The sequence below is a fragment of the Ictalurus furcatus genome, chromosome 7 (assembly GCF_023375685.1).
Source record: "Ictalurus furcatus strain D&B chromosome 7, Billie_1.0, whole genome shotgun sequence".
Taxonomy (NCBI): Eukaryota; Metazoa; Chordata; class Actinopteri; order Siluriformes; family Ictaluridae; genus Ictalurus; species Ictalurus furcatus.
The window spans coordinates 16085934-16226575 of NC_071261.1; the positions used below are offsets into that span (position 1 = coordinate 16085934).

The window sequence follows — 140642 nt, forward strand, 5'->3', positions numbered from 1 at the left end:
TTTAAACAGCTGTATTGCAACTGTATAGTAACTTCATGGTGTTGTCATGGAAATGGCTGCACTTTCTGTTGACACTAATGGGCTAATGGGCTTCACTGCTGAGTTCTACTTATTGTCTGTTACATATAACAGCTCTTATATACAAGAACACATAAGCATGGACTGTGTAATGTGTTAAACTGCATAAGTGTTGAATCCTGTAATTAATGTGGAATTCAGATGGCAAGACTGTTTTTCAGTAGAGGTTAGTGAACCACTGCTTCAGTACCTTTATTATTAGTGCAGGCACAGAATTGTATAAAAGTGTTTCGCAGTGTTTAAATAATGGTCAACACTCCTAAATCCTGTTCAATTCACATTCTACAACAGTGACAATTTACTTCAGCTGCCCAAAGCAGCTACAAATGGCTACAGGTCCTTCAAAAAAATTACAGTTATTTAAAGGACCTGTGCTTACATACCCTGCTGAAAAATCCATCTTAATCTGATCAGCTACCAACTGCCAAAACACAGGCCGAGGTGGTCAAACTGGTAAAGCATGTCCAACGGAGCAAAATTAGCCTTGCTTTCTGGGTGGAAGGGATAGCATACTCTCTCTCTCTTTGTCTCTCTCTCTCTCTCTCTCTCTCTCTCTCTATCAATCACATTGACACTAGCCAATCATGTGTGCCTGTGAGGGGGCATAATGGTTTAGTGGTTAGCACATTTGCCTTGCACCTCCCGCGTTGGGGGTTTGAATTCCGCCCATGTTCTCCCCGTGCATCAGGGGTTTCCTCTGGGTATTCTGGTTTCCTCCCACAATCCAAAGACATGCGTTATAGGCTGATTGGCATCTCTAAATTATCCATAGTGTGTGAATGGGTGTGAGATTGTGCCCTGTGATAGGTTGGCACCCCGTCCAATCCCCTGCCTTGTGCCCCAAGTTAGACAGGCTCCCCTCGACTCTGTGAAGGATAAGCGGTACAGAAAATGAATGGATAGATGGGTGTGAGCTCATGTATGCAGAAGAGGGTAGACAGCACTTTCCTCTGCGGGTGTTACGCCACTCAGTGACACAGCATAAGCAGCAGTCCGAAAAGATGCAGATGGCTGGCTTTACATGTCTTGGAGGAAGCATGTGATAGCCTTCACCCTCCATGGTTGGCTGCTGTTGTATGATGGAGAGACCTAACTGGAGAGTGGGGGAGAAAATTAAGGAGATTGACTAAATTAGGGAAAAAATTTTGGAAAATTAAAAAATAAAAGGTAGACATATACATTTTTGCCGGTGCTTGTAGAGAGGAATTACCACTACTAATGTTAATAATGTATTTTTAAATAAAAAACAAGAGTAAGGCAGTTCTCAAACATCAATGAATTAATTTAGGCAAAAATAAGGAAACTGGAAAATATGGTCTGACCAGTGTTGCCTGTGTTTTGGCAACTGGTAGCTGGTCAGATTAAGTTGGACTTTCAGCAGGATAGTTGACAGATAATACAGATAATGAAACCCATTTTTAGAGGTTTCTAGACCTCATCCAGGCTATAATGAGAAAGACTGTTGTGTGCAATAGGATACACAGATGGAAAGGCTGCAATTAAGAAGATAGATTAGCTAATTCATTTTAAGTGACTCATTCCATAATCCATTGTATATAAATGTAGGTCTTCCAGATCACTGACAAGATACAAAACAAATCTCTCTGACCTGACCAAAGACTTCTGAAAAATGTACAGTAAACAGACAAGTTAAATGTTACAAAATAGGTTAAAAGTTAAAAACTGTCTTTGAAAAGAAGCACCGCATTTTCTCGGTTTTGCGCCACCTTGTTTTCTTGTCATAAAGAACTGATGAGTAGACTAATCATAAAAAGAAGAGCAGCTGAGGGACCTTATCAAAGTGTTTCATGACACTTGCAGAAGAGTTAGGATAAAAATAAAGCACACAGTTTCTATTGTCACATTCTGGCTTAATGCCATTCTCTTGTGGTCACTGAAAGTGTTGTTCTATCTCCTTGGCTGACATGCCGTTGTGGTGCTCTAGTGCTTCATAGCACCTAATATAGAAAAGCCTGTTGCAGCTGTGTGAGCAATGTGTGTGTGTGTGTGTGTGTGTGTGTGTGTGTGTGTGTGTGTGCGTGTGTGTGTGCGTGTGTGTGTTTTGTCATCGGTACCTCTAAAGGTATCACAGTGCCTTGTTTGGAATTCAAAATTATCTCTGCTTCAGAACATCTGTAGAACTTATGACACGATTATAAAATGACATTTGAATACCATGGAGGGTTCAAACATGGGAGGATACTGTTACTCTAAGCTCTGCATTAAACAGTGTTGGAGCAGTTCAACCACAGCACTGGATTATATTGTCTGTTTACAACCCCAATTCCAAAAAAAGTTGGGATGCTGTGTAAAATGTAAATAAATGTAAATATAAACAGAATGCAATGATGCAAATCTCATAAACCCATATGTTATTCACAATAGAACATAGAAAACATATCAAATGTTTAAACTGAGTAAATGTACCATTTTAAGAAAAAAATAAGGTCATTTTAAATTTGATGGCCGCAATACGTCTCAAAAAAATTGGGACAGGGGAAGCAAAAGGCTGGAAAAGTAAGTGTTACTAAAAAGAAACAGCTGTGATTATTATAAGATAAACCTCTGGTAGTTAAAATACTGTCAGAGCTGCTGTTATAGAAAATTAATCAGCACCTACCAACCAATCAGAATCAAGAATTCATCAGCTCTGTGGTATCAATAGGAATAAAAGGCTTCTTTAGTGCAGATGGAAGAATGTAGCAACAATATGGGTTTTGATACCTCATAAAACCAGAATTTTAAAAGGGCTTTGGCTAGCATCATTCCTTTCCATTTAAATTCCCTTGGACATTAAAACCCAGTTTCATAACTGCCTTAAAGTATAATGCCCAGCACACGCAAGCTGATCTTTATTTCATTTTATTTTTTTGCTTCTTCAGCATGCCAGCAATTTGCATTTTCATCAGCTGCTAGAGCAGTCTTTTTCAACTGCACACTGCAATTTCCCCCACTTTGCTGGCTTTAAGCTTGCCAAGTAGTACTCTGTAGGGAGGAGGACAGTGCTGGTTTAAACCTCTGCACACAAGATGTCCACCATGCACTGCAAATCTGCTGAGTAATAAGACACATAGTTCTCAAAATATCTAATCTCTCATTGGTATTCCTTGTATCCAAGCTGATGTGAATTTTTTAGCTGTTTAAGCAGAACATGGCAGCTGTTGCCCTGCGATGGATTGGCACCCTGTCCAGGGTGTACCCCGCCTTGTGCCCGATGCTCCCTGAGATAGGCTCCAGGTTTCCCCATGACCCTGAAAAGGATAAGCGGTATAGAAGATGGATGGATGGATGGATGGATGGCAGCTGTTTGTACTGTTGGGATGTAGAATGGATTCCATCATGTCAGAGAAAAAGGAATGTAAGCTACCATGATGAGATGATTTTGTATATATCTGAATAGCTTCACTGTCATTTGGTGCTCAAATGAAAAAGGGCATCCACATTGTTCTACAGTCTGTGGGATAATGCCTGTGTGTTGAGATGGTATTTCTTTCAGTAATGGCACATTACCACACAGAGCCCAGCTCACAATAGCATGTAACATCACTGTTTACATTTTATACAACTGATTTGTAGAAAAACTAGGTGAATACATTCAGTCAGCAGCACATTCATTACATTTGATATTTTTGCTATTCAATATTTGCCCAAAGTCTGTTTTTGTTGGATAGCAAAATTGTAATAGCTTACAATTGAAGTACAGATACTTACATGCAATTTTGTTTGCTGTTCTCTTGCTTCTTCAGCCTTGAAATACAATTTACCACCTTGTAACTGTGAAACTTGTATATATGATGCATTTATTTCTGGTAATTCTATGCCTCAGTTCTTCCCTTTATCACCATCAACTTCTGAGTAGAATATTTTCTTTTTCTTTTCTTTTTTAGCTTATTCTCCTCCTTTTAGGCTCCACGCTCCCTGTGACGCTGTGTAGGATAAGCAGTATAGAAAATGGATGGATGGATCTCCTTCTTTTTCTATTGAGTGAACCACATCAGGTTCAACCACTGCGATTTCCATTTCTTGACTCATTTGCCCCTAACACTCTGTCTCTTTATATCTGCTTTTTGATTGCCTCGGTAAATGAATAAATGGTCAATAAAATAAAAAATGATATCTATGAAATTGGTCTTACAGATCATTTATCGTGTTCCTACTTCTTAGTTTAGCTGTCTCTTAAGAGAAGCATCACATTCTGGTTATAAGATACTTTTCTTTTTTTCTACTGTTATTGTTAATACTGCTATTACAACCCGAATTCTGAAAAAGTTGGGACAGTATGAAAAATGCAAAAAACAAAACAATAAGAGTCATTTGAAAATAACTAACCCTGTAGTATATTGAAAACACATTATTAACACATTATTTGATGTTTTACTTTGTGAAATTAATGTATTTTTTAAAATAAAAAAGTTGGGACAGTTGACTGTTTACTACTGTGTAACATGACCTTTTCTTTTAATAACACTTACTGAAAACACCAGTTGGTTAACTTTAGCAAGCAGAATTTTCCCCCATTCATCCATTATGCATTTCTTTATGCCTTCGTTGCCTTTGGGCTTCATAATGCACCACACATTGTCAATCAGAGACAGGTCATGACTGCAGGCCGGCCATGCTAGCACCCGCACTCTCTGCTTACGCAACCATGCGCTTGTAATCCGGGCAGAATGTGATTTGGTGTTGTCCTGCTCTGGATGGCAGAATATGTTGCTCCAAAATGTGTACATATCTTTCTGCATTAATGGTGCCCTTATAGATGTGTAAGTTACCCATGCCATGGGCACTGACACACCCCCAGATCATGACAGACGCTGGCTTTTGGACCTGGCACTGATAACAGCTTGGATGGTCCATTTCCTCTTTGGCCCAGAGAACATGGCGGCTGTTTTGTCCAAAAACTATTTGAAATGTTGACTCGTCTGACCACAAAACACGATTCCACTGTGCTACTGTCCATCTCAGATGAGACTGAGCCCAGAGAAGTCGGCGGCGCTTCTGGACAGTGTTGATGTATGGCTTCTGCGTTGCATAGTAAAGCGAATGGTGTTGACTGACAAAGGTTTACCAAAGTATTCCCGAGCCCATGTCAGGATATCCACGACAGACTCATGACGGTTTTTAAGACAGTGACGTCTGAGGAATCGGAGATCACACACATTCAGAAGTGGTTTTCGGCCTTGCCCTTTACGCACCGAGATTTGACCGGATTCCTTGAATCTTTTAATTATATTGTGCACTGTAGAAGATGAAATGTCCAGAAATCCTACCGATTTGTCTTTGGGGAATATTGTTCTCAAAGTGCTGGATTATTCTCCGACTCATCAGTTAGCAGATTGGAGAGCCTCGACCTATCCTTGCTCTTAACGGACTAGGCCTTTTTTGGAGGCTCCTTATATACTATGATTAGACGATTGCCTCACCTGTTTCACATCACCTCTTTATTTCAACTTGTCACATCGCTATTAGTCCTAAATTGCCCCTGTCCAAACTTTTTTGGAACATGTTGCATGCATCAATTTCAAAATAAATGTTTACCTTAAAAAAAACTATGTAGTTGATTAGGTAAAACCTCAAATACCTTAAATTCCAGCAATTCCAGTGTTATGGATGTGACATTTGCACTCACGTTAGCTAATAAAATGTTTCACAGCAGATGCAGGCTTGGAATCAGTGATTAATTTGCATATGCTGTCATTTAACCTCTTGAGGACAACACAGGCGAATCTTAAAGACTCACATATTGATTTTCATGTTTCAAATACATAGCAATTTATCAGCATTATGGATGTGACATCAAATGGACAAAGATTTGCAGGAGACTACACATTTTCGACAAACTCTGTGAATTTTAAAGACTATCTCAGAAAGCATTGCATGTATCAGATGAAAGAGACACAATGAACACAAAAAGTATAGATTTGAAAAAAAAATTTGTTTTAGGAATGCATCATTAAGAACAAAAAAACTGGCATTATGGATGTGACATTTTTGTGTTAAGGATTTGACATGTCTGAACCATCGATTTTCCATGCCACTATACAATAGGGAGGGAGGCTGGAGGATATCCCAGGGAACTTGGGGCACAAGGAAGGGGAGACCCTTGATGTGGTGCCAACCCATCACAGGGCACAATCACACACATTCACATACTACGGACAGTTTGGAAATGCCAGTCAGCCTGCAGTGCAGGTATTTGGACTGGGGGAGGAAACTAGAGTGCCTGGAGGAGGCCCCCGATGCCAGGGAAACCTCTGGGGAACATGCAAGCTCTGCATATACAGGCTGGGGACAGGATTTAAGCCCCCAACCCCAGAGGTGCAAGGCAAACGTTTTAACCACTAAGCCACCATGGAACCCATCCACCTACCCCGCCCCCTCCCATGCCCAACACCACCACCATGTCTGAACCAGTACACCATATAACTGTTGTATAAATGATGACATTTTCTGTGCAACCAACCAGAGAAGTTAAATATAGTGAAATATGGAAATGAACGTTTTGAACAAAAGGTAGCTTTACTGTGCTCACAATTTTATTTTTCCACGCTAATGTTGACATTAGTATGGAATTGCCCATAAATTAATGAAACAAGAACGTCTGACAAACAAAGCAAAAAGGTATGTGCCAGGCACCAAGCCTCTGCCATCCTCTGCATATGCCTGCTTTCAATTCTTGTGAGCCTGAACGTCATATCAATTCTCCTTTACTGGCTCTCTGAATCTCAGCAGGCTCTGCATTACCAGGTGTAGCCTCGCACCTCATAGCTCAATACGTTCAGCTGAAATATTTATGGTTGCTGTGGAGCGGGAGTGCTGACTCAACAGGAGATCAATCTCACAGCAATTTTATCACAGTCCAGACATTTATGCTTCTGTGATTGGATGGATAAGAGACATCCGGTAAGAAATAGACAACAGAATGGTGAAAAAGGGGTTGAATGTAATTCAGGATTGGAAATGGAATGGACTGACATTTATGTCATACAGTAACTTTTTGTTTTTGCAGTAATTTAAGTGCTGATGTTACAGTGTATTATGTGAATTTGCGCTCTGTACTCTTGATATGTATACAGTATAGTTGTGATGTAATGGTAATGGTAAATGTTATCCTTATTATGACTCAGGTTACAGATGTAACATGCATCATGCTTTGCCCTGTGGTTATTAGTTGTTCCATAGAGTCCATGGAAGCCCAACAGCACAATATGGGAAACTAATATGCTATCACTGCTGCATTGATCAGTCATGAAGAGAAAGACCTCAAAGTATTACAAGCTGGAGTCTATTGTTTTCATTACATGCTATTCTGCAGTTCAGTCAGTAATTTATAATTCTACTACAAAGTGACAGTGGGCCCTAATAGAAAATATCTCCAAGGGATGCTTGTGTCTCCTGAGAGTGACAGAAAGCCTTGGTTTCCATGGAAATTTCCATGGAAATTCTGAAGATTGCATAAAGTTAAGTTACAAAAAACGCATATACATACAATGCCCTCCACTAATATTGGCACACCTTCTAAATATGAGCAAAGAAGGTTGTGAAAACTACTCTCTATTGTTTATGAGCAAAGAAGGTTTGAAAACTACACTCTGTTGTTTAACATTTTGACTAAGGAAATTTGGCCTATGTGTTACCTCATATTTATACCCCTGTGAAAGAGGAAGTCATGGTTGAATAATTTCCTGTTTCTAGTCACCTAGGTGTACTAAAAAAAAGTAAAATATCAATGGGAATATACTTCAAATATATTTTCCCCTTATGAATTCATGGAGGTGCCAATAATTGTTGCACACCTATATTTAACAAAGATATTTTTGGATAAACCTGTGTTGTGTTTGAAATTGTTTGATATCCATGAGAGTATTTTTGTGAATTTTTTTTAACAAAAGATCAAAAGGCTAAACAATAAAGACAATTTTTTTTGATTGTGATTTTGCTTTGGCTTTTTTTTCTTTCAAAATTTACGATGCAATTTGCTTAGTTTTTTGTGCTGTTTTACAGAAAACTACTTGAATTTGGCAAAATTGCAATTGCACAAAATTGTTTTGCTCATGTTCGACATATGTGAATTGACAAGGGCTTTGACTGAATGCGTGTGACATCACATGATGTGTCTTGGCCCAAATCTGCAGTAAATCTGCGGTAATTTTGAAAAATCACAAGCTCCTCCGAATATTGTGGAGTTTGCTTGATTTTGCGTTCATTTCTACGATTGCAGAATAGCGAAATCCTGGAGGGACTACATATTTATAGCCTGTATATGGACTGGGCAACATTAAGGGAAACATATAGATTTATGATACACTAAGGTGAATATAAAACAAATATGTGTAAATCAGAGGTCACATTGTTGTGTATGAACAGAGAGCATCATCTCCGGTGCTGATTTAAATGTAACTCATAGCATGGCATAATGGTAATAACGATGATGGTGTAATGATTTTGCAGTGGTTTATAGAGAAATGCTTTCATATTCTCCTTCAGTTAAAGCTACACTATATAGCTAAAAGAATGTGGACAGTATGTGGATGTCTTTGTAAAAGGCCCAAACCTGTTCCAGTTCTGAACAACTGTGCACAAAGCAAGGTCCATAAAGACTTGGTTTGCCAATGTTGGTGTGGTAGAACGCGAGTGCCCTGCCCAGAGCCCTGACCTCAACCTCAATGAAAACAATTGGGATGAACTGAAACGCTGACTGACCAACATCACACTGCCTGACCTCACTAATGCTCATGTAACTGTATGAGCACAAATCTTCTGTCACATCCAAAATGTAGCGGAAAGCCTTCCCAGAAGAGTGGAGATTATTATCACAGCAAAGAGTGGACTAAATCTGGAATGGAATGTTCAACAAGAACATGTGGGTGTGATTGGTCAGTTGTCCACATATATATGTTTGACCATGTTTTAAGATATGTCAATTCTAAAGCCTAGTTTCGAGGCTTTACTGTATTATGTGCCACATGCTTTGATATTTTAAATATTCAATACCCAAAACAATTGGTCTACTCAATAATTTAAATCTTTAGGATAGAAGCAGATTTTGAAAACTTTTAATCAGAATCCATAATAAAAATAGTAATAATGACATAGAAATTGAACTGTTCCCACACTGCTGGCACCCATAAAAACTGTAGGGCTTCCTCGATTCCTAAATCCCAATTTAACCTCTAGTCTACATGAAATCATTGTGTAAACTACCAGAACATTGTCTCACACACTCATTCCAAGTGTACACCAAGTCTGGATGTTGTTGCTTGACAACTTTACGACAACCAAATCTGTGTTTAACAAGGCCACTCTGGATTACATTAGGACCCATAAGGATAACAAGTTTCAGCATAGTGATAGAGATGTCTTTTATGTTTTCTGCATCTGCGTCTGCAGGGAGGCTGTACTTCAACAAGCCTGACAGGCTAATGTCCAGGCCTCCAGCCGCTGTGTGCGAAGCATCTGTCTGCACATCTGACAGAGAGTAGGACTCGCGCTGTGCCAAAAGCAGCATGTGATAATGCAGCCCTGCTGCTCACTTGCAAATATTTATCCCTGCTAAAATGTCAGGTGAGTAATTCGGTCTGCGGTGACTTCGGAGGACTTTTTGAGCAGGTCTCAACTGAAAGGCCTCAATAAGACAGGATCCATCTTTTTTGTCCTCCCTGGGTTTGCGGATTTTCCCAGGCCTAATAAAATGTCGCAAGGATTTCTTATCTCTGTCTTATGCATGAGAAGGCAAGACAGAACATGGTCAGATGAAATGTGCCATATTAACAATACTTTTACCTGTAAAAGGTTAAATGCACTTATGACATAACAAAATGAAATTCTTTTGGAATTATCCAAAATGCAGAGATGAGTAAAAGTACATGTTACTAATGACAGGTATAATACATCAATCCATTTTCTGTACCGCTTATTCTACAGGGTTGCCTATCCCAGGGGACACGGGGCACAAGGCAGAGTACACCCTGGATGGGGTGCCAATCCATTGCAAGTAAAATTTTCATTAAACAGGCAAATATCTATTTCAAAGGTATATGCAATCTATTTTTGTTTCACTCCTCTTAACTGCCAGGGGCAATTAGCTCAGTAAAACAAGCTATGAGCTTCCATTGGTATTCATTATAATGATAAAATCAGGTAGCATATGCATCACAAAAAGGAAGAACAGTAAATTCCATCTACAACTATTTCATTGGCTAGGGCTAGTATGTAATACATATTCTTCCTATGTTTGAAAAAATAGCATTTACGACGCCGACATTTTAAACTGAATTATTATACAACCCTAAAATTCCAACTGTAGAGCGAACTCTACAGGACTTTGTTATGAACCATGTAATTTCAAACTTTTATATCTTTATGACAGCTTCACAGCCTCAGTAAAGTCGAGGGTTATCAGACTTCATACTATAAAACTTTTAAGAACACTGGATGATAAAATGCAACCCAGTTCTGTGTACAGTACCCAGGGGTGTAAGCATAATGTCTGCTCTCTGTGCAAATGCTCTTCCCTCTTCATATATCATAAAACAACAACAACAAAAAATTTTGTGTGTGCCTATTGAGGGTCAGTTTCACTTAGGTCACCTAAGTGACATAGTAGGTGCATAGTCACCTTTTTACACTTCAGAGTGGCAACATGAGATGTTTCAGCAAGATACTGACTAATTATACAATTGACCAGGGGTGATGTAAAGGGGGACTCATACAGGGTTCATGTTGTGTTTCCTTTAAATATGACTGACATGCCTGTCACTGATAGGCTGTATTAATCTACTCTCTAGACTATAGAAAGTGTGGAATACTTTTCTGTTGTCATGTGTATTTATTGTATTGTTTGCACTCATCTCACACTGTCATGTATGTGCACTTTCTGTACTCCTTTGTACCATGCCAATGTATTACAGGTTGCACCATCATCTTGGGAAAACAATTTTTTTTTTTTTTTTTTTTACAATAAGTTCAAAACAATCCACTTTAAGACATTTCTTCACAGCAAATAATCTGATGTGGATGCCAAAATGAATACTCATATTGATCATTTTATCTTTGAAAGAGGGGTTGAGCCCTGTTAGCATGTTTATACCAACTGCCCTGGGAAAAGGAATGAAAATTGTGCAGGATTGGAGGCCCAGAATTACGGAAGCCCAAAGAGGCCATGCTTTATTATTTCTTTCTTTCTTGTTTTCCTCATGATTTAGACTTAATTTTCTCTAATTAAAGTTGCTTTCCCGTGATCTTGAGATAACAAAAAAATTAAGTCGTGATCACGAGAAAACAAGAAAAAAAAAGGGAAACAAATGGCCTTTTAGGGCTTCCTTACAAAAGACGGTTCCGTTTTAATTCACAGGGAGAAATACGAGTTTCACCCAGTCTTAGTACCGCAAGGCAAGAAATCACTGTCATCTTCAGTATTAACATGATAGATCGTCGGCCTAATGGTGAAATATCCACTGCAGGTATTGTTGTTGTTGTTGTTGTTGTTTTTTTTGTAATTCATTTGCATGAAATTAAGGAAAAAGTCCCATCACGTAGTACATAGCGTTCCACCTTTAGGCGTCTGTACTCATATGACAGATCTTGAAATCGGGCAGTTTACCCTAAATTGTACACTAATAAGAGATTGACACATCGCAGAGCCAACCAACAGCCAGCACTGTATAGCGGGAGGCTGTTTTTGACCAATAATCAGCGGTAGCCTAGAAGTGGGCGTGTCGAGTGCAGGCAGGTTCGGTTGCACTGCTCGTGAGGGAGGGAGGGGTTGGTTGGTGGTGGTGCTGTTTGAGAGACTCGCTACAGTAGAGCTGTAAATCAGACTAGCTACAGTAACGGCGCTGAAATTTGTTACCCTGTTGCAAGTATTTCTGGCGAGCGATATCACTGCAGTCTCCCGTTTTGGGGAAAGAGTTGTTGAGCGAGGACTACAGCAACGGACCCTTTTTTATATACATATAAATAAGAGAGAGAGAAAGGCGAGCACACACACATTTGACTGGAAATGTCTGAAAACAAACCGAATGATGAGCCGAAGTTGTCTACGACGGATAGAGTTATTAAATGTGAGTATGAAGCGCGCCAGGCTAAAATGGCACGGGGTGTTGTGTTGTCTTTTTGTGTGTATGTGTGTATGTGTGTATGTATGTATGTATGTGTGTGTGTGTGTGTGTGTGTGTGTGTGTGTGTGTGTGTGTGTGTGCACAAAATAAACATTTTAATGTATGCAAAACACATCTTCACGCTGCAGCGTTCAGGGGAAAGTTCGGTTAATGGTCTGGTAAATGGACCAGTTGCCTACTTAGGAGGGGAAAAACAGGGTGTTAGCCGGCTGGAGCGGTGAAAGTAGGAAGTGAAGGTAGTTATTAGCGAGTTAGCAGCACGTCTCATTCGCTCACAATGACAGCGTGTACGCGACTGTATTTGTGTCCTAGTTGTCAATAGCGTCATATTGTCTGTCACATGTTGGTGGGGTTTAATATCCCCTTGGTCATATGTGTGTTTACTTTGCGCCATAGGGCGTTATAAACGTTGTTTTAGCAGAGCGCGCGGTGAAGCGTGAAGGCAGTACACCCAGGTGTTGCTCAACAGCTCTGTTATCTTCTGCTATGATAACGCATATTTCTATTCACAGCTTGGTTGCATGGTGGACCAGAGCACTGGTACAAACTCACTCATTTGGTCTGGTTGTTTGTTTATTTATCTACTTATTTGTTTGTTTGTTTGTTTTTTTATGTATGATTTTTTTCTAGTTCGGTTTGTTCGTGCTGCAGTTGGACAAGTCGTGGCCCGAGTTGTTTGGAAACCCCTTGCTTTCTATCTTTCTTTCTCCCAGAAAGATTACAGTCTTCATATTTTGCTCATTCTTTACTATGTGATCTTGTATGGTATGGTGTTCGTGCTCTCAGTCAGCTGTGATGGGAATTCTTTTCAGTGAGTCATATCATTTGGCTCAGCTCACCCATAAAGAACCGAGTCTTTCGGCTCCCAAACGGCTCATTGGCATTTTTTCTGTCCCCTTTAAACCAGACAAAGTTTACAATATAATATTTTGACCAGTGGTGGTTGTTCTTTTTCTAAACTCTTTTTTTTTGTTTTGTTTTGGTCTAAAAATCTCTTATTTTGTCTCCCCCCCCATTGTAAAATCAGCAAGGCACTTCTAATGTGTCTGCATGTTTGCATTGATGTTATTGTGCCTCCTGTGTGTCTGAGTCATTACGAAGATTTATTTCCATTTATCCTGCTAACTGATCACTTCCCCTGATGCACTTGACCACATGTGATTATTAACAAGCCGGAGTGCGGGTGGATCCTCCCTGTCCTGCTGGCTCATACGCACAGCTGAGAGACGAGCGCACATGTTAGAAAGAGGTTTCCATGGAAACATTTTGATTAAGGGGGCTTTCACACTGGCAGTTTTAGTCTGAATCAGAGCATGTGAGAAATTGGTTGTGTGAAAGCTGTCATGCAGACCGGGAAGCGCATCACGGTACCGAACTCGAGACTACCTGTAAGTATGAGGTGGTCTGAGTTCGGTTGCACTGGAACTGAGCCACTGGAACTGAACCGATTCATGTGCATGTGAACGCAACACGCACTCGGGTCCAAATTTGTTCAGGAAGTAATGTAGACCGGCACATGTTTTCATTTCACTGCAAGTTATATACTGTATATAATTGTGTATGTGACAAATAAAATCTTGAATCTTGTTTCAGCTGATGACGACGTCATTAGTTTCCACAACACACGTGTACCATCAGTGGCAGGGGAGCATTGTGGAACACAGAAGAGGTCCAATGCTGCAAATAATATCTGCTGCTAATAATAGCACCAAAATAATAACAAAAAAAAAGACCAAAAATATGGTGAGTCGCGTTGTGTTCTCCATGCGCGTCTGTGGCGAATGCACTTGGTTCGATAGTCTGAAACCTGATCGATGCCGTGGGAGGCACCAGGAACAGTCGCGTTTGGATTCAGACCACAGCAAACGTGGCTAGTGTGAAAAGCACTGAAGAGTAACAGCACTGGTGTGGGAAACAAAGAAAAAACAAAACAATCTCGCTTATATACTGTATGCGAGCCATCTCTCAGCGTTCAACTACAAGAGCCGACTCAAAGAGCTGACTCGTTCATGAGTTATCTATAACTAGTGTTAAATCATATATACTTTTTTTTTCTCCCCTAATTCTAATTAAAGTTTAAGAGCCTTTAACCTAAAGCTATAATTCTGCAATCTTCTGGAAACTCCTTGAACTTAACAGTTGTGCGATTTGTTTATTTCTGGCATCTGTTTTTATTCACTGACCAGTTCAGGAATGAGTCCTTGCACGGTACAATGACCAATTCTTCTGAGATATCCCCTTCTGCACTCTCCTTTCACCAAGTTAAATGCCTATATGCTAACTTCAATCAAGCCAACTCTGGAATACGGTGGGGCGATATGATAAAAAAATATCACGAAACTTGTGGACATTTCTACAATACACGATGTGCATCACCATATATCATTTAACTAACAATCTGTCTGCAAAACGGTAGTAAAATAAACAAAAAAAATGTTAAACTGAGTTTGACAATACTTTTTTTTTTTAATGCCTACAAAGAAGATTAAAAAAATTGTCATATAAAAAATATCCACTCAGTACCATTTCATTTGTAATTATTAAAAACATAAGAAATATAGCACCATACCAACGATATCTCAGAAAAGTGTATCGCGTAATCATTTATCACGATATCAATATTATATTGATTATATTGTCCAGCCCTATATTTGGAGGAGCTTGCAATTTTTCAAGATTTCCACAGATTCGGTCCAAGACGTGTTATTTGACATCATCACAACGCGCATTCAGCGATTCACGTGCGTCGACATGAGTATCGGCTAAAAGGTCTGATTTATCCACAAACATCACTGTGAAAGACCATGCGAAACAATTTCGTGCGATTACAGTTTTGCCAATTCATGTAGTTTTCCACAAAAAAAGCACAAAATACTCCACAAATTGCAACATCGCAAATTTTGAAAAAAAAAAAAAAATCAGCAGCAAAATCAAGCATTTTTTGGCCACAAAACTCCGCAAAATCCTGTATGGACTGATACAATGACCAATTCCCCTGAGATCTCTTTGCACTCTCCTTCCACCAAGTTAAATGCCAATGTACTGCCGTCATTGCAGGCAAGCACTTTGAATCCTGCTGCGATCCATTCTTTGGGTATGCACTGTTGTGGAAGTGCACCCTTCTGATACGAATTGATTGCTTTCATAAGAAAGCCCTCGGCGAGCTGATAAGACTTTTGCTCTCGTTCGTTCGACTGCGTCTCGTTAAGACGCCGCTGCGAAGAGCAGTTTCCTCTCATTGGCCATAGACTGCGAGCGAAAGGGCTCAGAGTGCCTTTGGAAGGACCCTGCGTTATAAATATTTCACGAGATCGTGGCAAAAGGTATCAGAGTAATGGGTACAGTGGCATAAAGTGCTTTGCTCAGGGTGAATGGAGTTTTACGGGGTGGGGATGGAGGAGAGGAAGGAAAGAAACGCTGCTTCCGTTCTCACCTCATTAGCTGCTGGTTTGATGTAATGATGTAAGGACAAAATGGATGCCATTTGTTTGTTTTTTTAAATAGAAGTAATTCTAATAGAAATATTACTGCTAGGGCAATGGTGACTTGTATAATTTACTGCTGCACATCTTCCATTGATCACCTCTGTAAAGAAAGATAAACCAAAGCATGCACATAGTACAGCAGTTCAGCCTGTACCGAAGATGCTTTCATGCCTGGCGTTATTTCTTCAATTCAAGCTCAACGAGAGTTAATGAGCAAAGTGCAGATTCATTTTCCAAAACGCTGCGTCACTGTCGGTCGCATATTAGAATATTTATTCAGCTGCCCAAGAAGCCTCTCGTTTGTTTACCTGTCCTGCTCTCCCTATATTTACAACATGGCCGGTCTGTCTCTAGTGCCGTCTGCTAGCTGGCTTAACCATAGCCTCACTGTTTATAAATCCGTTTCCGCTATGCGCAGGCGAAATATACCAGGTTGTTCGCCTGCATCTTATTTTGCATACAGTTTTCTCCTTTATGCCAGGGTTCCAGGAACGGTTTCGGTTTTAGAGACGCTCAGAATTCAGAAGTGATAGTGAGAGAGATTTTTGTCTCTCCTGTCAGTCGAGCTGCGCAGGGCTGGAATGTTCAGCAGCGTGTCTTTAGTCTTAAGTGATCCTGTCTGTTATGTAATTCCGTGTTCCTTGAGGTTTTTTTTTTCTCGCTCAGCTTCTGTGCCGAACAAAAGACTCGCTCCTTATGCTAATGGTGCCTTTATGCTTTCAGAAAGAAAATCTGAGAGATAGAAGGCAAAAGTAAAGCCGATGGATAGGCTTAGTCCACAGGTGTGGCTGAGTAAGAGCTGAAATGCATTCATTACACCTGCTATTCATGCAGCTACAATGTGTTTGCTCTCTGTGGAAGAGTGGATATTACTGCAGGCCAGCCTGCTCTCAGAGGGCACCGTGGATTTGATGTATTATTGAGCGAACGGATTAAGATTTTGTTTCACTACGGAGTAGGCTGTGGGTAGGCGTGATGCAGAGCAGAAGAACCTTTTGTGTTTTTCTTTCTTGAGGTTTCTTTAATTCATCTTTTAAATGCACTATTGTTCTGAAAAATTGATAATGACTGCGTAATCGAGGTAATTTTAAGTTTCCTGTACAATTAGGTTCATTACCGAATCAAGACAATAGTTAAATAATTTCTAATTGTGAGGTTTTTTTTGTGTAGTTCGCATAATTCCGTCTAGCAATTCTTGCTCATTTGAAGCAAAGAGGTGTTAAAAACCATTTGCGTCTCGTTCCTGTTTCTGCGTGTGCATGCTTCATGGGAACTTTAATTTGATCAAGGCACTTGAGGTGAAAATGTGACCAGACCGGACACATTGGAAACGCAGAGAATTGATGTGTTAACACAGTTAACTAGCTGATGGCATAAGGTGGGTGGGATTTGGCTGGTCATTGCTGCATAGCTATGAAGCCAGGCCAGTATTATTTTGACGCTTTGAGTGGCCCTTAAGAGCAAACCTTTTTTTTGGAAAGGAGTTACTGTAATAAAATGGACACATATTTTTAAAAAGAATATGAGTTGCTAGTTTTGAACTTAAGCAGGTCTTCTAGTAAAATCTGTCCATTCAGTGGCCATCTCGACGACCCTCCGGGGCATCATCTAAATAAACGGAGGAGAAATTTTTAACAGCAAATCATCATCATTTTAGCATCATCAAACAGTTTGTTGTCCTTTAGTTTTTTTGTTTGTTGTTTTTTTTTTTTTTGAGGTTGCTCTAACTGCTGTGCTTGAGGTACAAACCTTGATTTACAGCTGTTTCTATAGTAACGGCAGACCCGAGAGTAGTCTTACCGAACGACTTACTGCTCCCTACATATGTGCACTACACAAGACATAATAGTTTCTACACCCTATGTATGCACTATATGGCCAATTTATAATTCTCAGCTTGGTAGCCATCTCCTCTGAAGTTGAACTAATCTGCATTTGACAGGTTGTTTCTGTTACAGTTGACATGAATATGTCTTTGGTATGTAAGCTGAAGTGTAATATGTTATTAGTATTAGTATGGTATTAGGGTGAGTACTGCCCTTAGGTATGTGTAAGGATACACACATTTATGCAAGCATATTGTTAACACATTTCTCTGTATCAATAAAGTAATATTAAATTTTTTGAACAAAATGTAAGATATCTATCAGAAATGACAGAATCCCATGAGATTAGATATACTGATATGGTTTTTTTTAATGATAAATTCTAACATACAAACAAATAATGAATAATAATAGACAGGATCCGTTATTTAAGCATGTTGCACAATAAAATATATACAGAATAGTCAACATCATCTCTGTTAGGATATCGCTAGCTTTCTGAATAATGCAACTGAAAAAGGTCTGAATTCAGTGATGTTTATGTTCGTTTATGCTGAGTGGGATTATTTCCCCTGATTTTACTTTCACTTTTTCTCTTAAATGACCTTTCTTTGATGCTTAAGTTCAGGCCCGTTCTCAAACAACAACAACAAAAAATCTAAGTCATTTTGGATAAGGATCCAGTAATTATTCAGCTTACATGAATAGCACTGTGGAAGTTGAACATTTAAACATTCCCCTACTGTGCTGTATAATGCTTTGTTAACATACAGATGTTGAGGAATGCACTTTGTCAAGAAATTAATCTTTCAACCCCTAAACAAAAGTTTGCTTGTCGTGCAAGTGGCCATAATTAGTGCATGCGTGTAGTGACCCGTAAGAACTAAATCAAGTCTGAGAAGTGAAAACATTTGGGGAAAATATATATATATATATATATATATATATATATATATATATATATATATATATATATATATATATATAAAATATAAATAGTTTTTAAAAATTTTCTCTCCATCCTGAGAAATTCTGTTGTTGCCTTTCTCCATGTCCTGTTTCTCTGGGGTATAAATGAGGTTGCGCAGATGGGAATCACGTTTTGTTGTACAATACCAAGGGAACAAAACCAAAGAACTTTCAACATAAATGAGACTGACCTGCAAAAATCAGGTAATGGAAATGAAAATACATATGGCGTTAAGAACATAACAAAGTGTCTGATAATAGTGAATTGGACCGGCAAGAACACTTTCCCGCATACAGTGAGGAGGATGGTGAAGGTGATTAAAAAAAAAAAAGGCCCAAAGATCAGAAACGTTTTAAAAATTTGCTGTTGATCCATGTGGTTTTCAAGTTTCAAAACCAACAGCTAAAAGCTACTTTCATAACAACAAGCTGTTTGGAAGTTTAGCAAAATGAAACCCTTCCATTGTAATACATTAGAACCACAGCTGGCATTGTGTGTTGTGGTCAGATGAGACCAGAATCAAATTCTTTATTCATGTACACCATCGGCATGTGTTCCTACAAGGAAAAGCAGCCAATGCAAAATATAAGGGTGGCTGCGTTGGGGCTGTTTTGTAGCTGGTGTTTCAGGGGCTTGTAAACATTGATAGCATCATGAATCCTGCTAAGAACCTGGATATTTTAGCTCAATACCTGATTGCCTCTACCATGACGTTCAGACTTGGCCATCTGTAGAGCTTTCAACAAGATGACTGGCCAAATACAGTTAGAAATCAACACAGAAACAGTTCAAAACCCACAAAATCTCCAGATTTGGACCCTAGTACAAACACGTGCTGGAATTGTACTCCCCACGCACTAACCTAAGACGCTAAAGGAGTTTAAAATGTTCTGCATGAAGGAGTGCACCCAGATCCAAGAGTCTCCAGTCTGGTTAGACTTTACATCAGGATGTATGTCAGAAATGCTGCTAATTTTCACTACCCCATGCTGGCTTAATGGAATGTAATAGGGTTATGACTCTTGGGAATTGTTTATGATCAAATTAGAAGAACAGTTGGACAAATTCATTAATTTAATAAGTCATTAAAAGACACCTTAATTACTTGTCTCGTCAGCCAAGCTGTGAGTATGACTGGGTTCATTTCTCATCCTATTATCCCGTCCCAAATAGCACGTATGATTATACTGCCAGTTCCTTTGTAGCTCAACTTGAGTGACTCAGCAAGTGGAGCGTTTTCTCAATGTGAGGTCTGCTGAGAGATTTCATAGCGCAACCGTGTCTGACATTCGACTTATGAAGATGGACACCGGGCTAAGCGAGAGAACCTGGCGGCCCTGACACTGCCTTTTGAGTCATTTTAGAAACTTTTAAGTAACTCAACATACTCCAACCACAAGCTTCAAGCCACCCACTGTTTATTGTGGATTCAGGTTGTTTGTTTCTCACACCTGTGCCCACTCACTCACCCCCCCATTTCCATCAGAATAACTCAAAGAAGGGCTTTTCTTCCTCACAAACAGACCTGAAGAGTTTATTCAGTTGGCTTTTATATCCAAAACCTGGCTTATTGGAAGCCTGACAGCCAAATCCGCTTTATTCTTAAGGGTCTAAAGTCAAATTAGGGGTTTCTTTAGTATTATGGACATTAATATGATACTAAACCTGGAAATTTAAAGGATCTGGAGAGATTCTGTATGGAGGAATGGTCTCTGATTCCTTGCCTTGTATTATCCAACCTCATCAGGTATTATAAGAGAAGACGCAAAGCTATTTGTTATCTTTGCAAAGAGAGGTAGCATGAAGTATTGACTGAAGGGGTGCCAATAATTGTTGCATACCAATATTTAACACAGATTTTTTTGTTTGTTGTTAAACCTGTTGTGTTTGATATCCATGAGTGCAGAGTATTTTGAACAAAAGATCAAAAGGTTAAACAATGACAATTTTTCACAGCCTTCTTTGCTCATATTTATCAAGGGTGCCAATATTAGTGGAGGAGATTTTACGTTCTCATATATTTACACCAATTTATTCTTAGTATTTTCATTGTATTCAGATTTTATAGTTCCTGGAAAATGATCAAAACAATTTGATGTTCAAGATACAAGATTTTTATTTGTCACATACACAATTATATACAGTGTATAACTTGCAGTGAAATGAAAACCTGGCCTACTCCTCTTTAGACTGGGCATTAAATACTAAATTAAACTGAAAAAGAACAGAACTTATAGAAATAATAATAAGAGAAGAAGAAGAAGAAGAAATTAGAAATATGAAATATATGTACAGGAATGTGCAAAAAGGGGTGTACAAAATATATAATGTGTTACATGTCTTAACGATGCAATGCAGTGTATGGAATGTCGATGGAGTGCAGAGTGACTGTAGAGCCTTTATGGAGTCCTAAGGGATCTTTATGGAGGACATGTCTGTGTTGAGGACTCTGATGGCCTGAGGGAAAAAGCTCCTCCTAAACCTCCCAGTTTTAGCCATCAGACTACAGAAGCGCTTGCCTGATTGCAGCAGGCTGAACAGACCGTTACCAGGGTGGGTGGAGTCCCTGATGATTTTAGCTGCTCTTGTATGGCATCGCCTGGTGTAGATGTTGCGCAGAAAGGGGAGAGCAGACCCGGAGATGGGTCACCACTCTCTGCAGGGCTTTGCGGTCCTGGATAAAGCAGTTTCCATACCACGCTGAGATGAGTCAGTAAACTTTCTATAGCCCTGTTATAGAAAGTTTTCAGGGTTGCTGGGATTGGCTGAATTTCCTCAGCAGTCTCAGATGGTACAACTGTTGTCTGGCTTTGATCCCCTGAGCATTAGCTTGATGCGTCCAGGTCAGGTCTTCAGAGATGTGTACTCCAAGGTACATGAAACTGCCCACTTTCTCCATAGTGGTCCTGCTGATCTCGAGTGGGGTGTAGTTCCTCTGCTGCCTCTTCCTGAAGTCCATAACCAGCTCCTTGGTTTTACTGACATTCAGGGAGACACTGTTAACCTGGCACCAAGCTATGAGTTACTCCACTTCGTCAATGTAGGCAGCCTCGTTGTTGTTTGAGACGAGGTCCATAACCACTGTGTCGTCAGCAGACTTAATTATGTGTCCGCTCACAACTTCACCTCAGTCATGTGTGTAGAGGGAGTTTAGCAGGGGGCTCAGGACACAACCTTGTGGGGCTCCGGTGCTCAGGATGATGGTGATGGAGGTAAACTGGCCCACTCATTACCTGAGGTGTGCCAGTGAGTAAATCCAGGACCCAGTCACAGAGGGGAGCAATAAGGCTGAGGTCCCTGACCTTGGAGGCCAGTCTGTGTTGGACTATGGTATTGAAGGTTGAGCTATAGTCTATAAGCAGCAGTCTCGCATAGTTCACTTTGTTGTTGTACGTATGTGTGAGGGTGGTGTGAAGGACTTGAGAGATGGCATTCTCAGTAGACCTGTTGGGGCGTGACCTGTAGCGCAGCTTCCAATAAGGTAAACCAGTGCTGCACCACCCTCCTCTCCAGAGCTTCCTGTACAAGCCTTTGTTTATATTCTGGCATGAGGAAAATGGTGGCATGGTCCAATTTACCGAAAACCAGTAGTGAGTCAGCCGTATATCTAGGCCAAACTTTGTGAGCATCCACTTAAAGCAGTGGTCACCAACCCTGTTCCTGGAGATCTACCACCCTGAAGTCTTTTGATCCAACCATAATCGTGCCCACCTGACCATCTAATAATTGCCTTAAGAAGTTCTTCATCAACAAAAACAGGTGTTAGATTTTGCTTGGAAATGAAACCTGCAAGGAGGTAGATCTCAAGGAAGAGGGTTGGTGACCATTAACTTAAATGCTCTCTAGAGTTATATATGCCCCACCCCTGGAGGTGGGTCTTGCCTAACCATACAGTAGCAGTGTGTTAGCAGCACCAGTAGTAACTCTTTAGCAGTAAACATGGTTTAATGGTGTGTTTTTGGCAGTACGTCTTCCAGCACACTACCATTTAGTTGAGGGGGAAAAATGTTTGCTGTTTATTCATTTTATATCATTTATTCATATTCATTATTCAATTTCCTTAGACTAAGTAAGAACATGATTCCATCGTTGTACACCGTTGGGGATTCTCCATCAACAAGAGTAATTATAAAAGGCTCTTCGCTGTTCTCATAATTAGCTAGATCTCTAAACTACTGTCAGGTGTTTGGGGGGGCGGTGTATGTCAAACGCTGTTGTGTAAGTCAGTCAAACACTTTAACTCGTTGTCACTCTGACTTCCTGTTTCAGCCATTTCATGGGGGCTTTACAGGTAGAGTCAATGTTCGCTATATGTAACATTTTCTAACCCTCTAGACATTGTGTGAATCAGGGAGTAGGAATATTTATTTCTATAAATCAGTGGTCACCATCCCTGTTCCTGGAGATCCACCTTCCTGAAGACTTTAGCTCCAACCGTAATTGTGCCCACCTGACCATCTAATCACTGCCTTAAGAAGTTCTTGAGCAACTAAAACAGTCGTGTTGGATTTTGGTTGGAGCCGAAACCTCCAGGGCGGTACATCTCAAGAAAGACAGTTGGTGACTACTGCTATAGAGTATTTCTACTCTAAACACAAATGCTCTTCAAAAACATATATTTTTCTTTGCAGAATGTCATTTTGTAAACATATTATGGTGATCATTTCAGAGGTCTCTGAATAAGCTGCCTTCTTTCTCTACTGTGAGACAGTATGTGTGTTTCACAATCCTCCTGACAATTTACAAGAATGCAGAGCTCCATCATTGTGTAGCGATCTCGTGCAGTACTGCAGTGCGTTCAGGTGGCCTGGCATTTGGGGAAGTGTGCCAGTTACTGTGCAGTGTGTGACAGGACGGTCTCTCAGCATGTTTGGGTGTGGAGGGTGGCAAGAGCTGAGCTGCTGAGACCACAGACACTTATGTTGACGAGAAGAGCGACAGTCTCCCTGTCAGAAGAGCAGAGTAGAGTAGTGTCTGGGAGGCTGAGAGGAAGGAGAGCAGACTGAAAGGAGAAAACAGTTACCTCAGCATCAACACTACAGCTCTGCTTTAAAGCCAGTAGTATAGAACAACACTCACTCAGCCTGACACGCTGACTACACTCACTCTCCCATGTGTGACTAAAACAGAAAACCCCAGCAATCTCTCAGCATAACCACAAGCAGTAGTGATGGGAAACCATGCCGAACGCACTGGTGTTGTGAAACAATGCTGAACAGACACAGAGCGCATTTATTTTTTGTGTTCTCCTACTCAGACCAGCTCACTCCCAAACACCCCAGTGCAGTAGCAGAAAACACTCCTGACCTCAGATGGAATTAGTGTGGAGTTTCCTGGAGGCACTGCATGACCAGCGTAGGAGGGTTTCAGGCAGAGGAGCTAGAGAGTCCATCTGTTCAGCCTGGCGCTGGGAGAGGTGCAGTGTGACACAAGTATGTACTGTATGTACACGGGCAAGCTGAGCACATGCTGCTAAAAACACAAAGAACATCAGATACACTTTTAGTGTCGATGGTTTCTCGCCAGTTTTTTTTTTTTTTTTGTCCTTTTTTTTTTCTTCTTCTCTACACAAAGTTGCCACCGAGATACGTGTTTGTGTGTACAATCTTGCATTTTATGTGCTCTTGAGTAAAAGTGAAAAAGGAGTTGTTTACTTGTTCAGGCTGACATGCAATAGTGTATTTCGAATATAAAAGGAAAGGCTCCGTTTGTTCCACCCTTACTGGAGCAAGGTAATCGTGTCACTTCAGAGCTCGAGAGAAAAATGGAAAATAGATTTGCTTAATAAAAGTGTATGTTTAGTTGATTAATGCCAAAAAGAACTTGACTACTGTAGTGTAGTTATTTCCCTTTCAGTGTTAAAGCAATTAGCTTGATTAGTGCATGAGGAAGGCACTGTTTATACTAGTGTTTTTAAAATGAAAACGATCCTCTTCTACACTGGCATTTCCGCTGTGTTTCAGAATTGATCTCCGTCCACACTACACGACCGAATACGCATGTCACATGACCGTTCCTGCACACTGGGCATGTGCATACAAGTGTAAGCATGAAGTTGGTTGGTAGTCCAAACCGGCGTTCCATGTAGGACTTGTGCCTCTTGAAATGAGATTTGTTGCCTATTTCTCTAATCATAGCTTGCCTCTTGTGCATGTAGGCAGCTGCAGTTTTATAAAATACAGAATGTAACTGCACAATGGCTGTTCAGAATGACAACAAAGCCAGCAAAGCTTGTGGTTCAGTCTCTGTGTTGTTGTGTATACGATCAAGGTAGCATAATGGGCGTATGGTCAGGGGCTTGATGAATCGGGGAAGGATATGCAATGATCCAGAAGAGCCAATCAGGGAGCGAATGTGGGCGGAGACACGCCTTTGGCTTTCAAAAGTCTTCGTTTTGGTCTGTTTACACTGAACCGCGAGCCTGAAGTTATGAAACTAAAACGGGGTATCCGACATTCCCAAAAGTGTCCCTTTTTGAGAGTCGATATCGCCAGAGTATTGATTTGCTGTTTATTTTTTGAGGGTTGGGGGTAGTTAAGCAGGGCTTAAACAAAGACAAGGCAAAACCGTGGAATTATGCAGTTTCTGACAATTTCTCCTTAAGACCAATCCAGAAACAGCTTCTAAATGTTATATATATTTTATACACATCTCTGGGGTTGGAGGTTCGAGTCATGCCTCTGCCCTGTGTGCGTGGAGTTTTCATGTTCTCCCTGTGCTTCGAGGGTTTCCTCCGGGTACTACGGTTTCCTTCCCCAGTCTAAAGACATGCGTTGTAGGCTGATTGGCATTTCCAAATTATCTGTAGTGTGTGAACGTGTGGTATTGTGCCCTGCGATTGGTTGTCACCCCGTCCAGGGTGTCCCGCATCTCGCGCCCTGAGTTCCCTGGGATAGGTACAGGTTAAGCTACATGGAAAATGGATGGTTTTATACGTTAAGCAATGTTTGTTTGTTTTTTTTCTCACATGCATCCAGTGTCATGTCAGTATATTTCTAACTAATTTTCATCAACAAGCCAGATAACTTATCATTTTAAGGTGCCACAGGAACTAGGAACTGCGCTCACAAAACGAATGGACAAGCCATGTTGAATTTATATCTGCTATAAGATAGTTGTGGAGGTTACTTTCATGCTTTTATTGTATTGTTTGACTCTCTAATGTCTTCGTGTCATGACCCACATGTTTGACAATACATCAGTGTTGTTATAAGGCGTGAAAAATATTTATTCCCCTTCATTCACCTGATGCCTTGAGCCAAATGTGACATTAGCTTTGTGTTGGAAACATTGCACGAAGCTATTGTCTGAAAACACAAACTACAGTATTGGAGCGTAAAGTCACGGCCTTGACGAGCTCCGATTAGATTACTCGCGCATTAGCTTATTGCATGTTTGAGATTTGCACCAGAGAAAAGCGGCTCACCCGCTCAGCATATGGCTCGCATAAATGGATCAGAGAAGCTTAACTTCAGGGAATGTAATGGAATCCGCTTCTCCAGTTAGCGTGCTAGATGCTAATTCTGGGGGAACAGGATTCCATGCAAATGACTCCTGAGGAAGCTTGCTTTAGTGTTGGACAGTAGCTTTAGTTTGTTCTGGTTTGCATTTGAGCTTGATGTCATGCAAATGAAGGTGGAGTCAGTGTATGCTGTGTCTTGTTGAAACAGGGATTGGGATTATTTGGCTTAGAATTTAGATCAATTCTTAGGAGTGAGATTTTATTTTATTTATTTATTTATTTATTTATTTAGCCATTACATTACTTGCATCACTGTAGCAGAGCATGGTAGATCCATTTTCCTAGAGCATGACGGATAATTTGGATTACTGCACATTTGCCCCGCAGTTGAGAAAACAGTTTAATTACAGTTTTAATCACCATCAATATGAACAGCTGGTTAATAATTTGTTGTTCTGTTCTCCTGCTCCTAACATTTCATAAGCCATTTGTGAAAAGCAGTCCTGATAAACGTGCTATACACGTGATGTATCGCTAGCTATGTTTTCATCCAAGTTGTGAATTTAACTTGCGCAAAAAAATGGAATATCGCATAAAACCTTTGCAAGTTAAGCACTGTTTCTATCCCATGTGTTCAAGAGAACAAAACCACCAATTCTGAGGGAAATTGGCGCATTTTGCTCTTCGCCATTTCTTCTTTTCTGAGCGAATTATCCAATCACATGATTTGTTGCGACAAAGTCACATGACTTTTTTTTTTTTAAATCAAATTAAAAATGTATCCACCTTAATCGAGTGCATACATTTTTTTTTTATTGTGCATTTTGGAGATTTTATTCACTTCAGTTGTCTCCATCCAGCTTTTTTGTTTTTGTTTGTTTGCTTGTTTGTTTTTTCTGTGCGATCTCCCAAAATTTGCATAAAAATACGTGAATGGAAACATAGTCTAGCTACTGGCATATTTGAAGCGAGGGTGCGTGTGCAGCCTTGACACACACACATGCCCCATTCATACGTTTCGTTTGTTTTAGTAATTGGGAGTTTAATGTTCGGTCCAGCTTTCACACCTCATCATTGCTGCCTCACAGTTTCAGGGTCCCCGGTTCAATCGTGAGCTCAGGGGGAGGGTTGTGTGTTCTTCCTGTGTGGGTTTTTGTTTAGGCCAAATCTGTTCCTGCTCACTAGAGCAGGGGATTGGGACATTTCAATATTCACTTATGTTGTTTCCCCACTTTTTCCTTTCTAGACTCGGATATGTGAGGAGGTTCTGTAGTAAACCGTCTATGGTCATTAGTCACAGAGAATAAGGAGGAATATTTTTGCACTCAACCACTGCATTAAATAGAGCACAATGAGGCCGAATCAACTGGGTTCTTGAATCGAATTACATTGAAAACCAAATCATGCCCATGATTTTGCCCGCTGTTAAAAGGTATTCTGTTAATGTGCAGTTCAGTGGTTTATCACTGGCGCTTTTCCTCCCTCCCTCATATTAGAAGCTCTTGCATATTGTTGCCATGTCATCAGCAGACTGCATTACCGCTGTTTGTACAGGTGACTTTTTAAATTTGCCAAGCCATTACTGCTGCTGCAAGCTGCAGTTGCACCTTGCACTTTTGCTTTTGCAAGATCTGCAGTAAGAGGAAAACGTAAAAGTCGACTGTCCTGTTTCACGATGTTTACCATTTACCGTTATTAGATTACATGTATTGCTGGTCTGTATTCAGACCAAACCTGACTTGTTTGAAATGCAAACTTGGCTTGTGGTTATTAGCAAATCATGCTTCTTGGAACTGATTTCAAATGTATTTCCCTGTATTGTGTTTGTGGCAAGCAAGGAATCTTTGGAGGTCTCTTTGGAGGCTTTATTTCTGGTTAGTCTGTGCTATGGGTAGATGATATAACCAAATAATGTCACATTTGTAGAAATTGAAGATGACAATGATATGTGTAATGGCTTGTGCATTTTTATGGAAATGCAGAAGTATCTTGTGTGTTTTTGTCAGTAGTGAGCATCTCACAATCCATACATACCATAACTCAGTTTCTAATGCTAATTAGATTTACGTGCTTTGTCTCTGCCTGAGAACTTGAACCCGGGTAAGCTTTGTGCTTTGTTGAAACTGACTCTTCCCCGAGGTGGACTTCTGAACGCCTGGAGCGTTCATGACATCTCAGAACAGTATAAGGTTCTGAGCTATTTACTGGCTGTATTTACAGTATTTACAGTTATTTGTAGTAACCAGAAAGAAGTTTTGTGAGTTTAAATATAATGGCAGCACACTTGGGCGGGGATGATATGTGCGTGTGTATATGTATGTGTATATATATATATATATATATGTATATGTGTATATATATATATATATATATATATATATATATATATATATATATATATATAATAAAATTTATAATAAATTTTTAGAAGAAAAAAAAAAAGCATGGCACTGTTGAACAAGATACTTTAGACAAGACATTTTAGGATACCATGGACAAGATAATTTAATATATTTTGGATTAGACTCTTTGGACAAGATACTGTAAGATATCTTGTATAAGACACTTTAAAGTATCTTGTCCAAAGTATGCTAAAGTGCCCTTATTATGCTTTTTTCATGTAGTGTTATATAGGTGTTTGTAAATTGTAAAAAGTTTGCAAAGTTTCAGTAATCAAAGAGCATTTGTTATTGAAGAGTTATTGTTTTTGTTATTAAAGAGTTATTGTTTCCCAAAACAAGGAACTGATTCTGAAACGAGTCGTTAGTAAGTCCAGACCTACTTCCTGTACAAACCTATAAACCTTTATAAGAAAAAACCTGCCCCTGGTCTTCATCGGCTGCTCGCGAGCAACGTGCACTTTGACCCGCCTTTGTTGCTGTAGTGTCGACGCTTTCTTCTGGAAAGGGGGCGGGGCGCAGCAGCTCGTTTAAAGAGACACCCAAAAATAGTGGATTACAGCATGGTATAATAAATGATCCGTGGGGTATTTTGAGCTGAAACTTCACAGACTCGTTCTGGGGACACCTGAGACTTATTCCATCTTGTAAAAAGGGGCATAATAGATCCTCTTTAAGATGCTTTGGAGAACCTACTTTATTTAAACATGATACCTTAAGATACTTTTTATATGCTATTTAAAAAAAATTTTGACCAGATATTTGGGAAGAGATACGTTTTGTTTTTGTTTAGGCTAAGTTCACACTACGCGACTTTCAGCATCGGTGGCTCCCTGTGCCGTTCACACTACACGACTTGCTGTTTTGTAATTGGGAGTCATGAAGTCATTGTGGTGTTCGCACTACATGGTTGCTTGGCGACAGGGGGTCACACGCTACACGATCTGACAACGACTCCGTCACCCGACGACTCGATCTGGTGTCCCAACTACATTTTGTTACGAAAACACACGCGGGAAGTGATACAGATATATGATGCGAAAACCTCGCACGAAACAGGAGTTGTTTATTTGAAGATGGATGTAGGACCGAAACAAGCGGTGCGAGCTGTTTTCGCGATGGTTTGTGCTGAAGAAACCCAGTATAGGAAAACACAAAGAAAGTGGGTGAAAGAATGGGTTAGCACATGCGGGCGGCAGGGATTACGTGTGCTACAGAGAGAGATAGAGGTGACCTAAAAAATGTTTGTACAGCTTCTTCCATAGGTTTCGTGGGTTTCCCTTCCTCACGGTGACCTCACTCCATGCCTTGCTCTCTCATTGGCTGTAGCTCGTTGCCGCAATGTAAACGAGACTAGAATTGTAATTCCCCTCGTATATTGCCCTGTGAGGATGAGGTGTAAGCCTTATTTGTCATGTTACTGGATGTTTCACAGCTTTAATGTGAGGTATAATAAAGCATCTTTGTTACTCAATAGAAACTGGATGGGTTTTGCCAGACCATTGCTGTCAGGGCATGGCAATCACCTGATGTGCCTGTATGTATGAGTTTTGTGTATCAGTTCTGCTGGGATGCTCATGTAAGTGGTGGCGCTCAAGCTTTGTTACCAAAGATGATAGAAAATAACATTGCAGAATGTCTGATGTATCTCTCTCTCTCTTTCGCTCTCTCTCTCAGTGCATCTTTTTTAGTAAAGAAAATGAAAGCACAATGTGTTTATACTTTTTCAGTGTTTATTAGGCCTGTGCCCTTTCTGACTGTTGCTATTAATCAGGTGGAGCACGGGGAGTCCCTGTGCACTCACGGCCTGCATCGATTTTTCCCGTACTCACTTCAGCTCCGGTTGCAACACGCCATCAGCTACCAACAACGAGAGTCCAAACTTTCTGTCTGCAGTTTTTGTATACAAGTAAAGAAGCCATGTCTACTGTTCATTCAGCTAATAGCTGAATCTGTGAAAACAGATTAGCATGCTGACTTTACGTTCATTTCAGTATTTTTTGTTTAAGGCTACCAAGATGGGCCATAAATCCTACAAGTGAATTTTTTTCTTACTATAATAATCTCAGTATCAAGTCTAAGTGCACCTATAGTTTTGCATTGATATTCAAGATTACGAGCGGTATGAATCACATTGACAGCAGTAAAGTTATTAGTGGTCGTATTTGTGTAAAAGTATTTGAATTTCTTCAGAGGTGAGTGAGGATCTACACTGCCCTCAGAAGAGTGGTATCTTAGCACTGCTCAGTTAGCCCAGGCGTCGTGCAGCGCTGGTGAGAAAGTACCAGAGAGAGCATGTCATTAGAGCCTCCTCTCGAAATCTGCGGCAGCAGCGCCAGAGATCATTCGATAGCCGCTTTACTACAAATATCGCTGCCTGTAGTCAAGGAGCGAGTCAGCGACAGAAGCGCCTGCACGGTGAATCAGGATGATCATCTCGAACAGTTCGTTAATGCCTGAGCAGGTTTAGCACTTGGAAACTAAAGCCAGTTTTCCACTGCGATTTCAACAGGCTTTTAAGATTATTACTTGTCACTTTGCATAAGATGAGCCCAGTAAAATATTGGGAGAATTCTGTAAAAGATTGGGTTATCCGTGTAAGATTATATGATGTGTTCTGCATATCAGGTTATATGATGGAGATCCTTTAACAATAGACCTGTATCTAAAGAAAACGACTGTTATGCTTAAATCAGGAAAATTGGGGAAAGAGACCATCCCTCCAGGATTTTGCGATGGCAGAAAAGAACCCAAAATCAAGAAACTGTGCAATATTCAGAGGAGCTTGCGATTTTTCTAAATTACCACAGATTTGAGTCATGACGTGTCATGTGACGTCACCACAACGCACATTCAGACAAAGCCCGCTTTGATTCATGTGTGTCGAACTTGAGTACAGATTAAAGGTCTCGTTTACCAACAAACGTCACCGTGAAAGACCGTGCAGAACAATTTTGTTCAATTTCACCAATTCAAGTAGTTCTTCAAAAAACTACAAAAAATTTATTTAGAAAAAAGCAGCAGCAAAATCAAGCATTTTTGGCTATTACAGTCACAACTCCTCCGAATCCTGTACGGACTGAATAGAAGCCTAGCTGAAGTTGGACCTGGACAGAACAAGGCAAAGGAGGAATTTCCAGCTGTTCATGGCTGGGTAAAAGAGAACATGTTCAATGCCCATTCCTCAAAGTGAGCTTGTGGTAACAAGAATATTAAAGTTAAATGAATGATTCGTTAATATAATATTGATATTGTGATAAATTATGCCACAATACACATTTTTGTGGTCCTTATTTTTTTTATAAATTCTTTTTTTTTTTTTTTGGGTAATAATTACAAACTGATTAGAAACCGATGATTTGATATTTTGTAGAAAATTTTTCAAATTGCATAAAGGTCATGGCGTTCATTAAATATCATGAAGCGCAAGTTTTGACATGCTTTCCATGCAGCACTAAAGCTTTGCTGGAATTTTCTTAGTAAACTTCTATACTGTGCGTCATGGAGACGTTTTATCCTATCGCCACCTATATGAGCAAGTTGGCGTGTTAACATAAAAATATCGCTTGCTCAAACATAAACATTTGTAGTTATCTCTCGGTGCATACGGGGTTTCACTGAGTTTTTTGTGTGATTGTTGCGGCCAAAAATGCTTATTATTTGTGAATGTGAATGGCTGAACGTACATTGTGGTGATGACGTCACTTGAAACGTCTTGGCCCAAATCTGCGGTAATTTGGAAAACATTGTAAGCTCCTCCTAATATTGCGGGTTTGCTTGATTTTGCATTAATTTCTCCAATTGCTAAATTCTGGAGGGACTGTTCTTTTGAGTTTCACATAGTCCTTTGCTGTACTCCTATTGGTGGCTTTCAGACAAGCATCATAGCAGCACTCGCAAAAACATTTGTGACCCTCGGCTGTGTTTGGTTGCAATGGCACCACATCGGCGGCCGACTCATTACAGTCTCTAAGACCACCAGTCGCAGCTCGCCTAGTGTGACGTCTCGGGAGGAAAATTGTACAGTGTAAACACGGCTTAAGTTCTAGATGGAAATTGCTAAAACCATGCATGAAAAAAGAGAGAGAAAAGAATACTGCTACTTGTTTTGCTTCTCACATTCTCACTCACGTGGGGTGTAAAATGCAAGCCAATCTCATTCTGTCAGTCACTAGAAAGCTCACACCCATTATGCAGTTGGAGTTGCTCCACGGTGGAGGTTGTGCTGGAAGTGGTGTATGAACATGAAGGTGTGTCTGCTCTATATGCCTCGTGCTGAACCCCATGAGAAGTGCAGACCTGTGGAACTGATTTCTCTCAACTTTTTCTTTACGATCCCTAAAGTTAGCTGTCGAGACAATGTGGATGATTATCAGGGTTACTCATTGTCGCCCTTTTTTACCCTTTGCTGTGTATATAGGATTGTGCCAGTGGCTTTTTTTGGGGGCGGGGGGCATTGTTCTGTGACTGACTGGGAAACGTTAGGCGAGTATGGACAAGTCCTTCTGGTTCTCAGCACTCCATGACAGACCAGCCCATATTCAGAGCGAGACTTGAAAAGTCAGCTGCGCAAGTAAATGGTGGATTAGTGGGCAGAGGGAAAGCCCTGAAGGGAGGGGCGGAGACATATATGTGAAATGGGGGATGTTGTGGTGCACAGCCGTGACAGCATGTCTATGGAATGCGGCGAGGGAGAGGGAGGAATGAATGTGGTAGATTGACTGTGTGCTAACTATATCATTGGGGTACAGCCTGGCTAATGCTCAGAGCGGGTGGATTGTGCAATACTGCTCACGGCATTTTGTCTCCTCTCTTGGGACGGGTTGATTACCGAGAGCTTGTATCAGTGCTGAGTGCAGGTTCGCTGACCGCCTACTGATTCAGACTTCTGACTCTCAGGATCATTAAAATAAACTGACATTGTTAATATGTTCTGTAAATGGTTGTGGCTCATGATGCAGCATTTCCTTTTAATTCTGTGTGTGTGTGAGAGAGAGAGAGAGAGAGAGAGATTGCATGTACATATGGGGGAAATAATTATTGAATGCATCAACATTTTTTTCAGTAAATATATTTCCAATGAGGCTATTCACATGAAATTTTCATCAGACATCAGTATTAACTCAAGAAATCTACACACATAAAGAGTTCACAACATTAAAGTCCATAAATAAAGTTGTGTGTAATAAAGTGGAAGACACAGGGGGAAAAAGGTAATGAACACATTAAGAAAAAGCAGTTCTCCAAGGCAAGGGAAAGCAAGGAACCAGCTGAAATCCGTAAGTAATTATACCTCCTATCTGTGCAAATTAATATCAGCTGGGTTAGTACATTGATGGTCTATAAAAAGGCTTTTCGTTACCAAGGTGTCACACAAGAAACATCTCATGATGGGTAAGAGCAAAGAGCTCTCCCAAGACCTTCATTCCACTTTATTACACATAACTTTATTTATGGACTTTAATGTTGTGAATTCTTTATATTTCCATAATATTTTATATTAATACTGATGTCTTGTGAAAATTTCATGTAAATAACCTTATTGGTAATATATTTACTGAAAAATGTTGACGTGTCCAATACTTTATTTTCCCTACTATATGGTACCTTTTTTTGTTTTGTTTTGTTTTTTTTAAAGGTAGGTATTGTCACATTACTAAAATTTGAACCTACTGTCACCCATTAAATACTAGGATATTGATACAGAAACAACTACTACTGTAACACATCCTCTTCAAGATTTGACATAAGAATGTGGTTGTAAAGAGTGCTTATTTCAGTTATTATATCCTTCCTGTCAGCTCGAACAAGACCTGGTCATTCTCCTCTGACCTCTCTTATCAACAAGGTGTTTCCACCCACAGAACTGCTGCTCACTCAATGGGTTTATTTATTTATTTTTTATTTTTTGCACCATTCTGTGTAAACTCTAAAGACTGTTTTGTGTGTGTGTGTGTGTGTGTGTGTGTGTGAGTGAGAGAGAGATCCCAGGTGATCAGCAGTTTCTGAAAAACACAATCTAGCCCATCTTGCACCAACAACCACGCCATGGTCAGAGTGACAGACGTCACACTTTTCCCCATTCTGATGTTTCATATGAACGTTAACTGAAGCTCTTGAATGTTCTAGCTATGCTTTTGTATATTGTGCTGCTGCCACATGATTGGCTGATTGGATAATTGTGTAAATGAACAGGGTTACAGCTGTACCTAATAAAGCATTACTTTGAATAATGTGTCTGAAAGATTATCGCCAGAAAAAAACGTTTGTCTACCCAGTGCATGTTTACTGGCTTCATGGAGAAACTATCTGATTTGTTAGTCATTGACTACGTTTACATGCACATCAATATTCCGATGTTAATCGGAATTCTACAATAGTCTTAATTAGTACTGAGTCATGTAAAACACTGCAGTCCGATTGGCAGATTCCGATCAAGATGATATTTTGATTCCCCAAATTCTGTTTTGGTCCTTTTATGACTTTCTGAGCCAAAATCTAAATTGCCATATTTGCACACATGAGCCAGTTACACCAACTTGTGTACAATTTGCATAACAATCATTATTAATGTTGGGCTACAAAAGATAAATAGTATAGGGATGTCCCAATCCAATCCACTACTGTGCATCATTGTCTGGAACGTTGCTGTCCTGAAGCTCTGGATTGATGCCAGATCAGACTCAACATACTTTCTAATCGATCCGCTAATGTATTTTATGGAATGAATGTGTGCGATGATGACTGACACAGTACAGGTTCTGCTAGTGTACACAGGGCATGCTTTGTCTTCAAGCAGGTTGGCATCATTCCTTTGATGTCTCGCGTCTGAATCTCGCTGCAGAGAATTGGCACAGTTACTAAGAGGATGTCCGTATCAGATCGGTCATATCGAAATGCTTCTTTATCAGCGCATCCCTAATAAATAACTCAGAAGTAGCTCACAGATCAAAGACCAAGACTGGGGATTAAAATCCAGTGGCAGGGTGATATGACCTTCAGTACGTTTACACGGACAACAATAATTTGATATTAAGACGATACTCTGATTAAGAAACTACCATGTAAACAGCAGTTTTTTATTACCTTAATCCGATTAAAGTCATACTCGAAGTAAACACAAATCGAATTAAGACGTGTGGAGTACTCCTGTTTTAGTCGCATTATCGATTTGCGTTACAGACATGTACGCACCTTAATCACACTATTAACGTCGTGTGGGAGTTTTCACCGCATTTTGCGACAGGACACACACACACACACACGGCAAACAAGAGAGCACGGCTGCATCCGAAACCGTGTGCTTACCTACTATGTAGTGGGTGAAATACATGTATCTCGGTTACTATATAGTGGGTAATTAACTGCACTTGCAGTGTTCGTAAAATTAAAAATGAAACACCCAAAACTGTATACGGTACCATAACGAAGACCAACTGTATGTTGATAGGTGAAATTCTGGAGGGGACGGCGTGGCGTGGGGACGTAATGACGTGTGCCATTAATCCAGCCATGTTCTATAACATGTAAAACGGGAACATGAAAGGAGTATTCTAAAAGCAACTCATGTAAACACCTTAATCACAATATTGTCTTATTCAGAATAAGGTCAGTAATTAGATTACTGCTGTCCATGTAAACGTAGTCAGTGTGTCTTCTTCCGATGATGCATTACACTCCCTTGGCATTTATATAGAAAGGCGATAATGAAATCTTACGCCGTCATCAGCAGGTCAGTTAGTACCAGTATTAAAGATGTATAGTGTTTTTGTAATATGGTACGCTTGACCTTTTGCTTCCCCAAAATTGATTAATTCATTTGAACTATATTGTTAGTAAACCATGGTAAGAACCCACACAATGCATTGTACAAGGTTGTTCTAGTGTAGAGTTTACACACACAGAGAACTAGGTGGTACCGTCTTCACTTGGCTAGATCCTGTTTGCTTATGTAAGCTTTGTTTGTGCAGCATGGCAGGCCCTGTAAAGACAATGTGAAATTTGAACGGACGTCGCTTCCCCCGTTAATACGTCCCTGGGCGTTCCGTGCATGATTCATTAGGACCGGTTTTTAAAAACAAAACTTTTTTTTTTCTCTCTTATTTTCCTAAAATGCAATGACTTTTGGAAAATTAGAAATGACTTTAATTCAGATATTTCGATATTGCATCAACAATCTAGAAAATGCTGTAATATGCCACTTGCATGACTATTACAACCATTTAAAACCACAGTGTGTAATTCACACACATTGCTTGAATCATTTGCTTAAAATGGCTCCTCTGGTTCCATGCAGTGCCTAATTCTGCTTCTTCCTTCTTTCTGTTTTTAAATTTGAGCTTCTGTTACTTTACTGTTATTCCCCCCAGTCTGACTCGTGTTTCACTATCTTCTATTCCCAGCTCTGCTCCACTTACCGCACAGTTCACCAACTACTAAAACATAAACCGCAAGTACCCCAAACAGCAAAAAAGGCACAAAACAGAGCTGATCACAGTTACATGATTGAAATGCATGATGATTTCTGTCGCTTTTGCTTGCATGATCTTTGGTTATTCATACCTCCGTGCTGAATCCTTGTCTGTAAAACCATTCTACAATGCCTTTATACAATAGTTTATTTTGTTTGTTTGTTTTTTTGCAGTGGAAGTGACGAAGAACCTCTGCCAGCTTGAATGGGCACAGGTCTATAAATGAATTTGCCTTCTGTTAATCTTTAAACAGCCTATTTACAAACCTTTCCAACTGGCTAGTTTTGAGCTGGAGAACAAACTCCGACTTGTACTCGAGTACTCTGTGACTCACCACATGGTTCTGCCATTGTAGTATGTTATCATGTTGTTGCCAGCTCAGAGTGATTTAGCATTGCAGCTACAGATCCCACAGATTTAAGACCTACTTTCATGCAATTGAATTGAATGCAGTTTTACTGTCTTTGTATAAATGCAGAGGTGGCATAGCGGGTAGCTTTGCCACCTCACAGCCTCAGGCTCTCCGGTTTGATCCTGAGGCTCGCATGTGCCTCATGTTTCCTCTGGGTTCTCCGGTTTCCTCTTATCTCCCAAAAACATGCCAGTAGATGGATAGACTGCTAACTTGCCCCTTGGTGTGAATGAGTGTGTGTGAACGGGTGCCCTGAGATGACTTGGCATCCCATTTGCACCCCACACCTAGTGTTTCTGAGATACAGCTGCGGATACAATGCAACCCTGACAGGATGAAGTGCTTACTGAAGAAGAATGAGTAACGAACGAAGGTACAAGTGCAACAAAAATACAGTTTCCCAAGTATATTGCTTAGTGATGGTCAGAAATGCAGAAGTTTAGTATTAGTTAAGCTAAATAACCGCTCTGAGTTCTCTAATAACCCTAGAAGGCTCTAGTAGATTGAAAGCCAAGAACCAGGAGTGATCTCTGATCTTAAGAGGCTCTCAGTAATTGTTTAATAAGGTATTTTGTCTGTTGTGGCAGCATTTGTCTAACTAAACTGATGCAAAATAGCGTCGTTACAAGGGATGCAGTGCAACCGGCTACAGGCTACCATTTTGTAGGGAACTGTAATGTGTAGCCTAATAAAAATGTAGAAATGTTCACCAGTTCACGGCGTAGCTATGCTGCTGCCTCAGCTTATAACGTGTATTGATGAGTAAATAATTGCATTTACCTTGGTTATACTGAAATGCAAGAGCTACACAAAACAGTCAGAACACAAAACCGGGAAAGATGAGTGGAAGTTAATTTATAATATAGAGAACAAGATTTTATTGTCACTTATTAAATAGCAAGCTAGTTAATTTAGCTAGGTGCTCATTTTGTAAATGTGTAAGCGCTGTTAGTGTGAGGTTTACAGTGCTTCCCTGATTTTCTCCCTAATTTAGTCATGGCCAGTACCCACCCATCAGGCAGCACTCCCCTATCACACAGCAGCTACCAACCAGTAGGCCAAAGGCTTCCTCCGAGGCACATGTAGCCAGCCGACCGAGTCTTTTCAAACTGCTGCTCAGGGTGTGGCGTAACACAGTCGGAGGAACGCGCTCTCTTCCACATACATGAGCTCACAGACGCCCACGATTGGCTAGCGTCGCTGTGATTGATAGAGGAGAGAGAGTATGCCACCCCTCCCTCCCAGAGAGGCCAATTTTGTTTTCTCGGACTCCTAGCTACGGATGGCTGTGGCAACATTAGGATTCAAACTGTCTTTCTGTTGCGCCACTCAGGAGCCCTGCGGTGCAGTTTTTCAAGCAGAAATGTTGTGCGGTTATATCTGCTTTCAGACACAAGCAGGTACATGGTCAAAAAGAGGCCAGTGGTATCATTTCAGCTGAGTGCAAACTACTGCTTCAGGTTTTTCAGGGAATATGATTGGCTGTTATTTACCTAAAGAGATTGTAGTGGGAGTGGATTTTTTTTTTTTTTTTTTTTTTACTAGAATACTCCAACAAATGAATGATCTAGATTATGAGAGATAATAATGTAAACGCATTATTCAAGTCAGGGACATGCAATCTGTTCCTGGGCTCAGTGGGGAGAAGGAGATGAATGGTTACTTTTTAGCGTTTCTTATATTTATTTTTTAAAATTTTTTTTCAGAGCTGTCTTTCATAAGGTGAGGAGCTGGTAGAAATCTAATACAAGTCCACAGTTGGACACCGACTAACCAGGATTCATGATTCAAGCTGACCTAAGAGAGAGGGAGAGAGATGTGTTAAGGGCTGTCAGTCAAAGAAAAAAAAAGCAATACAGCACATATTTATTTGAAGTTTTTCATGTTGTTTTCAATCCTTATCCTTACCATATTTGTGAAAGAAAGCTGGCAACACTTACTGTACGTGTAGTCAAAAGTCTATTCATTTCACCAAATAACATGTTTGAGATTTAATGAAAATAAATGCTTTTTTACGTTCGTTTGGTTCAAGGTGCTCTGCAAAAACACTTGGGTGCTGCACCTAAACCTTTCCTTGGTAAAAATCTGACATTCTATCAGTGCCGATACATCTATCGAACCACAGTATTAGCTAATTATAGGGCAAAGACAGATTTGAAGGCACTCTTGTGGCAGAGGCTGATGCTAGAGATCTGTAATGTGAATTAGACATGGAGGCAGAACATGACAGAAATTTCAATTCAAAGGAATGCTTTAGACAGGACATCAAGAGTTTGCTTGTAATATCGAACTTGGTCTTACTCTCGAGAATGCACTCATGCCATTTCTCTCATTCTCACTCTAAATTTGCTTCCTTCCTGTGGCCATGCATGAGCAGTCAACCATGGTTCAACATATGCCACTGCCTCATACTAACATCTGTCTCTCTGATCCCCCACTTCCCTCTCAGGAACACTCGTCTCACTCTCACTGCTGTTGCTTACTGTTATCTCAGCAGGGTGACTAGCTGTGTTCAGTGTAATTAATATGGCTGTCGCGTGCTGTAGGGCAATAAGCGTTAGTCAGGGGAACTGGCAGGATTCTAACAGCAGCCTTTTGGGCCGTGTAGAACGGGTGGACACTGCGGCTGCCGAAAATCTCAGACATAGTAACCACTGGCTGGTTTCATCTCTGACCAGTGTTTCTGCTTTTTTATTTTTTATTTCATCATACACTGAGGGGAAGAATGATTTCAACATGGAAAAATTGCCATCTTGGTTTTCATCAACAAAATTAACGAGGTCATGTCAAATTGGCTACATCACTCTCGTCTCCACCATAGGTGGTGTGTGGTGGGCGTTCTGGCGCACTATGGCTGCTGTCGCATCATCCAGGTGGATGCTACACACTGGTGGTGGTTGAGGAAAATCCCTCCATACAATGTAAAGCGCTTTGAGTGTCTAGAAAGGTGCTTTATAAATGTAAGGTAATAATAATAATAATAATAATAATAATATGTTGATGTATAAAAGGCAACCTTGGCACAGTTTTTAAAAAAGCCAGAACCTTTTTAAAGCTGTGTGTTGCTGGTAACCCTGCTGCCAGGTATAGCTGGTACTTCTATTAGAGCCCACTATAGCCCGTAACTCGAGCTACAGTCGGAATGTGTCGGACTGCCGGGACAGCCAAAAGAAGCTTCACGCTGGCCTCCGTGTCGAAGGATCGGATGTCCCCCTTGCATATGAGCTCGTGTACGTGTAAGACTGCATTTGGACAGCACACACACAGTGTCGATCAGAGGACACCCCCCTCAGGCTAGGTATTTATAGCGCACCATCCCAGAGAAGCCGGGGAAAGTCCGAGCAGAGTGCTGCGTCAGCTGCGTTTTGCTTGGATCCTTCTGTCGGCCACCTCTAGAGGATCCGCAGCCAAAGCGACACGGTAGAAAGAGGTAAAAGGCAGAAGTATATAATTACACATGTAGGAAGTTTGTCTGACTCACTGCTTCATCTTTACAAGTCGTTCCTTCTGCCCCAGACAGCCTTTTTGTTACATTTTGAGTCGAAGCTGGCTGGTCTTTCTGTATTGTGTAGTCACATCACATCACACTGAATTTGCTTTTCATCACCAGTCTGCGTTTCTTATTAGTATTCACAGCCAATCACAGTCTTCCTGTCAGTTATTGCAAACCACCTACATTTTTAATAGTCCTGAAATCTCTCATAGAGCAATCAACTGCAGGAAGCACAACAGACTGTGTGGGTCCTATATTGTTCATCTCGTGTTTTGTGTTTGAATGAGTTGGGCAATAAACGAAACACCAGGCTGAATACCAAATCAAAGTGCATTACTGTATAAATTCTGAAATTTACATTAGGTTTATGTTGCTCAATGAATTATAACACTACAGGTTAATGGGGGGAAACTGAAGATTAAATCTATAAACAAGACCCATAAGCTTGTCGCCATGACAACAAGTCTGTATGCTTGAACCTGCTCACGAGTAGTTCACTATAACCAAGACTGGATTGCACATTTAGAAGCACTGTATATATGGGGGACTGTACAGACCATATATTCCATGAATTCCTTTACAGTACATGAAAAAATAACTTTCATACAATGGGTAATTAATAATAATAAACTGATTAAATGTTAATGCACGTGCTACATATGTCTGTCCACGCCCCCTTTTCCCCATCCTTAGCATTGCTGCAGCCTACACCATCTCAAATCACCAAATCACCAAATCACCATGGGGGGGGGGGGGTACGATGGCATAATATAGATTATCATACAAGCCTGTTTTCCAATGCAGACCTCTCACCCTACAGTAAATGGTTTCTTTCTGCCAGCATGATCATCTTTTTTAAAAAATTGCTTGTATTTCCACAAACCAAAGGTGACAAAATCTGTCATGACTGTGTGTTTGATCCATCACCAGTTACTGCTGCTCTTCAGTGCAAACCAGAACGTAGGTGTGCTGAATTTAAAAATAGCCTTTCATTAAAAGAACAAATTCTTCACCCTGCAAACTCGAACCCATAATTGTCAAATCTTTTGCAGTGATGGTCTAAATGACTGACTATTCTTAATTCGTAATAACTGACACTGTGTTATCCCTGTCGTCGCGCTCGTCACAGATTACAGCCTTAAGAGAGCAGACCGATGTATAAGCTGTACTCTATACATTCAGGCGCTCGATCTGTTGTACCTTGGCCTGATTACTGCAGTGTTGTGCTCTCATATACTGCAGATTCTTTTCTGCCTCTATGCTGTGGCTGACATCAATAACCAGAGAAGAAGAAAAATGAAAGCATCAAGATGTATTCGGTTTAGATACAGCAGCATTTCTCATTCGGGCTAGCAATTTTTTTTTTTCTTTCCCGGACAAATCCCTCCAGCAGCCGAACATTTAGTGCAACACTGCTACGAACGCTAGTCAAGGCTGCGAGTGATGAATAGAACGATTTGTACTTTCTAGGTGTGTAACAAAATAGTGTAACGTAATGTATTGTTTGTGACGAAGCTCTCGATTCAATATGTCTAGGTATCAAACAATACATTTAACACACTGTATAATGAAGTAGGCCATTCATCATGAAATACCAGTATATTAAACGTTTAAGCGTAATAAATCGTACACTCCCTCCTTTGAACAAGGAACTTCCTCTATCTGGAAGCAGGATATGCTCCAGGGGATTTTAAAAAAAAAACAAAAAAAAAACAACCACTCGTTGATTGGTTACACATGCTGCATAACAATACGGAATATGGTTTGTTGAAATTCTCAAAAACTGTTATTCAAGCTTTTTTCAAAAGCTCAAAGAACCAAATGAGCAAAAAATAACTTGTTTTCTGATTCATTTTTTATGGCGTATTTTAAAATGACTTTCATTTGATTGCAGTGGGTTTTCTTTCTCGTGTTATTATGGTACACTGAGTATAGTCGTTTTATCACTGTTTAGTATACTACAGGGTGGCCCAAAAGTATTTCCCCATTCATTTCTCCTCTTGTTACATTTACATTTATTCATTTAGCAGACGCTTTTATCCAGAGCGACTTACAAATGAGGAAATACAAGCAAAGTGATTATCAAGCGGAGAACAATACAATTAGTGCTACTATACAAGATCTTTTAATTGAATTCTAGAAAGTGCGCAGAGTAGGGTTTTTAATTTTTTTTTTTTATTGAACATGGATCATGTTGGGTTGGCGTTTTAGGGGTTACTTAGTGAAGGTTCTGGAAAGGGATCTTGAGCCATGCTGAGTAAGCACTATTAAGTGTCGGTCATTAATCGATCGCAGATTGCGTGAGGGAACGTAAGCCTTCAGGAGAGAGTTGAGGTAGGAGGGTGCCGTTCCAGACAAGGTCTTGTACGTGAGCATCAAGGCCTTGAATTTGATATGGACGGCTACAGGAAGAAAGCGGAGGGAGATGACGAGGGGTGTGACATGGGTCCTTTTGGGGTCGTCTTCTCGCATTACTTCCCTTGTTGCCTTTCGAATGGAAACTACAAAAGCAGCACAGCGTGGCATTCTGTTCCTGCTGTAGGGGCTAGTAGCTAGTTCCTTTTGTTTAATGGCTACTACACTGGAGTGTGGTTCAGAGTGCTCACACACAACCATTTTATGTCATCGACTCCGAGTGCGTTGCACATGTAACGTCATGGCAGCCTCCATAGGTTCAAATATGTATTCAACATTAAGGATTTTTAAAAGAATGGAAACATTTTATGTGTTTCTAACAAGGTATTTTAGTAGGAGAGGGCAGTGTTCAGGCCTACAGGTCTTCACAGTCGGGGTTCCCTTTAACAAATTCAAAAAGACTGGACATGTTGCGGACCGACCGAGAAGCGGAGGTCCACGAACATCCACTGACAAAGGCACAGCCGACGTGGTGCTGGTATACGTAGTCCCCTAGGTATGGAGACTCTTGGGACAGCCTGGATAACAGTGTAATATAATCTGGTTAACCAAATGGATGATCAAAAAGTGTCGAGTCAAACACTTTTCCTGTGTTGAACTTAGTGCAAATCGATGCGATATCTTTTACTCTCGTGATTGTGATCGTCTCCAGTCGTTTCACTTTTGAACGAGCTAGGGGGGAAAAACTGTTCCGTCTCTCTTCTATTACGTTGTCTCACAGTATTATTTCCCTCCACGGTGTGCAGTCATTCAGGTAAAAATGTCCCATCGCACACATGGGAGCAGTCTCACCCACACTGTTCCACAGGCTTCACACCCAGATGACGCAGTCACAAATGCTTTCATAGTGCTGAACAACTCTGCACTGTGTTCACGCTCCTCTGGGAGGCTGCTGGGGAAGAACGAGGTGTAATTACTTTAGCCGGCACAGCCACATGGCGCTTCAGATTCTGTTTGATGTGGGTTGGGCTCTCGGTGGGCCCTGCGACGGGTGTTAAGCGCACCGAGCTAAAATAGTGTGTGCTCATCCCTGCGCTGTGTGCCGTGTCATTACATTTAACACATAACAGGAGGCAGAGGAGATGACGAGGAGAGAGAGAGAGAAGCCTTCGCTGCGTACCATCTTTTCTTTCTCTCTCTCTCTCCATCTCTCTCTCTCTTTCTTCCCCTCTCTAGCTCTTTTCTTGCTCTCTTTCTCTCTCTTTTTTTGTTTCTCTCTTTCTTTCTCTCTCTCTCTTTCTTTCTTTCTTTCTTCCCATCTCTCTCCATCTCTTTCTTTTTCTTTTTCTCTTTCTTTCTCTCTTTCTTTCTCTCTCTCTCTCTCCCTGTGGACTCACCTCAGGAGGATCTGCTCAGCCTCTAGATGTGATCAAAAAGTCTGGCTCTGTTGTACCACCATTTTCATTCACTCTTATTTAGTGTATATGTTGTGAGCGTGTAGTACCTGGGGTACCTGACGATGATAATAAAATAAGATAAATTAAAAAAAAAAAAAAAAAAAACCCTCAATATTAAACATCAATTTAATGAGTTGCTAGTGCTACTACACGGAAATCATTTTGAAATCTTTTGAAATTATTAAGTGATGGGTGAACACAAAATACAAACCCTGTGCTCAATGTCGAGTATAACAGAATCTCGCGTCATTCGAAAAACAGCCGCGACCAGTATACAATGCTTTGTGTGTTCTTGGCATGAGTGAGCAGAGCCCTAACCCTGGGAGCATAATACAGAGGGACAAATAAAATGTGTACAGTAACATTTCCTAGTTTCTCATCTTAGTGATAGAAGGGCTATGCTCTCCAGAGTGACAGATATTTGTACTCGCAAGCACGATGTTTGACCAATGATTGATGTGAGAATTCCCCGATGGTTTGTATGATGCATTTCCGTAACGTGTAGTGAGCAAACACTGACAGCTGTAAATCATACCCATTTGTAAATTCTGCCAAAATGCTACGGTTGAGATGTACAACAGACTACTACATGTCACGACACATATAGGTGATACTTGGGCAGGACGCACAGGTATATTTTGTTCTATTTAAAAAGGATCGTTTTATTTATTACTTGATTCTGAGAAAACGCTGCACCTTATTTCCGACTTGGAACAGTGAACGCAGCTCATAAGAAATCCTGGCTCTGATGCAAGAGTAAAAACCATTGATCGAAACAGAACGGACTTTTTTTTTCTTCTTCTTCTTTTTCCCCGCTTATATCGGACGTCTTAACAAAAGCTGTTCTTATGTAGTTTTGTTCAACTCTAAACACAGGAGCAATATAGTTAGCAGGGTTTATTTTGATTTATTTATTTTTGGTTGGAATATAAATTTCTCACATTAAAATTGCACAAAATGAAGCTAAAGGAAATTGTTCAGATGTTTATTGTTGAACCATAATAGATGTTCAGACTCTGCAAATGTGATTTGTAGGCATTTTCACAGACCTTCATTGTTCAGAAATGAACAGCTGTGGTAAGTATTGTTAGAATGTAAGATTTCAGAGAGCGCATTGTCGTCGTGCAGCAAATTGTCAACGCATAAACCAGAGTGCTGCTTCAAACACACCGAGACCAATTCCAGTTCCCCCGTGACTTTTGTTTACCACACTGACTACGTTTACATGGACAGCAGTAATCTAATTATTGACCTTATTCTGAATAAGACAATATTGTGATTAAGGTGTTTACATGAGACGCTTTTAGAATATTAATTTCATGTTCCTGTTTTACATGTTATAGAACATAGATCAGTTAACAGCACGCGTCATTACGTCCCCACGCCACGCCGTCCGCCGTCACTCCAGAAATTCACGTATCGACATACAGTTCGTCTTCGTTATGGTACTGTGTACAGATTTGGGTGTTTCATTTTTAATTTTACGAAAAATTCAAGTGCAGTTAATAATTTGTCGTGCTGTAAGTGCAAATAGACGACTGCTTGAAGCCGTGGGCTGCGTCTGAAACCGCATACTTACCTACACGTACTTCACCTACTATATAGTAGAATGCAATTTCGGACGCAGCCTGCTCTCTTGTTTGCCGTAAAATGGTTGAGCACTGCCGTGTGTGTACGTGTCCTGTCGCAAAATGCGGTGGAAACTCACACGACGTTAATAGTGTGATTAAGGTGCGTACATGTCTGTAACGCACGTCGATAATGCGACTAAAACAGGAATACGCCACATGTCTTCGATTTGTGTTTACTTCGAGTATGACTTTAATCAGATTAAGGTAATCAATAATCGCTGTTTACATGATAGTTTCTCAATCAGAGTATCGTCTTAATCGGGTTAATATCGGATTATTGGTGTCCGTGTAAACGTACTGAATTATTACAAATTTATTTAACCATGTGCCAAAAGTGATGTCTGAAATGAACTGTAATACTGCATCAGGTGTATAAAAGGATCACGTCACATACTTACAAATGCAGTGAGCTATATTCCTTTACAAAAAACAAATAAATCTTTGCCTCAAAATAATGATGCCTTTCTTATAATAGTTTATTGGCTGGCCAATTGCCTGTTTTTAGATTTCCATTCTGAGTGAGTTTTGAGTAAACAGTCTTTCCGTTCTTTTATTAGTACATAGAAACCTGTCCTTCTTGTTTATGGTAAACTCTCATACACTACAGATGTGGTCGATGGAGATTAGGGTGAAAAAAAAGCCCAAACAGGTTTTGTGGCCTCTGTTCTTCACTTCACCGAATGTCATGCATTAATGCGTTTTGAGGAGGTTTGATGTTTTAGCACCGTGGGGATTTGACTTTTGCAAGATGGACACTTAACTGTAGTGCAGTCATAGTTATATGGACACACACACACACACACACACACGTGAATATGCATTTTCTGACTAAATGTACGCTTTTTTTCTCTCTCTTTTTGTGTAGTTTTCTCACCTATTCAAATTCTTCTCGAATTACTTTTACCTTTTTCCTCTCCTGCAGTTTTCCTTTCTTTTCTCTCTCTCTCTCTCTTTTTTTACTCTCTCTCTCTCTCTCTCTCTGTGCGCTGACTTGTTGTTTAGGCCCATTCTGCTGTAATGCAGATTTGCAATGCTGTCTCTTAATGTGGCCTAATCCTGTGTCATGGCACTGTGTGAATGCAAGCTTGGAATGTCTTTGGCCTCGTCATTGCTTGCTGTACAAGTACAGACAAGCAACACGCGCATCACTCACACACTCTTGTACATGCTGTTTGGGTGTCTTATTCACACACAGTTTCTGGCACACGAGCTCCCGTCGTCTCTCTGCATAACTTTTCTGTTACATTGTTTGTCGGGCAAACTCGTTTCACTTCCAGACTCTATACACACACGCACGCATACAGACATGCACACAGTAGGAGACATGGCAGTGCTTGTTAGTGTCTACTAGAACCTGCAGCCTGTGCTGTGTGAGAGGTGCTGTGGAGTGTGTTGTCAGGATTTTCTGAATGATCCAGGTGTGTGTGTGTGTGTGTGTGTGTGTGTGTGTGTGTGAGAGGGAGTGTGAGTGAGCAGTCTGTCTCATACTCTCATTATTCATAATGTAGGACTTGTATGTCTTACCCATCACGCAGCCCGAGTCAAATATTAACCCCTGGCTGAAATGAGGTTCACTACAGGATGAGACTCATACAATCTCGTTAAAGCACTAGAATCAGAAACGCATCTGCACAACACTGTTATTTATGTACACATTTATTTACACAGCTGAAATAATTAGCACTAGTGTCCCATACACACAGCATGGGAGACTAGTCTACTACCATACACACCCTCGTACAGACCTAGAGCCAATTTTAGCATTCTGGCCTGTTTTAGGGAGGTGGGAGGAAACTGGAGAACCCAGAACAAGCCCACACAGACACAGGGGAGACCATGCAAAACTGCGCAGACCTAACCTGAACTCGGGTTCGAACTGGCGAACCTGGAGCTGTGATGCAGCAATACTGTGAGAGAAGAACCCAGTTCTTACAATATTTCATTTGATATGCACGGTTAAAGCTACCTCCAATCGGTTCCTATATTTATTGATGACTTGACCCTGGCAGCCTATGGTGCTATACACATTGATTAAGAACTGTGTGTACTGAAAGTATTATTTAGCTTCTCAGGAGGATTGACAGTCTGAAAGATGCTGGGACATGGAAACGCTGACTACGTTTACATGGACAGCAGTAATCTAATTATGGACCTTATTCTGAATAAGACAATATTGTGATTAAGGTGTTTACATGAGTTGCTTTTAGATTATTCCTTTCATGTTCCCGTTTTACATGTTCTAGAACATGGATCGATGTCCCTGTGCCAGTATTCTTATACGGGGGTGGGGGTAGCTGGCGGCTGGGGAGAGATAATAATGTATGGCACAGAAAAATTCAAATGTGAGAGTATTAATGTGCATAAAGAATTGACTTGCTGTCACATTGTGGAAACTTGAATCAAAATCAAAGTGAATTGTGAAGTTCCTCTAGATTCCAGTCCCCAGTAATATCTTTAGAGCTATGCCCTTGATACACACACACACACACACACTTGCACACTCAGACGATACTCTGATCCACTGTGTTATCATTCTAAAACCGTTGTAATATTGTTGCATTATTTATATAACCATTGTTTTTAGTTTATATTTTATTACCGTGTTTCAGTTTCCCTGGTAACCATGTAACTGGTTCATCCTCTCTCTGCACACTGTAACAGCACCAGTATTTCATAGATTTAGATGTTTACACCCCCCCCCCCCCCCCCACACACACACACACACACGGTGTAACAGGGCATTTCGTTGCAAATGTCTTCCACCGTGCCGGTGCTGTGTGTAACTGACATCTGGAATCAATTCATATTAGATAATTTTATGCTGTAACCAAGTAAAGATATCAATTAATCTGTTATCTGATTTCTTCAATGATCAGGTTGGGGGCAGTAGAAATTGACAGGAGAGCAATATTTCCATTCAGTCAGCAGATTGTGTGGCATGCCACACACACATACAGCCTTTCAGAGTGTGTAGGAAAGCGTTTCTGTGCTCTGCATAGGAAAGTGGGTTTGGTAACAGAACGGTAATTATTTTCCTCCACACAGATCCCTGCAAAGATTTCTGCAGCAGGTTTTGCATGTCTTGCCCTGGTTAATTATATGTTTGTTGGTGTTTTGCTCCATTTTCAGAGCTGGCTCCATATTACCATAGCACACAGACAGAGTGTTCCTGCGAGGTGCTGTTCTTTAGAGAAGAAGGATAAATCTGGGTGTAAATGGTGCTCCGGGTGAATTGGCAGGAAACAGACTGCAAGGTTACCAATTACATTAATGACCGATTTCACTTCAGGTGAACCAGCACACTTGTTTATGGACATGCGATAACGGAGATCTTGTTACCAAGGCCATGTGTGAAGGGATTTAAAAGCAGAAACCGCTGTTAAATTAATAACGTCCACATGTATTTTCTGATTACGTGGTACATCTGATAGCAAGTAATTGTATCTGATCACTTAAAAAAAAAAAAAAACATTCTGAGAAGTGGCGGTAGTATGAGGTCACCAGCTTTTCATCAACTCTCCTGTTTTTGATGGCTAATATGGCTGTAATAAATAGTATTATATTGCTACGTCCGTACTTGCAGATTTTATCACGGTGAGTGTTCCCAGGTTTTTGAACAGTGGTGTCCAGCTGGACTCTTTCCATCCTCTTGCTTTCTGCTTCTTCCGTTTGAATCGTCCACTTCCTCCAAATCCGAGTGTGCCAGGGGCACTAACTGCGATGCATGTGGGTGTCACCTGGCTCCGGCTCAGCTTCCATCTCATTGGCTTTCAAACCTGCCTGCTAATATGGAGAGCTTTCTCTCTCTCTCTATTTGCACTACGATCAGAGCTTGTATGCTTTTGAAAACACTAAGCCTCAAAGCCTTGCTTCCACTGTTTACATCTTTTCCTCTGTTCCCGCTATCACATGTAAAACAGACCCAGTCGTGCGTCTAATGACCTCCCCATTGCGTGCCTTACAGCTAGATGGCCATTCTGTCCTTTCACATCCATTGTACTGTATTGAGCAATGAGCAAAATTGAGCCTCCTGTATCAGTGGGGTAGCACAAAGTGGCTCTGTTTGGCTTTAATGTTGTCCGTGCATTATGTTACACAGCCACAATGGCACTGAACACTGGAGATAGTGCTCGCTCTTTGATTTCTGTTTTTATCTGTCCTTATGTGGATTAAAGTTAAGCACTTCCAGTCCAGAACAGAGGTCATACAGCGGCTGATGCCTTTTAGGCTTATCTTTTATTACCAACACAATCTACTGATTTCAGCATTCCTTATGGGGAACTGCTATTTTTATTTCTTTTTTTTAAAAACATGTGATTTTGTTTGCATATGTTGAAGTACATTTTATATTTAGGGCATTTGGCAGATCCCCTTATCCAGAGCGACTTACGTTTATACAATTGAGGGTTAAGGGCCTTGCCCAAGGGCCCAACAGTGGTAGCTTGGCAGTGCTGGGACTTGAACTCCTGACCTTCTGATCAGTAACCCAGAGCCTTTAACCACTGAGCCACCACTGCCACTTACACACCAAGTACACTTGTAAGTTTGTGGACACCTGACCAATCACACCCGTATGTGCTTGTTGAACATCCTATTCCAGATGTAGTCCCCTTTTGCTGTTATAATAAGCGCCACTCTTCTGGGAAGGCTTTCCACTAGATTCTGGAGCATGGCTGTGGGGATTTGTGCTCATTCATCCACAAGAGCATTAGTGAGGTCTGGGGTGCACTCGGTGTTCCTGTTCATCCCAAAGGTTTTTGAGGTCAGGGCTCTATGCAGGACACTCGAATTCTTCCACTCCAACCATGGCAAACCATGTCTTCACGGAGCTCGCTTTGTGCACAGGGGCATCGTCATGCTCGGACATGTTTGCAAAGACATTCTATACAATTATGTGCTTTAGTTAAACGTTATGGCAGCAGTTTAGGGACGAGCCAGGTATGTGTGTGAAGGTCGGGTGTCCACATAGCTTTGGTCATATAGTGTACTTCCTTTTAAAACAGGAAGTGAGGGTGTCAAAGACCTTGACTGATTTCCACAGCAGCCAGTAATGTTTAAGATATGGTACACCTCTGGGGAGGAGCCTAGGCTATAGCTCACTGAAACAGCTAAATACATTTAATGAGAGTTCATATGAATGCAGACACACACACGTATAAAATCCAGCCATGTTTTCAATTCAGTGGATTGTTTGGAATTGGATTTAACGTGTGGGAAGCTGCACAATGGGGGTCGGACAAATACATGCTAGAGCACATGTTGGACAAGTACACACTGAGTCATCAACATCATCTACAAAACAAAGTTCTGTCATTTATATATATATATATATATATATATATATATATATATATATATATATATATATATATATATATATATATATTCTGGCTTTTTTCGGTCCTCAATGTCAAGAGACTTGTATAAGAAGCTCTAAAACACCGATTTGTGTTTTAGAAGTGTAAAACTGAAATACGCACAGTGTAATCTCAAGAAAACAAGTAGACAAAAACGTTTTGTTTCCATGACCCACTCTATGCCCCAAGCATTTCAGAAGTTTTCAGATTTCAAACGTATGAAGCTGGACGTGTTTTAATATTGATTTCCAATTTGATCTTTTTACTGAGTCAGATGATGTCTTCTGAGGTAGTATATATGCTGTATAAAACTAAAACATTTAAAATAATGCAAGCCAAAACTAGATTTGGGCAGCAACAAGCTATTGTTCTACTGTATATCGATATGTATGTATGTATTTATTTGTTTGGATAATCGATTAATCTAATGGTTATTCTTTGTTCCAGTTACAGTAACTAATTGGAATCAATATGGAAATAATGACATCAGAAAGATGTTGATTAAGTAAGCATATCATTGACTATTGAAATCTCGGTCGATGAATTTTCATACCCGGTTATTGTTGACTAATTGCTGCAGCCCTGTTCAACATATGAAACTAGGGGAGAAAGTAAATAGTAAGTTAAGAGGAGTAAATTGTATTCAGATGGCATTTATGGGTAGACTGGAGTTTAAAGGAGGATTACTGCTTATTTGTGCACTGGCTTTTCTTTCATTTGAACGGCTGCTAAATGAAAACTGTTCACTGCAATCTCAGTCTCACATGCTTGCCTAATCTCCTTGTATATTATTAATATTGCATGCACTTTGACAGAATTCCCAGGAGGAAGGAAGGAAGGTTCTAAATAAGTGAGGGTTATCCTGCGAATTTATGAAAGTCTGAGTGGGTTGGTCAAATTTGAATGCATTTCGTAACATTTTCTGCAACAAAACTAGTTTTATGAACTAAGTGTCGTGCAGTTTAAACGGAAAATGAATTTAGATCTATGGGTCTTCAGTCAGGAAGAAACCTATTGTTATTGGTAGTTTTCTTATTAGGGGCCAAGCAACAAAGGTGCGTAGTCACCAATTGTATCCGTTAGATTTCCTATTCTTCTTCTTCTTCTTCTTCTTCTTCTTCTTCTTCTTCTCCTTCTCCTTCTCTTGAGTCTATAGCAGCCCATAGAACCGCTTGTGGGAAAGTTATGAAATTTGACACACAGATAGAGGACAGTCTGGCCTCAACCTCTAGCGTCACCAACTGTCCAACATTGCACTCATGTATATGATAATAACTTTGGAGCCATAAGGGCTAGAAACTTTTTTTTTTCCCTTTTGATTCCTTGGCTCAAGACGATTCGAGTGGTTTCCTGACCAGATTTTCTGCCATTATGAATTTTCTGAAAAACCTACTTTTTCGAACTCCTCCTAGGCCGTTGCTCTGATTTTCACTAAAATCGAATCAGATCATCTTCAGCCTATGCTGGCAAAAGTTATCAAAAGCTTTTTGACAGACCAAACCGTTCTCAAGCAACGCGTAAACGAATCTGACAGCGAGCACGCCAAAATGGACGCGAGGCTTTATTTTGAAACGCTTCAGCGTATTCGCACCAAAATTATAATGTATGTCCTAGCCATCATGACTTGTGGGTACGTGTACAGTTTCAGAACAGCGCCACCTACCGGTCATGAGAGATGAATAAAGCACATTTTTGCTTATGACTTATGAATGGTTTGTCCTAAAATCATGAAACTGGTCTCTACAGATTCAGTAGGAATAACTATTTTTTATATTACATTTTTGAATGTCAGTTATTTTGGTGGTCATCCATTTTGAATTTAGCTCTAAATGCTGTATTTTATGAACGACTTAGTTCATTGTTACAAAAATTGGTAGGTGTCATCAGGACCATGGCTCAACAATTTTAATGCCATTTTTTAATAATAATGCTAATAGCTTTTGAATACTTTTGTGCATTGTCATGAGATTGGTCTTGACAGATTCCCTGGGTCATACAGAGAACAATGATACCAATTATGCCATAGAAGGCTAAAATTCGTGTCCACAATTTTGACTTTTCTGAAAAACCTACTTTTTCAAACTCCTCCTAGACTGTCGGCCCGATTTTCACAAAATTCGATTCAGATCATCTTCAGACCATGCCAGCCAAAAGTTATAAAAAGCTTTTTAATAGACCAAACCATTCTCATTTAACACCTCAACAAATGTGTCATGATGCCAAACTGAATCTGAGGCTCTGCAACACTTTGGCATATTCACACCAAACTTTGTGTGTGGTATTGACACCCCACTCTGACCACACCACACAATTTTTTTTGACCGTGCCACCTATTGGTCAGTTTGACACTACAACCTATTGGCACATTGACACTACAGGGAACATGTAACTCCCACACCAAAAATGGCCCACATGAGGCCATACAGGTCACGCCCCAAACCCTACGTGATTTTCCCTTCACCCCCATAAGTCCAAAATGTCTGAAAATTGGTATACATGCCTTATTTCTCATGGGTAACAAAGAAGCCATTGGGACCCATAACGTCTACCATGATAGATTTTCCAGTACATTGAAAATTTGTCCAAAACTGCAAAAATCTTCTCCTCATGAACCGTAGGTTTGTTTGCTTTGGACTGTTATACATATGTGTGGGTACATGTCTTTCTATATGGTGATAAGCAGTAAGGAATTAAATAAAAATTGGCCGAACTATTTACACATTGGTGACCTTACACACATTTTCTGTGTCCATAAATCAATGGAACATTACCTTATGGACTTCACCTGTGCCACACACAAAGAGGACGCTACAGTATGTTACCATGTGCGATGGCGACTTCATGTCTCCAAAAACAATGACATTAAAAGGAACAATAATTTATCGCTAGCACCAAAATAATTCCTTGCACATCTGCTAGTCATAAAACGGATACTCTGATTCAGTCACCAGTTCATATGAAGACTCTTGACAATGTTGAGTAACAAATATGAGAAATGGGTGAATGTAAGCTGAAAAATAGATTTATTGTGAATATCTGAAATATGCGTGCTTGGCTAAATGCTAGTGCACTTCGCCAGTGGATATCTCCTTTCCTCCACGGTCTGCAAATGCTCCAAAAATACTCACTGACTGCTCAGGCCCTTTGGGGCCACGCACACGCACCCGCACCCATGGCTTTCTGGCAAGGGTGTCTATTAGGCAGACATTCTGTGGCTGAAACAGAATCTGTATGTCTTCTTCACCAGAACCATGACGCTTGGTCAGTTTCGTCAGTTTTGTTCTACTGCGGCACACTAAATCTAGAGACTAGACTTACACTTCTCTAAATAGTGTATAGGGGGCGCTACAGGCCATGCCTCAAAGTTGACACATTCAAAATGATGGCATTTCTACTCCGTCAGTCCAAAATGTCTGAAAGTTAGTATGCATGCCTTGTTGCTCATGGGGAACAAAAAGTCTCAGGAACCCATAATGTCTGCATTATTGATTTTTTATTTTAATTTTTTTTTCTACCATGATCATTTGTGGAAAACTACAAAGATGAATTTCAAATCTGCACTTGATCCAAATGAGTTGAAATGCTGTACTTGTGGGATACATTTCTCTACCATGTCAATTTTTAAATGGTCCGCAATCTTGAGGAGGAATCCGCCATTGCTGCTTGCAGCTATATTTTGTTTTGTTTTGTTTTTTAATCAAAATTCTCTGACCTGTTTGACACATTCTCAAGACTTAAAACACTGTTTACTCTTCAGTCACCCTTATTGTGACATGTATTTCGAGATCTGTGGCTTTGCTTTTCATAATCAATCATTCAAACAGCCTAAGGGTGTTCTTTTCTACACACAGCAATTTGCTTTCAAAAATGTGGAATCTTGCGCACACACTTTTTTTTTTTTAAAAAGCCTTTAGGCTTAAGAGGCTGGTATTTCTCATGAACTCAGCTTGAGCGTATAAAAGCATTTGCATCCATCCGAGTGACTGAAATGAATCAGGTTCTGCCCACTTAAGTTTGCATCCTACTTGCCTGCACTACAGATGAATGAATAATGGCGATCTCACTGCAAGTTGCTGTAGAGAAATCGTTTGCCAGTCTGGAATAGGGCTGGGCGATATGACAAAAGTATCACATCACGATAGTTGAGGACAACTACGATTTCTACGATACACGATGCGTATCACGATATATAATTTAGCTAACTAACTGTTTGTTTGCAAAACAGTGGTAAAATAACCAAAAAAAATAAAAAACTGTTAAACTGAGTTTGACACTTTTCTTTAATGCCTACAAAGACACAGATTAATTAAAAAAAAATTGTTAAATCAACCTCATCCATTCAGTACCATTGAATTTGTAATGATTAAAGATGGAAAATATACAGCACCATGCACTTTTCTGAGATATCGTTGGTATCGCGTAATTTACATTTATCACAATATCGATATTATATTGATATATCGCCCAGCCCTAGTCTGGAAACTTTGTAAAACTAGTGAAAAAACAAGGTGCTATGTTCAGAAAACAATCCTGCAGAATTACAGTTTCAGTACCAACCAGAAAAACCTAGCAGGAAGAGAGGGAAAACCCCCCCACAGTTTTAGCCCAGGGACTCGAGTATATGCTGGTGGACAAGATGTAAATGATCAACAGAACGTTCTGCCCTGCACCTTCACCTTATACATTCACCTAGATGAAGTTCTGCGCAAAGTGAAAGTAACCACAAACGCGAGCAAATGCACAGCAGTCACCTCCAGCGTTCTGTCTTCCTTCAGTGAAGTTTACATCCTTACTTTCTTAAGCTTTGCCATCTGGTGAATTGGATTTGTGTTTGGTCTAGTGAAGTTACATACAACTGTAGATAACTGCTAGATAATAATCGAATTAATAAAGATTATAATCCGATTAGCAGATTATTGTGTAGGGAACTGTTAATAGGACTGCAAAATGATGCTCATGTTTTAAGGTTTTATTTCAGATATGACCGAATCCACTTTTATAAGTAATGAGCTAACTGCGTTCCTTTCATTTTTCTTATGGTGCTGTGGTTTACAGGCTCATCAGGGGTTTTAGTGAGCAGATCAGAAGGGAAGTCTTAAAGGATCCGTTCTTTTTCTGCATGTACAAAGTCATTATTAACATTTTAGTCATACAGTATATGGTTATACGTGGGAGTTTCTTTGTCTTCCTTTTCAACTTTTTTCTGCTCCTTCCATCAGCACGATGCACTTAAGTATGCCGGGGTTGGAATTGCAGGGGTGCTAAGTGTTTGTGGGCAGTGGAAGATAAGTGGCTGCTTTTCTTTTCTTTTCTTTCTTTCTTTCTTTCTTTCTCTCTCATCTCTTTCTCGTATCAGCCAGGACATTGATCAGCGTGTCTGAGTGGTATTGTATATGATTTTTAGAGTAATACCATCCATTTCACTGCACACTCTCTCTCCCTCTCTCTCTCTTTCTTTCTCTCTCTCTCTTTTTCTCTCTCTCTCTTTCTCTCTCTCTCTTGCTCTTTCTCTCTCTCTTTCTCTCTCTCTCTCTCTCTCTCTTTTGCTCTTTCTCTCTTTATCTCTCTCTCTTTCTCTCTCTCTCTTTTGCTCTCTCTCTCTCTCTCTCTCTCTCTCTCTCTCTCTCACCTGCTCCTTCTGAGATACTGAAATCGAGTGGGTGGCAGGGTGAAAGTGCTGCTCTCTGGCTTAGCAGTGCCAGACCAATACTGTCTCACTCTCAGCAGCCCCCAGGGGCTCGGAGCAGTTTGTACCACCTCAGCATTTTCAGTGACACCACAGAGATGCTGCGCACAGCTATATTGCTCCACAACAGACCACAGGCAACCTTACATCACAACCAGAATCACTACATACACTTTATTCGATTCCTATCTCACTAATTAGTCCATATGTTCCTGTAGTAGCCGATTCTCGTGCTGATAAACGGCCACATCAGTTAGAATGCTGGCTCGTGTTTGACGTGCTGAGAACACTAACTCTTACGAGGAGGTATGATTGACAGCTGCACGTCGAAAAATCCCAAAGGTGAAGTGTCTGTTTATGAGCCGCTGCTAAAAACCATTACCGTCAACTTTGTGTTTAATGGAAAAGACAGAACAGTTTTGCTTCATATGGTTGAAAAGTCTTGTCTTATATCCATGTTTTGTTTTTTTCAGTCCATGATTGTATTTATGGGTGTAGTTGGCATAAACAAACAAATTTAAAACCAAAACTATTTTTAAAACCTTTAGCATAACCTGATGAACGAATTTGCAGTAACTTATGCCAGTTATATGATTTAATCCCCATCATAATCATATGATTATAAATGGATGTCTTTATCCTTAAATTTACACAAACACTTTTGATGTGTATTCATGCATGTGTATTCAATTTATTTGTATCCAGTCTGATAAATGAAGCTCATTCGAAAGTTATACCAGTCTGCTCATATAAACTGTAGCATCAGTAATATTTACTTTGGACATGCACATATGGTGAACGCGCGCACACAGTAAATGTTGGCATAAGGAAGGGTCCTTATACATACAGTCTCTCCCTAAAAACAGACAGTTGATATTTTGATAAATATGTCAAGAGAAGGAAACTGCTCATGAAGTATAGAGTCTCCCAAAACATCCTGGGAGTTGACACTCTGTCTACACTGTATGGCCCAATGTATGTGGACACCTGACTATCACAGCCATATGTGGTTCTTCCCCAAACTGCTGACACAAATTTGTTAGCTAATTTGTATGCTGTAGCATTAAGAGTTCCTTTTTCACTGGAACTACAGGACCCAGGCCTCCTCACCTGACATCAGTGGGTGACCTCCCTAATGCTCTTGTGGCCAAATGGGCAAATCCCCACAGCCACGCTCCAAAATCTACTGGAAGGCATTCCCAGAAGCATGGAGGTGGTTATTATGGCTGTCATTATTACTCTGTTGTATTCGACTACTCGATTATTATTCAAAGAATTCCTCAATTAAAATTTCACGTCATCAAATATTCATCAAATGATGCCCAGGAAATTTTTCCTTATTTTATTATTATTATTTTTTAAGAAAGCAAACCTGAAGCCAGTCAAACTCGATTCAGTAATAGAAAAAGAAAAATAATAATAATAATGCACTCGTTCTGTATTTTAGCTACTTTTGGCCAAATGCCGCTTTTTCAGTAGATTCTGGCAGGCCTGTTTTATAATATTGTTAAGCAAGACTTCACGCACTGAGCTCAGTTCATGCCCCTCTGACACGAGCCGTGTTGAGAAAACGGCGTGAACGGGTCTGCGACTCTTTAACCAGGCACACACTCTGCCATCAGGCACACACACAGAGAGACACACACACACACACATGGCAGTTGATGGATCTTTCAGATGAGGTAGGGGTCTCGAGGGAAACGTAACCTCTTCAGAAACATTAAAGGAAGGCTGTGCGGTAATTGAGTTCCAAGCAGCACTGTAAAGTGAGTGCCACAGAATGTGATCCTGACATGTCCCTTATTCTTTCCAATTTCAAGGAAGCAGTTGAGGTCCGGGTTAAAGAATATTTTGATGTAGAACCAAACATTACTATCATAATGCTTCCAAAAGTTAGCCCTTTTGGCCTGTGGTCAGGAAACATAATACTTGTTTGTTGAAGAGAGCAGATTTCTAGAGGTCCAAATACATTTGTGTAATTCATTTAGATGAGTTAATGAGCTCATGTGTATAAAATGCACTCTGAAATGTGTTCCAGCAACACGATCACCAGTGAAATCCAGCGTGCTTTCTGTGCCTGATGGAAAATGATTTATTCCACGACTCGATCAGAACTTCTGACCTGAGCCGTGACCGATAGTGTTTGGCAGAACCAGAGCATTATTATATCCCATTCCTTATCAGCTGGAGAAATTAGTTGTGGTCCCAGGGGGTGCGTGGAATTATGCATGAGCCTGTGATTGTCCTGCTGAGCTGGAAACAAGACATGCTTGCATTATGCATGGTAATTGGCTGATATGGGACGGAGGCGGTGCTGCGTTTTCCCTTTAAATGTCTCTCGTTATGCAGATTTTTCATCTGCTCTCCTGCTGCTCCAGCTCTGCTCGAGCTGCCTCATTGACTTTTCCATATATGCCGCTGGAAAGGCTGCTTCAAATGTCAAAACACTTTGTGTCCCATCGCCGAAGACAAATTGCTGAGTGTATTATTGCCTGCTGTGTTCTCACAAAACACGTTACCAGGCGTTATTTTCCCTTTGGTTAAGTAGCTAGGATAAATGCTCTGACGCTACACAGTGTTTAGCGTTTATAGGGGATGTCTTGAAAGCCGTTTGGTCACGGCAGCCGGGAACGGTCAGTGAACGGTTTACAAACGTGTTTTTGTTTTTTTGTTTTTTGTTGTTTTTTTAACAAGTGAGCGGGAGCTTTGATGTGGCTTCCTTAGCAGGAAACTGCTTTGGACAGTCGAAGTGGAAAGAACTAAAACGAGACAAAGTTGTCTGCGTGGAACAGGGTCCGAGAAGCGGAGGAGTTCGAGTCAGCGTGACAAACGCTGCACGCTTGCATTTTATTCATTGAGTCCAAGCATCTAGCTGCGAGTTCTGCAGAAAAAGACCTGTGTCCTGGATCCTCTGTTTAGAGGAAATCGACCTTGAAAAAAGGGTTTCATACACATTCTTTTTATGGGGGAGAACATTTAGAACGGTCATGAGGGATGCCCTGTATGATGATTTTATATTTTTCAAAATGTTATTTTCTGATTTTATTAGAAAATACTTATTTACTTATTTATTTAAAAAAATATAAATCTATTTTATTGACTTTTTTAGCTGTAATTTTTTAGCTAGCATGTTTGTTTTGTTTCATTTTTATTTCTACCAGTGTTCTTAGCAGAAACCATAATCATTTCAGCAAAGCTCCTTGGGAAAAAAACACCTGTGACTAATGAGAAACAGCAGCTGAGTTTGGATTTAGGGCTGGTTAATGTTTGCTCATCTATAGAAACCGTTTTCGTTTATGTAACAGCGAAACCAGCGCGGAGGGGAGTTTAATGGAGAGCTGCTGCCTTGTGTGTTTTATACTGCACAGTCCACAATACACATCACTAAAACACAAGCGTGCTTATTAGTCCCTCTCAAGTGCAGAGGCGTCTGAAACCCACAACGCATGTTCTTGTGCGGCGTAATCCACCATGTTCAAATGTTAATGCCATTCAAAAGATAAACTTATAGACTTCGTGTTAAAACCATAATGAACTTTCTTTTACTTTCACACTATCTGTTGTTACCCAGATGAGGATGGGTTCCCTTCTAAGTCTGGGTCCTCTCAAGGTTTCTTCCTCATATCATCTTGGGGAGTTTTTCCTTGCCATTGTCGCCAACGGCTTACTCAATAGGGATACATTCACACATTTAAAATCTATATCATGTGTTTATATTTTTCTGTAAAGCTGCTTTGAGACAATGTCCATTGTTAAAAGCGCTGTACCAATCCTGTCCCAAATGTTAATTATCCAGTGCACTGCAAAGATTTAATAACAATATCATCATTCATTCATTTTTTGAAGGGAAAAAAGAAACACTTCTTGGTTAAATATAAATGTAAAGCTTCACAATAGTATACAGATGTCTCAACAATGCTACTATTAGAAATCGCAAAAAAAAAAAGGTTTAATGAGTAGCTTTTAAAAGGTTTCTTTTTCAAGACCTTGCTAAGATTTTCTCAACTTCACAGATGTGTGAGAAGATGTGTTTCAGTGTGTGAAGCTGTTGTTTATGGGGGCTACCTGAATTTCCACCTGAATTGTTCAGTATAAATATTCATGTGAAAAGAGTGTAGGAAGATCTCACGGTCGCTGAGAAGTGATAATGAGGCAGACGGCTTTTCAGACCGCTTTCAGTAAGACCAGCTTGACCTTTATATATATTTATATATATTTTTATATATATATATAATGTGTGTGTGTGTGTGTGTGTGTGTGTGTGTACATATATGTATTTAAAACTTTGCTGGTGGAAGCCTGGCTCGGCTTTTTTAGTTTATCTGTGTAAAATATTTAAATCCCAAATCAAAGTTGTATTTGTTTGCTTTCATGCAAGTTGGAGAAATTTACAATAATAATGGCCTTTGCTTATGCAGAGTGTTATTGCACTGAACTAATTTTCCCTTCGTTCTGAAGTTACCTTATAGGAAAGAGTGGTCATATTTTCCATATCCTCTTTTTCTTCTTCTTTTTTTTTTTTTTTTTGGAAGTGTTAAGAAGTGGTTTGAGCGTGAGAACAGGGCAGAAAAGGTCACTTATTCATGACTCTGTCCAAGCCAGCACTGGTTTGGAACGTGCGTGTGGAACACTTGTTAAATGTCGGCTTCACGAAAACCCTGTGTTTATACAGTCTGTTCCAGAATTAACGGCAGCCTCTGTAAATATAGGTTTAAAAAATTGGAGGATAAACAGCTTTGTTATGAAAAAATGTCTTTGTGGTTAATTAGCTTAATCTCACACTGGAAATACGAGAGAACTCTAACCGTGAATTGAAGTGACTTCTTATCACAATATTATCATTAAAATAGAACCTCATGTGTCACCATTATTAGCATCCCTAGAAATGTTACTGTTTTTTTTCCACCTGAGAGATTAGGAAATATTAAGCATCATCAGTGACTTCTTGTTTCACTAGGGTATAAGGCATATGTCGGAATTACTGTAATTACTAGATGTCAACTCGGATGTTCTACTCCGAGCTGTTCATGTCCTCGGAATTAAATGAATCTGTGTGAGATGATGATTTTGACAACTGCAAAATTACTTTAAACTGTGTTGTATGTATTTTGTTTATTTTCAGATTAAGCTCACATTATTAAGACATTAATAATATGCAATTATACAAATTATTACACAGAAATATTACGAGATAACTACTTTTTACTGTTGAAGCCACTGCCAATTTGAGCGTTTCTGCAGGATGTTGCAGTGGTTCGCTGGTACAAGTGGGAGTTTTCAGAAATCTCCTAGTTTACAAGTTGTAACTCGTGACATGGCGTGAATGCAGCTTAAATCACGAGGTGAAACAGAGGCCAAATTCATTCATCAAGATGAGAATGATAAGAGAATGCACAAATGAAAGTGTGTTAACCTCTATCAAGGAAAATGCCAATCCAGTGTGAAGACAAAAGTGAAGAGATTTAAAACAAACAGAGGTGTGGCGGATGTGTTATGAAGCCATCTGGAAGAGAACACAAGTGTATTTTGCCCCCATGTACAATGAGGACGATGGTTATCTGATCATGGTTGGAGATTTGCAGAAGATGGCAGCATGTTGGGGTCACGAGTTGTCTAAATCTACAATTAGACACCACCTCCATACCAACAAACTTTTTGGAAGGCATGCCAAATGTTCTTTCATCTAACCACAAACTTGGAGTTTGCTAAATGTTACTGGAACTTTGACTGGAACCGGGTTCGATGCTCAGATGAGACAAAAATAGAGCTTTTGGCAACACTCAGGGTAAGGTTGGTGTAAAAAGATTGAAGCTAGACCGAAGAGAATCCAACCCCAACTCTTAAATATGGTGAAGGATCTGTGGTGATGTGAAGTTTTTTTGTTTTGTTTTTTTTTGTTTTGTTTGTTTTTTTTTAAAATTGCCAAAGAAAAAAAAATTGGGAACCTTATTTGGATGCATGGCCAGGAGATCAAATGAAAAATCTGGCTGCTTCCACCAAATAGCTTTAACAGGGTTGAGGTGTAATCTTCCAGCACTACAATGATCCCAAACAAAAATGACCACAGAATCAAGATTTTGACATGACTCTCCCAGTCCCCTGACCTAAACCCGACTGGAAGAGCGTTCACAAGAGAGTACACGAGAGGAACCTGGAGAGATATGGTACTGAGGAGTCTCAGATTCCTTGCTCTATATTCTCCAACCCCATAAAGAATTCTAGGAGAAGACTAATGCACAAAGTACTAAAATCAGGGGTGCCATTAATTGTGACATGGTTCTGTTTGGTAATTCTTTGCAGCAGACCTGCACTTCAGTTAAAGCTTAATCTTCCGTGTGAGATTAGCTAATTAACCAAATGTCTGAACTCGGATCTTTCCCCATCACCTCTCCATTAATGTTACTTTTCACTGATTCACTGCGTTTATCGTTTACAGATCTCTTGTGTAGCTAGTGATAAAGTTCCTGTAGGTCATTTATCATACTCGTGCTGGATCCTCTTCATCTTTAATGGACACCAAAAGGTTTCAGACTTATAGAATGAAGTAGATGTATTAAGATGGCTTTACATACTAATGTCTAGCTTTAAAAAATAAATAAATAAATAAATTGTAGTTCAGTTACATTGACAATGTTCTTTCCAGTGAAGGTACATCCATCCAAACAGGCTTGCAAAGACTGTTTTTGAAAGGAAGTTAGATCAAGTGGATCTCTTACAACCCACCCACCTCCACTGTGATTGGTTGGTGTAGACATTTGGAGACCGACACGGACTCCAAAAGCATCTCAGTGCATTTCCCCAAGCAAGGTGGAGGCATTGTTCCTTTTATGTCAAACAGATTCATTTTATTTTCTCAGTGGATAAACATACAGTACGAAACAACAATCTTCACTAATTGTTGATTTAAAACATTTGAACATGTTGGTCATTTGGAGCCACTTCTCTCTTTCGAGACAGCACAGTGGAACCGATTCTTACAAAATCGGTGTTTAGGAAGAGTCATTTCTTCAAAATTATGCTGCCCATTAATGTTTAAATCGTAATATGGAAGTTGGAAGAGAGTCATACTTCACTGTAATCCAGCTATGAGCGAAGCTTCAAATCACACTTTTAAATAAATGTTTTCCATTATCCAGTGCGATGTGGTTGCAGTAAAAACAGCTACATTCCAATTTCAGTCAAAATGCAGCCATTTTATGTTCACGAACAACAGTAAATCATGTGCTTTCACATATCACACGTTGAAGTTTACTGCCTGCCCTCTTGCTTGAGGGACAGCTTAGCTAAGGTTCTCTCACTGTTCTCAAAGACTGTGAAAGCTCTGGGCTTTCCTCAGTTTATTTCTTTTCCGACAAAATATAAACCAGGCTTAAGGGAGCCGGTTCATGTCGCAACTCCTTTGTGATGGACAGAGGCACTGAGGTCAGCTTTCAAATGTGTGCCGTGTAGTGATCAGTTCTCAGTATTCCTACTCGGATAGTTGGTCTCGTCAAATTTGTGTCGTTTCAAAAGCTCAGATGTACACGGTGTAATGCCGGTGTTGTAAAAGTTCTGCAGGTTCTACATGTTTAATCATGCTATGCCTTTCTTTGTATCCTGCATTATTCTGATCATCAGATAATAAATCGCAAGGCATAATGGTTGGTCTTGTGCACAATCTGAGTCCTCATGACATGTGATGCCACAAGATACAGGAATTATAGTGTTTAGTACTGAAAATGTTCTCTCTTTTAACGTGAAGCATCACATGGCCTACTTGAACACTAGTGCACTGGCGATGGAAGTTAGTAACCCAAAATCGATTTGCTGATCGTTATGAATATTAACTGTGTCCAACTTGTATGAGTGTGATTTTATTTAAGTCTCACTAGTTAGTAAAGCTGCATGGTGGAAATTGGATACATCTCATTATGCAGGATTGAGAGAGACCCCGTATTCCGTTCAGCAAACAACCATCCACAGATAGCAATCACAAACCAACGTTAAATAATTAAGTCCAAATTTAGATGTTGCATTAAATATTCTGCTCCAAGTGATTTGCAGTAATGTGTTAATATATTTCCCCCCTTTGGTTTTTCATTGCAATTTAATTGGCTGCAACTTCAATATCCATAGAGTCATTAGATAAACTGAAGAAGTCATGTGTGAGCGAGAGACCAGAGTAGAGAGACAATTACTGTTTAGTTTTGCTAATAGTTCCTTTTTCACGATGGCTTCAGAAAACTTCCGCCTTTCCGCAATGCAGTGTATACGTACTTCTGTTTTACCTTACACGTGCTGGATACTTCAGGAAAATGCAGGAACATGAAAAGTAAAGTTTAGAATAGTAATGTTTATGTATTTACAGGTTCTTATATTTTGATTATTTTGGTAATCATTTCCAGTGTACCATTCTTTAACGTGTAACTGCCTTGGATGGGAAAGTAGGCTAGCTAGCAGTAACAAGAAAAATATGCATCAGGGTTTTTGAAGGGTTTTTTGGTTAAATGTCTGAAATAAGGTGTGTGTTTAACGCAAGATCAAGATATTTTCATGTTTGTTTCTATGGTATAAAACACATCAGTAATACCCCACTCCTGGTTTTTGAAAAAGACGGTTGTTAACAAATGGATAAATGGGACAACACTGGTCGTCAGGGACATTAAACATCTACAGTAAACGTCATCACACCTATTTGTATTTATACTCTTTAGCAAACTATTCTAACTTGGACTATACCAACTCAGACTATTCCAACCTCAAACTATTCCCACCTCAAACTATTCCCACCCCAAACTATTCCCACCTCAAACTATTCCCACCTCAAACTATTCCCACCTCAAACTTTCCCACCTCGGACTATTCCCAACTCGGACTATTCCCACCTCAAACTTTCCCAACTCGGACTATTCCAACCTCAGACTTTCCCACCTCAGACTATTCCCAACTCAAACTATGCCCAACTCGGGCTATTCCCAACTCGGAATATTCCAGCCTCAAACTTTCCCACCTCAAACTATTCCCAACTCGGACTATTCCCAACTCGGACTATTCCCACCTCAAACTTTCCCAACTCAGACTCTTACTCGCACTCTTACTAACTATTCCAACTCAGACTTTCCAACTTCTAGATCTACCGGTTTATAGCATTTTCCAATTGTAGAGTTTTTAAATAAAGATTGAAGGAGTTGTCAGAAGCTTAGCGGTGGTGATGGTGTAGTTCGTTTATATCCAAACTTTAGCTTTTTACTTCTGGCGATTGTATTTGGGCTTCAAAATTCATAAAAGTGGTGTTCATTTGTGAGGATTATCTTGATGAACAAAACGTGTAAGAATCATAAACTTTTGTTGGTCACACAGCTTATTTTCTGAAATAATGTAAAAGCCACTGGAAAAATCTTATTGGATTTTTGTCGAGGGAACCAGGGTGATGCATACTTCCGGGTTGGCTTACAAAATTACCTCATCCCTGCAGCACCCTATTCTTAATAACATTGCACAATATTGTGTTTAGTGCTTCGTAATAAAGTGTAGTATATAATCATTATCATCAGGTTTCCCCTCTGAACATATTGGAACAGCAAGCCCATTTCTATTGTTTTCGCTGTACGTTGAAGGCATTTGGGTTTGACGTCAAAAGATGAATGAGACGATAGATCAGAATTTCAGCTTTCATTTCTTCATATTTATATCTAGATGTGTTAAACAATTTAGAACATGGCATCTTTTGTTTGAATGAGTTATCGAAAATATCGGAACATGAGACTGATCAGTGTTTCTTGCTGTCCAGGTGTGCCCTGTTATATTGATTTACCAACTATAAATGTTTATTGTTGGTTTGATCCATAGGTTTCACCTGTGAAGACTGCATTAGTTGTTAAAAAAGGATAAACCCGCATGAAGAACATAGAACTGTGTATGGGAGAAAAGCAAGTCATTTTTAAGCTGAGAAAAGAGGGTCCAGATCCACTGCAAATTTATATATCGATTTTGCTATTTTGTTTCCCCATTTTCTCCTTAATTTAGATTTGGCCACCTACCAGCCACCTCTGCCCTATCTGAGATATGTGAAGGCAGTCGACCCTATTTTTCAACCTACTGCTCATGCTGTTTAACCTACTGCTAGGAAAGCGTTATCCACCTTCTTCTGCATACATAAGCTCACACAGGGGTAGTGTCACTGTGATTGACAGGCAAGAGAGAACATGCTATCCCTCCCACCCAGAGAGCATGGCATTTATTTATTTATTTATTTTCACTTGCATAGCTGTAGTACTGTCAGGATTTAGTGGCACTGTTAGCAAAGCCACAGCAAATTATATATATATATATATATATATATATATATATATATATATATATATATATATATATATATATATATATAATATGTGTGTGTATGTGTGTGTGTGTGTATATATGTATGTGTGTATATATATATATATATATATATATATATATATATATATATATATATATATATATATATATATATATATAAAAATAAAATGAAGATGTTTTAAGTATTGTGATATATTCTTTGCCATATTGCCCACCGTTAATTAGGTGATGAGCTTAGTGTTAAAGTAGAAAAATGATCCACTTGATGCACTAGGGGATTTATGATCTGAGAGAGCCACTGTTCTGGGGATTTTCAATGCATCAGTATAAACAGAAGTATCAGACTGTAAATAAAATCCGACCATACATAACGTGAGGGAAACTGCCTTCCTTTGTTTCACGTTAGCTCATGATTCTTCGACGTTAACTGTAAAGAGCTGATGTGCCTGCAACTTTCATTCCAGCCAAACAGGAGCCACCTAATGGTCATTTACAAACCTAGATCAGTTGATTAAAGAAGTGGAATGAGGTGTGACTGCTGCTAGATTGCAGTGAAATGGCCTTTTGTGGATAAGATTAAAGTTTCAGTCCTCAGTGAAGCCCTGCAGTGATTTTAATGTCTTTCTTTCTTTCTTAATTTTTTTTTTTTTTCTACAGCTGTCCCGTTCCCCCCCAGCCACAGGCTGACCGTGAAAGAGGTGTTTGACAGCGAAGGAAAGCCCAAAGTCGATGTCCTCAAGGCTCATCTGACCAAAGAGGGCCGTGTGGACGAGAGCGTCGCCCTGCGCCTCATTGGTGAGGGAGCGGCCATCCTGCGCTCTGAGAAGAACCTTCTGGACATCGAGGCCCCTGTCACAGGTCAGTATTTCTCTTCTCAGCTCACACATCTGCTAGTACACTGGAAAGTATCTAAGCAGAAACCTCGCACTCTGATTTCTCACACTTCTCTAACAGCGTGAGGCTCGGCTGTGCTAACGGGAGAAGTGTTGACAGAAAGGGTTGAATGTGATGCTCCACTTTTTACCGTTTTCTCCTTTTCAGATTGGTTTGACAGCTCTGACACTGCCCTGTGCCTGCTCCCTGCTTTAGTGGGTATGACAGGCATTGCTTAGAAATGACATACAATTCCTTTTGAGGGAAAAGTGTGGACTGGTCTCTCACATTCAGTGCGTGACTACGTGCAGTCTCAGCCGTTTTGTCTTTTTTTTTTTAAACGATAAGCTGGAAATCTGATCTTTTTGTAGTATTACATTTCACCAATGCTTTTATAAGATAAGTTACCAGAGACTTCCATGTCTTTCTCCATTTCTCCCTCTCTGTCTTCTTTATCATTAGCCGACTTCATTAGACTTGGGTTTGAGGCTCTTTGGTGACTCCTTTAACACTGAGCAGGAGGACGAGCCCTGTGCAGCTCTGCTTGTTATTATATTTGGGCGTGTACACTATTGGCCGCCTGTAACATAAACACCTTGTCTGTTTCTCATTACACTCAGCCTTGGACTTTGAGGTTTAATCTGCAACATGACCCTTTTTTTTGTTGTTCTCTTTATTCTCTCTTTGCACTTTTAACAGGTCTTTTTAAATCTTGATTGTTGTGTTTGGTTTACTGCCTTAAATTAGTTTTCTGTGCAATCTTCCCCCCCCAAATGTTCTCTGCTGAATTCCAGCCCACAACGTCGTTGTTCCTCCCACTCACATCTAAGAGCCAATGAAACTCTGCTTCAGGTTGTTTACAGAAATAAGACCAACATTACTTGGAATTTTGTATACGTAAGTGGCCCAGACGAATGTGTTTAAGACATGAACTTTGTCCCTTTATTTATTTATATATATATATATATAATATATATATGTGTGTGTGTATGTGTGTGTGTGTGTATATATATATATATATATATATATATATATTATATTATATTATAATATATATATAATGTGTGTGTGTATGTATGTATGTGTGTGTGTGTATTTGTACTAAGTACAAGCAGTTTTCTGAGAGGCCATGTGCCTTGAACACCTTTTGGCTGTTTTAGGATGTGTAATAGTGAGGCTTGATGCTTGACCTCAAAGCTTAGTAAGGGTTATGATGATGATATTATTATTATTATTATTATTATTATTATTATTATTATTATTATTATAAAAAAAGCTATGGAAATGACTGAGAAAGAAAGAATCCTTATACCGACATACAAAATAAGCTGTGTGTGTGTGAATAACTGTTTGTCTTGGTGGGGACCATGTGTCCCTATAAAGATGAGAGTATCTGATAGTTTGACTTTTGACTTGTCTCCCCCCCCCCCCCCTTTTTTTTTCCAAAACCTGCACGTTTTTATTGAAAAATAAATAAATACATAAGGCAAAAGGTTTCCTTTTGGTTACTGAGGCCAGGGTTAAGCTTGATATCAGGGGGTGTGTGTGTGTGTGTGTGTCCACCAGCCCCTTAAGTTATCAAGAACGGTCAGCTTTTCCTTTGAGAGGATGTGCGGTATGTGCTCACATGTGTATACGTGTATACTTACAGTGCTGTGACTATTTGATCCATACAGGTGGTAGAGACACTGTAAATCTTCTAAAGGCAAATGTTGTCATTGTTTTGGAGCACACTAGCTTATAGATAACCTTAAGGCTAACATATTCATACTAAAAGCCACAAAACAGTTTTTATTTCATGGGGACTTGAACGGACGTTTGGAGCGGAAGCCAGTGTTTTATTCCCATCTCACCGACACTTATGTAAACAAGAACAAATATAGCAGTCTAATATACTGAGCAAATAGAACAGGCAACCAGCATTTCTCCACGCCGCCACCAGTTTGATTGAGGAGCTTCTGCTCTGATTTAGTAAATTTGCAGAGGTAAGTGAGTACAAATGCACGCTCTGTGGGCTTTCACCTGCGGTAACGATTACAATCATGAAATCTACATCTGATTTGCAGCCGTTGTATTCATTTTACCCAACACGTTTCTTATTGTACTTGAACTATGCTTACCGCATCCAGTTTTTCATTCCGTGTAAAAGCAGTGCAAAGTGTCCATCGACTGTTGCTTTCAAAAATGAGGTTTCTGAAGAGCCATTTAAAGTAAACGTTTTTCAGCAGTTCAGTTTGGAGCGAAGCTAAAAATGGCCGCCGCGCTCGTGTCTCCCATCAAAAGCGCCCTGTGTAGGGTTTGTCACTTCACAATGGACTGCAGCGTCACTCGGCACAGATGTGCGTTTGCTCATGTGCTTGTGTGCGTCAGGGATCACGGTTACACATGTTGCACCAAACCTGCAGGTCCGTAAGCACACACAGACTGAGAGACTGAGAGGGTGTTTGTGTCATCGTAGCCGGTGTAACAGCTAGCCTCTGAGTGCGAGTCAGTCCAGTCATCATGAATACACTGATATTATAATCCAGCAACCACACCCAAACATTGTTGTGTGTTTGAGGTTTTCCTAGTTACTTTATAGGTTCACGGTTGATCTCCAGTTGCAGAGGATAAGAAAAATTGAACAGTAAACATTTTTGATACAGAAAGCAACTGTTTTTTGTTTTGTCGTTGTTTGTTTTGTTGGGTTTTTTTTGGGGGGGGGTCTCCTTCCTACTTTTTTTTTTTTTTTTTTTTTTTGGATTGGTGTCACAATTCTTAAAAGTGACTTACATTTCCACTAAACGTGAGCCATCGGTGTGTCAAGACTGTGTGAGGGTATGTTTACAGTGTATGCTGCATCGTGTTTGTGTGTTAAGCTCTGGTCTGCTGGTGTTTATGGAACCACCATACTATCCTGAGAGAGAAAGAGAGAGAGAGAACGAGGGGTAGAGAGAGAGCAGGGGTGAGAAGAGCTCTCATCTACACACATGCCTTCATCTAGATATGCAGAGGTACACAGTGTGGCTGGAACAGAGCCATCAATCACTCCCACCCAGCTAATCCCCATCCTGTTGGTGCGTGCACACACACTCTCCTTTTCATAACGTTAGTCTGTCTCTCTCTCTCTCTCTCGTATAAACGTACCTTTCTTCTCACATAACACTTGCCAAAGGGTTCAGTGTGCCAGTGAGTGGGAGGTGGGTTGATATCATAGAAGTGTTTGGTACACACACACACACACACACACACACACACACACACACACACACACACACACACCATTAGCAGCCAATAATTACACTATGTATTATGTGTGTGTACATATACATGCACTACATGCCAAAAGTATGGAAGCGAGCGATTCCTAAAGTTTCATTAACATTTTAAAAAGAAGTTCATTTCACCAACACACAGCATGTGTTAACTGGTATATAGTATAACCAATGATATATATTTTTTCTTCTCCCAATGATTCTTCTATTGTTTAATTGTTTTGTGGTGATCTACTCTTACTGTAATATAGTACATGAATTATTTAGCCAAGCTCTCAGGAGCACTGTTACTATGAGAATCAGCTAAAATGATTAATGCCGTTCCAGACGGGTGAAAAATTAAAAAGCTTAAACGCACCTTGGAATAGATTCTACAGCCCACTGGAACTGTACAGGAGCAACGAACATCATACTTCTGAAGGATATTCTCTCAGTTGGTGATTTGATGATGACGTCGGAGATGGTACTATCTGCCATAGGCCTTCAGTTAGGTTGAGATTGATTTTCAGTGACCCTTTCCTCTAAGGGCATCCAAACCATGGAAGAAATATGTCTATATACTGTTAGACTTAAAAAATAAAAAAGTTTATCCTCTTATAATTTAGACAGAATAAACCACATGTCCATTATGTTTTAAAACATTGCAACATTTTTGTAATATGCATGCACACCGTATAGAGAATCCTATCTGAATAATGGAAACATTGCCAGTAAAACCCTCTGCGTGCCCATAACTTTGGATTGGATTTGGGTAACGTGTATAAATCGAGATTGTTTGTCTGTCTACAGACTGCCCAGTTTAGGATGCACATAAACAGTTCATTCGGAGTCTGCAATTGGAGCGACTTCTTTCAAATTGCTGAAAAGTCTTCCAGTAAACATATTGATTACAGCAGCACTCTGTTGCCCTGTACCTACACCCTGCAGCCTTTTTATTCTGTACACCTACTCACTTTGTAGCTATACAAATACAAATTCCTCACCCACTCTCCACACTGTATGTCCGTGTTAATAGATCACCATAGGGCTGACCAGATACTGTTTGCTTGGTCAAAAAGAGACGCAAGCTCACTTCCACTCCTCCCCACCCCCGATCGCGTGTAGAACTGTGAGTGGGACTGTTCTTTTCAAATTCAGTTCTCACCAGGTCTTCCTTCCCGCTCCTGCGGAAAGTTTGACCAGTCTTGTCCGCTCCTGCAGTTCTTATTGTTTGCACCTAACAGCAGTATTTTCATTTCTTCAAAATATAAGCAAATGTATCATTTTAAAGGACTGTGATTTTGAGCAGAATAAAGCAGTTAGTGTTGATGAGTTAATTGAAGCAGTAAAGCTCTACATCTGCCCTCCTGCAAGAAACTAAAAGATGCCCACTTCAGCGACGTTGATTCCCGACATCCACCTCTATTCACGTGGCGCTTGTGTGTGTGTGTGTGTGTGTGTGTGTGTGTGTATATGTTCATCACACGCACTCACACCTGGTCAGCAGTGATCCTCTGTCAGTCCATGTTTGATGACAGATCTTCCTGTTGTTCTTTTGGTTCCCTATTGAACAAATGCCAAAAGCTAATTGAACTACAACCCAGCTCTGTAATTTTAATCATTGTTTTTAATCATGAAAGATCAGCATAAGAGCCGCTCGCAACATAGCGTGCAGCTCCAATGCCAAAAATACAGAAGGCCTATACATGGGGTTACCTGATAACATGATCATCTTGACTACAAAGAAGATTTCATACGTAGTAGCACATACGCACTAAATCGCACACTAGACAGTCAGCTTTTGCTCATATCCAGGGCTGTGTAGCAGTCCTGTGGTTAGAACAGAAGGCCTAGCATCCACTAAGTGACTCAGCAGTAATCAGTGCCAAGCGTCTCCTCCATCTTTTGCTAATTGGCTGAATAGACAGTTCAACTCGTAGGCTGCGGCTGTTCTTCCAAGCACGACTCAATTGCCTTAATTGTTTTATCTGGAAAGTCCAGGTTCTTGTAATGTCATTAAATAGAAAGGCAGCCTCATCGGACGGGCCTTCTATAGCGGGGACACTAAACGGCACTGTTAAATGATGTCTCCGATAATTAATGACGTGTCTCCAGTGGAAATGACTGGGAGTTTGTGTTAATGTTGCCTGCGAGGAAGACCTAGAGGCACTTCCTGTCTGTTCCTGTCTGTTAGAACTAAGCACAGTTACACTTGTATGCTCAGGGCTTTGGAGGACTGATGAGGCGGTGTTGTGCGCTCATGGGTGTCTGGGTTAGTAGACATGGGACAATCTCTTCTTGGATGCAGCACAAGATTTGGCATTGATGGCAAACTAATCGTTTACATTTATTACATAATCAGCAATGTTTACAGCAATGTTTAAAATAAGTAGCTTCATTTTACATTTATAATGTTCACTATATCTGCTCACTACATAGGTTATAACATAATGGTTTAGGATCTTACAGCGCACTCTTTATCTGTGTCCAATTAAACACCAATAAACTTTGATAAGTTAGAAATTGAGCTGCTTACTTTTTTTTTTTTTCTGAAAATCGATGTCTAAATAAATTAAATAAAAAATGTTACAATAGATCATGGCATAAATGACGGACATTTATTTGGAAATCTTTTTATACATGTTGTTACACAAGTGATGGTCAGCTTAAAAATTCAAACAAAAAACAGATAGACTTGGTGGCTGTGCATTATCTAAAAGAAGTACATAGGATGTTCAATTTTGGATTTGTTTCCTTAAGAAATATCGTACATGCTAATATCAGCGTGGCTGGGATTTGCCGCAGACATGAACCCACACTTTATAGAGCATCGGCTATCTGGTTAGCTAGCTCACATTGACTGACTTGTACGTTCCCTTTAAAGGTATATCTGGTAAAATCTGGAGTTCCTCCTTACTTTTCATCTTCAGTTGGTGAGCTTTCATATTTTAAGCCAATAGTTATATTCCTGCCATGTCCAATGATGTCGCTAACTCCGGTTCAAATTAGGAAGTGCAACTAGATGTAGCGATACACACAGCGAAACATCCCGGCGCAGTTCTAGGAAATACAGGCACTCATGGAACGCTGCTCTGTCAATCAAACTAGTGGACCGGAACTAACTGTTAAGTAATAGAAGAATAAAAAAATGAGTGACATTTGTTCCGACTACCGTAATAGAAATACATTAAGATTAGTGTTTTCCTGATGGCTGAAAATATCAGGCTTTAAAAGCAGCAGATGGTTAATTACACAAAAAAAAAAAAACATCTGCTGTAAAAAATAAATTTATAATCACGTCGAGTTACTGTTCCCTGTGTGTTCACACCGAAATGGGCAATCCCTCAAGATTCCCTCCCCTAGGGTCCAGGTATGTAATTGCGTGTGTGTGTGTGTGTGTGTGTGTGTGTGTGTGTGTGTGTGTGTGTGTGTGTGTGTGTGCGCGCGCGTGCGCGGGCACTGTGTAGGCCAGTGAGTGGTGTTGTATAATGTGCATCGCCTACACACTGGCCTGCTGATGGAGGTGCAGTCGCAGAGATCACTCCACCACTCACTCAACACTGTGCGCTCCTACTCACTCACTAATCGAGAACCTGATCGTGACTGCCTCTCTCTCTCTGTCTGTCCTTGTGTGTGTATGTGTGCGAGCGAGAGAGGATGTTGTCCTTGAAAGTGGCTTTTCTGTTTGATTGCATCCTATTTTTGTCTTGTGCATTTCCGCGCTATGAGAAGTAGCAATTCTTCCACTAATGTCTTTGTTTCTGTGATGGGGACGAGTTGGAGTTGAAAAGATTTCATGTTGCATTTCAAGCAACATCACTATTCAAAATTGCCAACTAATATTGAAATATTCGAAGTGGCACCTGCACATGCAGACAGTATCGTGTACTGCAGGACATTATGGCTTTAATCGCTGCAGTGTGTGCATGCTTAGTATGTTACTTTACATGCACTAGCATCTAAAACGTTCCACATTTAAATAGACTTTTACGTCCGTGTGATGCAGCGAGTTACTTGCGGCATGCTTAACCGCTTACGTGTTTGGCTTTTTAACTAAGCAGCGCTGCGCACTCTTTCGGCTTCTAAGGACAACTTGATGAATGCGGAAGAGATTTTATGGAGGAGAAGAACAGTTATGGGATTTGATCTTTCTGTTTCCTTTTGTGGTTATTCCGTGGTCTGTCTGAATACTCGATTGTGATTGGCTGGAAGGTGTGCGTTCGAACCATATAATGCACAGGTAGTTCCAGTCAGTTTGATCACCGTTCTAATGTTTATGTTACCATAGTAACCCATACGGTTTCAGTTGCATACAGTAATTCTAGCGTCATTATTAGTAGAGATGCGGCACAGACGCAGGTAGTTCACACATGCACAATCTCTCTCTCTCTCTCTCTCTCTCTCTCTCTCTCTCTCTCTCTCTCTCTCTCTAATAACTATTATTATTATTATTATTATTATTATAAATTGAAATAAATGTAATCTTATCGCACTACTTTATCTCTGTGTATGATTTAAAGCAGGCAGAATTCTAGATCTAATGACCCGTATATAAAATAACTAACGGAAATTAACCGTTTTGGTTTTTTTTTGTTGTTTTTTTTTTTTAAATATATATCCTTTCAGTCAAATTTTGCACTGCAAACATCAACAACAGCTTGTCATCAGCCTGTCAGTGCTGGTGAGTGACTGTGGTATAAGTGGGATAATCCACGGCTAGGTGTGCGCTACATGATTTTAACGCACTCCGCTTCGCGTCGTTTTCACCAGCAGTTTGTGTGTAATGCTAACTGGTTCAACGGTTTATTTAATACAGAGACGGTGTGACATTTTTAGACTAGGTTATCATACCGTGAAAATTTTACACCATGACCACTTTAATCACATCTGACCCACAGTCATGGCATCGGGAATAATCAGTTTCTTCCATTCCTGCAACTCCTTTACAGTTCCTCTCCAAATCAACTCCTGTCCTAAATGTATACGGTAATTTCCGTAACTGATCCTACAGACTTCATACAGTCGAAAAATTAGAGGAAGACGTCTGAGTTACTCTCAGAGCTGACTTTGTTCCTGACTAATAACACTAGTGTACAGCCACATGAGAATAAACTAGAAGACAAAATATGTTCACAAATGGGCTTCAAAGATTCTGCACACCAAATACTCCAGACAACTACATACATGCCATATGGTACGGCACACGCACGTTCAACATTTTTGGCAACAAATCACTCGTCAATTATCCCTCCCGCTGAAGCAGCCTATCCCTCTATTTCCCTCAGTCTGTCTGTTTGGAGACCCATTAGAAATGGATATCACTAAGAAAAGCATCAGAACATATCTCGCAACACTTGCAGGGGAAATTCGGAATAAAGAATACCATCAGTCTCACTCAATAGAAATAGTTCATAATCAGTCAATTTAATGATCATGATAATGAATCTTTATTGGTCATAGCACAGTGAAATTCTTTTCTTCGCATACCCCAGCATGCCAGGAAGTTGGGGTCAGAGCACAGGGTCAGCCATGATACAGCCTCCCTGGAGCAGAAAGAGTTAAGGGCCTTTCTCAAGGGCCCAACAGTGGCAGCGCCGGGGCTTGAACCCCCGACCTTCCGGTCAGTAACCAGTAACTGCCCCCCAGTATCTACCTCGATTCAAAACAAAAGTCCTCAATTTGCTTCTTTCTGGACACCGATCGTCATTTACTTACATCAGCGACCCACCGATCACAACCAGTCACGGCAAGACTGGATCCTTGTAGCCAGCCAGACAAACAGACAGACAGTCAGACAGACACGTTCACTCACGCACGTTTCGCTATCCTTGAGGGGACCTTCCATTGACATTATTATTAATGCTATGCCTAAACTTTAATATAACACTATCCTCAGTAACTAAAATGAAACCTTTTTTAGAATAAAAGTAGCAGCCAAATGTTCCCACAAGGTCAAAATGCTCAGACGTTCCTATCCTTGTGTAGACATTTGGCCTCAACAACATGCCAAATGTTTTTGTTGTAGTTTGTTATTGTTATTACTGTTAATATTAGTTGTTTCTTTTGGGGTTTTTTTTTGCTTTTTTTTTTTTTTTTTTTAAATCTGTGTCTCGTGTCTAAGACCTTGTGTAGTATGTCATATCACAAAACAAAGTCTCAGTGCTTTTCTGAAGAGGGAAATGGTGATGGGCACAAATAAAAACAAAAACCAAAAAAAAAAAAGAGATGTTTTTGCTGTTTCTTGGAAAAAATACTTTTGAACAGCTTTCCGCTAATTTATGGCGAGCACATCTTGATGACAGCGCTCATAACACTCCTCAGCCACACACTTCCTCTCTGATGGCACACTTTCCCACAACTGTGCGTGGCACTCAGCTCTTGTAATTACTATTCAAAATTGCGAATCTGAATTCCTCGCCAATCCAGGAGCCATCGTGAGTCCACAATGCATTTCAGTCCAGACAATAACTCTGTACTTCCATGTTATTTCTGTGCATTTATACCAATTCCTTCACCACCTGTCTTTGCAAGGTTTCCCCATTGCAGTGTGCATTTCTGAATATTTTTTTCTGTGTTCATTATTGCTGATTTTTGTTTCTGCCCTCATGGTTTTGATTTTCCTGCATTGTTCTATCCGCCTTGTGTTCAATCCCTGCCTGTTTTGGACCACTAGTTTATTTTCTGATTTGGATTGTTAATAAATGGCATGTGTTTCAATTTTTCTGCCTCCATGTCATCATAATAGTACTCATCAATGCCAAATTTACTGTTCCTGGGTTGTTTTTTAAGCACTTGCAATATACATATTCAAAAATATGGACTTCTCCCTAATCAATATGATCAGGCAGAGATCATATGGGGGCTGCAACAGCTGCGTCCGAATATCCCTTCTACCCTACTATACAGTAGGCGAATATCAGTACGCCGAAGGAGTAGCATGTCCGAATTCTCAGTATTCGTAAACAGTAGGCGAGAAATCCCCGGATGACCTACTACTTCCTCCTCGATTCTGCAGTATGGAACCACTGGACACTGTGTATACTGCGCTATCCCATAAGGCAACGGGACTGACACGGAGGAACTGACAGAATTGTTCGTCCGGATTGTATTCACTTGTACTGATCAGTACGTTCTTTATCGACGGCCGAACAGTAGGTACTGAAACGAACGCAGTAAGTACAGTCACAGTATGTGATTTCTTTCCAGTCTTCAGCTGTCCAGTTTCAGTGAGTCTGTGCCCACTGTAGCCTCAGATTCCTGTTCTTTTCTGACAGGAGAGCAACCCGATTTCTGTATTCTGCTGTTGTAGTCCATCAACCTCAAGGTTCAACGTGATGTGCATTGTGGGATTCCTTTCTGCTCACCGTGGTTGTAAAGAGTGATTATACGAGTGATTGTATCCTTCCTAGTAGCTGGAACCTATCTGGCCATTTTCCTCTGACCTCTCATCACCCACAGAACTGTCGTTCACACAATTTTTTTTTTTTTTTTTTTTTGCTTTTCACACTGTTCGGTGTAAACTCTAGAGACTGCTGTTGCGTGAAAACGCCAGGAGATCAGCAGTTTCTGAAATACTCGATCCAGCCCATCTGGCACCATCAACCACGCCACTGTCAAAGTCACATTTTGTCCTTCTTCTGATGTTTTATATGAACATTAGCTGAAGGGCTTGCCCTGTATCTACATTGCACTGCTGCCACGTGATTGGCTGATTGGATAATCACATGAATGAGCAGGCTAACAGGTGTTTCTACAGGCGTTAAAGTGGCCAATTAGTGTATTTTATGCCGTGAACACATGACATCATCTGTATTGTTCGTGAGTATAGCACATCAAGATATGACACAAGTTATGGTCTCAACATCGAGCATGGGACAATATGCAGAGCTCTGATATCTGTAGCGAAAAGGGGGAAAAGTGCAGGCACGTACAAATTCGAGTGATTATTCAGGCCTGTTATGTGTAACAGCTCTTAAGCGCTGCCACTTTCTCTGTCTGTGCACAGTACTGTGTGTTTCACAGTGTAACATTGCTCCCCGCTGGAGCAGCTCCACACAAACACACTCGCTTCATGTTGGGTTTGTTTCCTCATCTGAAGTGCAATGTTGACTGTCAGAACATTTACAGTTCATAACACACACAGTGGCACATGCACACGTGCCAACGGCCTCAGTCTGTCTTTGTTAAACTTGTTCAATAAACTCTCCGAGTGTGTTCGCGCTCTCTCGTGCTTTACTTGTACACACCACGCATGCACACAACGGGAATGCCATGTACAATATCATTTAATTGCTGCTAATCCTGTATTTATTAAATATGCTTTAAGAAAGCATTAAATCCCCTGTGGGAATGGACTTACAGTGCAGCGAATGAGGAGCTCATCACAGGGCTGTTTCCATGCCAATAAGTGCGGTTTCCATAGTGATGGTAGCCGCTAGTGTAAGCGCAGGTGACCACAGTAGTGTTGTACTTGAACATTCATTTAATAAGCTCGGAAATCTCTAGATGTAAGTACGGTCAGCTTTTTGGTACGGGTGTTACGTTGATGTGAAAGATATCTTCTGCATGTGTGGCAGACAGGAACTCGTGTACCACGCCGTTAATGAAGATAGTTAGTTTGAAAAGGCACATCGGGAAAGTAATACAGGCTGTAAAATGGTACTGAGCTACACTAACAAATGCATACACATTCATGCGCGCGCAGAATGTTCAGGTTCCAACAATAATACTTTATAAAGTGTATGCCTACTGCATATCTGAAGAAAGCAGCTTTGGGTGTGTGTGTGTTTTTCCAGAGACTTGGAGCTCAGTTTAATTGCTTCCCACTGCAGCCTGTCTAACAGATGCTAATTGGACAGTTCCATAAGACATTTTGACTCTGCTGTTGCACAGACACGTGCAGATAAATACATTTACAAGTTTGTAAAGCTTTTCCAAACAAGTTCCTATCCAAATAAAGAGTTGTTATTCAGAGTGGCAGCAGCCATCCTCTCTGTCTCTCTCTCTCTCTGTTTGTCTGTCTGTCTGTCTCCCTCGATCTCTCTCTGTCTCTCTTTCTCTCTCTGTCTGTCTGTCTGTCTGTCTCCCTCCCTCGATCACTCTGTCTCGATCTCTCTGTCTCTCTCTCTCTCTCTCTCTCTCTCTCAATCTCTCTCTCTCTCTCTCTGTCTCTCTCTCTCTGTCTGTCTGTCTCTCTCTCTCTCTCTCTCTGTCTGTCTCGATCTCTCTCTGTCTGTCTCTCTCTCTGTCTCTGTCTGTCTGTCTCTGTCTGTCTCTTTCTCTCTCTGTCTGTCTCTCTCGATCTCTCTCTTTGTCTGTCTCTCTCGATCTCTCTCTCTGTCTGTCTCTCTCTCTCTCTCTCTCTCTCTCTCTCTCTCTCTCTCTCTCTCTCTCTCTCTCTCTCTGTGTCTCTCTCTGTCTGTCTCTCTCTGTCACTGACTCTGTCTCTCTCTGTCTGTCTCTGTCTGTCTGTCTCTTTCTCTCTCTTAATTACAGCTTCTGCTAAACTGTGTGATATAATTGTACATAACGTTTATTGCTAACAGCTATCCTGCAAGTCAAGCTGCAGCACAACATTTAGTAAACAGATGAATATGAAAGTGGTCTGCCTGTTTAGTCGGTGAGAAAATTCGCAAGTGAGACCTAGACTCTTGGAGATTCTGTGTTGAATCCGATGTGGTAGAGTATGAAAGGTGCTTATCTGTGCACTTCTCCAGCTTACCCATTTCTGTTTTCTATGTTAAAGTTTGTTTGACTTAAGCTGGCAGTATACTTCCACTAAACGATCACATACAGGCACATCGTCTGAGTTAAAAACACTGGTTCCAGTTTATCTACTGCAGTATGTTTCTGACCTCCACGTCTTTTGTTCAGAACCCTCCCCTTGTCTGTGATTGGTCTGAATATCACCTGGTTGCCCCTGCTTCATGCTTAGAGTCCCCTGGGATAGGCTCCAGGCTTGCTGTGTAGGATATGTGGTACAGAAAATGGATGGATGGATCACCTGGTTGCTTTCATCACTGAGCAGAGTGGCAGGTTGATTCGTTTCCTTTTTGCATTTGTAGATGAAGCAGGCAGAGAACATTCAAGGGACAACTCAATCATACAACCTCCTTTCCCGTCTCTTATGTTATTTTTCTTTGTTACACATTTCTCTCATTTCTCTGCCGTATTCGTGTCTATTTCACCACTACCTTTTTTGTTCTTTAACTCTATGGTATATGACCAGGTTGCCAGATATGTAGCATCATTTATCCAACCCCTGTTCTGCATAATGTTTCCTTCAAGACACTAAACCCAGCTCAGCATGACTCATTGTTTCTCAAGATACAAGGAAGACTATCAAGACTATCTATATGAGCACCCAGATGGTGAAATTAACTAACCCCCCCCCCCCCCCCCCCCCCCCAACTTGTCCCTTTATTGTTGCTGTTCTCACTTTTTGTACTCTGCAACATGTGCTTAGCTTGATGGTAGTCTTAGACCCTGACCTATTTTAATAGCAGCCATCAGAATGAGTGCACAACATTTATACAGGTAAAATACGTATACAGTATTTATACAGAGATAATGTTGAGAATCTAAACAAGGGGTATGCCAATAACATGCTCCATAAACCAGCAGGCAGCACTTCAAAAGTTGTCCTCAGACCTGGCAATAACACGAAGTCAAGCTTCATCTCTGCTCACAGCTCCCTCAAAAGTATTCTGCACTCCGAGTAGTGGTGCATAGTGTTGAGAAAGAAGTACACCAACCACCAAGTGTGTTTTTCTTTTCGTTTTTTTTTTTTTTTTTTTTTTTTTTTTTTCCTTCCCCCAGCATTTGAAGAATGTCCAGCTTTAAAGACCTCCATACTGACAGGAAGAATAAGATTGTGAATAAGATTGTAAATGAATATTATGATGATATAACCAAAAGTTTGTGGACACCTCACCATCACACCCATATGTGGTTCTTTCCCAAACTGCTGCCACAACATTGGAAGCACACAGTTGTATAAGATGTCTTTGTATGCTGTAGCATTTCCAATTTCCCTTCACTGGAATGAAGAAGCCCAAACCTGCTCCAGCATGATGCTGCACAAAGCGAGCTCCATGAAGACATGCTCTACCAATTTTGGTGTGAAAGAAGTCAAGTCAAGAATTCAACCTCAACACTCCTCTGAACACCTTTAGGATGAACTGGAACACTGACTGCACCCCAGGCTTCTTCATCTGACATCACTGCCTGACCTCACCAATGCTCTTGTGTCTAATTGTGTCTGAATGGACAAATCCCCACAGTCACACTCAAATCTAGTGGAAAGCTTTCCCAGAAGAGTGGAGGTTATTATAACTGCAAAAGGGGACCAACTCTGGATTGGGATTTTCAAACAGCACATATGGATTTGATTGGTCAGGTGTTTTATCTCTTACATAATATATACCTTTGACCATATAGTTTATATTATGTAGGGGATAAAACATGGAAAATAATCAGTGCTAGGTTGGTGTGATATGGCCCAATGGGTAGCCCATTATGTCCATAGTTTAATGCTGTGGAACGTCTGCGAAACAAGTTAGTTTGTGTTATTGCTTTAGTCATATAGTTATATAGTTAACAGCTATAACAGTCATTCCCTCTCTTCTCTCTCTCAGTTAATAAGATAAAAATTAAGCTTATCATGTTACCAAGAAACCACAAAAACTTCTGCCCTGAAGACTTTCCCATGTCTGAAAAACTTAAAGGAACAGCTTTACCTCTGACTACTCTCACAGCATTTTTGTAAAAAGTCTGTTTATGTGGAGCGTCTGCCACACAAGTCCCTGTGTAAGTTGTTACTGCAGAAACAACAATGTATTTACACCGGTTCCCAACCCTGGTCCTGGAGTACCTCATGTCCTACATAGTTTAGTGCTTACCCTGCTCCAACACACTCACTACAGGTCATCAGAGCTTACTGAGTTGAAGTGGGTGTGTTAGAGCAGGGAGAAGACAAAAATACTGAGTGCAGGCGTTTCTTCAGGACCAGGGTTGGGAACCTGTGATGTTATTAGAATGAACACACGAATACAAACCTGTGATTTGCCTTAGAGTTGTCTGAGCTATGGAAAAAACTATTCAGTAACTTCTGACCAATCAGAATGGGGATATAAGATCTTCTAGTCGCCACGAGAGCCATGTTAGCCAGTAAAGTTGTTGAAATGCTTCGTGACTTAAGTTAGTTGTTGAATGAATCGTGACTTAAGTCTGAGCAAATAGCAGTTGAACAGAGGAAGCTCTATTTCTAGAACTCATTCTGCCTCCATGAATAAGAAATAACCAGCAAATAACTAATACGTCGTCCAGAATGACACACAAACAAAACGACGTAAACATTACCACCAGTGCAATCAGCAGTGACGCCGCCGCGTTTATTAAAGCTCCCGTACGTCCGAGTTGAGCCCGGCTAATTTATGGCACGCACATTTGACAGGAAAAGCGTTCACTAAATAGCATTTGCATTTCAAACGGACGCTGTAACAGAGCTTGCAGAGCTCAGTAACCATGGAAATGTGCATCTGATGAGAACGTTGTCACTCATCGTCTTGTGCTGCATTGTACGACGTGCTCACTTTTTTTTCCCCCCAGCATCTGGTCTCCGTTAATGATTTTACGGTTGTTGGTGATAAAAGCAACAGTTAAAAATGGCATGAAACTGATTCGCAGCATTTGTTTTTTAAAAGAAGGCATATTAGTATCTAATAAAAGCAGGATTAGCAGGCTTTTGTATAGGTTTGGATTATATGACAAAAAATAGCAGCACAATTCTCAAATCCTAATGCTCTGTTACATCGTGCCTCTTTCACCACCACCACCACTGCTGCTTTTTATTTGTACATTGTTCAACAGGGTTTCCACATACATAAATGAAATGGTTATTCTTGTGCAATGGTGATGGTGAGCAGGCTAAAGCAGTTATTGAAATGAATGAATGAATGCATATTCTTATGCAAGTCCTTTAGAATTAAATATGTCTACAGTTTATATATTGTCAGGGTTTTGTTTATTCATACACTAAGTAGACGTTCTGGAGCGTGGGATATGGAACGTGCATGATACATGACAGAAAAGGTCACCCAACAGCCTTTTCTACCTTTTTTTTTTTTTTTTTTTTTTTTTTTTTAAAAAGTTGTAGAGACAGATGATTTGTATACGAGTTGAGTTCTGTTAAATGCCATTGGATTGCCGCTTTTGCCCTTAAACAGACATTAACTAGGAATACTTGAGTATGAGCAATCCACATTAACGCAGTCTCCTGGTGCTTAATGCACGCTTGCTGTTATAATTATGTGCCTTTTGAACATTTCATAACACACCGTTCTAATGGAAATTAAAGGCCTTAGAGCTGAACTCCATTTCGATCCGTTCAGGCAGTGTATTTACACTGTTGATTACAGGACAAAAAAATGTCTGAATGCGTATTTACACTATCACTATATAAGGGCATCGCAATAGCCGTCACTCAGCAGGATGCTGGGCAGAAGTGAGTCTTTGCTCAGTGCGCATTGTTTAATGCACAAAGGCGCACTTCAGCCAGCAGCACTGGTACATGTATTATTCATTAAACAAGAGGCCAGGTGACACTCTTTATACGTATGAAAAGCTTCAGGCACCATTGTTTGTTAATAAGATGGAAGGAAAAGCTCTCAGTCACTGTGCTACTTCAAAACCCCAATGTCCATTCTTCATGGAAATATGTGCACTAGTGTGAGCTAGTGTGTCACGCGTAGATAAAAGGTCACATGTTTTACTTGCGTATGTGCGTTTAGATTTAAGGAACAGGTTGCTTGGGTTGATGATGTTTACTAGAGTTGTGTTATAAATGGTGCGTCGGTGCAAGAATTGTATTTCTGACTGTTTTTCTGTCTCTGATTCTTTTTTTCCAGTATGTGGAGACATCCATGGCCAGTTCTTTGATTTGATGAAGCTGTTTGAGGTGGGAGGATCTCCAGCCAGCACACGCTACCTTTTCCTCGGCGACTATGTGGACAGAGGATATTTCAGTATTGAAGTATGTTTCATGTTGCAGTTCTACCTAATTTCAAAGCATAAAGATCAGTCCTGTCCGAACACAGTAACTGTTATATGAAGGTCTGTTGTTCAAAGCTTATGTTCTGTCTGGGTCAGAATGAATTTATAATTTATCATTTTGTTAAAAGGGGAATAATACTGAAAAGTATAGGGGTTTTTTTGTCTTGGTTTTTTTTCTTTCTTCAGTGTGAAACTGGCATTTTCTCTGTTGAGCAAATGTACTTTTGGTATACCTGCCACGTGGTATAGGTTATGTTCGGGTCATTTTGCGTTCAAGAATATACCAGATTACCCAAATTGGGGAAATATTAATGGACACAAACTGCTTTTCATAAGGAATAAAGTTATTCACTGTGTTCAGTTATTTGCACGTGATTTGCACACACCTGCTGATTGTCACGAAAATTAGGTTAGGACGGATGCAAGTGCAGTATAGAGCTTTATTCGACGAGAGAGCCAGACAAATCCAAATCGTGAAACACAGGCAAACAGGCATAAACTAGGCTAAACAAGAGTCCAACAACGAGGTCGAGAACAGGATCAAAACTATAAGACATGAAACTATGAACAAAGTACAATGAGACACGAGGGGTTTAAATGACAAACGTAATTAAAGGTGAAAGCAACAGCTGAGACTACTGATGACACATATGGGAACCAACCAATGACGATACAGGGGCAGAGACAGGACGGAAGTCACAACAGCTGCACGTGCAGAAAGTAAACAAAAGTCAATGTCACTAAAAAACCCAGAAGAGCACACTCGCACTGCGAGCTTCGCTTCAGCTTTCAGAGCAAGCTGCGTGATCCAACGCTTGCGCGAGGGGAAATCATGACACTGATAGAACATCCTCAGGTATAAGAAGTGCTTTTGTGTGTCTTTACTGTTTCAAAAAAACCATAGATGTATTTAAGGTCGGTCAAATCTTTTCTATATCAGCTGCCCAGAGTCAGTGTGACCCCTGAACAGTACATCCATTGCTAAGTAGCAAGCAGAACACAAGGGTGTTACGGGTTACATTAAGCACGGTCAGCTTATCTGATTTCACACATGGCAGGTTTTGCTTTCTGCCATTTCTTTTTCCTTGATAAACCTTTTTTTTTGTGCCTTTATCAAGTTATGTGCTTACTTAAAAGTTTCATATTCCATGTGGCTTCCAAGAAAACACATTGATCTTATTGGCAGGAGAATGCAAGTTTGAATCCTGATAGTCCATGGCCAGGAGTCAAGGGAGCACAGTTGCTTGTGTGTTCTGGGTTTGAGGGATGGCACACTCTCTTTCCTCTGTCACTCACAATAACACTAGCCAATCGTTGGTGTCTGTGAGCTCATGTCATGTGGAAGAGGGCAGATAGCGCTTTCCTCTGTGTTACGCTGCTCGCTCTGTGACACAGCATGAGCTACAGTTTGACAAGATGCAGATGTGTATGATGGGAGGTAGCTAGCTGCTGGGTGTGAACTGGCAGGTGACTAAATTGGGGTGGGGGTTGGAGTTAATTATGAAGGTTTTAAGGATTCAGTTTATTCGCTGAAAGAAATATGTTTTCAGCGTATCTGAAGATTCGTCATTAGCACCATCACTTCCTAATGTATGTGTTTGTTTTTTTTTTTTCTCCTTTTCAGTGTGTGCTGTACTTATGGGCCTTAAAAATTCTTTACCCCAAAACACTGTTTTTGCTGCGTGGGAACCACGAATGTAGACATTTAACAGAGTATTTCACCTTTAAGCAGGAATGTAAGTATAGCTACCAGCCACATTACCTACCACTTTAGCCAGACACATCAAACACTTGTATGTTCTACTTCGCCAGTTATTGAGCTCGTGTTAATTGTGCTATGTGGAAGAAATAACAATTGAAAAACACAAGAAGGCACTAAACTAATATGCACACATTGCAGTAGCTTTTCTTTCTTTAAAGTCTAAAGAGAGAAATTAAAGTGTTTCCTGTTCAGCCCCATGAAGTCATATTCTCTGCTTGCTCACTTTGATAGTTAGACTTCAGACTTATTGCTTTTGGATTGAACATCATTTATAAAAAAAAAAAATTTTTTAAAGCACCTGGCATTGTGAGATTCATACTTTTTTCCCCCAGTTTTTGGGAAGTGATTGCTTCTATAAGACTTCTCACTCCGGCCAGCACACTAGTGCAGTGTGTTGGTGCATGTCGATGTTCGCTTTGTGTTTCCTTCACACCATCTCGACTTGGCCCTCTTTTCCATCCCTCACAGGTAAAATTAAGTATTCGGAGCGAGTGTATGACGCATGTATGGATGCCTTTGACTGCCTTCCGCTGGCCGCGCTCATGAATCAGCAGTTCCTGTGTGTGCACGGAGGCCTGTCCCCTGAAATAACAAATCTCGACGACATAAGAAAAGTATGTATGCCACACTGAAGCCATCACCTTCACTCATCCTGCAGCTTTAAAGGATATTGCTCAGATGTGGTCAATATACAGGGTTTAATGCAGTGCTTGTCAAAATGAAATGTCAGCAGTTCAAAGGTAAGGAGTAGTTTGCTTCTAAATACGTAATGTAAACAACACTGAACACAACTTCATACTTGGGCAAAAAGTGGATATTTGGAGACAATAATTCAGGAGGTTATGTATGTATTTAATGGACATGTTATGAAAGCTTTGTGTGTAATGTAATTCAGACCCTTAATCTTAATCACTTAATATCAGTGAACTGTTGAGTTTTAGTGAATGCCAGCTCTCATGTTTGAAAGAAGGTTTTTTTTTTTTTTAATTATCTTACATTCCCACTCACAAACAAATCAGCCTAATGGATGACAGTACTAACCTGGGATAGTTCACGTCATTGAAATTGCTACTCGTGCAGCGTCAGTGGACAGCTTGGAGAGTATATGCGGGCTAACAAAAATCCATGATTGACTAGCTTTGCTCTGATCAACAGATAAGAAAAGAGAAAGGCCGTCTTTGCCACTTTCAAAGCAATTATGCTGTGAATTGAATCTAATTGAATTGAATTTTGACACTTGACACCACTCAAAAAGAGGGATATCAGTCTGATACAGTGCTCATTTACTTGTATTCATCAAAGATGTTCTGATACCATATGAACTACAGTATCGTTGTATAGCACAAAGTAACGCGACCGAACCTCACGTCGTATTTTTAACAGTAGAATTGAATAAGAGCATGAGGACCTGAGTGAGCAGAGCAGTGTCAATGAGTGCAGTGATTAAAAATGAGCACACGGTTCCATGAATTGTGCGCACACTAATATTCATGAGGAACTGCCGCACGCGAGAGAGCACTTCAGTTCTAACGAGACGCATTAGGGTCTACACATGTACTGCTCCCACACATTGGATATCGTAAGAATAAAACTCAGCACGAGGAGTCCATTTCTAGAAGCACACAGCAACAACATAAACGGTGCTGTAAAAGTAAAATGTTCCATGATGTCCCTGGTTGCTTATTGCAAAGAAGGTTACTTATTTTAGTATCTGTATAGGTGACTAGCAGAAAGCATGTGCTTGTACACATACTCGGACTTGCAAAGAAACATTGCTAGCAATGCGTCCCTATTCAAAAGTGAAGCTCCAACCAGGTTTATTGCTGTAGATGTACATAAATCCTTCCAAACACAGCTTTCACCAGGCAGAACTGAGAGCACATCCGCGTGATGAGTTACAGTGAGATTATCTGGAAAGTTTCTTATTCTACATTATTCATTTTTATTCATCTTTATTCATTTACATCATTGAATAAATTGAAGACTGTTATTTTTATTAAGCCGTGCCAGTGCTGTAATATTAAAGCTTACAGTGGCCTTTCCCTCTTCTCACGTCTGTAATGTGACACACACAGAGCAAGTACCAGATTAATGACGCTTAATAATCCGGCAGTTCCCTCAACTTTAATAAAAGTGCATGGATTCTCCAGTTGTACTATCCACCCCAGGACTTATTAATAGATGACTTCTGGCTGGTATTTGAGCCGTTTATGTTTATGTCTGTGTATGTGTTTTAGAAAAATTGTAAGCCTTTCAGTTCTGGGTGTCTAACAGGATGCCCTCAAATCCAGGGCATCTATAAGCTGAGCACGTGTTCACCATCTCCAGTTAGACAGATTCAAGGAGCCTCCCGCTTACGGACCAATGTGTGACCTGCTGTGGTCCGACCCGCTGGAGGACTTTGGCAATGAGAAGACCCAAGAACACTTCACACACAACACAGTGCGAGGCTGCTCTTACTTCTACAGGTAGTTATAAGTATAAAACACCATCAGAAGCACTCTTTCACATTTCCCTTCATCCTTTCACATAACCTACAAATTCCTACACCACAATATCGAAGCAAAGCAGCCGTTTCATTTGTCTATCCCCAACCATATACCATCCTAACCCCTACCTCTAGATATCATTAGAACAACAGGAGCTTATAACAGCAATAAAACTGTGGCAGAACTTGGGAAAAGATGGAGGTATTACACACCGCATGAGTTCGGCTGCTGCAGAAACACAAGCTGTTTTTATATATAGTCTGTTTAGGCTCGAGCTCTGAGCTTGGGGATATTTTTGTTATATGCATTGATTTTTCATAGTGTATGCATGTTAAAATTTCCCCTCGTTTCTGAAGAAGTTGCATATTCTTAAATTTTCACAAAGGGAAAGAATATATGAATTGCATTAATGTATTTTTTCCATCAGTAAGCCCTGATTGGTGGCACCGATGACCTGATGTATGATTTATGCTGTTTTGGCTTTGACTAGAAAATGTCATATGCCTGCTTGCTGGAAAATCGAATTAGATTGACATTGTTAAATTGGTTATCAGAAAACCATGCCAGAAGGCCACGCGAACCCCAGCAATGACGACTTATCTTTATGATAAAGTATGTAACGTGTAGTATGTGCCACTGAGGGACAAGCTTATAAGATGTTTTAAATCCCTATGAAATTGCAAAGGAAAAGCAAGTGAATGCATGTGGAAAATCCATCAATACAGATGAATCCTCAGACAGGTGGAGTATAAGAGGAAAGTACTGCATTTCAATTTGTAGTCCTAAGCAGCTGCTGCATTTGCATCTCTCACTCGCTCTCTCTCACACACACAAATATTGTCTCTTACTGTACCTATATATCTCTCTCACACACACACACACTGCCTCTTTGCCTTTTTCTCAGGCAGTAGGATGTAATTGAAAGCATACAGCGTAGCTGTAGCTTTACGAGTCCACACCAGAGCAGCAGGCCTGTTCTGACTCCTCTCAACACTCCCAGGGACAAACATCCTGTCTCATCCCACCACGAGTCCTCGTAACTTTTACACACATAACCAGCCGTGTAATTACTCCCTACTCAAATTTGCACCTGACATGTAGTACAGGGAGGGTTGGCTGTTGATCTGGTCGGTATTTTTCTTAAGGTATGGGTTTTGTCTAAACGATTATACCAGAATGAACTAGCACACTTTTTACATGAGAAGACAAATTCTCACATTTAATCAACACACCATGCAATGTCTTTCGGCTAAACAACATGAAAAAAAAATAGAAAGCGCTTTTCTGTTGCAAGATCCACTCTGGTTGTATTTGAAAATGAACACAACACAACATCCTTCATCACCTGGAAAGCCCTTGTGTTGTCTCCATTTTCAAGACTCTTCATTTGCCTACTCTCACCTCCATTGCTCAGACAGCAATCGGATTCATGGGAAAAACATCATCAAAACGTTTCCGTATTAACGTGGAAAGCTAATGACTGTAGCGCATGCTCTGGCTGGACTGAAGGCTACTGTCAAAAAGATCATTAGCATAAGTATACAAGGAATAAAACAACAGGGTGTGCTGTTCTAGGAAACTAATCAATGACTGGGTGGTGTGATGCAGCGTAATGCAAAATGGATTTACAGAAGCTTGATGATTTTCGTTTAATACAGCACATCCTGAAGTGTTTTATTCCTCTTATACTACAACAGTTTGATAGTTATTACAGTTTTAATTGCTTAAAGTAGAACACCTTCATTCATAGTTACATTTAATGTTGTAGAAAGTTCTCAAAACAAGTTGGTTTCTATTACATTAAAGAAGCAATAAATAGTCAGTCCCCTCATCAGCCTCTGTTTTCTCTCTTGAAGTTTAAAATAAGACCAAAAAAAGGGTCATGTTATCATGAACGAGAGCACTGATTTGCCTTTTAGTTGGAACTACTGTGATAACCGCTGTTCTAGAAAAATAATCGACACCTTCTGACCAATCAGATTTGAGAATTCAGCCGTAATGTGGCATAATCATTTCTACCATCACTCATCACCAGGTATTAGAACAAACTGGGGTGAAAATCAACCAAATAACCAATGTAAATATATTATTGTAAACAATATGGATTGCAATAAAAATGCATTGTTTTATGGTATTAATGGATTTATTCATTAATAAATAGGAAAACACTGGAGCAACAACATGCTCAACGTTGGAGCCGCCATGTTGTGATTGGCTCAGGCGTATTGTTTTTTTTTCCCCCCTTATTTAAAACATTAGCTTAAAAATAGACTTTGTTCACTCGCAGTATGTGTGGCCATCACAAACAACACAAAATGTTTGTTTTTTATTTATATAAAACTAAAACTAGCTATTTATCCTTAACCACTAATGACACTGTTCATTTCATACTACACTGCTGAACAGCAAACCCTCATTTAATGTTGTTTTTAATACTTTTTCAGCATATTCTGCAATAAATTGTATTATAAAAGGGCAATGTAAATATTAAGTTCAGTTTTGTTTTGTTATTTGTCCAGCAGGCAACCAAAGAAAAACAACAATGTCAATAACTATGATTCTTGTGAAACTGAAGGGACATCATATTTTCAGCTGTACTGTTCTATACATCTTTGGCCATTACTAACGATGTAACTGAACTCCGACCCTGTGATGAGTGGTGGAAACGTGGTTAAAAATAAATCTACCTAGCATTCACTAAGTAGAATAAAATATGTTCATGGACACATCTGGTTATTGGGTTGGCTTGGTAAAAAAATTTACACAATTTCCGGGTTTGGAGTTGACTGCAGAGAGGTTCAGTAGCAGCACATCATGGATGCTTTTTCTTTTTCCTTCTAGCCTTAACTCATTTTCCCCTGTTCAGCTACAGCAACTGTGAGAAATGATCCGTGTAATATTTTCTTTATTAGTCTAATGAAATTCCAAATAAGCAAAATGAACTCAAATTAGATGACATGTAGCTTTCGAAGTGTGAAGAGATACCCAAAAGCACATATATATTTCTATCCGGAGTTTTTTAGTTCACAAACGTAGAGGTGCACATAGTGAAGTTTTAATACTGCACTGCCAGTTGGTATTTGTTTTTCCTCTTGGCTTGGCATTATTCTTTAATGAGTTTAAATTTCACCAAACGTTCAGGTAGCGTTAAACCCTTTTTCATGGCTTCCAGCATTTTACCTTGTATAGCCAGGCAACTCATTCCCTCAACAGCGAGTTTTCAGAGTGTATTTGCACAGGCACCGAGCTCCATTTTGTGTTTGTGTAAGATGTTGTTTTAGTTCTGTCAGCTCATTCAGTGGTTGCAGAGTGCCACAGGGTAGATTCATCACCAAAGCCAGTTGTAAACATGGGAAAGTTCCAGCGTGCCCTTTTCTAGTTCGATGATGGCTGCGGTATGGAAAAGTCCAAAAATTCACATCTAGCCTTTCAGGATGGATGACCGAGTTTGCTTTGGCTTCCAGTCTCCAGCATTGATCTCAGGAGTTTCGAGGTTTTCCCCCCGTTGCTCTCAAAAACAAACACATACTGTTTTAATGCAAAATTTCCTTCCTTGATGGTCACTATGAGACAGTTGAGTATGTACCGTGTTGAACTGCTCCAATATTTTTGTATTGCTGAAACCCAATTCAGTGATGTTCTTGATTAAAAATTTTTCTTCTTCTATAGTTATCCTGCCGTGTGCGATTTCCTACAACACAACAACTTATTATCCGTCATCCGGGCCCACGAAGCACAGGACGCTGGGTAATATCTCATCTGAATCACCTCAGACTTTTCTTAGTTTCAGTGTATTTCACACTTCAAGTAATGAGAAGTTTTTGTTCCTAATGGTCCTGCTGTGTTGTGTATCACAAAGATAGTTATTCGTGATATTGCAGTACTGTTGAATAAAGAGAGAGACTGACTAGCAATTTAAATGCAAGCTGTGTATTGGTAAAATATATTTCAGTTGGACGACTTGTGAATAAGTGCATACAATTTACTCCCACTAAATTTTAAATGAGCTCAGTCACTGTCAGAAATTTTGCTTACTCACTACAACTCGAATGAGACTGCCCTGCTTGTGCTTTAGTCAGTTCATTTGAGCTCTTTGTACAGCAGGAGTTTTATTGATTATTGCAGAGTTATTGTCTGAGTAGTTTGGACTCCTCTTGGTCGCGCAGTCTAAAAGATTAGAGCAGTGCGGAGTCAAGAAGTAAACGAAACCCCACCGGCTGAATCCAGCAGGACCTGTTGAGAATATAGAAGAAGCCATAATTCACAACTGAAGCAGTGTTGATTAACGATTATGGCTTCTGTAACCAGAATGATGATAATTACTTGAGAGCTTTCTTCTTTGTCAGGTATCGCATGTACAGAAAGAGTCAGACTACAGGCTTCCCCTCGCTCATCACCATCTTCTCAGCCCCCAACTACTTAGATGTCTACAATAATAAAGGTAAGTGTTGTGGACAACAGACGTGTGTGTGTGTGTGTGTGTGTGTGTGTGTGTGTGTGTGTGTGTGCGTGTGTGTGCGCGCGTTGGCACTAGTCTACAGTTGGCATGCTGTGGTCCTGCTGAGCTGCAAGATGGACAGACCCCACTCAGTTAGTCAGCACTTTTACATTAAATAGAAAAGAAAGTGAGTGGGTGTTTGGTCATTTTACCCATGCTGCACTTTTTTTTTCTTCTTCTGGCAAATGAAAACGTGAGGATGGATCAATCATTGCTGAGTTCACCCCCACACCCCCCCCCCCCCACCCCCACCCCCCCGGGCTAATGTAACTACTGTAATTGTGTTCAGGGTTTGCAGGGCTGTGCGTGCATGTGCACGCGTGTGTGAGAGAGAGAGAGCTATTCATCACTGATTTCAGGTTGTGTGTTAGTTTTTCCTCTAACATTAAAGGAAACCTGACATATTAGACTAACAGGTAAATGGTAAACTGCTAGTGAACTGCACAGAACTTGTTTTTTCATGGAACGAAGACCTTTAAACGCACCTGGTTATTCTTAGCTTCTGTAGTTATTTGCCTTGCTGCTCACTAATCTTTCTCCAGCTTTAATATTTAATCCAAGCTTTGCCATGGCAAAGGTAATGAGCTTAAAATATTTGTGCTTTGCATTGCAGAGAGGAAAGAAAGCAATTATTACCTCCAGGTTTAGTAGCTGGATGTGAATAATTGAATTTCATCATGAATTGAAGTGACCGCTGTAATGCTATGGCACTATAGAGTGTTTGACAGCCTTTGTTGGTTAAGAGAATTGCTTTATGCATTGCTAGACAAGCTAATCTCAGAGGAACAGTTTGTACTGTACTAGACGGTCTCTGGTGGCAATATGCTATATGGCTAAATGTATGTGGACACCTGACCAATCACACCCATATGTGCTTGCTGAACCTCCCATTTCCAGATTTAACCCACCTTTGCTGTTATAATAACCTCCACTCTTCTGGGAAAGCTTTCCACTAGATTTTGGAGAGTGGTTATGGGGATTTGTTTACTCATCCACAAGAGCATTAGTGAGGTCAGGCACTGATGTGAGGTGATGAGGTCTGGGGTGCAGTCAGCTTTCCAATTTATCCCAAAGGTGTTCAGTGGGATTGAGGTCAGGGCTCAGTGCAGGACGCTCGAGTTCTTCCACACCAACATTGACAAACCATGTCTTCATGGAGCTCGCTTTGTGCACAGAGGCATCATCATGCTGGAACAGGCCTCTTAGTTCCAGTGAAGGGAAAATGTAACATATTGTAACAGCATACAAAGACATCCTATGCAACTGTTTGCTTCCAACTTTGTGGCAACAGTTTGGGGAAGAACCACATATGGGTGTGATGGTCAGGCATCCATATACTTTTGGCCATATAGTGCAAATACTTGGAACAGCCTTAAAAACTGTCAGGAGGTCGTAACATGATTGAGGTTTGGTAGGAATTCCAGTGAAGGGAAATACACAGACATTCTAGACTTTCTAGGGCATTGGTGGCTCAACAGTTAAGGCTCTTGGTTACTCATCAGAAGGTCTGAGGTTCAAGCCAAGCTGCCACTGCTGGGCCCTTCAGCAAGGTCCTTAACCCTCTCTGCTCCAGTGGTGCTGTATCATGGCTGACCCTGCACTCTGACCCCAACTTCTTAACAAGCTGGGACATGTGAAGAAGCGAATTTCACTGCGACTGCACTGTAATATAAATGTGACAAAAAAAAACTTCTAGACAATTGTGTGGGTAAGGCTCACATATGGGTGTAATGGTCAGGTGTCCACATACTTTTGGCCATATAGTGTAACTTTAGAAATATAGTTTAAATTACACGTGTCTGACCAAATTGCTCTGAATTCATTGAAGGAATGGCATTGTTATCTAGTGTAAATATAATTCTAATTCAATATAAATGAAAAATGTGAAATTAACTCGCCTAAATCTCACGTTTTGTTGAGTAGGTCTAACCGGTGTTTTTTTTTGGGGGGGGGGGGGGGGGGCGGGTTCGTCACAGTAGAACTATGGTGGCAGGAAGCAGTGTGTTCACTTTACGCATGCATAGTACACCTCACTTTTTCTTCCAGCACCATAGCCACCCCTGATTTTGCATCAGTCTAGCTCTTAACGATAGCCTGTTGCTGCAGTGTGTTTAATTTACATTATAGCTACATTAGCACATTATAGCAGGGAGGTGTTTGTTTTTGTGGGCCGACAGCACAAAGACCCAAAAATGAGCTGCCGTTATTAAGCAGTTGAGACCAGAGGTGTGTCGTGTGTCAGCAATGCAGCAACGATTTCAGTGAGCTATTCTCCCTTTACGCATAACACCATGCACCATAACGACCTCCGCACGTTCATTTAAAGCTGGATCAAGCAGACAGTGGGCAGGGGGTAGACAGATGCATGGGAGATTGATCCTCTCTGCTCACAGTGAAGTCAGAGTCATGGCCTGTGTCAAGATTGATAGCCACAGAGCGCTGCTGTAAATCCAGCAGTGAGAGTGGGAAGGTGTGCCCGCACTATTCATCACTCTCCTGGGTTTCCAGACTGACTCTCCAGCTGTCTGTCAGGCTGTAGCTCCATCTGCGTGAAACGAGTCAATAAGGGAACCCGTGACAAAGCACAGGAAATCCTACGAGAAAGACAAAGAGCGGTAGTGCTGGTTAGTCTTATGAAGCTAATGAATGCCTAACCAGTGTTTTATTCTCTGAGCAAAGGAGAGTGTAGCAGGCCTCAGCAGGGGTAATGGCCACAGTCTCTGCCAGCATGCTGAGCTCGTTCCAAGCATTGATTAAAGCACTGAGGGTTCCTCCATCTGTCAGTGGCACAACAGTTGGGGATTCCAGATAAGACATGCCTGGAATACTGATCCGCAGTCAGGCTTTGCCTTGAGCAGCACGAATGCACAGGCGGGGTTAGATGATTCAGGAACGGTGGCTCGTCGTCGTCTTAGGAATCTGTTCATGGAGGAATAATGGAGGGGTTCCTAATTATGTTTTTCTTTAATAGTGGATAATTGGTTCATTTCTGATTCCCTGATTTCTTCCCATATACCACACATCATTCCAGCAGGAGCCATGTTACCTCCTGAAGCACAGTCTGTTTACCTGAAGCGTAGCAGGTCATGGGGTCATCCTGTGGTTCCTGTACAGACTGGCGTTCTCGAGTGGAAGGTTTTGGAATGGCCACGTCACTTATGATGACTCTGTCTCCTGGAATGAGGGAGGGGGGAGAGATGGAGAGAAAGAGAGAGAGCACAGCAGATTCTCTCCATGGCCACAGTGCTCTGTTTCTCCTTTACACTCCCATGCTGTTTAGCTTTGACTCCAAGTTTATTGCGTTTACTGTTATTTGAGGGATATCAATGGTCTCAGTGTGACTTGGAATGTAATAACTTGGTTGTTTGAGAGTTCACAGCTATGAATTATGATAACTTTAATAAAAACAGCTTCTTGAAACAGGCTAGATAATTTAGTATTTCCCTTGTGAAAACATATTTTTCATCTGTATTTATTTTCATTTCTTCATTATTCATAATTAAAATAGACTAACATTACCTTTTTTATTCCCATGAGTCATTGTAATACTTTTTTTAAAAAAATATTTGTCTACATGTTCATAATATCTATGCAAATCTCAATAATTCCTAAAGTATAATCTCTAATATTACATTGTTCTTTAAATTAAGCACTTTAGTGGACACAGGAGCCACCTTGTGGTTGTGCCTGGAAATGCATCTCAAATCAAATCATAACCTTTGAACCTATTTTTACTTAATCTGTGACATGATCTAGACCATATCGTAAATGATTGTCCTATATAAATGATCATTTATGAATTAGGAAGTGTAACAGGTATAACACAATATTTTATGCATTGCCCAACTCAAACAAAGTAGTAGGTTAAGTAGAGACATGCTCTTGGGTCTTTAAGTCTGGCTTGCAGTTGACAGCTGGCCTGCTCTCTGCTCCACATGACAGCGTGCTATTCTCACTCGGGAGCGAGACTCCGGTCCGGGAAAGTCCCTCTCTGCGAGTTCAAGCGCAGTGTCCGCTTTCAGTATGTGAGGCACACAAGCAGGAGTCACCATGCTTACTCTAATGCCGATAGCACACAGAAAGTGACCTTGAGCCACACAGATAAGATTTCAAAAAGATGGCTGTGATTTGCATGTCCACCACTCATTTAAAGGCTTGAATGCTCAAAGCAGAGATCATACTGGCTGTGGGACACTCTGAAGGGTAACACTTTACATTAAGGTTGCCTTAACTCATATTCACTGCATCACTGCAACATTTATAAGCAATTAACTAAATAACATTAATAATTTCTAAGTGATATTAGGAAGAAACAATTATAAAAAAACATCTTTGTCATTTATTGGGTTAATCTCACACTGAAATCCTTACCTTTAATTGAAGTAAAGGGGGGGAAAAGTAATTCCCTTAGGCATTACGTTTGTCAGATGCATTTTTATATAATTATTTTTATTTAATTTTTTTTTTTTTTTAAATTTTGTAAAATGATTTTGACCATATTTACCAAGGGTGCCAATAATTCTGGAGCTTATTGTAATTTATGTTAGCTTGTTTGTTCAATGAAGAACAACTGTCTGCATTAACTAATGTTAATCTCAACACATTGCTTTGCATGTGTTTGTCAACTCTATAAAGATAACTGTGTGTGCGTATTCCTCCATAAGAGAGAGTGTGAGAGCTGCTGAATGTCTAAATGTCCAAATCTTCCCCTCACTTTTCTTGCTCTCCATGCGTTTAGCTGCTGTGCTGAAATACGAGAATAACGTCATGAACATTCGGCAGTTTAACTGTTCTCCTCACCCCTACTGGCTGCCCAACTTCATGGATGTCTTCACCTGGTCCTTGCCCTTCGTTGGGGAGAAAGGTACGTTTTGAATAGAACTCCCCTGAATACGCACACATTTATGCATTCATGCAGTAATGAGCTGTGTTGTAGGGGAATTTTTTGTTTGTTTGTTTGTTTTTATTTTTGGATAAACGATGTAATTACGGATGTTGTCAGTACTTTTCTAACACTGACAGTGTTGTTGCTAACTGATTTAAATCAGAAATCTGTTTTTGTATGGATTGTTTTATTCTTCCTTTTCAGTGGTAACTATTTTTATTTCACATTCAATAACATTATAATCAAAACAGTGGAGCATGATACTGCGCATCATGGAATGTCTTCAAGCATCATCGTATACTATTTTTATCATGTCGCCCACTGCTGTATGGTAGAACGTTCCAGAAAACAGCAATGGCATGATCTGTGTCTCTCACTTTCTCTCTGTGTTCCTGCCCCCAGTCACTGAGATGCTGGTAAATGTTCTGAGCATCTGCTCCAATGATGAACTGACTACAGATGAGGAGATTGATGGTAAGAAATTTACAGCTGACACATGCGAATGCACACGCATGCACTTACACAGAAGGGGCTTGGGGTTTAGTTTCTCAGATTCCCAACAGGAGATGCCACTAGACCAGAGCCACAGTCTTGAGTATTCCGTACATGTGGCTGTTTTCAGATCTCTAACACAACATGTCTGAGTTAACCACAGAGCCAGGCGAGGGTTTTAGCCTAACTGTGGTTCAAAGCGTCTCAGCTTGTAAGAACACATGCACACAGAACACATGCGGCGAATATGGACGCTGTAGTAGGGCAAAGCTCTCTGCATTATAAAAAGTCCTGTAAAGCTAACTTCATTTCCCTGCTGCTACGCAATCGGCAGCTGCTCGGAGTTAGTATAACCGGAAAATGCAGCCGTTCAAAAGCTTTTCCACGTGCGTGTTTATAGTGGACCTGTGAAGCTTGCACAACCAGTAAAACCCCATTTTCTCAAAACGATGACAATCAATTTAGGCATAAAATCTGTTGCAAGTATGTGAAGGCAGGTAACAGTGTTAAGATTTCCAGATTAGAGGATGAGAGAAAGTGTAAGGTTTATTTAGCTGCCCTTTTACATTTTGGGATTTACAAGCAGTGTATAATAGAAAAGTGCAAGAGGCTGATGTATATAGGGTCTTTCTGCATAGCTCATAGTAGTTTGGCTTCATCATTGTGATTTACTGCAAAATATAAGCATTCATGTTGACGACTAAAGGGATGTATGCACACTGTTGAGTCATAAACCCACTACATCTAAAGCACCAGCTGCTTCTGCCCCTCGAAACAGGAAAGGATAAACAAAATGCACCTTCTCTGCACTATGGGATGTCTAGCAGTCCAGATGTGTTATTTCCCTGCACTAAAATCCTCAGCATCTCCCAAGCAGCATCACATTTGTGTTCACTGAACTCCTCGAGTCACATTTCATTTTAAGGAAAATGTCATGAGCTCTGAGGAATATGCTAGGCCTCAAGGCTTGATTTACATAACAGACATTAACTTGCTAAAGCTGAACCTTTATATTTTATCAAAAGGAAAGAGGAATATCTTTGCTTTCAGGCATGCAAGCCCCATCGAGTTCACACTCGTTTTACACGAACGTCTCGTCATTTGCTCGCTGTTCCTCCTCCTGTCAGACTTGGCTTAATATTTATTAGTCTGGTTCTGAGATTCTTTTTTTCTTTAAGATTTGAAAATCTTCCTCTTAAATGGTTTACTCTTTGTTCTTCTTTCTTAATCATTGCTTTTTCATCCTCCTTTCTCACCCTACTGTTTGCAGTACGAAACCCTTACTGTTTTCGTAGGTGACTTCACTTCCCCTTCAGCTTTATTTAACCAGCTTCTTTTCTGCCCCCAAACACCCCCCACCCACCTCAGCCACTGTGTCAGGCATTTACTTTCTTTTGCTCCATAGGTGTGGCTTCCTCCCTCTCTTTTCTTCTCTCGCACTTTATCTTGCTCTATCTTTCTCTCTCTCTCTCTCTCTCTCTCTCTCTCTCTCTCTCTCTCTCTCTCTCTCTCTCCCTCCTTATTTCTTCCTTACTCTTTTGCTGTCTCCCTCACTCACTCTTGTCTGTCTTTATACTTCTCTCTTATGGTCTCTTTGCTTCTCTCTTTCTCTTGCTCACTCTCTCTCTCTCCCTCTCTCTCTCTCTCTCTCTCTCTCTCTCTCTCTCTCTCTCTTGCGTGTTCTCTCCCTCTTGCATTCCACAGCCATCCACTGATCATTCTTCTGTTCTTTTTCTGTTCTCTTCTGGGGTGTTCTTGAGAAGGACAGCTAATATATGCCCCAAAGAAAGGTACAGCCTCCCACATGCCTTGCCGTGTGCACAGTGCTGCCTTGCTTATTGTTTGTACCTTTTGCTAACGGGTTGCATAACACCAAGTTTAGGCTATTTATTTATTTATTTATTTATTTTTAAAATAATTGTAGGGATTCATACTAATATTATCTTTAATGTCCACTTAAATTAGCTCATTACCTGCTTTAGATTATTATGTAAGGATGAAAATGTTTGGTGTGTGGATTGCCTGCAGTGATTGCTCACATTGTTGGTGTAGATGGGCTTGTAGGATAATTATAATGCAGTTGATTTTAAAATTAGTGTTCATCAAAAATTTTGAGCCAAGAAGTGCATATAAGTTGCCATATTCTTGTCTTATATTGTAGACGTTACCTGATTCTTCTTAGTAAGGACTGTTTCTGAAAAGTGCAGGCTAATAAATAGTCAGTAAAGTCATTTTAACACTCTATTCCACAGTCTCAACACAAGACAATTACAATTATTGGTAACATTTGTAGATTAATGTTTGCATACATTTCCAGAAACAGCAGTTATTAAGGAAAGTATGGGATAATAGTACAGTATAACTCTAAATAAAGAACTAAATAGGCAATTGGTTCATCTTCAGTAATGCAGCATTTCACTAAAGCTTTGACTCTGAATTTCCAACCTCCTGCTAGGAAAAACCAAATAAATGTGGAATTCCTACTCAGAAATTTGAGAAGGTCTCCTCAACCCAGAGTGAAGCAAGTGACATCAAGTCAATATCAGTAGTAAACATAGTAGATATATTAGGTTGTTAAATCTGTAATATTGACTATACAGTTCACTGTTTTGATCAGTCATCAGATTTGATCTGCTAGATTGTTACTAACAAAAGACAAGCATGGAGACATCCCCATGTTGCTTCCCCACTGTGTAGCTCAAACACACAACTTCTTATACAGAACGCACTTCTGAGTCAAGTTGAACGCAGAATAAGCACTCTGTCCTGGTCAGGGTCATGGTACCAGGGAACACTGGGCCACAAGGAGGGAACACATCCTTGATGGGATGCTAATCCATGTCAGGGCACCATGCGCACATATTCACACCTAAGGACAATTTAGAGGAGCCTCATGTGTTTAGGAGAAAACCAGAGAATCCACATGGAGAGCATGCAAAACTCTGCACTTTCAGTAACCAGAGCTCAGAATCAAACAGGAGGCCCTAGAGCTATGATGAATCCATGTAATAAGTTCTTAATGTTCCCTCTTCACTACTGTATTCACTACTTCGCTACACACTTAACTACGAATTAATGTCTAATATGGGACCCTTCTCCCTGCAGTGTTACCAAATAATATCTTGTAAATACTATGCATATCATAAATCCTATATTCCTACCAAACCTCAATCATGTTACGACCTCCTGACAGTTTTTAAGGCTGTTCCAAGTATTTGCACTATATGGCCAAAAGTATATGGATGCCTGACCATCACACCCATATGTGGTTCTTCCCCAAACTGTTGCCACAAAGTTGGAAGCAAACAGTTGCATAGGATGTCTTTGTATGCTGTTACAATATGTTACATTTTCCCTTCACTGGAACTAAGAGGCCTGTTCCAGCATGATGATGCCTCTGTGCACAAAGCGAGCTCCATGAAGACATGGTTTGTCAATGTTGGTGTGGAAGAACTCGAGTGTCCTGCACAGAGCCCTGACCTCAATTCCACTGAACACCTTTGGGATAAATTGGAAAGCTGACTGCACCCCAGACCTCATCACCTCACATCAGTGCCTGACCTCACTAATGCTCTTGTGGATGAGTAAACAAATCCCCATAACCACTCTCCAAAATCTAGTGGAAAGCTTTCCCAGAAGAGTGGAGGTTATTATAACAGCAAAGGTGGGTTAAATCTGGAAATGGGAGGTTCTATAGTCAGGTGTCTACAAACTTTTGGCCATATAGTGTATATAGTAACGGTTTTAACAAGCTTGGGTTTAATGGAAAATCTGATTTAGCAACAGTTGTAGTAGTTGTGTGCAGCAACCCTTTCCACAGCTCCCAATAAAGCTAGCATCTTGATTAAAACAGTGTGAATAATAATGTGTGTTTGAATCTGTGAGTAGCTTCACTGTAACCCTGATTACAGAAATCAGTAGTAAGCTAACCGAATGCTTAGCACATTCATATTCTGAAGTCTAGAAGCATAGGATGCTGAAGGGGACTAGTTTATTGATCCGACTTGCCTTTACCAGGACAGCAAATTCGTCGCACTGCCTTGAATTAAGCTTTTTATTGGTTTGGGTAGTTGCACCTTAGGACTCGATTTAGTTAATGCAGCTGTTTGTCTTTTTTGACATTAGGGAAAAAATGAACATATTAAATCTTTAAACGGTTTTAGATAGTTGAGATAGTTCCATGGTTGTAGTATGAGATGATTTGGCAAAAAAAAAAAAAAAGCTGCTGGAGATTGACTTTTCTGTGCGTTTTTGTGCATGTGTGTAGGTGCTACAGCCTCTGCACGCAAAGAAGTGATCCGAAATAAGATTCGTGCCATTGGGAAGATGGCTAGAGTATTCTCAGTGCTACGGTAAGATACGGTGTTTGTGTGTATGTATGTGAATGTGTGCGTGTGTACATGTGTGTAATGTTGTGTCTGTATTTCAGAGAGGAGAGCGAGAGTGTTCTGACTCTGAAAGGTCTCACTCCGACTGGCATGCTACCCAGCGGTGTTCTCTCGGGAGGCAGAGAGAAACTCCAGAATGGTAAGACATACACACACTTATACATACCTCACGTTGAGGGCAATTCCACTGTCACACTCTTTATAGCACTTACAGTACTGTGCAAAAGTTTTAGGCACCCTATTTTTTTTTTAGTACAAACTTTGTTATAGATTTTTATTTTATGATTTCTACATTATCGAGTCAGTACAAAAACATGTCAGATTTCCAAACATTAGTTTTGCAGCTCAAAATTAAATGTTACAGAAAAATGTTTGTTTGTCAGTAAAGAAAGCAACATATTATATAAGACACTTTTCAGACAAAAAAACATAATGAAGGCTGTTGGGTTTTGCTGCAAAAATAAGAAGCAAGTGTGACAGTCAAGTCTCCAGAAGAACCGTGTCTGGTTCTGCAAGATGCTCAATAACACTTACAGCTCAGTTCCTTATAAAACTACACTTATTCTACCTGAAACTACTAATACATTTTTTAAAGCAAATGGTTATCACACCAAATATCGACTTTGTTTCAATTATTTCTGTTTACTGCTCTTTATAGTATTATTTTAATGTAGACGCATTTAATTTCATTCTGTTTGAAGGCATCTTTGTCGTATAGCATTTCTTAGCATGTGCTAAGAGAGAATAGCCAAGACTATTGCACAGTACTGTGTAACATTTTCTTATTTGTGAACACCTCAGAATAAGCCTTAACAATTAATCATATTTGTATTATGATGGTTTGTTTTTTTTTTTGTTTTTTTGCTTCCTCAGAAAATGAACATTATTGATTGTAGTATTTGTGAATTTTGCTGAAGTTGCCCTTTGCAAATGGCAGTAGTTTCAGGATAAGTAGTACATCTAGTATAGAATAGCTATTACTGTGTTTTTTTTTTTGTTTTTGTTTGTTTTTTTGTGAAATGAATGAACACCACTGCCAATCCAGGTTGTGTAGGTCAGCTGATCTTTATCGCCAGTTCCAACTAACCTAGTTTACCTTCACTAGCTCTTTTCTAGCTCTCTGCCTTTTTGGATATATTGATTGATAAATGGATGGATAGATGAATGTATAGATGTACTTTATCGATCCCTCAGTGAGTAACTGATGAGTGCAGGACATTAAGTACACAGAATTAATACACTTAAGTACACATACGCACGGTGCAATGTCTTCCATGCACAAACAAAGAATAACTTGTAGTTTAGATAGTCGCATTTTTAAAGTATTTTTCCTAACACCATGCTAACATTGGGTCTAGTCAGTGTTCATTCATCTACATGCTTTCAAAATCTAATTAAGGTGATATGCTGCATATAAAATAAATCTCCACTCAGTTAATGGATTATGACTAAAAAGAAATCTGCTTCAAAGATCTGTACATTTTACAGAATATAGCCTTATACTGTACAATGTGACCGAAAAGTATGTTTAGTGTAAATTTAATGCAATAGAGTCCAGTATACCTATTTGTCCCTGAATTGGCTGAATATTTGTGATTTATCATTTCAGCCACCATCCCATCAGCCTATAACAGATTATTTCAACACTGAAATATGTGCTAGCATAAAACAGGTCATATCAGGTTCTGTTCAAAGGGAGAAGCTGGGAACTACAGAAAAGAAGCACCTCCCATAGCTGAATCCTAGCACCTTTCCTCAAACTCATTTTCCAATTGTGCTGATTACAATTTCGCCTGGGGAAAAAAAAAATGCAAAAATAGCACAAAGATCCATATGATAGCCATGAAATAATATGAGGTAGAGACAATATTTAAGAAAGTTCTGTAATTTGACCCGAAACAAGTGAAAAGGTAGACTTCCAATTAATATGATGACTATCGACAAACTATCTACTTTCTCAGATGTTAGTTTAGTTACTTTGATGGCATGGTCTTACATTCTGCTTGTTCTTTAACTGATAGAGGGGGCAACTGAGATTTTCTTTCTCTTCAAAAGCAGTGGAAGCGCAGTCATTTTAATTCACATCTTTACCTGATTTACCTTTACCTTTACCTATCTTGACCTTTACTCAGAAATGTTCAGTTACCCTCTGTCTTTTTTTTTGTTTAGTTTTTTATTCATGGATATGTACAGTTTACACACTGATACACACTCTGTTGTGGTGTTTGGAACAAGAGGTTTTCTGAGTTTCCCATACTCACTGTACTTTCTACTGATCTCTCAAACAATGTCTTTTCTTCTCTCTTTTTCTTCCTGGAAACCGCAGGTATAATGTGTTGTGCAAGCGTCTTTCACACGTTTACATGAAACAAATGCAGAATTCACTGAAATACTCCATATAGTTATCCCTTCTTCATTATAGCACTTAACACATGCTGTATTAAAGCATCTACCTCTACTTTTCTTCATCATAGTGTTACAGCACTTGTGTGGAAATTGCATCTTTTTGAAGTTTGTGGTTCGAAGGCTTGTAACAGGTCTTATAAAGCGTTAATAACGATACTGTAATGGCAGAGAATAGTAACGTGGACGGCACTTTTGAAGTTTCTGAACCACAGATTTGACGCATTTGTGATTTCCAGAGTTGCTGACATTATGATGCGGAACACAATAAAAAGCAGGCAACATTATATTATATGACCAAAAGTTTGCGGACATCTGACCATCACACTCATATGTGATTGTTGAACATCCTATTGTGAAACCATGAGCATTCATTTGGATTTTTTTCCCCCCCCTTCACTGCTGTTACATTCACCACTCTTTTGTAAAGTCGTTCCACTTGATTTTGGAGCAGGGTTCTGTGCCGGACACTCCAGTTCTTCCACTCAAACCTTGGTAAACCATGTCTTCATGGAGCTCACTTTGTGCACAAGAGCATTGGGACATGCTTGGGCTCTTTAGTTCCAGTAAATGGAAATTGTGTGCCTCCAACTTTGTGTCAACAATTTGGGAAAAGAACCACATATGGGTGTGATGTCAGGTGTCCACAATCTTTTGACCGTATAGAGTACCTAAATACACTAAAGGCATTTTAGTGTCCATTTTATATTACAACAAAAATAAGGATAAGTATTCATTCCTAACCCTTTATATATACACCAGCTTGTGTTGCCTTCTGCCTTTACATTTATAGATTTAACCAAATTAGCGTTGCAACGAAACTGTGTTTAAAACATCATAACTGATATCTCTTCACAAACCACAGGCAGGAATTGGATCAACTTTGCTCTCTTACTCGCATGATCTCATGTCCATCACTTGCACTAAATGGGAAGTTTGGTTATATTTAATATAGTGAATGATAATAGGGTTATTCAGTTTCATTCCACTATAGAAGTTTTGACATCTCATCCATTCTGGTTTTGAGTGTGCATTGAACATCGGAGCCGTATTAACAAAAAATCTTACCTTACTGCTTAGAGTTCTCCAAAAGTTATTAATTAAACGGCAGAGTTTTTGCTGAATGAATTTTCATGAAGTATATGCTGGCTCGTTATTGATCTGTTTTCGTTTTCCATGCTGAAGGAAATAATGAATATTCTCTTAGCTAGGGATGTTATGAACTAGGAGGTAGTGTCTTGAATTTCTAGTTGCTACGGCATTTAAAACCGTCGTAATCCTACAAAGACGCATCTCCTGTCTTCAATGCAAACTGATTGCTTTTTCTTGTATAATAACTGCTTGTTGTTGGGCTTGTGTCCACATTGAGCTTGGTAATTAGTAAGCACTTTGCACATTGTGCATGTACACTAGCTTATCCAAAGCCTCCAATCCTCTGAGAACCTCCTTTAAAATGTTGTATGTATCTCGTATATCGTATTGTTAAACTTGGCCAGTAATTGGTTTCAGCTTGGTTTAGGCAGAAGAGAATATGAAAAATACTTCATAGTGTGTCTGCATAATTAAGAAAAACGATGAAAAGCAAATTTCAGTTTGCATTATATATAAATTAACTTATTTCAAGCTATTACAGTGAGTAAAAGAAGGTGCAGTCTTTCCAGACCAGGGAACCGCATAAAAATGCAGAGTGGGGAAAGGCTGTTACTCCTTTGTAAATCTAAATCCAGGGAAAAGTAGGCCAGTTGGGAGCTGCTCTTAGCCTTAAGATCTTTGTGAATACGGCTCTAGTAGTAGTTAATAGTTTTGCTTGAAAATGGAGACATGCAAGAGACAGAGTGAAGACTAATTCCTGCCTCAGCATTAGTAGAAACACAGCTAATTGTGTGCTCTCTGTCCACTGAGACAGCAGAGTGCTTCTACTGCAATGCTGTCTATTCCCTCAGCACCTCTGTCATCTTAGCAGATTGTGTGTATGGTGTTTTCTCTTGATCCTATTCTGTAGATTTTCCAGAGATCGTCACATTTGGCCTTTCTTTCATTTGCCAAGTTTCCATTCTTGTTTTGAACATGTTCATGTTCGTGCACATGAACTTGTGCATAATGTTAACTATCAAAGATAGTTACTTGAAGGTAAGTAGCAACTCCCACTCAGTGCTATCAAAGATGGAGATTTTGTTCAATGACACGTGCTAACAAGTTTCTCGTAATAGAAATTAAAATGTATTTGTGTGTGTGGGGGCAGATATAATCATTTCAGTCATTTAAAAAAAAAAAAAAAATTCTATTATTATTCTTGACTATCCAGTATGTGTTTGGACACAATAGAGCGCTGAACCTGTAACAGCCGTTCTGTGTGTGCATCCAGTGACTTATCACCATTTCATGCTAAACAATGAAAACGTGTTAAAATACAGAGCATTGAGACACATTCATGATCTGAGCAAGCGTCTCTGATTTCTGTGTGCCTCAGTCCCATTTTCCCCAATCATCCATTATCTGTGGTACGAGAATCCCTTTCTAAGCGTCCGTCATTCCACATTTCACTATTCCTCTGAGCCTCTCTTGTTCCTTGTTGCCTTTCTCCTGTAGCATCTCTGTGTTCTCACCTCAGAGTTGCGCACTGTGTGTTAATGCTGTTACATGTACATTTGGCTCTTATTGCTGCTCGTTGACTTTGTTAATAGACAAATTTAACCTGCTCTGCTCACCTCTCTCACTCGTTTTGTAACCCCCCCTTCCCCTTCTTTTCTTCAGCTACTATTGAGGCTATAGAGGCCGATGAAGGTAAATAGGCCAAAGCCCCTTTTCCCCTTTCTGTTGCCTGGCTGCAACAGATAAAGGGGTTCTAATGGGTTCATCTATTGTTACTGTAGCTTGTGTAGAGTGTGTTGGGTGTTTGGGCAAACAGAGTGCTTTTAGTGTTCAGCGAAAATAGAAATAAGAAAAGAAAATACTGAAACAGGCCATGCTTGCTTTAAAGGGGAACTTGATTACAACTGCAGCCACATGTCATGTAGTTTGGAATTGCATACATTTCCATGCGAAATTTCACAGTATATAACAGGGGTTCTCAAACTTTTTGCAGTAAGGGACCAGTTTATCTGTACAATAAATTCTACTAATAAATTCTTAGCCCTGATTTATGAACCCAGTCCAACTATTCAGATATTAAGCTCATTATTGTTTACAATAATGTTTTAGATATTTTTCGGAGAGCGTTTTATTCCTGAACATTCCACCGACAGAACACATCAGGTCCAAGTTATTATTTATAGCCCTACTTGTTTCCATGTTTTTGAGGTTTGGATTAAACCCATTCAGTTTGAGTGTGTTTATTGAATGTGACCAGTCACACCAGCTAATAACTATAATAATTGTAGTAATAATGATAGGTTGTGATTTCCAGCACTGTAACAAACCAAAAAAAAAAAGTCAAATCATCCACCATGGCTATACTTTGAGGACCCCTGGAACCTCTTTGAGAACCATTGGTATATAACTTAATATATTACAAAGAAATTATGAGACTACAGTTACCTAATGTACAGTCTTTACATCCCCTTTAAAACAATGGTACTGATGCAGTTGTGCTTTGTTTTTGCCTAAATTCTGAGTTTTACCAACAGTCTATACCGCAAGAACAACCTCAACTGCGCTCTAAATAGTGGCTTTGGCTGCTATTTATGTTATAACTGTTGATGCTTAAGTATTGTTCTTAGACATAAAGGTGCCCACTGTGCCAGAACTGGTTTTTTTCTTTTATTATTCTTCTATTTTTGAAATACATTTATTTGGCTTTCCCCCCTTGTGGATAGTCCGTGGCTGTGCTGTGTCTGTGTTTCTCTCCTTCACTGCTAATAACCCGTGTTTGTCCTGTGCTATGCAGCAACAGTGAAACGTATCCATTGTACAACATGGCCCAAAGCCCTGATCCAAACGGCAGGCCGAGTCAGAAAGGGAACAACTTAGATTGTTAATCAGCAGTGTTTAATACGTCTCTTCAGTTTGCTGCATGCTTCAAACAGGCATAACGTGGTTAACAAGCAACTTCCCTCAGTATCCATATACTGATCTAGCTCCACCTTTATTTTGTGCACACATTTACTATATTTCTCACATTCTTTTACGTTAACGTTACCTTCCCCGAGCCTCTGTAGTGCTTTTATGGAGTGTGGTGGGAAGTTCAGTTCTTGGTGGCTTGTTTTTTTTTGTTTGTTTTTTTTTATGTCGATTCACACTGGGCAGTGTAAAAATAACGCCAGCCTCTGATAAGCCTAAAGGGAAGTGGCCTTGCGAAACCACTCGTGTTCATGGCCCTCCAGAACTGAGACAGCCTAGCACTGCTCCATTCTGTAATCCAAAAGAAAATGGTAACTAGTGTGCATATCCTGGTATTTCCTTTTACACGTTACATTGATCCAGAAAACTGATTCTCTTGTTTTTTTTTCTTTTTTTTTTCTTCCCCCCCCTACCATTTAGGGAATCATGAGGCATTGTGTATTTACACATCTCATGATGTATCAAATTTGTTTTCAAAAATTGTTTCATCTTATTCAGTTAAAGTATTCTTCAGTGCTAAACAAAGTACAAATAAATAAATAGGGATTTCAATATTTTGGATCAGCCAAAAATATGGATGTGAAGGTTCTCAGTCATCCTGTAAGTCAAGGTCACAGGAAATGTTTTGTTTCAGTATCCTATGTGTAATGTGTGTTAATTAGGTTAATTTGTTCAGATTATATCACAAATCCAGTCACCTTGACTTACTACAACTAGACATAACCATATCGACCAGCAAAATAAAACAATCCGAGAAGTGTGTGCGCGCGTGTGTGTGTGTATGTGATCTTTGCCATGTCCATGCCATGAGAGCATTCCTATTCTAACATTTCTCCTCCATCTTGCTCCCCACTTCAGCCATCAAAGGCTTTTCGCCACAGCACAAGATCACGAGCTTTGAAGAGGCTAAAGGCCTGGACCGCATTAACGAGCGCATGCCACCCCGGCGCGATGCGCTGCCTTGCGACGCCAGCCTCAACTCTCTCAACAAAGCACTGTGCTCCGAAAGCAACGGCACCGAGGCCAAGGCCAGCAGCGGCAGTGCCATCCAGTGATTGTCCCCGCCCACACCCAGCCCATGCTGTCATCAGGCTCCTCCCTCTCTCTCTCCATGCTACAGTCGGACAGACGAGTGCAGGGGGGCGGGCATCGCGAGTCAGAGGGTAGGAGCAGAGGAAGTGAGGATGGAGAGGGAGGTGAAGGGGAGAGCAGAGTTTTCAAACATGATTCAGAGTGACACTCTCTTAGTCTTTCGATATGCCTTTAAAAATATTTTGCTTGTAAAAACCATGAAAAGTTCTTGCGGGTTCACTCTTTTCTGAATGAGTAAGTGTGGGAAGTGTGCTCTCGGTTGTGGATTGAGCAGCGCAGCAGGCAGATATCTTATGTGAAAAGGCCTTTACTCATTTACTGGTTAACAGATTTTTTTTTTTTTCTTCGTGTGTGTAACTTCTTACTAATTATTGTATGTTTACAAAAAAAACAGCACTAAAATGGACAGAGCATAAAGTTTTTAACATGGAAAGGGTGTACAAACTAAATAAGGACTATTTATTGATACCTTTTTTGCTACTCTTATAAACTAGCTCTAAAGTAAATTAGGCAGTCTTAAAAGAATGTTGCAACATTGAAATGCCAAAAATGGAACGTTTTATGGTTTTGTACAGATTATGCTTACCTCAGGTTTCTTTGGTGTGTGTGTGCTTTGATCCTATTTTCTGTATAATGGCTAATTTGCTTGATAGCAAGTACCCGCTTTCTTGGAGTTTAGAACTGGAATTCGCACCTATCATTTGAGAAATATGTTTTGTTTTTTATTCGAGATGGGGAATAGTTCTGTTGTGGCTTGCTGGAACTTCTGTGAGTGTTCAGTTTTCTTTTTAAGTATTGCGAACAAACAAAAAAGTGAAAAAGTGTCTATATATATATATATATATATATATATATATATATATATATATATATATATATATATATATATATATATATATATATAATTAGCACCTATATTCTGAAAAAAAAGACAAAAAATAGAAAGCATCTGCCTATGCATGTTTTATAAGAATTATCAAAGGAAATATGAATGAATTACCTTGGCTGCAGAGGCCGGTTTTGATCTGTAGTGTTGCTTAGTCGATATATACTGGAAATGTATACCGCCATTCTTTACTCTAATGCCAGGATAAAGCTTCAGGCCTTTTGTTATGAAAGCATCAAACTATTTATCATTGGACGAGGAATCAAGGTTTTTACGCCTGTAAGTACACATGTAGTCCGAATTAGCATGTTTAACTGTTATCGTGACATAAGTTTGTGGTTACATGTGGAACTCAAAATGCATGACAGCTGTTAATGTCATACAAGACAGTTAGACTTTTTTTTGTTCTTTTTTTTTGTAAACGTGCCACAGACAAAGTGTAATATTATTATTATTATTATTATTATTATTATTATTATTATTATTATTAGGAACTATGCTTTGTATATCAGTTACCGGTTTGTTACTGCTCAATACTTTAAGAAAATAAAATACTCCATTGTTTTGGTTTTTTTGTTTTGTTTTTTTAAACAAATGCTTAAGTGCCCAAGTAATTCACTACACAACATTAAGACTTGCTTTTGTAATTTAACTTCCAAACTGTTGGCTGATGCAGCATGCACTCACAACTATTAAAGAGTATTTTATATTACTGTTCAATAAAATGTGCATGAAAATAAAACCCTGGATTTGTGTGTGTGTGTGTGTGTGTGTGTGTGTGTGTGTGTGTGTGTCCTATGAAAGGGCACTAAGACCGTATCAGTTAAGAAAGATGGATGAATTAAATGAACTCTGACATGGCCCATAGACCAGTTATGAGTTTGAGGAAACGGTTATCTGTAACTATGATATGGATAGATAAGTCAGATATGGTATTCACTTTGAAGCTTACTAGCTCTTCATACTTGTTGCTGAATGACAAAACTTTAAATCTACAAAGATTGAATGTGGAAAAAATAGACAGATAAAATGAAGAATTTGATCATTTGAGTGGAATCTGAACACATTAGCAATAACTCATTGAATGGAGAATAGTAGTGTTTGTGTGCCTTCTTATTTCTTTAGTCTTTATTATTAAGTTGGTTCAACATAATATTGAGGAAATGATCATGTTCAGTCTGACAATAAATTACTATAAAAGATTGTGGGTTTTTTAGTAAGAATTTGTCAGCAGATATTTAGATGTTTTCTTGGGGGGGGGGTGGTTGTCTTTGCGAAATTGTGTATTCAAATAAGAAAATGTGTCCAGATTTTTTTTTTTTATGTAATTCTGTTTTTATATTTTGAAGAATTTGGACTAAAAATAACAACTTCCAAAACATTTCTATTGGATTAAGGTCAGGACTTTGACTTGGCCATTCCAAAACTTTATTCTTCTTTAACCGTTCTTTTGTAGAATGATTTGTGAGCTTAGGGCTGTTGTATTGCTGCATGACCCACTTTCTCTTGAGATTCAGTTCATGAACAAACATGATATTTTCCTTTAGAATTCACTGGAATAATACAGAATTCATTGTTCCATCAATGATGGCAAGCTGTCCTGGCCCAGATGTAACAAAACAGGCCCAAACCATGATACTACCACCATCATGTTTCACAGATGGGATAAGGTTCTTATGCTGGAATGCAGTATTTTCTTTTCTCATTTAAACCACAAAGTTCTATTTTAGTCTCATCTGTCCACAAATTTTTTTTTTTCCCAATAGCCTTCTCGCTTGCCCATTGCTCTTGGAGTGATCATTGTTGGTCAACCAATCATGGGAAGGTAACAATGGTCTTGCATTTCCTCCATTCGTACTCACTCTGTCTGACTGTGGATTGGTGGAGTCCAAACTCTTTAGAGATGGTTTTGTAACCTTTCCCAGCCTGATGAGCATCAACATCTCTTTTTCTGAGGTCCTCAGAAATCTCCTTTGTTCATGCCATGATACACTTCCACAAACATGTTGTGAAGATCAGACTTTGATAGATGGCGGGGTGGGGGGGCAGCCTGGAGCCTATCCCAGAGAACTCGGAGCACAAGGCAAGGACACAATCACACACCAGGGCACGATCATACACCCATTTACACACTACGGTCAATTTGGAAATGCCAGTCAGCCTACAGCGCATATCTCTAGACTGGCATAGGAGACCAGAGTACCCGGAGGAAACCCCCGAAGCACTGGGAGAACATGTCAAGCTCCGTGCACACAGGGTAGGGGTGGGATTCGAACTCCCAAGCCACTGTGCCCCCTGAGATAAAAGTAATTAAATTTCATTACTACTACTGTATATTAAATAATAGTATAGTAATGAAGTGCAGCTACTCGAGTATTGTCCACCCGGTGATAGGCAGGATGTCTAGAAGCTCTGTGTTTAAACGATTGAGTAGGAGGTGGAGGCTGAGATGTCTGTAAGGCAAGATAAAATGCATGCGGAGTCTGAGGCATTCTCTGGTGGGAAGAACAGGTAGAGCTTAGTGTCATAAGCACAGTGGTAACATGATAGGCCTCCAGGGTCCCTGCTTTGATCCTGAGCTCTTGTTAGTGTCTGTGTAAAGGTTGCCATGTTCTGCCGTGTCTGTGTGGGTGTTCTCTGGATTCTCTAGTAGGTGCATTGGCTGTTGGATAAAGCATTTACTGAAGATGAATCAATGAAAAGGTTTTTCTCTGTACTGTAGTTGAGAAACCCAAGCCTCCCTGGTGGAAACAGGAATTTTAATGTTGCATATACAGTCAGGGGAAATAAGTATTCAGACACTTTTGTTTTTGTTATTTAACACGTTCCCAGTGCATATATCCATTTCAAATGTACACACGTAATGTACTTAATTTGGACAATATGGACAAAAAGAAAAGTATGTATGATTTCATCAGCATAAACAAAGATACATTTAAAAAAATGAAATTGATAGAGAGAGAAAAAAGTAGTCGTACACCACAAACTACCAACACTAGTGCTTTGTTGCATAGCTGTTGTTGTTGGCAGTTACAGTTTCGAGATGTCTACACAAAGAAGTAATTAGCATTGAGGTCCATTTTAGGATCATTCCTGTTGGCAAATCATCTTCAACTACCCAAGGCTATGTGGGTCCGTCTGATGGACTCGCAATTTCACATTTCAAAATCCTCCATGATTATAACTCCTCCAAACACTTATTTCCCCTCACTGCTTCTGAGCATAGAGTAGTTGATTGCATTTCAACGTGTGCTAAAGTCATCAGTGAAATTGGCTCTGGATTCTCAGGACAGCTTCTTTCCTCAACTCCTTGCAGTGAAATAAAGATTGATCCAATTATAAAACAAAATAGGAAAATGGCCATTTGGCAGCATTAAAAAAAGGTGTTTCCTTTGTCGTGCATAATGAATTTTGACAGGGGCAGAGATGGGGGGTTGAGGTGGATTCAGGGAACACAAGTGGAACTAGTTCACTGCTATGAAAACATCTCTGCTGAATTGCTGGAAAGGATGTTTATGGGATTTAGTGCTATTCATCCTGTGCAAACACACAGACCACATATTTTAACAACATTACAGCAAATACCACTTGACAAGTTGTACTTAATAAAACAATATTTTACTTAAAAGACATGAAAAATATTGAAACAATATTCAGGTTTAAAAAATGTGGTAAGTTGTCCCTAATTTTCAGTATTGACTGTTAAATAATCACATGGGGAGAGTGGGAACAGGTGTAATACTCATATGGAGAGAGTGGGGACAGTTGTATAATCACATGGGGAGAGTGGGGACAGTTGTAATATGCACATGGGGAGAGTGGGGAGAGTTGTAATAAGCATGTGGGGAGCGTAGGGACAGTTGTAATAAGCACGTGGGGAGAGTAGGGATAGTTTTAACACTAACAGTCTCTTCAATCAGCAACAATTCACTCTGCACATGCTCAATAGCATCCTCTGCCTGCCTGTTAAAAAAAACAGCAACTTAATCACAACTCAAGAATTTTTCATCAAAATTCAGAATTTGCGGTATTTCAGGAAAGAATGTTAGGAGGATTGTCATCTTTTTTTGTTTCCTGAAATTTGGGATATTTTTGGAAAAACCGAACATTAGTGGCTTCTTCGTAGTCCTGCAGGATCACTGCATTTCTCCCTAACATTTTTCTATTGTGCATGCATGACACAATAGATTTGCATCCTGTTTTTGATGAAAAAGTCTTTTGGAAAGGCTCAGTACATCCGAGTACTGTAGGTGCTTTTTTATGCACCTAGAAGTCAAACCTGCTCAATCTGCAGTTCTGTAAATCTGACCTGTGGTCCTTCCTGTACTGCTTTAATTCATATTAACCACACCCACTCGATCTCCTGGACACGTACACAAACAACACTTACCATTAGCTTGAAACCGAATTTTCCTCAACTGATTTCATGGTTCAGATGATATCTTTAGGTTATAAAGCCACATTGAACATACATCTATGATCAATGACAACTTTACTGAGATATTAGATCAGAGCTGAGAATAACACAGAGGCTAACCTTTGGCAAAGATGTTCAATCTACTATGTTATTGTGTTAATAATTATCTGGCTAAATAGAGAATATGACCAGCAGTCCATGCACGCCAGTGAATATAACTGATCACTTCCTTTACCTACAGTATACTCATGGATGCACAGTGAAGAATGACTAGAAATTCTCCAGTGACTTATCAAAAGCATCTTACTGGTTTTGATGTTGTTCATGAATCAGACATGGATTTGTTTGTGCATCATTCCTTGTGCGCAAATCTGCATTTCTACATAGCTTTGGTACTTAAAGGCAACTGCATGCAAGGTGGGGCCGCACCCTGGACCAGTCACCAATCAAATGCAGCACATCTCACATGTGTTTTTTGGAATGTGGGGGGAAATCAGAAAATGAGAGGAACTCCATAAGGAGAGAATATGAAAATACACACAAACAGTAAAGAGTTCAGAATCAGCTCTGGACCCTCAGGCTGTGAAGCACCAACCAGCGCTGTTTCCTGTTACTCCGCCATGCCACTCAATAACCTCTAACCATCAAGTGATATTTCATTTTAAAATGATCATTCTTAAACTATGTAATATAAAAGTTCTGACTGTATGAGTGTGGTATGTAGTATAAATTCTTCTCAAGTTTCTTTCTATTCTAGCTAGAAATGTAGTTAAAACCTGGGCTTCCTACACTGTCAGACATTTATAGTTGGTTAAACTTAGAAATGAGAAACTTAGAAACAGAAAATTTCATCTGCTGCCTTAAAAACGTGAGTAAACTCAACTTGAAGATAAACTCAACCTTTGTTTCAACTCAAAAAAGTTACATTTTACAAGTTTTACTAGTCAAGACAATTACATTTTTGAAAACTTATCAATTTGAGTTCAATATCCAAAAATTGTCATGGCAATTGGAGTTAAAGATAAGTTCACATAACTTAATGGGGCTATCATGTTTTACTGTAGTAAAAAATAAAGGGGCCTGGTCACCATCCTTGAAATAAGATGTAGATGTGCTTCTCTTCTAAAAGTGTAAACTTGATCAGAATGGTTCTGTCTGACACAACAGTCTTGTCTGAACCAAGACTGTAGTGGTTTACTGAACACATCCAAGACATTCCACTGAGTTTGATGGACAATACTGTACATCATGTGTTTCTCCAAAACATTTGCAGAAGCTAGCCAGGAAGGAAAAGCTAACAGAAAGATGTTTGTGTAAAAGAGCACAAACACAGCCTCGGTCACCAGGTTCCTGTTCAGAGAGTTTGGAACTCTCTGGCTTATTCATGCCCCAACAACTCCACCTCCAGTCCAGTCCGCTCGTCCTCCACCCAAATGGAGGCTGGTGTATTTCCTCTATTTAACCAAAGGAAGTGACAGAATAAGCAGCAGAGGTGCTGTATGTGAAGCTGTCTCAGTGAGCACCGGCCCTGTTGCACTTATCTGATGCTGCCGGTGAAACCACCATATTCAGTGCATCATACAAAAGAAGGACATCATGGCCTCCAGAGTCACTCTCTTCATCTTCTGTTATTTTCTCTTCCTAAGTAAGTTCCATTTTTATTAGTGTGCTTCAAAAGATTAACATAATTTTGGGGATGAAAGGTATTTTCATTAGAAATGATGAACCAGTGTAGGGTTTTTATATAGTGGAACGACAGCAGTTTGTTTAACACAGTAAACGAAAGGCATGTTACCTGATTAATGCTTACAGGGAAAATGGTGCTATTTAATTATTTCATAAATATTTCATTATTTTAATGAAATGATAAGAGGAATGTAATCAGTAAGGATCAGGCTTAAGTGTGTGCGTACCTCAGCAAAGGTGCTGAGAGTTTAAATGTGGAAAATGTAGACTGTCAAAGATCTGTAGATGTTTGCTTACACTGTGTCAGTATAGGGTGGGGATTAGCTGGTATTCTGTTGTTGGACATGAGAATGAATGTGATGATAATCGGTGGGACCCAGACAGCCCTGTTTCTCACAGCATGTAAAGCCGCCATTTGGAAAAATTTACAGCAAATCTGCTTCCGTTGTAAATCAACACAACCAGGAAATTGGTCAACACCCAGAGGCTTGAGAATGGCTAGGAAGTCTAAATCATTCTGCCTACAGTATATAAATACTACTTTTCATTTTTTATAATATAATCATCACTTTATGCTAACTATTTATTTCCATAATAGAAACCTGTGCACCTCACTTTAGGTTTCATTAACTGATAAAGCAGTAATTTGGTCTTGAATTTGTATAACCTATAATTGGTCTGTTTAAATTGTGGGCATTTATGGGTAAACGCAGTGCTTCCAACATTCTGACACTGACATAATTGTTTCTCCTCATATGTTACTTAGCTAATTATGATCCATTCTGTCTCTCCCAGACATACAGGTTCAGGCTTCAGCTTTCAGGTTGGAGAGCACAGATCAAACACAGTTAGAATTCGCATTGGGCCAGACAATAAGGTCTCAGAAAAAGAATTTATCAAGGCCAGGAAGCATTAACAGGAACCTCCTAAGGGAGTCCTGGGAGAGAAAAAGGGTTACACAGGATGCAGCTTTTCACAGGTCTGCTGATATGTAAAGAGGATGTCTGCACTGGAGGATGAGGGAATGTTGCCCTTTCTGTCATCCTATGTCATCCAATGTGCTAGGTGAAAGACATGTACAATGTAAATGTCAAAAAGGAAAGACAAGAGCATTTCCCATCAGATTACAGAGTCAGTGCTCAGGAAGATAAGCTATTTTTAAGGCACATGTGTTTAATTGTATTGTTTGACAGTTTATTAATAATTCAACTGCCATACATCTGTTCTGAGAGAATATCATGTTCAGTTTGTTCAGTCCTTTACAGCTTCAGGGGCCATTTAGAGGACGTTTTCAACTAAAAACCGAAAACTTTTTATGCGTTTTGGCTGTTTGTTTACACGACAACGGCATTTTGAGGCCTGGAAACACAAACTTTTGAAACCAGTTTTCAAAGTGCAAGTTTTACGATGCTGTTAGCGTCTCTGTGTAAACATACAAAAATGAGAATCTGTGAAAACGATGACGTCATGCACACGCGTATTACGTGTTCAGTTTATAGGCATGTACACGAGTACTTCAAAACAATGCACGAGACATTCAACACTACAGGACTGTGTTTGTGCTTCTCAAGTTTTGGAGTTTATTGACGCTTCCCCAGCAAAGTGTAGATTTACTGCATCACTACTACGACCAGCGGAGATGCATTTGTTACATACGCCACATTATTAACCCACATCTACGCCGACAAAGGATATTCAAAATCTTATAATCATCTTTGTAATTGTCTGTTTTGGAGTATATCTATATCCTTTTACTGCTAATACAATATAGAAAGCAGACTGACTGCCAGTGTCTCACTATTTGATTTGTATTTGCTGATTTTGTTCCATTTTGGTACAATGATGGTCAGTTATTAGTACTTAAAGATGCATTATTTTGATTTTTTCAGTATTTAAAAATGAACGAGTTTTGTTAACAGAATTCTGACCTGGAGCACAAGAAAAGCTAAAAGATGGGGTTGAAGACAGAAAAATCCATTTCCACAATGGAAAAATATTTATGCACAGTTCATGTACATTAAATTAAAATTCATTAGGGACATCTCAGCATTTATTAACCAAGATAAATAAGCCAAATCTATGCTTGACAAGCGTGAGTTTCCACAATTCCTTATGACAATGAATCATTTTCCAAGTCTAACTATCGAGATTGTAAGTAACTGGAGACTGAACTTTTTTGTACTCAGTGTAGATCATAAACCATTGAAATCGTTTGAGAAATGTAAGCGTTATTGTGCTTTTTATCCAGAAAAACCACAGCTCCCCCGTTTAACTTGTATATGATTATAGGGCAGTCTTGTCCGGATCAATATGGTGGACACATTGACGTATCGCAGCAACGGGCCAAAAGCAGCCAATGTGGCGTCTATGTACCGCTCTGTGGAAGAATGCTTATGTGCGCAGGCACGTAGTGTTTCTTTACAAAGTGACATCGCTAACTACTGGTCTGGCATGCGTAATATAGCGTTTTTAGTCGTTTTCGCAGACCCGTGTGAACGGGGATCATTTTGACAACGTTGTCATCTATACGTGAAACTTTTCAAAAACGCATAGGAAAAACTGGTCTGTTTTTAGTACATCGTTGTCGTGTAAACGTACCCTCAGTGGTTGGTAACATCAACAGCAGACCTGAATAAAATACTAGATACACTGTCTATTTATACAATTACTGACTGTAGACGCCACCCTGCCACCCCATCAATAGAGTGAGACCACTATGGCACTCTAGCCCTACATCATGCCAGTTTCAGTGCTGTATTGAGAATTAATAACCATTGAAATAATATCTGGTGAGTGGTGGTCTCCTACCACTGATGAATAGTATTGAGGAGGCTGGTAAACTGTTCATAGCAACAGATACACTCAGTAAGTGTGTATCTACAAATTGGTAGGTGTGTATCTAATAAAGTGAATGTTGTCATTTGAATTCTAAATGAATATGTAAATGAATATGAAAATTGAATAGTAAATGTTTTCTTTCTAGATACCTTGAAATATCTATCAATTATTTAGAAAAGTATATAATGGACTAGTGTGCTATGTGCAAGTCCAATGCCTTAAGAGCATTTTCAATCTAAGCACACAATTGTATTTCCCAATATGTTTTGTGACGCCTTACTGGTTTCAATCTGAAATGTTTAGTATAGCCTCACTTTCCTATCAGTGTTTTATCTTGACTATATGCAAATTAATTTTCATTCAAGTAACATCGTATTTTCTCACTGCTTAGCAAATGAGATTGATCCTACTGATACTACTTCCCCCAATAACATATCAACACAACCAACAGGTGAGTCTCACTCTTACTGACTAGGCTCCAGTCTCTAACAGCATCTTAAATTTAGGATCATTTTAAACGATAGATAGAGTGTACATTGTTATGTTCACTCTATCAATTCAAAATATTTTTTAATCCTAATCCTGCAATGCTTTCGAGAAACTTGAAGGTTTACAAAAGATAACGTTTTGTCAAAAAGGAAAGACATAAACATTTTCCATCAGACTTCAGTCAGTGCTCAGGAAAATAAATCATTTTGAAGATACACATGTTTAATTGTATTGTCTGACAGTTTATTAATAATTCCACTGCCACAACTGTAATGTGAGATGATTGCAAACTGCACAGGAACACCTTGTGTGAACACTGTATTCAAAAATTTTTTAGAAGTCAACTCAAGTCAAAGTTTATTCATAAAGCACATTTAAAGACAATAGTAGTTGATCCAAAGTGCTGTACAAAACATCAGATAACAACACATTCAATAACATCATAAGACAAAGAATAAAAATAAGTCTTAAGAACAGATTTTAAAAAAGCTAACAATGGAGCGGACCTCACGTGAAAAGGGAGACTGTTCCAGAGTTTGGGACCAACCGTAGAAAAGGCTTGATCACCCTTTGTCTTAGTATGACAATGGAGGACAGATAAAAGAAGTTGATTACAGGATCTTAGTGTTCTGGTGGGAGAGTAAGGGTGAAGAAAGTCATTAATGTACTGCGGAGCAAGACCAGAACAAGCTTTATATGCATACTGTCATGTGAAAAAATAATTTTAAAAAATACACCCCATGGAAATTGTTGGCTTTTTTGACATATTTGGACTAGCAAACATTTGGTCCTCTCTGAAGCAATGCCTATTAATAAAATTTATACACGCTCTCAAATGACACATAAAATCAACATTTTGTAGTAATTTTCACAATTTAAATTAACAAAAAATACAAAGTATGTACACTCCTACATTTATCACACCTTCAAATCCATAAAATTTTAATCAAGTGTTCAATATTTAGTGCCAGTGATTAGAACCTGGAGCCTGTCTTATTTATACCCCTCTCATATCTAGGGTTTGGTTTTCCCTATACTATTGAGTTGTGAGGTGTCATCATGCCAAGATCTAAAGAGTTCCGTGAGGCCTTCAGAAAAAAGGTTGTGGATACCTGTTAGTCTGGTAAGGGATTTAAAAAGATCTCCAAATTATTTGAAATACATCATTCCACTGTAAATAAAATAACCTACAAATGGCGTAGATTTCAAGCAAGTGCCAATTTGTCCAGGACTGTCCATCCCAGCAAATTCAGAGCAGGAGCAGACAGTTTGATCCAAAAAGAAGTCTCAAAGAACCACAAATTTTCAACACAGGATTTGCTAGTAAGTCTTGCAACTATTGGTGTCAAAGTGCATGCTTCTACAATCAGAAAGAGATTGCACAAATTTGACCTGCATGGGAGGCGTGCCAGGAAAAACCTTTGCTGTCTAAAAAGAACATTAAAGCAAGACTACAGTTTGCCAATGAGCATATAGGCAAAGACCTTTTGGAATAATGTGCTCTGAACAGACAAATCAAAGATAGAGTAGTTTGGCCACAGTAACAGCAGACATGTTTGGCGGTGACCAAAGACAGCTTTTCAGGAGAAACACCTCATACTTGTATCACTCATAACTGTGATGCACGGTGGTGGAAATGTTATGGTTTGGGGTTGCTTTGCTGCTTCAGGGACTGGACATCTTGCATTCATTGATTCAACTACGAATTCTGCATCATATCAAAGAGCGCTTGAAAATATTGTGAGGCCATCTGTCTGAAAGTTGAAGTTGAATGGAATTGGACCTTTCAACAGGATAATGAGCCTAAGCACACTTGCAAATCCACCAAGGAATGGCTCAAAAAGAAGAAATGGAGGGTTAAAGCCTGTATTTGAATCCCATTGAAATGTTGTTGGGGGATTTGAAACAGGCAGTACCTGCAAGAAAACCTTTTAACTGAAAGAATATTGCATGGAAGAGTGGTCAAATATTCCAGCAAGCTGATGTCAGAGACTGGTGGACAATTATGCAAAACACCTACAAGAAGTTATTTCTGCTAAAGGGAGCAATACTAGCTTCTGAGGCCAAGGGTGTACTTACTTTTGCATTACCTGATTAATGATTGAAAATAAAACTAAACTAACTAATTAATAAATAATAATAATAATAATAATAATAATAATAATAATAATAGATGTTGTACTCTCTCTTTCTTGTGTGTGGGTGAGTCGGGCGGTGCGTTGTGACGGCCTAGTTCACTTATGCCTAGAAATGGCCCTGATGTAGAGGAACTATGTTTATTCCTTCTATGTTTATTCCTTGACTCAGGTCAGACAACTGCAAACCCTGATACACAAGTTACAACAAACATTACAAACCCTCATTCATCAAACAACAAAACTGATCAAATAGTATGTGTCTGTGTCAGTACAGAAATGCACTGGAGTATGCACTAGGATAATGTAAATTGTTGTTTAATGAAGTGATTTACTGTTAATAATGTTATGAGTTATGAATAATGCATCCAGCAGAGCTCAAAGAAAGTCAAAAGAAAAGTGTTTTGGTAGCATGTTTTAATCCTGAATACCATTTCATCCAAATCCACTTGGATGTCCACAAGCAATGTTCTTTATAAACGTAAGACCAGGAAGTGCATATTTTTAAGATGCTACTTACATGCATAATGAATAATGCCAATCATTTTTCACTGAGTTGCTGTAAAATCTACAGGACCACCAGAGACTAACATCAATGCAACATCACCAACACCATCAGCAGTTGGTGAGTGTCACTATAATCGACTAGTACAGTTAGAGAAACAATGTGTATTATGAACTGAATATTCATGCAGGTCAGGTGCCTGAAGAACACAACAGGGACAGCGAGCTCTCCCATGACCAGCGACACTGAGCACTCAAAAAAATTATTCTGTAGATCTACTATAAATAAATAAATAAACATGGCGACATTATTACAAGCAAATATTCCATTTATATAACTTATCACACTGTTTATAATTTTTTTTAAAAAAGGGTCAAATGGAAAAGGGAATGAAAATGTGTAATATTTGTCAAATTGTGCCTTTTCACTGAAAACTTAACTGCATAATAGTTAAATAAAAGACAGGTGTCTCCTTATATTTAAAAAAAGACTAATGCAATTTTATACCTTTCTTTGTTGTTAAATAACAAAACTATTGTTAGGCTTAACTTATTTGAGCATTCATCATGCACGTCCCTTTAAATGAGTTCCTAAAATTAGAAATAATGTATTAGAAGAAGCACATTAATGCACACCTGTAATTTGCCTTGCAGCTAGCTTAATTTTATAAATGCGCAACCAGGAAATGTATACATTTATAATGCCTGATAATAATGATAAGTAATTTCTCTCATTGGTTAGCCCCTTCAGGATCAACCAGCACTATTATATCATTGCAGTCTACCAACAGCATTTCTAGCACCAATATAGCAACACAGTCTTTCCACTCTTCTACTACTCTAGCTGGTGAGTCTCACTATCCCCACACCATCACACTTCCACCACCATGCTTGACCGTAGGTGTGATGTTCTTTTTGTGGAATCTGTTGTTTGGTTTCTTTTCATTTCATTTCTTCCCTAATTATTCATATTGTCTCCCCTTGCCTTAATAATTGACCAGTAGAGTTTTACCACTGCATTCAGTTTATAGTTTGTCCATGAGTCAAAAATGCACTGAGAACAATGTGTATTACAAACTTTATATTCACTTAGGTGGGATGTCTAACCCCAATGAGCAACAGAGCACATCAAATACATTGACCACTTCCAAACCCATCAGTAACACTACACTTGAAGGTAACAGAAATGATAATGTCATAATTTGATGTGTGTGTGTCCATATGTGTGTACATGGATGCAAGTGTATGCATTTCCAGTATATAATGTACAGTACCAGTCAACAGTACTGGATACATACAGTTATTTGGGGGGTTTTTTGTTTGTTTGTTTGTTTTCACAAATCAGGGGCCAATAATTATTAAAGCTATGGAATGGCACATATGGAATCATGCAATAATAATAATAATAATGATAATAATAATACCATAAAAGTCTCATGTTTTACATACCATTAGCATTTGACTAAAAACAACTTTTCACACTTTATTTCCACATTTTTTAGGAAAAAAGGGAAAAAATGTCACTGGCCATTCCTTCCCTAATTATTCATATTGCCTTAAAGGGGATATATCATGATTTTTAAACATCTTTAAACGTTCATTATTTTGTTTATTATTTATAGGTTAAGATGCTTTAATGTTCAAAAAATGCATTATTTGTCAAATACTGTGCACTACTGCAGTACCTCTATTCCCAAGCTGCCTGAAACGCTCCGATTTCTCCAAAGCCTCTCCTTCTAAAAGCCCAGAGTGGTCTGATTGGCCAAAAACCTCAATCGTGTGTCAGAAATGTAATGCTCCTTGGATTAGCTTCAGCCTCCAAGTCTTCTAAAGCAATTCTAAGCTCCTAAGCAACATGTTGTTGGTTTTACTGTATCAGTTTGAGCCCGAGTCAGATTCAGAAAATGCGGATGATCAAGTGGAACCAACTTTGCAAACACAACTTGAGTAGAACATTTCACAGTGCTAAGTTTTTATTTTGTAACTCTCTTACTCACTGGAGGGCCGTCGTGTTGTTAAGTGCAAAACTATGCTATGTATACAGCTTCGGTGTGTACATAGGTACTCATGTGATATATCTTTGGAAAGCTAAGATTCTTGTTATTCGAATGATATAAACCGTTTCAAGATACAATTACAACAGCAGCTACAATCAACATCTCTGTCAGACCACCAACATACAAACAAACACTTAAGGCAACTTAGCAAACTTTAGCTAGCATTTTAGCAGAGGTTCACAAATGAGGCATGGGCCACAGCACAAAACTCCGCATTTGAACAGTCAATAGCAGATACTACATATAATAATCAAACACACTTACAGGTTCTGTTTCAGAAGCATAAGATTATCTGAGCAAAGAGGAAATCATTTCACTTTTCAGGAGTAGTCTTTGTGTGTAGCCTGCGTTGTACTCGCCCAGGTTCAGGAAGCTGTCCTCTGTAAAATGCGCTGTGCACAAGAAAATGTTTGGTTTGTACTGCTCAGGAACAGCGTCATCAATAAACAGTAACCACTCATTCCTAATTCCATCTGTTTCCAGAAGGCAAAACAAAGGGGTTTTGCTTTCTCACTGAAACACACTCCATGACATGGTGCCTGAATTCACTGAAGCCTCGCTTTATTAATTCGCACCTGCCTTTGGGTGGGATTATGCTAATGGTGCATGCTGTGACATAGACGTGTTACGGAAGTAATATCTGGACTTCGAACGATACATTCGGGCAGATCTGGAGCAGTGTACTCTGTTAGATAAAATAAATTCCTTTGGGTGAGACTATGAGCTTTGTGACATCGCAGATCTTATACATGCACAAACAGATACATTACACACTCAAACTAAAGGAAGACATTAAAAATCATGATATGACTCCTTTAATAATTGACAAGTAGAGTTTCACCACTGCATTCAGTTTACAGTTTGTCCATAAAAAATGCACAGAGAACAATGTGTATTACAAAATTTATATTCACTTAGGTTTGGCGTCTAACCGCGATGAGCAACAGAACTCTGCACGATCAACATCTACCAGCGATATTACATCAACGCAGTCTACCAACAGCATTTCTAGCACCAATATAACAACACAGTCTGTCCATACTACTGCTACTCTAGCTGGTGAGTCTCACTATCCCCACACCATCACACTGCCACCACCATGCTTAACTCTAGTTATGATGTCCTTTTTGTGGAATTCGGTGTTTTGTTTCTTTTCATTTCATTTCTTCCCTAATTATTCATATTGTCTCCCCTTGCCTTAATAATTGACAAGTAGAGTTTTACCACTGCATTCAGTTTATAGTTTGTCCATAAGTCAAAAATGCACTGAGAACAATGTGTATTACAAACTTTATATTCACTTAGGTGGGATGTCTAACCCCAATGAGCAACAGAGCACATCAGATACATTGACCACTTCCAAACCCATCAGTAACACTACACTTGAAGGTAACAGAAATGATAATGTCATAATTTGATGTGTGTGTGTCCATATGTGTGTACATGGATGCAAGTGTATGCATTTCCAGTATATAATGTACAGTACCAGTCAACAGTACTGGATACATACAGTTATTTGGGTTTTTTGTTTGTTTGTTTGTTTGTTTTCACAAATCAGGAGCCAATAATTAGCAAAGCTAAGGAATGGCACATATGGAATTATGTAATAATAATAATAATAATAATAATAATAATAATAACACCATAAAGTCTCATGTTTTAGATACCATTAGCATTTGACTAAAAACAACTTTTCACACTTTATTTCCACATTTTTTAGGAAAAAAGGGAAAAAATGTCACTGGCCATTCCTTCCCTAATTATTCATATTGCCTTAAAGGGGATATATCATGATTTTTAAACATCTTTAAACGTTCATTATTTTGTTTATTATTTATAGGTTAAAATGCTTTAATGTTCAAAAAATGCATTATTTGTCAAATACTGTGCACTATTGCAGTACCTCTATTCCCAAGCTGCCTGAAACGCTCCGATTTCTCCAAAGCCTCTCCTTCTAAAAGCCCAGAGTGGTCTGATTGGCCAAAAACCTCAATCGTGTGTCAGAAATGTAATGCTCCTTGGATTAGCTTCAGCCTCCAAGTCTTCTAAAGCAATTCTAAGCTCCTAAGCAACATGTTGTTGGTTTTACTGTACCAGTTTGAGCCCGAGTCAGATTCAGAAAATGCGGATGATCAAGCGGAACCAACTTTGCAAACACAACTTGAGTAGAACATTTCACAGTGCTAAGTTTTTATTTTGTAACTCTCTTACTCACTGGAGGGCCGTCGTGTTGTTAAGTGCAAAACTATGCTATGTATACAGCTTCGGTGTGTACATAGGTACTCATGTGATATATCTTTGGAAAGCTAAGATTCTTGTTATTCGAATGATATAAACCGTTTCAAGATACAATTACAACAGCAGCTACAATCAACATCTCTGTCAGACCACCAACATACAAACAAACACTTGAGGCAACTTAGCAAACTTTAGCTAGCATTTTAGCAGAGGTTCACAACTGAGGCATGGGCCACAGCACAAAACTCCGCATTTGAACAGTCAATAGCAGATACTTCATATAATAATCAAACACACTTACAGGTTCTGTTTCAGAAGCATAAGATTATCTGAGCAAAGAGGAAATCATTTCACTTTTCAGGAGTAGTCTTTGTGTGTAGCCTGCGTTGTACTCGCCCAGGTTCAGGAAGCTGTCCTCTGTAAAATGCGCTGTGCACAAGAAAATGTTTGGTTTGTACTGCTCAGGAACAGCGTCATCAATAAACAGTAACCACTCATTCCTAATTCCATCTGTTTCCAGAAGGCAAAACAAAGGGGTTTTGCTTTCTCACTGAAACACACTCCATGACATGGTGCCTGAATTCACTGAAGCCTCGCTTTATTAATTCGCACCTGCCTTTGGGTGGGATTATGCTAATGGTGCATGCTGTGACATAGACGTGTTACGGAAGTAATATCTGGACTTCGAACGATACATTCGGGCAGATCTGGAGCAGTGTACTCTGTTAGATAAAATAAATTCCTTTGGGTGAGACTATGAGCTTTGTGACATCGCAGATCTTATACATGCACAAACAGATACATTACACACTCAAACTAAAGGAAGACATTAAAAATCATGATATGACTCCTTTAATAATTGACAAGTAGAGTTTCACCACTGCATTCAGTTTACAGTTTGTCCATAAAAAATGCACAGAGAACAATGTGTATTACAAAATTTATATTCACTTAGGTTTGGCGTCTAACCGCGATGAGCAACAGAACTCTGCACGATCAACATCTACCAGCGATATTACATCAACGCAGTCTACCAACAGCATTTCTAGCACCAATATAACAACACAGTCTGTCCATACTACTGCTACTCTAGCTGGTGAGTCTCACTATCCCCACACCATCACACTGCCACCACCATGCTTGACTCTAGTTATGATGTCCTTTTTGTGGAATTCTGTGTTTTGTTTCTTTTTATTTCATTTCTTCCCTAATTATTCATATTGTCTCCCCTTGCCTTAATAATTGACAAGTAGAGTTTTACCACTGCATTCAGTTTATAGTTTGTCCATAAGTCAAAAATGCACTGAGAACAATGTGTATTACAAACTTTATATTCACTTAGGTGGGACGTCTAACCCCAATGAGCAACAGAGCACATCAAATACATTGACCACTTCCAAACCCATCAGCAACACTACACTTGATGGTAACAGAAATGATAATGTCATAATTTGATGTGTGTGTGTCCATATGTGTGTACATGGATGCAAGTGTATGCATTTCCAGTATATAATGTACAGTACCAGTCAACAGTACTGGATACATACAGTTATTTGGGGGGTTTTTTGTTTGTTTGTTTGTTTTCACAAATCAGGGGCCAATAATTATTAAAGGTATGGAATGGCACATATGGAATCATGCAATAATAATAATAATAATGATAATAATAATACCATAAAAGTCTCATGTTTTACATACCATTAGCATTTGACTAAAAACAACTTTTCACACTTTATTTCCGCATTTTTTAACAAGCTTCATGAGATAGAAAGCTGGAGTACTTCACCATCAGTTTAGAAGAACCTTCCACATGAGCACTTGTTGGCTGCTTTTGCTTCACTGCTCTGGTCTAGGTCATACCAAATCATGGGTTTAACTGGGTAATGTGGAGAACTTCCGTAGCAGCACTATTTATATATGTTTAAACATTTTAAGCGTTTAGACATTAGGCTTCATTTACTGTATGTCTTTTTTTTTTATCCAGCTCTTTGACTTCTTCTGTACAGTATACTGTAGCCTGAGTGTTTTGGTGGAGAATAATTTCAGTTCTATCTAAAAACCATAATGCAAAGTGCACCCTAATGATTGAAAAATTATTGGTTGTGCCCCAGTGTTTTGCGGTATCTTTGACAGCATGTTGATTGTTGTGTTTTGTAAATTGTGTAAGAATATAAGGATTGCAGCTACTGAATATAATGTTGACATAAAAGCAGGAGAAGGAGACTCGGGTAGGTAACCTTTAGCCAATTATCAATATGCACAATATGCATATGTTGTATAACAACTAAGTGCATCATATCAAATGTTAATATTACATTAAGCAGATTTGAGGATTTTTCCCCCCCATAGATCGTCAGTCTGAAGGACAGGCTCTTAAAGCTACAGATAAGTCTGTATGTCAGCTAATTACGAATTGATTAATGCCTGCAGTATACACTGTCTCCATATAATATTTTTTGCAACCTGGAATAGCTTTAAGACAAAACTAAATATTTGTAATTTTCAAATTGCTCAGCTGTCATCAACCTTCAAAGGTTGATTCAAAAACGAATGCAGTAACACTGTTGGAAAAAAAAGACATCCTAATTGGAATTGGCTCAGTGGTATTGATTAACCATTAAAATCATTATGTACTTGTTATCAGATTAGGAGAGGTTTACATTTAGAAATATTATTATTATTTCATAAATAATTAGAGTAAATTTTGACATCTGGAAATAGATCTTAATGCATTCATTTGGAATGTAATTGTAATGTGTCCATAAACCTTTTTTTGTCATTCAAAAATGACATCTTAGCAAGTGAAAACATGAGTGAAACAGTGAAAACTTGAATACAGTCAAATGCACCTAGTATTTCCTATTAGACAATTATATATATATATATATATATATATATATATATATATATATATATATATATATATATATATATATGTGTGTGTGTGTGTGTGTGTGTGTGTTTATTAAATAGATCTAGACATTTTTACTCAGTTCAAGCTTAAAATAGTCTTGTTCTACTGGCAGATCATTGTTCTAATTTTAAACAATTATTTCTATCAAAAGAAGCTATATTACCTGCTAATAGATTTGAAGCTGAACATATGTAAAAGCATTTACAAGCAAGCTGAATAATATTACATTTCATTGATAATAATCTCATAATAGGAAATGTGAGATCACTTTGTCCATATTCAATATATTTTCAGTTGCATACATATCATTTTTGCAGTTTAATAATAGCTGTCACAATGACTATTATAGTGAAAGTACTATATTAGTTGCATGTAGTTATTGCAGTAAATCTAGTTATCTGATGCTGATGTGACTGATAACTAAGCATATAGCTAGTGAGTTTGGTTTAGGACAGCCAGGAAAAACCTCTATTTGAAAAGCACATTGTTTAATAAAGGGAGATACCCCTGACTAAAGAGAGATACCCCTAACTAAAAGGAGATACTCCTAACTAAAGGGAGATACTCCTAACTAAAGGGAGATGCCCCTAACTAAAGGGAAATACTCCTAACTAAAGGGAGATATGCCTAACTAAAGGGAGATACTCCTAACTAAAGGGACATACTCCTAACTAAAAAGAGATACCCCTAACTAAAGGGAGATACTCCTAACTAAAGGGAGATACGCCTAACTAAAAAGAGATATGCCTAACTAAAGGGAGATACTCCTAACTAAAGAGAGATACCCCTAACTAAAGGGAGATACCCCTAACTAAAGGGAGATACTCATAACTAAAGAGAGATACCTCTAACTAAAGGGAGATACTAATAACTAAAGGGAGATACGCCTAACTAAAAAGAAATATGCCTAACTAAAGGGAGATAGCCCTAACTAAAGAGAGATACCCCTAACTAAAGAGAAATACGTCTAACTATAGGGAGATACGCCTAACTAAAGAGAGATATGCCTAACTTTAGTTAGGGGTATCTCTCTTTAGTTAGGAGTATTTCCCTTTAGTTAGGCGTATCTCCCTTTAGTTAGGCGTATCTCCCTTTAGTTAGGTGTATCTCCCTTTAGTTAGGGGTATCTCTCTTTAGTTAGGAGTATCTCCCTTTAGTTAGGCATATCTCCCTTTAGTTAGGTGTATCTCCCTTTAGTTAGGTGTATCTCCCTTTAGTTAGGTGTATCTCCCTTTAGATAGGCGCCTAACTAAAGGGAGATACACCTAACAGTTCAGGGGAACATCTGTGTTCTTCTTGATCTTAAATGTCATCGTACAATGTTAATGTGATCTTATCAACCAACAAATAACATTCCAGTTTTAATTACATTTGTCCAGGTGTACCACTTTTGATATTACAATACAATACAATAAATACAGTACATTAAATCACAGGTATTGGTTGACATGAATAACACATTGTTATGTTTACAGGTACCAAATATCTCTGGCTTTTGGTTTGTTTGGTGTTTGCAGCTGTGGCGGTGGCGGTGGTAATTTACTTCAAGTGTTTTAAAGCAAAGCATCATCCAGGTATCTATCAAAATCCATTCTGTTAAGATTTACATTTAAAAAATAAAATAAAATCTGTATTTTTTTTTTATTATTATTATTTTTTTTTTTTTTGGATTCGTTCATTTGGACCAATCTAAAATCTTTCTCTATTTTTGTTTTGCCATAGTTGAGACCATGAATCATGGAACAGAGAAGTGAGTATGGTGGCTATGGCCAAGATCATCTTGAGTGTTACAGAAGTACTTGCTTGGAAAGTTTTCATACTGTTATCAGGGGTGTTTCTAGAGTTTGATCACTACTGGGGCACAGGCCCCCCAAGAGTTGACAAAGATACTTCAAAATTACCCCCCAGTTAGAAATTTTTGCAAAAACAGCACCAAAATATCATTTCATTCATTCAATTTTACATTTTACTTTACTGTAAAGGGCTTTGCCGAATACAATACTTCAAAAACAATGGTCGAATTAAAAACCTCACCCTGGGGCCCAGTTGGAATGAATGTTGTATTTTATTCTCAGCGAACAAAGGTAGCACCAATCAGACAAGGTTTACAGGAGAATATCCTGTGCATCCTCTACAATCATACACCTCGCCCCTCTCGCTGTGCACGAGAGTATGTTAGTGTTTCACTTTCAACCCCTTTACTGGTAATAAATCGCCATATATTCATTTTTCCCTCGCACTAACTGACTGTCTGAGCTAGCATTTGGCAGAATTGAGACCTGTCAGTCAACAAGACACGAGTATTTCCACATGTTTCCTGTAAATCCTGTCTGACTGGTCTCGCCTCCGTTCACTGCAGATAAAATACAACACTCTGTTCAATAAGATAAAAAATTACAAAACTCCGTCTTCTTTTACTGACGTTCAGTTACATAGTAACAAGTCAATGATTTATCAGGAAACATTTTACTGCAGCTCATTCCCCAGTAAAAAGGGTCTAGCGACTGTTTTACAGTATATGTTAGGCCTCGTGACTAGATAAATTCACTATTTTTGACGTTATATTGTGAAACAGTTTCCCTGGGGTCCTGATTGTTCCCTGTTATTTCTCCCATGTTGCTACTGATATCTCAGTGCTTCATTCCAAAGGACAGAGAGTAACAAAGATGGGGTCATGCTTTTGGGAGTCAGATCAGGAGGGGAGGAGAATGGTATGTATTACCTACATTTTACTCCCTTATATAATCATTCTTGCTTTCAGCTATGGCATGCCATTCTACCATTTATCTTCACCAAATAGTTTGAATATACAGTAAACAGCTGATCAAACTGTGCCATGGCCTCTCTAAGAGAATATTATTGTTGTGTACGTTTTGTTCTTTTATTGTCAGTTGCTGCTGTTATTTAAAAGTCTCTGATGTCCTGCTCCAACTAACTCAACATTCTTCAGGGACTTCTCTGCTTTTTTTTACGCTGTCCAAAGACATTGAGACTAAAAAAACATAAAAAGTAAATAAAAAGCATTTAATTGACCAGATTTTAAACACATTCTTTATACGCTTCTGCAGCGAAATAAACTTCTGCAGCTCTGCATAGGTAACACTTCCTCACAGAGTGACCCTTTTAAGACTCAAAAATGTATTGGGCCGCAAAACTAGACTCTAGAACTTGGGACTCTGGACTTGCCTCAAAGCAGACAACTCATGATTTAACTTGAACTTAGAAACAAGTCCCAGTTAAAAAGAATATTGCTCGGTAAGTTTATGGTGAAAGGGATGAATGTGATTTAAATTGCTCCTTTCTTCTGGCCACATCCCACCCTGTATCGCCATTTATCTGGTTCAACATGTTCAGTTGCTCAGAGGAAGCCTGAGCTTTTAATAACTCATTGTTGCTGGTAGGCGGGTGAGTGAGCGAAGGTGTTTCCTGCTGTTTATCTCTCCACCTCTCTCCCCTTCACACCACCCTCCAAAAAAAAAAAACCAGTGCAAGATGATAGATAACTTTTACACTCAGGTACTGAGGTACCTTTTCTGGCGAGGCATTATTGTGTAGCACTGTGCAAATGACACTGAATCCTCAAGAGCATTGCTTTGTTTTGTTTTTGCACTCTTCTGGTGAACTCTTCTGTGGGGGATTTTACAGGATTTGTATCGTTTATATGTTTACATGTAGCACTTCCTGCATTTAGAACTGATAAGACATATTTATTGTGTTTGATTGTACTTTTGATGTACAAAGCCCGTTTCTCTTTATTCAGTGATTGTGACTCTGGAGAGAGAAATAGAATCAACATTTGAGAACTTATCCCCTAGGATTTCACCAAGCACTATGAGTTAAACAGCTATAAAAAAATATATATATATAAAATAAAAAACAGAAAGCAGCTATTCTTGTCTTTGTGTTCCTGTTAACTTATTGTTGGAGTAATGAATAGCCACACGATTCTGACAAACATAGTGCAATTATTTGGAGCCATGTGGTGACACAGAATATTAAATGTGCCACACAGTGATTAGTTGGCAGCGGTTCACTACATAATCACAGTGCAGTTGTGATCAGCTTTGTTTTGTTTGCCAGCAACTGTTCAAACACTGACAAAACTCATCAGGAGTATCAGATTAACAGACTCTGTAATCATATTTTTTGAATATGAACTGAATACCGTTAGTAACTAGAATTTTATGAGTTTAATGCTGTATTAACTTATTAAATCATTTAACAAGCATTTACTGGCATACTAGCATGTGGTGTAATTGCTCTATTTTTCATATTGTGCTCATATTGGCTGGAGTTTTCTGACCATTTAAAAGTATTTTAGTGACCTCTAGTGGAGAGAAAAGCACTTTATTTAATTTTTTTGCATGTCCTTGGGGATGATGCATTTTAAACTAGATATGGCCTGGCACAGAACATACTGTACATACATACACTGTGGTTTGAAAGTTTATACAAATTCATTTTGATCCTTTTAACCTTGGTGCAGTTGCAGCAAAATAAGCAGGCAAGCGAAGTGACACAAGCCAAAAATATCAGAAGATTCAAAAGATGAAGACCGCACACTTCAGTGATCTTCCTTTGGAATGAAATGAAATGAAGTGACATGTTTTACATGTAATATATATGTAGAAAGTGTATTGGCAAACCCAATAAATATGAACAATGACTACTGCGCAAATGATCATTTTACTGTATATGGGTTGTTGTTGTTTTTTATATTTAGAATGGGTAAATAATATGATGTTATTGTAGTGGGCAGTGGTGGCTTAGCAGTTAAGCCTCTGGGTTACTGATCAGAAGGTCTGGGGTTCAAGCTCCAGCACTGCCAAGCTGCCACTGTTGGGCCCTTGAGCAAGGCCCTTAACCCTCTCTGCTCCAGGGGCGCTGCATTATGGCTGACCCTGTGCTCTGACCCCAGCTTCCTGGGGTATGCGAAGGAAAGAATTTCACTGTGCTCTAATGTATATGTGATTAATAAAGACTCATTATCATTATTGTGAGGCTTTTGCTGGAAATATACTTCTGTTATTTTCTGTACATAAAAAGTTTGATTGGTGCCAGTATATGTAATACTTTTAAAAACATAATCATTTGATATCACTTCATTGAACAGTTTTCATTTGCATAAAGGTAGATGTTCCTCAAATGTGTGTAAAGATGGTGAGCAAGAACGCTTGAAAGCTGAATTGATTTTTTTTTTCAATATGGCATATTTTACTGTAAAATTATTGAAGCAATCCAGAAATATGTCTAGAGAAAAACATTAACTTAAAATAACATGTTATTTTCATCCCCACACTGTGGTGAATAGTAAATGGATTCTCCTTTTATCACTTTTTCCAGTTTTATCATAACTTTTATTCACTGGATTCACAACTAATAGAGCCTACAGCGTGTAAGATATTCTTTCATTGCAACTTGTTTTAACTCTTACAAACTTTTTTTTTCAATTAGCATTTTTACAAAGCATTTGTAAATATTGACATGTGGACATTTTAGACATTAAGTTTGACACACCCAGATATTCTCATGCTTCTGTTTTTATATTGGAATTGTGTTCTTTAGCTTTGTGCACTGTTTTTTTCATGTACTCTTATCTCATTGTAGTTTAATAAAAGACTTTGTGCTCAATGTGCCACATGTTAATCACAAATTACTATAATAGTACTCAGGCCACAGATACTATATGTATATACAAGAATTATTCCTAAACTATAGTAGCAGCATTCATACAACCTGTGCTGCGACCACAGGGTCAAACTGAGAACTGGTGACTCGAATCCAAAAGTTATGTCAATATTTACATGGGCAAAATTGCCCATATTCAGAGTCGGTTTACACGCATGCTTAAGTACATTTTCTGGGAACCTGTTCAGATTATTAAAATGACCTGTGTGTAGTTCATGCCTCTGAGGTTGCCAGATGAAACATCTGAGAGAAGGTTTTTCAAAAGCATCTACATAACTGCCTTTAAACAACAACACTTGCCTTTAAGCCAGAAGAAAAAAATCAGGGAATAGTATGAAGAATGAAGGGTTTGTTTGTTTGTTTGTTTGTTTGTTTGTTTGTTTGTTTGTTTTCAAATGTAATGTAATGTAAAATAAAAACAAGAGAATTCAAAATTTAACAATAGAAAAGACAAATATGAATATGAATATGAACATTTATATGAATGAGAAGATGGCAAGTCTTGATATAGACATCTAATAGGTATCCGTTAAATTGTTGATATTGTGACATGAATAGTCCTAACTGTACTTCAAATGAATTGATTGTAATCAAATTAATCTCTTCAAATTTGGTTTCATTTAACAATATGGCTTCCATCCTCATTATTCTGGAGCTTATAAAAGAGTAGTTGACCCAGCACATAATATTATTTTATTACTCAATGTAATTAAATCACACTTCTAATTCATTATTTTGAGTTGTTGAATTAATAAAATAATGGCAGCATTTATGTTTAAGGGAATGATACTTATTCAATAATTAACAGTGTCATATTTATGTATATAATATTGGCCTCAAATTGCCATAGTTTGCTTGAGTGTATTTACAGACAGAATCATAAATGTCAGCATGACACATTGTTGTTACATCAAACAAAGATTGGTACTAGGCTTAATACTGTTGTTTGCACACACAAGAAGAATGGACTTAAGTCATAGGTCAGAATCGTGCATAACTGACACACCCTTCTGTTTTTGGCGAACTCTACCTCATGCATGTAATTCTCATGTAACTTTAATCTGTAGTTACATTTGAGGTCTGAATACCAGTGGTATTAAATCCTCAATATGTGTGGGTAACTCACCTCTGACGTCTGCCCATAGTGAATTACAGAACTTCACTGATGCAGGATTTAAGAATACCTAGCTTGTATTGAACAAGTGTTGGCATATAGATAATAGGATAATGTCTTAAGACATGAAGCCAAGACATCTATGTTCTGGAAGCCAGACTCTTTGTTTGAGAAAATAAGTTTAACACTGGCAAAAGAAGTCTTTTTCAACAGAATTAGCCAGAGGTTCATGCTTATGCGTGACTGCCATGTAAAGAGCCAGATGAAATGGTACAGTAACAGCAGCCTTAAGCACATGTACACACATCGTGTATTGGGAGTGTCAACACACAGCCAGGCAAAAAACATATCAACCATGAGATGAAAACAATGCCTGGTCTGTGTAAGTCTGAGTTACAGCCTGGTGCAGGAAATATAGTATATTCCAATAAATCCAATAAATATAGTATATTCCAGAATCCTAAAATACATTTTATAAAAAATAAAAGGCTGCAATGCTTGTAAACAGGTGCAAAATGTAGCTGAAGGAACAGCTATTACATGTCAATATGTTAAAGTTCCACAGCTAGGTTCTGGTTGGCGTTTGCTATATACTCAGTGAATTACTCATCTACACGGGCATGTGGGACAGAGCCCAATCATATATACATCAGCCATTCAACAAATGTTAATCTTCATTCACAACCCTATCCATTTTAAATTGTAGTTGAAATACTAATGACCGCCATTGAGTGACAAACAAGTTTAAAGATATAAGCCAATGTTGCACTGCAGCGACATTATAGATGTTGTGCAATCATGGGGCAGCATGATAACTGTCGTATCCATGTAGCTCAGTAGAGTTATTATTACACCTTGTGGTCAAAATGGGGACCTCAACAAATACGTGAGGCCCATTGGGGAAGGAATCACGCTGCCCCATTCTTGCTCTATTAATGGTTTGTTTGTGGTTGGAAAAAGTAGCAAACCGATAATTTAATGATAATATAATCATTATATTAACAAAGTTATAATGATATTAACAGTTAATATCAATTAATAACCTTAAAATCGTCCTCTGTAAGTCTCATGAAGCTCCCTGCAAGATCTGGGCCCAGGTTTGTGCTGTGCAAGTTACTGATAATCACCAACAGCTGTAGTGGTTTGTCACTACAAAAACTGGCTCTCGTTTCCTCTCCTGAGAAAGCAGTTCAGCATATAACCTAAAGTGTGTGGAGGTTTTAGAGAAGCCTGTTAGTTGCTCATTTAGTTTTATCAGATGAGTCTTTAGCAAAATAGCAGTTGAAATTATAGAGGTACAATTTAAGCATAGTCCTAGACATAAAAGAATTTGAAAGATAAACCAAAGTTGAGTAATATAGACAAAGACTAGACTTAATCTTTCTCTAGAATGCTGATAATTTATACAAAGGCATGAGATCATTTCATATTCCTGATATACCATGTTATCTCTAAATGTAATAGTTCTCAGCAGAACTTATTTATTTTTATATTATTCACTGTATATATCATCCTGATTTGAATATGCATTTAAAAATGTTGCTAATACTAATAATCTCAGTTAACAGGAATGGAAAATTGCCTTTCAGTCCATTTGCTTGATATGGAAACACTCAAAAGTTTTCTAAGAAAACTGGAGTGGCTACATCTGATGGAAGCTGATGAGTCATTTCATTTACTGATGGATCAAAAACAACCAGAGAACAAAACACTCCATTCTACACAGATAGCAATCGCAGCCCAAATGAGTATGAGAATTAAAACACGCGAATGGGTTTAACCCACTTCGCCGGTCTTCAAGACATCATCACACCACTGCACTAAACCTCATCATTACCATATGCTTGAGTGGAGAAGGAAATGAAAATCATGCAGACATGCTGGTACAGTTACACAAACTTTTGTTCACATATTGTTCATTATTAAAGC

At 39.4% G+C, this 140642-nt stretch overlaps 2 protein-coding genes across 5 annotated transcripts; both read left to right on the plus strand.

The window, feature by feature from the left end:
• The first annotated feature begins 11758 nt into the window (after positions 1–11758).
• LOC128609962 (protein phosphatase 3 catalytic subunit alpha) lies at positions 11759–112585 on the plus strand. 2 transcript variants are annotated; one of them, XM_053628921.1, is made up of 14 exons: positions 11759–12140; positions 68179–68379; positions 85535–85659; positions 87304–87415; positions 87910–88055; positions 89770–89909; positions 93600–93677; positions 94277–94371; positions 99167–99292; positions 99716–99787; positions 101569–101595; positions 104073–104157; positions 104235–104332; positions 111514–112585. In XM_053628921.1, exons 1-14 carry the CDS (start codon positions 12080–12082, stop codon positions 111708–111710), a joined length of 1563 nt encoding a protein of 520 aa, XP_053484896.1. In that variant the 5' UTR covers positions 11759–12079; the 3' UTR covers positions 111711–112585. The 2 variants fall into 2 exon arrangements, with proteins under 2 accessions (XP_053484896.1, XP_053484897.1); XM_053628922.1 differs by lacking the exon at positions 101569–101595 and having other exon boundaries at positions 11764–12140.
• A 5863-nt stretch (positions 112586–118448) lies between these two features.
• LOC128609964 (uncharacterized) lies at positions 118449–136577 on the plus strand. Of its 3 annotated transcripts, XM_053628923.1 has the most exons (13): positions 118456–118695; positions 121966–122025; positions 124773–124823; positions 125445–125549; positions 125796–125879; positions 127678–127818; positions 128065–128148; positions 129953–130093; positions 130340–130423; positions 133387–133485; positions 133634–133661; positions 134546–134622; positions 136398–136577. In XM_053628923.1, exons 1-13 carry the CDS (start codon positions 118647–118649, stop codon positions 136409–136411), a joined length of 1017 nt encoding a protein of 338 aa, XP_053484898.1. In that variant the 5' UTR covers positions 118456–118646; the 3' UTR covers positions 136412–136577. The 3 variants fall into 3 exon arrangements, with proteins under 3 accessions (XP_053484900.1, XP_053484899.1, XP_053484898.1); XM_053628925.1 differs by lacking the exons at positions 129953–130093; positions 130340–130423 and having other exon boundaries at positions 118449–118695; XM_053628924.1 differs by lacking the exons at positions 125796–125879; positions 127678–127818 and having other exon boundaries at positions 118450–118695.
• Positions 136578–140642: the final 4065 nt, after the last annotated feature.

What these genes read in the sequence shown, in the direction of transcription:
- LOC128609962 (XM_053628921.1), top strand. Translation starts at nt 12,080, where the DNA reads ATGTCTGAAAACAAACCGAATGATGAGCCGAAGTTGTCTACGACGGAT. An exon ending in CACGAAGCACAGGACGCTGG is followed by an intron (nt 93,678 to 94,276) that starts GTAATATCTCAT and finishes CTTCTTTGTCAG; the next exon opens with GTATCGCATGTACAGAAAGA. An exon ending in CAGAGAGAAACTCCAGAATG is followed by an intron (nt 104,333 to 111,513) that starts GTAAGACATACA and finishes TCCCCACTTCAG; the next exon opens with CCATCAAAGGCTTTTCGCCA.
- LOC128609964 (XM_053628923.1), top strand. Translation starts at nt 118,647, where the DNA reads ATGGCCTCCAGAGTCACTCTCTTCATCTTCTGTTATTTTCTCTTCCTA. An exon ending in TACTACTGCTACTCTAGCTG is followed by an intron (nt 127,819 to 128,064) that starts GTGAGTCTCACT and finishes ATATTCACTTAG; the next exon opens with GTGGGATGTCTAACCCCAAT. An exon ending in CAGTAACACTACACTTGAAG is followed by an intron (nt 128,149 to 129,952) that starts GTAACAGAAATG and finishes ATATTCACTTAG; the next exon opens with GTTTGGCGTCTAACCGCGAT.